Source organism: Sorex fumeus, unplaced genomic scaffold (assembly GCF_029834395.1).
Source record: "Sorex fumeus unplaced genomic scaffold, SorFum_2.1 ptg000169l, whole genome shotgun sequence".
Lineage (NCBI taxonomy): Eukaryota > Metazoa > Chordata > Mammalia > Eulipotyphla > Soricidae > Sorex > Sorex fumeus.
Window position 1 is genome coordinate 587,548 of NW_026606226.1, and position 126,629 is coordinate 714,176.

Here is a 126,629-nt window from a genome sequence, read left to right on the forward strand (position 1 = left end):
GACGATCGCTCCCGATCGCCGACCTTGGCAGCACTCCAGCCCCAGAGTGACAGGAGAGAAAGCAGACGGGTACCTGCGAAAAGAAAGGTTGGAGCAGAACATGGAATCCTGGCGCCGGCGCCGCCGCCGCGCCCATTCCCGGGAACCAGAACTCAGGAACACTCTATTAACCTCCTTGCTGGTGTGGATTTGTTCCGGAGAGATTTCCCAAGCCTGCGGCTGCTTCTGTTTTTAAAAATACTTTATTTCCCTAGTAACAGCTCCTGCCTATGGAGCACGTGTAGAGGGGGTGGTAATGAGGGAACTGGCAACGGCAGGCATGGACTATCAGTAGATTCAGCCATTAGACCATGGCATCAAAACCTGTGCTATCTGGACAAGCACCCCCTCACCCCACAACCCACCACCAGAAAAAAAAGAGGTACTATGGCTCAGGTTGCTTAAAGGAAACAGATTCTATCTTTGTGGGATGGGGCTTGCCAGTGCTTTCCTTCCTCAAAAGCAGGTGGCACGGGCCTCTGTGCCTTGCCTGAGTTTGGCAAGGCTGACAGGGAAGGTGTTAACCAGCGCGCCCCCAAATCCAGTGGGTTGTCTGAGTAATGCACACGTGGTGGTAAACAATGCCTTCTGAAGAGTGGGCTTGCAGAACTAGCAAACCCGGCAGGTCAGCTACAAGGTTTCTGAGCCAGAGGAGGTGGGCGAGAGCTTGGGGTGTCCCTGTGCTCTGAGGAATGATTGGGGAGCGGGGGAGGTTACCTTGCTAGGACCTGCCCATGCAGCATCTCTAGACTTCAGGAAGACCAGAGAGCCCTAGAGCCTGCATTTCTAATTTCTAGGGGAGGGAAAGGCAGGGAAAGATGAAGGGAGAATCCAAGGATGCAAGAAGAAGCTAGCGGGAGCAAGCCAGGCAGGAAATTGTCTAGGGGTAAGTAAAGTTTCACTGTGAAGATCCGGCTCTGGGCAGGAAACCATTCTCCAAGCCCTTCTGACACCCCTCACCACCACCCCTCTCACCCTCTGGATTCTCCGTGCTTTGAGCTCCTCAATTGACCCTCTCAATTCCTCCACTGAACATGGTTGGCTGCCACCAGTGCATAGTCCAGAGTGACTTGAATTTTCCTAATTAGCCCTCCCAATTGCAAGGACACTGAATACTTAGTATTTGTGATGTGAACTTCATTCTGCTCCACTGTCTGTCTGGTTGTTTACATCCACATTTCTTTTGTTGTTTGAGCCACACTCAGGGCTTTGTGCTCAGGGATGATGACTGGTGGGGTTCATATGTAGTGCCAGGATGGAGCCCAGGTGGGCTCCATGCAAGGTAGGTGCCCTTCCCCCTGTACTACCACTGGGTTCCTACATGTCTGCTTTTCTCACTCAACAGAAAGGTGCTAAAGAGACCAGGGTGATAATATAGCAGGGAGGGCGTTTGCCTTGCATGTGACCAACCTGGGTTCACTTCCTGGCATCCATAAGGTCCCCCAAGCACCGCGAGGAGTAATTCCTGAGTGCAGAGCTAGAGTAACTCCTAAGTATCGCTGGGTGTGACCCCCCCCAAAAAAAAAGAAAAAAAAAAGCTGCTAAAGAGTGGGGAACTTGGTGGGGCCTGGAGCGATAGCACAGCAGGTAGGGTGTTTGTCTTGCACGCGGAAGACCCAGGTTTGATTCCTGGAATCCCATATGGTCCCCGAGCACTGCCAGAAGTAATTTCTGAGTGCATGAGCCAGGAGTAACCCCTGTGCATCGCTGTGTGTTACCCAAAAAGCCAAAAAAAAAGGTGAGGACCTCGGGCCAGAGAAATGGCTCAAAAAGCTGGAGCACATGCTTTGCATGCCAGAACCCTGGGTTCAATCCCTGGCACCACATGGTTCCCTGAGCACCTCCCAGAGTGATTTCCTGAGCACTCTCTACTTCCCCCGAAGAAAAATAGGACCTTGTGTTACTCATCTCTTCCCTTGTAGTCAACCAAGCTGATTTAAATATGCTGAAGCAGACCCAGGATGCAGCTGAGTGGTGGAGCACTGGTCTTGCGTGACTGAGGCCCGGGTTGGATCTGCAGCACTGAAAAAAGAAAAATACTGACATAAACTTCTTGGAAAAAACAAGTGCATTTCTTCTTCTTTTTTTTTCTTTTTGGGTCACACCCGGAGATGCACAGGGGTTACTCCCTCCTGGCTCATGCACTCAGGAATTACTCCTAGCATTGCTCAGGGGACCATATGGGATGCTGGGAATCGAACCTGGGTTGGCTGCAGGCAAGGCAAATGCCCTACCCGCTGTGCTATTGCTCCAGCCCCAAACAAGTGCATTTCTATCATGCTGCATCCCCATAGGATTGAAAGGGCTTCCAAGCAGACTATTAAAAATTCATTTTTAATTTTATTATTTATTTTGGTTTTGGGCCCTGGCCATGCTTAGGGCTTACTCCTGGCTCTGCACTCAGGGATCACTCCTGGAGGGGCTCAGGTACCATATATGGTAGCAGGAATCAAACCTTAGTAATGTAAGTACCCTACCCACCATACCAACTTTCCAGCCCCTCATTTGTAATTTTAAAAAATATTTTAATATACATGTCTAACACTAAGAATTTCTATATTTCTTCTGTCCTTTGAAAAATCACTTGTCACCCTGAAGTAGTGGGAGATTTTTTTTTTTTTCTATGCCAGGGGTCGGGACAGGTGGAGATTGAACGAGGTTCAGCCAAAGCAGTCACGCAAGGCAAATGCCTTACCTCCTGTATTATCTCTTTGACTTGGGAATGGGAAATCACACGGTTCGTTGAAACTCACAGTGAACATGACAAGTATCCACATGTTGTGATGGTAACACGTATGGAGTAAAGGATGAATTCTTTGTGTCTTTGCTTTTTTTGTGGCGGGGGGGTACACCCGGTGATGCTTGGGGTTATTCCTGGCAGTGCTCAGGAGACCACATGGGATGCCGAGGATCAAACCCAGGTTGGCTACATGCAATGCAAGCACCCTCCCTGCTGTACTATCCCTCCGGCCTCCCAGTATCTTTTCTTTGAACAAGTTCCCCCACCCTCTTCCAGGATGCGTGGTGGGGGCAGAGGGAAGGGGGAGACTAATGATCTCGGAAGGAGACACAAGAGGTCCCAAAGCTAGGCTGCAAAGGAAGATTAGCGCTGGTTTCCTTCCGAATCAGAAAGGGATAGACAGGCTGGCCCTTAGTCCCCTGGGAGTCTCAGCCAGCTCCTGATCAACAAGCTAACTGAACACAGCTTCCTTTGGGACCCCACAGAATCCTCCTCACCACCTGCTCCAGCCTCTCTTCCCTTCTCTGGAAGGCCCTTCCATTACTGAGGATACTGTGCTCCCCCCACCCCTCCCCTGCTCAGGACCAGCTGCTTTCTCCCCATATGCTCCTATAACCTAGGTCAGGCCCAGACTCAGTCCGGGTAATGATGCCCATGTATGGATAGACCCAAGGGGACAGCCTTTGTAAGGGAAAACACTTTCCCCGAGGGAATTTCTAGTCTATTAGGTAGGCATGCACACATATACACACACCTAGGAAATCAACACCAGAGGGATAATAAATACTGAAGACGTGATCAGTAGTATCAAGTAAATGATGGAGACCACAGAGTATCTTTGATGCATATTTTTGTTGTTAGTTAGGATCACCTTTGAAGAAAGGGCATTGCATACCTGTTTTGAGAGTCTTTGACCCCACCCTGGCGTCAGGACCATGCCCTCTTCGAAAGAGTGGACATTTCCTCAATTCTCCGTGGCGACTTCCTCTCTGAGGATTAGAAATCATTTGCCACCATCTTAGAGCTAAGAAAGGCACCAGCTGATCCGGTCCGACCCCTGACCCAGCTAGGTGTGTTCCCTGAGCACAGAGCAAGGTGTGGACCCTTTCCCACACACACACACACACACACACACACACACAAAACAAAAAAAACAAACAAAAAAAACCGCTAAGGGAAGAATTAGAATGAATAGCGTAGGCACTGTTATTTGCACGGACACAGGTGCCAAACATAAGGCATGATGGTAACATGTACGGAGTTCAGTGTAACCTGGAGAAAAAAGCCTCAGATGCACAGGGCGCCAGGCACCGGGACCGAGTCTCCCGCTTCCTTAACTTTATTCCTTCAACCGCAGCCTCCCCGCCTCGTGGGCACAAAGTCGTGCCAGGATCTAAGGAAGTCAAGGACCGGGTTAAATCCAAGACCCGAGGGCACTTCCAGCCCCTTTAGGGATGAAGGGTCCCGCTGGGCCGGTTGCCCGGCAACTAATTGCTACTGCCAGGGCAGAAAGTGGGTGGGATGAAGGAAAAGGACTTGGATCAAGGACACGAAAAAAATGGCGTGGGCGGGCTTCTCGAAGGTCTCTGCTCTAGGATGCACGGGGTCTTCCAAAGACATTAGAATGAGAATGCCGCCTTCCGATTGTGAAAAACGGGTCTCTACCAGGAGACAGCTCCGCTGCACAGCCTCGTCCCTCTCGCTTCCTCCCTCTGCTCCCAGTAACCATCTTCTGGGCTCCAGAAGCACCGCAGGGGAGCAAACCCGGGGCTCCTGACCCTTTAAACGTGACCTACGGAGGCCGAAAGAGCTAACCCTGACGTGGAACAAGGAGGCGTTCGCATCTCCGCCACGTGGTACTCGGAGGCGTTCATCTTGGAACCGGGCAAGGCAAAGTTTTTCCGCGGGTCGCTGTATAAGTCAATGGAGAAACCAGAGACGTATCCGTCCTCGTTTGTCGTTCCGTGATTGTTGCTTCAATGCTTCCGGGATGACGGAATGGTGAAACAAAGCCCCCAGGGCCTCTCTTTTGCCCTTATCAAAAATGGCCGCCCCGCCTTCAGCGGGCAAGCTGCTCCCCGGACTAGAACCGGGCGGAAGCGGAGTTGGGCAAGTACTGCGGGGCGGGCCAAGGTTGCTTTGGTGGAGACTAGTGGAAGCGCCCCAAGGGAGGGCTGGATTTTGCTCACACTGGTGCGGCAGGCGGCTACTCCTTGCCGAGGCTTCAGGGCGTCTGCCCGGCTGGCCTGTTACTAGAAGGCAGCGAAGCGGGAGCCGCCGCTGACCATGTGGGTCCTTCCGGAAATGCCGCTGCCGCTGCTGGTGAATTTGATCGGCTCGCTGCTGGGATTTGCGGCCACGCTCACCCTCATCCCCGCCTTCCACGGCCACTTCATGAACGCGGGCCTCTCTGGCAAGGACCTCAACAAATATGACCAGCAGCGAATGTGAGCAGCGGCGCACGGGGTCCGGGCTGAGAAAGGGGGATGCAGAGACTGGAGTGCTTGGCTGCGCGCGGGGTCTCTGCGCGCTAATCCAGCCGAGAGCCGGGACCCCTATGGGAGGGGAGGGACAGAACTGGCCAGGGATGAGGGAGGGCAGGGTGGGGACTCTGGGGCGTAAGGGAGACTTTAGCAGCCGTCCCCGCCCCCCCGAATTCGGTGACAGTCCGGCTAGCCCTAGTGAGTGACCACGCCCCCTCTCCTCTTCCCCCTCCGCCCCTCTTGCTGCTGGGCCACAGCCCAGAGGCCCAGGGAGTGATCAGCGGTGCGGTTTTCCTTATCATCCTCTTCTGCTTCATCCCTTTCCCTTTCCTGAACTGCTTTATGGAGGAGCAGTGCAAAGACTTCCCCCACCACGAAGTAAGTGGTTTGGGGGGGTGGGGGCAGAGGGGCTGTTTGGTGATGGTGCCTGGAGGCGGGAAGCTGGGGACCTAAGGAAGTTGGGGGCGCCCGACTAAGGAACGAAGGGAAGGACTGGAGAGGTCTCCTTGGAGCAGGCTGCAGCCGTGACTGCGCGAGCCTCCCCCAGTTTGTGGCCCTGATAGGTGCCCTCCTTGCCATCTGCTGCATGATTTTCCTGGGCTTCGCCGATGATGTGCTGAACCTGCGTTGGCGCCACAAACTACTGCTGCCCACCGCTGCCTCCCTCCCGCTGCTCATGGTCTATTTCACCAACTTCGGGAACACTACCATAGTGGTCCCTAAGCCCTTCCGGTGGCTTCTTGGCCTGCATCTGGACTTGGGTGAGTAGCCTCGCCCCAGCTGCTCTGTGGCCCCTAATTCCTGGCACCCTTGCCCTAACCCATTCATTATAGCTTTCTTTCTGGCGCCCCACCTTTTTCTCGAAGTGTCCCAGCTTCCTCCCGGTTTCCTCTCGCCTCATTTCTGTGGACCATTCCCTCTCTCCTCTGTTCTCACCCCCTTTAAGATGTCTGTAAATCCTCGCTCTCCTGCTGGACACTACTTGTCTTCTCTCTCCCTGCAGGGATCCTGTACTATGTGTATATGGGGCTGCTGGCAGTGTTCTGTACCAATGCCATCAACATCCTGGCAGGGGTCAATGGCCTGGAGGCTGGCCAGTCCCTAGTCATTTCTGCATCCATCATTGCCTTCAACTTGGTGGAGCTGGAAGGTAGGAGAAATTTCAGGGTAGGAGAGAGAAGTTTTGAGTGTTACTGGAATTGCTGGATTCCTGACTCTCGGGGCATTCGGAATAAAAGCAATATTTGCATGATTGTAGGTGAGTAGGTGAATGAACTTAGACGATAAGTTCATTGCATAGGCCTTGGAGCTATCAGATATAGGAAACAAAAATAGCAGCTCTGTCTTTTTTGGGGACTGGGGGCCATGGGGTTTGGCTCATACCTGACGATGCTTGGGAACTCGAACCAGCTTGTTGCGGCTGCAGCTGCATGCAGAGCAAGTGCCCCACCTCTTGCGCTATTTCTGTGGACCCCAGGTTTTTGAAAAATTATTTTTTGGTCATTCCTCGCTTGGTGCTATGGGCATAACCCAGGCGGTACTCAGGGACCCTGAGGTGCCAAGGTGGAACCCAGGACTCCCACATGCCTGTACTCCTATCCTTTGAGTCATCTTCCCGGCCCATCCCTGTCCTGTAGAGCTTGATCTTCATTTGCACTAACAGGTGTCCCACGGTCTTCTATTGAGAGTTTTGCAGGGCCTCAGCTTAAGACAGGCTCATCCTATGTCCCAGGAAGAAAGAGACAAACACCAGCCCTCCATCACCTCCTCTGAGCTTTGACCAAGTACCTCCCCACCCCACACTTGGCCTCCCAGGAAAAGCTAAACTCTCCCCCTTCTGGCTAACAGGAGTGATTGCTGCTTCTCTGCTAAAACTCCAGCCGCTCCTTGGGTCTTTTATTTTGGGGCCACACCCTGCTGTGCTCAGGGGCCACTCCTGGTAGTGTTCAGGGTGAGTGATGCCAGGGATCAAATGCAAGTGTCTTCCCAGTTGAACTATCTCTCCAGCCCTTCAGATCTTTTATTTTTTTCCTCTGATATCTGATAATGTAGGGGATTGAACCCAGAACTCCATATGGGCAAGGCTTTACCACTGAGCTACCTCCCCAGTCCTTAGATGAAAACAATCAAGACACACAATCAGGGCACACTCCTGGTTGTCAGTTTCGAGTCCAGGGCAAAACTTGGCCTTGTTGAGATTGTTAAAGGGCTGGTCGTGTGCTTTGCATCTGGGAGGTCTGTGTTTTTTCCCTGGCACTATATGGTCCCCTGAACACCACCGCGGGGTGTGGCCCAAACACAATGTCTCTGCCTCGTTTCACCCTCCCGAGAATTAACTTCTCGAACCAGCTCTCCTAATCCCCCCTTACTGAAGCATCCTGGGGTTCCCCAAGCTGTGCAGGGTTTCGGAGTTTCCTCGTTCTAAGAAGCGCATCAGCCCAGCTATGTCCCCAGGTGTCTCACTGATAAGCAGCCCCAGTTCTCATTAGAGTTAATGGGTCTCTTAACACTCCGGATCCTTGACCTTGTCACCACCCTCTTTACAGAAGAGGAAACTGAGGGTCAAGGTCACAGCTAGGAAGCAAACCAGGTATTCTGACTAATCTGTACGGAGTTGAAGACACAAGCTGGTTTAGGAAACCTTTGTGAAAGAGGTGAAATGGAGACCCCCCAGGGATTTCAAAGTGTAGGTGGGTTCTGTGGTTGGGTTTTTAGGCCACACCAGTGGTGCTCAGGGCTCACTCACTGCTCTGGGGACTGTGTGATGCTGGGGATTGAACTCAGGGCTCTAGAGTGCAGAGCACATACTTTAACCCTTTCAGCCCTCTCCCTGACCCTGCTAGTGAGTTCCTGGATGTGACTGACAGTATAGTGACAGGAGCAGAACAGGACAAAACTAGGGCTGAGGTACGGAGATAGTGGCTGTCCACTTCTGCATTGATTTCCCCCTTCTCCCTTGCTTCTCAAGGTGACTACCGGGATGATCATGTCTTTTCCCTGTACTTCATGATACCCTTCTTTTTCACCACCTTGGGACTGCTCTACCATAACTGGTAAGGAGAACAGTGGATAGCGGGGGCAAGAGATAGCAGTTCTGATCCTGATGCTGACCCGTTTCCTAATAGAGAAGCTAAAGCCGGGGCACCCGTTTTCTGGGTTTCCAGGTGTTAGTATTCCGAAATTGTTCTGCCTCCAGGAATATTTGTGAATGAGTATTGGGAATGAAAATATTCAGGGTTCTGCGGCCTCAGGCCTGAGCACTGTTGGGCAAGCTGGAGTCTGCGCAGGGTCAGGGCTAGCCTCGTGCCCCGGGGATGTGCCGTGGAGAAAGGATTGTTGAGGGCTGTACCACCAGTCAGACCCTGTCTCCCACACAGGTACCCATCCCGGGTGTTTGTGGGTGATACCTTCTGTTACTTTGCGGGCATGACCTTCGCCGTGGTGGGCATCCTGGGACACTTCAGCAAGACCATGCTGCTCTTCTTCATGCCCCAGGTGTTCAACTTCCTCTACTCGCTGCCTCAACTCCTGCACATCATCCCCTGTCCTCGCCACCGTATGCCCAGGTAGCCACTATGGGGCTCGGAAGGAACATTCTGACTTCCGGAGTGCGCACAGGGCAGGGCTCTGCAGCGACTAAGAGATCACAGCGTGTCTGGGCTCGGGAATCTGTGTTCGCAGCACCTTGAAGAGCACACTCACTTTTTTTCTCAGCATCTTCCCCTCCTCCCCCATTTTTGTTGTTGTAACTGGCTTTCTGTTTGGTTTGGGGCCGTGCCCAGTGGTGCTCAGGCTTTGCTCCTAGCTCTGTGCTCAGGGATCACTCCTGGCGATGCTCAGCCATCAATCTTGGGTTAGTTGCTTGCAAGGCAAATGCCCTTATCTATCTCTCTGGGACTATGTTATTGTATGGTGAGGTTTTTGGCTAGTTTTGTTGTGAGGTACCAAGCACTATGCGGGGGGGGGGGGGGGTCATTCTTTGTAGTGTTCAGGGACTAAACCCAGGGCCTTGCATGTATAAGATACATGCTTGAGGTTTTTCTTTGGGGGGGGGGGCAGGAGAGGGCCACACCTGCCAATGCTCAGTCCTTGGGGGTTACTCCTGGTGGTGCTCAGGGGAACACATTGTTGCTGGGATTGAACCTGAGCCTCCTGCATTCTGCGTCTGTGCTCCAACGCTTTGAGACATCTCTGGACCTGTGATCTCAAGTTATATCTCCAACTTTCCCCAAACTGCCCGTTTTATTTTTATTTTTTTGCGGTGTCAGGGATCAAACCCAGGATCTCATATGTACGAGGCATGTACCCTTCCCACTGAAGTACATCCCAGCCCTGAACACGCAGTAGTATGCAGCAGGGTGAGAAACAGCTCCCAGGATGACGCCATACACTGCTCCTCCCATACATAAACCACCTCGAGAAGAGTTCTTGGAATATGGCTCTGCCACATCAAGCTCTCTTCCCTCTGCAGACTCAATACCGACACAGGGAAACTGGAGATGAGCTATTCCAAGTTCAAGACCAAGAGCCTCTCTTCCTTGGGCACCTTTATACTAAAGGTAATAGGGTTCCAAGGAGGTAAGGGTCTAAGCTGCAATCCTGAGCTCGCGGAATGGGGAAGGGAGGCCTGCCAGGATAACAGCCAGTGGGAGCTGGAAGCATTGAGCAGCTCTCAGCTCCTGAAGCAGATATGTGAGTTGAACCCACTCTGCCCATCTCTGGCCCCTCCAGGTAGCAGAGAGCCTACGGCTAGTGACTGTGCGGCACGGTGAGAACGAGGATGGGGCCTATACTGAGTGCAACAATTTGACTCTCATCAACTTGCTGCTTAAAGTCTTGGGGCCCATGCATGAGAGAAACCTCACGGTGTTCCTGCTGCTGGTACAGGTGCGAACGGGAACAGGAGTTTGCTCCTCTCTGTCTTGCACTGTTCTGCTTCTAACACGAGTATGTTTCTTTGTGCAGATCCTGGGCAGTGCCCTCACCTTCTCTATCCGGTATCAGCTTGTCCGTCTTTTCTATGATGTGTGAGAGACCTGGTCGTTGACTGTCTCTTCAGTCTCCAGGGTGCCCGACTCAGGCCAGCCTCTTTCTGGACCAAGACTACCTCCTGGCCAGGCCATGTTCACCCTTCAATCTCCATCAGATTTTGTCCTGAGCATTTCCCTTCCCCTGTGATGACTGACTGGCTGGACATTGGCCTCTGCCTGTGGCCTTCTTTCTCTTGTCACTCTCCCTCTCCAGCTCGTGCAGGTGGAATGCCGTGACTTTCAAGCTGTTCTCCACAACACTATCCCCATATCAGGCCAGGGGATAAAACCCTGGTTGGGGACAGGAAGAGACACTGGAAGGTGTCTTGATATTGAACTATTAATGAAGTATTCTGATCACTAAGCGCAGACAGGGGCCAGGTGCTCCTAGTGGTAACAATAAAGTGTTATCTTTTTCTTGTTCTGTACTTCCTAAGGAGATTTTCGGGCAGGTTGCGAGGACTGGGGGAGGTACGTCCTGCAAGAGGACATCTCTCCCCTCCTCTGCTTCCCTGTGCCAGACCCCTTCCAGAAAAAACTAATCAGGTAAGGTATGTAGACAAATTATTGGAATCCGGACTCTCTGTAGAAGGCACAGGGACCTTAGATTGCAGTTAACCTGGAGCCAAAGATAAGAATGGGTTTAAGACGCACACGATTCAATCCCTGGCATCACGTGTAATGCTCAAGAGACGGGAGAGGCGTGATCCCTGAGCACAGCTGGGTGTGGGCCATCCCCCCTCAAAAATATTTTTTAAACTTTTTTTGCAATATGGGGCCAAGGGGGAGGGAAGGTGCCGACCTGGAAGGGGAGGCTGAGGAAACGCGGATGCGAACCCTTTTTAAAAATTCTGTGGTGGTGCCTGGAATTGCACCCAGGGCCTCGCACGGGCAGGCTAAATCTCCTTCCTGAGCCATCTCCCCGGCCCCCACTGCCTCGACTCTTCAAAATCGCTAGGTTCGCACGAAATCCCAGACAGCTTTCTCAGGTGGCTTCCGAAGCCACCCGGCTTTGTGTTCCGGCCGTGCTCCGGGCTGTGGAGTTTAAATTCCGCGCGCTGCACCTGGATTGGCCGCGTCAGCGAGCGGAGGACAGACTGCGGGCCCTCTCGCCTCCTCGCCTATTTCCCCGGGCTGAAGGTTTTCAAATCCGACCAATCAGCAGGCGCGCTCGCGCCGCCCGGGCGCCGCACGGAAGAGCAGCGAGCAGCCAACCAGAGGCGCGCTGCAGCGGAAAGGACCAATCAGGAGGGCGCGAGGGGTGAGCGCACGGGGCTTATAAGGGCGGCTTCAGGGGCACGCACGGCGACAGTTGGACTGCGGCGGCGTGCTTCCCTCCGGGCCGTTCCGGGCGCTTCTCTCCTCCTCCTCCGCTACCTCGCGCAGCATGTCGGGCCGCGGCAAGACCGGCGGCAAGGCCCGCGCCAAGGCCAAGTCGCGCTCGTCGCGCGCCGGCCTCCAGTTCCCGGTCGGCCGGGTGCACCGGCTGCTGCGGAAGGGCCACTACGCCGAGCGGGTGGGCGCCGGCGCGCCGGTCTACCTGGCCGCGGTGCTCGAGTACCTCACGGCCGAGATCCTGGAGCTGGCGGGCAACGCGGCCCGCGACAACAAGAAGACGCGCATCATCCCCCGCCACCTGCAGCTGGCCATCCGCAACGACGAGGAGCTCAACAAGCTGCTGGGCGGCGTGACGATCGCTCAGGGGGGCGTCCTGCCCAACATCCAGGCCGTGCTGCTGCCCAAGAAGACGAGCGCCACCGTGGGGCCGAAGGCGCCCGCCGGCGGCAAGAAGGCCTCGCAGGCCTCGCAGGAGTACTGAGCCGCGCGGCGCCGCCGGGACGCCCGGGTCCTCCCGGAGCCACCACAAAGGCCCTTTTAAGGGCCACCCAAGCCCTCACGAAAGAGCTGGGAAGCACCGGGGCGGCGCGGCCCCCCCGCCCCCGCACCGCCCCGGCTCCGGGGGCGCCGCTCGGCCGCGACCCGTGAGGCGATCGCCGGGGGGCTGCGCCTCAGGCCGCCCCGCGCTCGCGACTCCGCCCGCCCGCCCCGGACCCCGGGCGCCGCAGCCTGGCGCTCCCGGCCGCGGGGAGGCTGGCGGCTCGCGCCCGCGGCCCCTCTGCTGCCTGATCCCCGGCCTACCGCGTCCGCCCGCCTGCCCGCCTCCTCGTCCTCAGGCCCGCGCGCGCGGCGGCCGGAAGCTGCCGCGATCGAGCGACCGACCCCCGCCTCTGGAGACGAGCGCCGGCGAGGAGGGAGCACGCGGGAGAGGCCCGGCCCCCGGGGCCACTTCCGCCGCCGCGGCGTGGACGCCAGCGGCGCTCTGACCTCCCCGCCCCCCGCCCCCGGACGCCAGGGACTCCCTGGCCGCATCGCCCCTCTGGACCGGCATCTCGCCGCAAATGCTTGTCCTGGGGAATTTCACACGGACTAGTTTTATTAAAGCATTGGTTTTCTTTTTTTAAAAAAAACCCGAAGTGTCTGTTTTTATTTGGCTGTGTCGCCGAGACGGCGGGGCTGTAACTCACCCACCTTCCCTCAAGGTTACCGGGAGCTGGGCCAGGACAGACTGATCAAGGCCTGCCTGGGAGAACTATTCGGTTTGGGCTACATGCACGGTGCTCAGGTCACTCACGGTGCATGGGAAGGGTCATGTGTGGGGCCAGGGTCAGGGGTCAGTGCCTGGCAGGAAGGGTCACGTATCTCCTTGCCCCGTCCCCTGGACACAAGTCCTTCTGAAGTGATGAGTCGGAAAAGGCCAATTTTACAACCCTCCGGAAATGAGAAGCACCTTCCGCTGATTTATTCGAGTTGTTTACATTCCCAGGCTTTGAGGAGATGATCAATCACAGAGACACCCCCCCCACCCCCAGGAGAGGTGGTCTAGGAAGTCTCTGGCCCTGTAGTTCAATCCTCTAGAGAGGGGCGTCTGTGCCCCAGCACCACTTAGTGGGCAGCATTAAGTTGCCTTGCAACATCCAGGATGTTCTTGGCTCCTTTGTTCAGTAACAAATTGGCCAGGTTGGTGCCCAGGTTTTCGGCTGCAAGCTGGGCTCCTCGGGGAATGTTCCTGGCAGTGATGCCCACCAGCTGTGGATCATCCTCTGGGCCGTCCTCGTGCTGGGTGAGGGAAGGAGGAGAAGGATGAGCACAAAAAGAAGGTTACATGCAAATAGGTGTTCCCCCCGCCCCAGGCCCCCCCCACCACTCCTGCCAGCGGGGGCACCTGTGCAGGAGTGTTGACCGTGGCCTGCATGGTCTCTTGCATGCTATCTGCGCCGTCCAGACTCCAGACTCCTCCAGTCAGGTAGAGCTGGGGAGAAGCGGGACAGCAGGTGGTCTCAGCATCATGGGAGGCCATTGCTTAGAAACCTGGGCTCTTCTTGCTGACACCCAGAATGCACAGGGAGAGGAGAAACATCTGTTTCTGCCACCCCTACCTTCTGCCCATCTGCTTACCTGACCGTCCTTCAGAGCTGTGTGCACTGCCACAGGCACACTGCAGCCTCCTTCCTGCAATGAGACGTTTTCCCTGTGAACCCAGCCCTGGGTCTTCTCCCCACAACACATAAGGAGTTAGGGCTGATCATACTGGCCCCACCCAGTCCCGCTCCTATAGGGCCCTACCAGCTGCTTCAGGAAGGCCCGCTCAGCGATGCAGCAAAGCAGGGTCTCAGGATCATGTAACACGCCCACCAGGTCCAAGATGTCCTGGTCCTTGGCTCGGACTTCCACGCCCAGGGCTCCCTGAGAGAAAAACATCTTGGAACCTCAGCCCACCCCCAATTGTACTCCAGGGTCTAAGATGGGGCCTCCTAAAATCTGCCCCTTCTGGGAACCTTAACTGATGGAAAGCAGAGGCAAAAGTCTGTGTCAAGGGCATAGCAGACAAAGGCGGAGGTGGAGGGGTGGAGATAGGGGGGTATCATTGCCATGTGTCCCTGGGCTAGCCTACCTGACCCACAGCATACATGCATTCTTCGGGGTGCAGGATCTGTGGGGGCAGAGAGGCAGTCAGAAGGGGTTAGGGAGAGGGGCACCAAGAACCACACAGTGCAACATCCAGTAGAAGGGACTTCCCAGATTATAGAGCCAAAGTAGGCGAATTCCCACCCTTCCAGCCCCTCCAGGTTCCCAGCACAGTGCTGGAGGCCAGGTTTTAGGAAAGAGCAGGCGGGAAGGAGCGGCGAGCGGTGCCATGGTACAGCCCCTACCTGGCCCACTCGGTTGTGCCAGCCCATGCGCTGCAGGCCCGCTGCGGCCAGGATGATGGCAGCGAACTCCTGCTGCTCGTCCAGCTTCCGAAGCCGAGTGTTGAGGTTTCCGCGCTGGGGAAAGGAGTTAAGGAACACCAGTGCTAGGCCCACGGAGCCTAGGGTCTGCCTGCAACAGTTTAGTTGGCCAGCTTCTCACCTCTCAGGCCTCGGCTTCACGCTGAGTGCGAACTCCTGTCCACACTCCAGGCCAAATACAAGTCTAAAGATTTTGACCTATTAACTTTCTCCTACTTATAAATGAGGAAAACAATACAGGGTTGACAACTAATTGGCCTAAGGTAGCAAGACTTCTGAGAAGCCTCCTCCGAACCGAATGTGATTAGATAATCCAGAGAATTTCCGACTCTGCGCACTGGAGCATTTGGGCACAAGACTATTTTGCAAATTAGTTTTACAAAATGTACTTCATATTATAAAAAATCAAAACACTTGGGGGTATACTGGGGTTCTTGGTGGTGGAGAATGGGCACTGGTGAAGGTATGGGTGTTTCACTGTATGACTGAGACTTAGACCCGAAAGCTTTGTAACTGCTCTCACAGTGATTCAATAAATAAAATTATAAAAAATGAAAAAAAAAAGGGGGGCTGGAGCGATAGCACAGCGGGTAGGGCGTTTGCCTTGCACGCGGCCGACCCAGGTTTGATTCCCAGCATCCCATATGGTCCCCTGAGCACCGCCAGGAGTAATTCCTGAGTGCAGAGCCAGGAGTAACCCCTGTGCATTGCCAGGTGTGACCCAAAAAAGCAAAACAAAAAAAAAAAAAAGAAAAAAAGGTGGAGTTCATGCAAAATTCAATCAGCTAATCAGTGGCTGAATAAATAGCCGTACTCCTACATAAAAAAAAAATCAAAACACTGTAGTAAACTACAAAAGAAAGATAGCGGGGCCAGAGTGATAGTACAGCAGGTAGGACATTTGCCTTGCACGCGGCCAACCCAGGTTCAATCCCTGGCATCCACATGGTCCAAAGGTTATTCCTGAGTGCAGAGCCAGGAGTAACCCCTGAGCATTGCTGGTGTGACCCCCACCATTCTCCCCTGAAAAAAAAAGAAAGATGGGAGTCAGGGAGATGGCTCAAAGGGCGAGAGCACATGCTTTGCATGTAATTCAATATCAGCCAGCACATGGTCCCTTGAGCAGAGCAGAAGTAGACTGAGAACCATCAAGTGTGCCCCAAAACAAAAGTGAAGGGATTAAGGATGGATGGATGGATGGATGGATACAAGGATGGATGGATGGATGCATGAAAAGAATAGACAGCTTTTGCCCTCCCCACAGTGTACCCCAGAGGGAGCCCATCCATCTCAGGGCACCTGGAGCCCTTTAGACCTTCTTCCTTGGGGTGGCTGTCTTCCCTCCATGGAAAGGATACAATACTCTTGAACTCCAGATGAGGGAACTTTCTCTGCAGCTGGGCAGCTCTCCGCAGGGAGCTCGTTCCCACCACGCTGCACAGACAATTTTTTTTATGAGCTCGAACCCTCAATATGCCCTGGGCATTCCTCCTCCACCCAGTCTTCCCCTTCTGAACAGGGGTCCAGCAAGACCCTACTCACCTCTTCTCTGGTAAGGTTTCTAGCGTCTTCCCAACAAATCTGGGGTGAAAGACAACAGCATCATAGGGGTTCTCCCGCCTGAGGGTAGAAGGAAGGTGACAGAATGAGGGAGTGCAGAAGGAAAAACAAAAAAGAAAAAAATTTTAAATGAACAAAAACCCAAAATGAGAATTTTTTGGGGGGGGTCACACCCAGCCGATGCTCAGGGGTTACTCCTGGTTTTGCACTCAGGAATCACTCCTGGAGGTGCTTGGGGGACCATATAGGATGCTGGGAATTGAATCTGGGTCGGCCGCGTGCAAGGAAAACGCCCTACCCACTGTGCTATTGCTCCAGCCCCGAGAAAAATATTTTTTAGAAAAAAAAAAAGGCAGAATGGGGGTGTGGGGCTGGGTACCATACACGGTCCCCCGATCCCCAACAGGAGTGATCCCTGACAGCAGAGCCAGGAATAAGATCTGAACTCAGCAGAGTGTGGTCCTAGAACGTCCCCCTCCCCCAAAAAAGAAAAGGAGAGATCTGTGATCCAATCACTTCTCTCCACTGCCAATGAACTGGCATTTTCTGAGTTTTCTGTCACACAGAAAACTGGCAGGGCAGGGAGATGCCCTAGAGGCAGAGGACCAAGTCCTGAAGGGTTATTAACAAGAGGCCAAGAGGCTGTGAGGCCTCCTTTGTGGGAGGACTCTTACTTGCAGATGGCACCGATGGTGAAGCCGGGAGGAAGGACGGTGGGCAGATCCTTCAGCGAGTGCACGACCAGGTCCACCCTACACAGCAGACAGAGATGCTGGGAGAAGGGCCAGTGCAGGCCCCACCTGCTTCCGTCTCTGCTTCCCAGCCACCTGGATAGCAGTTTCCAACCCTTCAACCACCTGGGACCAGCCAGGTGAACAGCAGGTCTTTCTGAGCCTGAGTCCCCTCACGTATGCTCCTCCTCCCTTCCCAGCCAAATTTATTTTTATTTATTTATTTATTTATTGCGCTTTTTGGGTCACACCTAGCGATACCCAGGGCTTATTCCTGGCTTTACACTCAGGAATTACTCCTGGCGGTGCTCAGGGGGACCATATGGGATGCTGGGAATCGAACCCGGGTCGGCCACGTGCAAGGTAAATACCCTACCCGCTGTACTATCGCTCTAGCCCCCCAGCCAAACTTTTAAACGTTTTTGAATTTGGAGGGTTATACTTTCCAGGGATCAAATTCCAGGTTATACTCTTGGAAGAGGGGCCCCCGCACATGCTCCAACCTGGGAGCTATCTCCCCCACCCCAAAGTCTTCCTTCCAAGCAACCAGAGAGCTCAGAAGCAGGACAATCTCCTTTCCTAAGGACTGAAAACAAAAACACCCATGATGTCCACTCTAGCCTCTGGGAGGGTTTAAACCTAACACCCTAGCCACCATCCACTGAAGTCTGATGCCCACTGGGGTTCTGCAAGACCGGGGTGGGGGTGAGGTGACCAGCCTGGCCTCAGTTATCCACTCACTCGTTCCTCTCCAGGGCGTGCTCCAGCTCCTTGGTAAACAAGCTCTTCTCTCCAATCTACCAAGCAGGAAAAGTCTGAGTGAACCTCACCCAAGATGAAAAGGGGCGGGAAGACACAGATTCAGCAAAAAGGGGTGGGAGGGGTGGGAGGCTTACCTTGGAGAGAGCAGTATCAAGAATCTTGTCCCCTGTAGTGGACATCGCAACTGAGGAGAGAGGCAGGCAGAGTGAGGGGCCTGCGGGCTAGCACTCAGGAAGCCATGCCGAGCCCACTCTGTGCCATACTCAGGATTTCACAGAACACAGGGAGCGGAGGGTGCCCACCCAGTGAGATCTGACACTCCCCCAAAAGAGCCACAGCAGGGGAGAAAGCACAACAGGCTGAGTGCAGGCTTTGTGTTAGGTTCTGTCCCTGGCATGAGGGTCAAGGACCTGAGCACAGAGCCTGGGAGTGGATACCTGAGCATTACCGGGTGTGGCCTCATTCCCCCAGAGAAAAGAGGGGAGAGAGGGGGATAGAAAGGAAGAAGAGGGGCTGGAGAGATAGTACAGTGGGTGGGGTGCTTGCCTTGCAGAGGGCCAACCCCAGTTAGATCCCTGAGCCCTCCAGGAATGATCCCTGAGCACAGAGTCAGGAATAAGCACTGAGCACTGCCAGGAATGACCCCAAAACGAGAGAGAAGAGAGAAAGGAAAGGAAAAGAGCCAAGGCAGGAGCATGAAATAGCAGGCTAGGGGCTGGAGTGACAGTACAGTGGGGAGGGTGTTTGCCTTGCACGCAGCCGATCCGGGTTCAATCCCCAGCATCCCATATGGTCCCCCAGCACCACCACGAGTAATTCCTGAGTGCAGAGTCAGGAGTAACCCCTGGGCACGGCTGTGTGTGACCCAAAAAGAAAAAAAAAACAAGAAGAAAGAAAGAAAGAAAGAAAGAAAGAAAGAAAGAGAGAAAGAGTAGGCTAAAGCAGAGTCAGGCTAGATCAGAGTCAGTCTGGAAGTATTCAGCTTAAGGAGGAGCCAACGGAGATCCTGAGGTAGTTAGACCCCTTTTCTGGTCTGAGGTTAAAGCCAAAGACCAAAGGCCCAAGGCACAGTATAGTGGCTAGGGCAGTTTCGTTCCTGGCATCCCATATATTTCCCCAAGCACTTCAGGAGTAAGGCCTGAGCACCACCACGTGTGATCCCCACCCCACCGGGGGCCGGAAGCTAGAGACCTGAAAAACTAGGTATTGTTTTTCCCCTTAGTTTCCATTCCTTTCCAGAAAACTCACTGAGGGCCAGAGAGATAGGACTGGGTAAGGCACTGGCCGTGCACATCGCTGACCCGGGTTCGATACCTGGTACCCCATACTATTCCCTGAGTGCTTCCAGAAGTGATCCCTGGGCAGACTCAGAAGCCCTGGGGGCCACTGGGTATGGCCCCAAAACCAAACAGAGCAAGAGAACACTCACTGATTTCAAACTGCAGGCCGGGGTACAGAGTTTTCAGCGTCGCCACCACACTGTCGGTCTGGATGCGGGCCAGCTGCAGGCAGAGACCGAGGTGAGCCCTGCCCGGTGCCCAAGCCATACCCTCTGCATCTGGTCAGAGGGGTTCCAAAGTGCTGGGATACAGGAGGGATTTGAATGCCAACCAAAGGTCATGAGGGGTTTGGCTGGGAGTCCTGTGCACCCCAACAATTTGCCCAGTCCAGGGACAATCTCCACAGCACGGTCTGTCATTCCACACAGGAGTGATCTCCTAGGCACCCCACTTCCCCCATGCCCTCCCCCTTCCCCCAACCTCCCCACTCCTGCACTCACCTGGCTCTTGCGGGTACCCACGCGAATTACTCTCATCTTGCCCCCGTTTTTGTCCTGCAGAGAAAGTGCCCAGGTCAGCGCTCCTGTATTCTTCAGCCCCCAGCAGCAGCCCGCTGAGCTCAGGCAGGACACTCCAAACGGGCCCTGTTACTTTCTCAGCCCCTTTCGCCCACCGCTGGGACTCAGAGAAGCTGAGAGCAGAGGGAGGAAGGGATAAGGGCTGTTGTCGCCACAGTGACTGGGACACAGCTGCGCCGAGACTTCGCCTGGTCACAGCAGTGAGAGGGCTGTCCAGGGCAGGTGGGCCGAGAGATAAGGCCCATCAGCCGGGCCACAGGGAGGGTGGGCCCTACAGAGGGCAAGGGAGGCCAGCTGGGCCCCACGCTGAGTCACTGGGGCTCCACGACAGAGCCAGCACCTGAGGAATTTCAGTCCCCAGGGCAACAAGCCCTGTGCATCCCTTCATCATAGGCACACAGGATCAGGGGCCGCAGATGTGAGGCAATTCCTGCTCTGCCTCTTGCGCTGATGACCAGGAGTGCATTAACTACCACATCCCTGCCTCCGGACCCCAGTGCTCATCTATCAGATATGGGGCCGGGGAGAAGGCTCAAATGTCAGGAATGCATGCCCAGCAAGTGGGAGCCCTGGGTTCAACCCCCAGACTCCAGTAAGCGCGATCCAAATCAACAAAACAAGGGCACTGAGAAAAAAAACGGGAAGGCTTGGACTCACGGAGTTCCTCTGTGACATTCTACCGGCCGAGTCTGAGCTGCTTCACCAACAAGGAAACAGTGGAGTGCCAGGGGATCAGGCTGAAAACTCAGGGGATACGCCTCTTCCTCCTGCGAGGCACCCTGGACAAAGGTGTTCGGTGCCAAGCAGGTGGAACTGGGTTCTTCGGGAGAAGCCAGAGATGTTTCTTTCCAGATCAGAGAGGGAAGCAACTAGCCACTATGGAGGCTCCACGACCATGTTCTGGGGCTTTTGGTAGCCCTCCAGGGCATCTGCTACAGGATGGGGCAGCTGGCAAAACTCACACTCTGTTCTCTGTCCACCCTACTCCTGTTACTGCTTCAACAAATCAACTCTTGGCCAGAGAGAGGGCTCAACAGGCCGAGTACAGGCTTTGCATGCAAGAGGACCAGGTTCATTTTTTTGGTTTTTGGCCCACACCTGGCAGTACTCAAGGCTTACTTCTGGCTCTTGCTCAAGGATCACTCCTGGCAAGCTTGAGGGACCATACAGGGTGCCAGGGATCAAACCTAGCTGGCCACATACAAGGCAAGTATACTATCACTTCACTATTAAACCTCTGTAGGGTTTAATTCCTGGGCACCACTGAAAGCAATCCCTGAGCACAGAGATGGGAGCAACCACTGAGCACTGTCAGGTGTGGTCCAAACACCCCTCCCCAAAATTAAAGAAACTAAATAAAGCAACCCTGGAGGACCCAGGGAAAGCAGGCTAGGTTTCAAATGTTAACTAGGTTTCAAATGTTAAACATGATCAACCAAGTTCTGAGTCACAGGCAGTCCAGAGACAAAAACCTAAGGCCCCCTGGGGCCAAGCAATAATACAGTGGGTAGGGCGTCTACCATGCATGCAGCAGACCCGGGTTTGATCCCTGGCATCCCATATGATGCCCCGAGCACTGTCAGGAATGATCCTTGAGCACAGAGCTAGGAGTAACCCGTGAGCACCGCTGGGTGTGGCACTAAAACAAAAACAAAAAAAGAAAGAAAAGAAAAAGAAATCTAAGGTCCAAACATTCCTTTAAATTAATTGGTTCTGAGGCTGGTAAAAGATAGTACAGCAGGTAAGGCTTTTGCATTGCAAGCTGCTTGATCCTGGTTCTATCGCAGTACCTCATATAATCCTGAGAACTGCGAGGAGTGACCCCCTGAGAGCAAAACGCCAGGAGTAAGCCCTGAACACCACTGAATGTGACTCAAAAAGAAAAAAAAGCGTGGGGGGGGTGTAATGGGAGGGAAACTGGGGACACTGGTGCTGGGAAATGTACACTGCTGAAGGGGCAAGTGTCGGAACACTGTATGACTGAAATCTAATTATGAACAGCTTTGTAAAGCTCCATCTCACAGTGATTCGATAATAAAACCTTAAAAAAATATGTCCTGGGGCCAGAGAGCTAGCACAAGGGTTACAAGAGTTAAGGTGCTTGCCTTGTACTCAGTGGACCCCAGTGAGATTCCTGGCAGTCAGAAGTGATTCCCCAAGCAGAGAGCCTGGAATAAGCCCTGAGCACCACCAGGTGTGGCCCCCAAATCAAACAGCAGCAGCAGAAAAAATATATACATATATACGCACACATATGTGATTATGTATATATGTATATATGTGTGTGTGCATATATATATATGTAGTTTATATATTGCTGGGGCGAGGGAAATAGTTCAAAGGAAAGAGTGCATGTCTGGCATGTATAGGGCACCACATTGATGCTCCACATTCCCTGGTAGTCTTTAACAGAACTGGAGATCAGCTCCCTACTCCCCCCAATATGTACATACTGCATACGTATACACTAGAGCTACTGCTTTTTATTCTCTATTTGCGGGGATGGGGATGGAACCCAGAGCCTCATGCGTGCAAGGCAGTCCCTCCCCCAGAGCGCTTTTAATCTTCATAACAACCTATCAGACAGACAGGACTCTCAGACTGTTACAGAAACAAAGGGTGGCTCCCAGGAGCATAGAGTGCCTCGTCTTCAATTACTTAGCTAATAAGGGTTCAGAGCAGGAGCTAAGATGTCCCTGCTCCCAGTCCAGTGCTCAGGAAGCAGCAGGCTGGCACTGGCAGATAATGGGAGCCCACCTATTTCTTATCTTAGACAGGGCGTGGCCTCCCCAGGCTCCGCGGCTGGCATCGCACAAGCCCAAAGCTCCGGAGCAGGTCAGAAGCAGGAAGGCCCAAGGATGGCTGCGGCCGTGGGCAGCAACCCAGCCTGTGTCTTGGCTGGGTCTTTTGGGCAGGCTGGGGCTGGGGAGGTCGCTAAGGTGGAAAAAAAAAGGCGCATTTCCCGTCGAACACGCGCACTCTGGAGACCGGGTGTGCCTACTCGGGGATGTGAAGTGGTACACTTTCTCCACGGAGGACGCACTCCGCCTCAGCCCTCGAGGGCAGGTGTGACCCTGAGGACTGGCACTCAGGCTCGTGTAGACGAACTATCCGGGGCTGGGCCACTAACTCTAGTGCCGTGGCTGCCAAATCTGGCGGGATGCCCCCCGAGATCCTCGCGGGGACGGGCGTTCCACTAAAAACAATCTCTCCACTTTCCACCGAAGTTAAGGGTAACTTTAAAAACTAGTAGGACCCAAAAAAAAAAAAAGCTGACGGACAGCAGTTCCAACCAATAGAAACCCGAAGACGGAGACCAGGGGCCAATCGTTGCACCGCTAGTCCGGAAGCCCGCAGTAGCGGAGGTCACCGGCTCAGGACTCACCGCCGTTGCGGCCGCGTCGCCGTTACCAGACATGGCTGTACTCGAGTAAAGGGCCGGGCGCTGCCGCCAAGCTTCCCCGGGAGCCGGAGAGGCCGGACGCAGCGGCCGGCGGGGACCGCGTGCAGCCGGCCGGAGCCCGTGCTGCAGCCGACTCCAGGCTCTGCGATGGCTGCGTCACTTCCGGCTACGCCCTCTGAGGGGCGGGATCTCCCTGGGGCGGGAATTAAAAGGATTGCGACAGCCCTTACCTGTCGGTTACCGCGCCCACTCAGCCAGGTGGAACGCCGGATTCCTGTTTGTCCAGTCTTCTGGTTTCTCCTACTCCTTTCTCCGTTAACTATGCGGAGTCAAGAATTCCGAAGGTCAGTGCCTAAAATATTCTCACCAGGAGCCGGCCAGTTAGTATAGGGGTTAAAGCGCTTGCATTGCACGACGCAGACCCAATTCAGTACCACATAGAATTGATTTCCTCCGAGCACCGCCAGGAGTGATCTCTTAGCACATAGCCAGAAGTAAACACCTCCGGGTGTGGGCCCCACCCCTAAAATATTCTTCCCCGGTTTACCCGCAAAGTAACTGCAGTCTCATATCACCCCAAGGTTAAGCCAAAGTTAGGAAACCCCAAGAAAGAGTTAACTCTAAAATGACGCATTATAAGTGAAGTGTCACTGGGCATGTAACCATGCCTTTTAGGCAGAATTCATAATCTGCGAATGAGAGCTGGATTGCAGCCCAATCGACGTTTGTTATGGGGAAAGTGGCACGCCTTGTTGTGTTCAGTTGACTTCCAACTCCTGGATCATTCTATGACAGTACATTGGGGATCATATGCCATGCTGGGGATCAAACCCCAATCAGCCACATGCAAGACAAGCACCTTAACCCCTGTGGTTTTTTGGGCCACAGCCAGTGGTCCCAGCAATCACTCCTGGCACTGGCCCTACAGTGCTTGCCTTACTGCTGGATCTCTAGCCTTTTAATCAGTGCTTCTTACATGGCACTCCATTGATCTGGACTGTTCTGCTACAACCTTTAAGTAGACTAGATTTAATGTCATACCTAAAACCAAATAACTATAGTGGACGTGCCAAGGCTTTGGAAAAGGTGATTTTCAGTACAATGACCATGAATTGTGCTAACCAGAGAACTATCCATACCTTTACTCCTCAGGACTTTTTGCTTACCATTCAAGATAGGTGTTATAATTTTTTGAGGGGTGAAGGCACATCCGACTCAGGGCTTACTCCTGGCTTTGTGCTCAGGGATCATTCTGACATTGCCCAGAGGACCATATGTGGTATAAGGAGTGAACCCGAGTTGGCCGTGTGCAAGTGCCTTCCCCACTGTTCTAATCCCTCCAGCCTTTAGTATTGTTTGCAGTGGCAAGAATTTGAAAAGCAAGCCCTCTATTGCAGACCTGTTTCCCCAGCCCTGTTTTTATTTTTTTGGAGGGGAGGAGTGTTAGTGAACCAACAGGGTCACTCCTGGTGATGCTCCCAAGCATCATGCTTGGGTGCATCACAAGGTGCATAAGGTGCTGAGGCCTCTTGCAAGGCAAACTCTTTAAGCCCTTCCTCTGGGGCTTCGTTCATTCTTAAGATGAGCAGACTGAAGGTTAGAGAAGCAAGAGTTGTCTTGTCAGTCTAGGATTCAAAGAGAGGTCAGCAAATCCAGAATCTGTACTTTTAGCCACAACAAATGTGTCCTCTATAAATGGTGCTTTTCAAAACACTACCCATACCGTCATGTCCTGCAGCAAATGCTGCTGGAGTCATAACACAAGACTGCATAACACAAGACACCTATCAATACAAACTTCATTTCAAGAAATGTGCCTTTATCCTTTTATCACCTGGCACCAAGGAGAGCAAGACACCAGCCTGTTCATGACAGCAGTTCCCACCAGGACTGACTGGCTGTCTGAATACTGTGTTCAAACAGGAGCGACAGGGAGGTCCCAGGACAGAAGCTATTGAGGGGCCTGGGTCCAGGCTGCTCTTGGTGCACAGGCTTTAGGTTTTATGCAGGGCTTTCTTTAAGGAACTGAATTCTGCATGCCCTGAGCCCTGTACAAAGATCCTGGCAGCAGAACACCACAGAAGGAAGTGGCACTGGAGGAGGGCAGTGGACGCTACCCTCGGCGCAGTTTGGCATCATCAAAGAAGTACCCAGAATAAATCCTTTACCCCCAAATCATTATATTTTTATTTTAGCCTCTGGGAGCAAGGATCCAAGCACGGCCTGGTGCTTGTGGACAGAGAATAAAGCAGCGATTGTCCAGATGGAAGAGGTTGCTGGGGTACCCTCCCCCACGGGTCTGCAATGGACTGTGCTGCTCAAAAAGCCAAGGGGAGGAAGAGTGGGCTGGCCAAGGCAGAAGGACAGGAAGGAGAAGGATGGCGGTGGCCTCTGATCTGTGCAGCTTCCTGGGCCTGTCTCCGGGTCTCAGGGCCTCCTGCCCGGCAGTCCTGTGCTGCCCTTTCCCTCCACACCCGCACCCCTTCCTGCGGGCTGCTCAGGTGCCCCTTCGCGAATGCATGAGCAGGTCCCGCTGCAGCCCTGTTTCCAGGCTGCTGGTGAGCCTGGAGGTCGGGGGGTCGGTGAGTAGAGTCAGTTTGTTGAAGACCCCTCGGCCAAAGTAGTCGGCGATCACAGAGAAGCTGTCATTGGAGCACTTGAGCTGCAGGGAGACAGGAGAGAGGGAAGCATCAGAGCTGAGGCTCCGCCACTGACCCCGAGGAGGGACGCCCCCGTCTGCGCCTCCAACGCACCTGGTGCTGGAACTGATCATGGAGGTCTCGCTTCTGTTCCTGGGCCCGGATCATGTCCATGACCTTGCGGTTCTCGGGGAGGCAGGTGGGGCAGTCGGCATCGCTCTCCGAGTAGCTCTCGAAGCAGTGCTGGTGGAAGGAGTGGCCGCAGAGGAAGTGCACGGAGGGCAGCTCCAAGGCGCTGTTACAGATGCTGCACTTGGTCTTCTGGAAAATCTTCGGACTGCATGAAGGAGACCAGAGCAGAGACAAGTCTGAGGCAGGGTCTAGGTCAAGTGAAGAGAGGCAGCCGGTGTTTCGGGGGGCAGGCCCCTATCTCGGGACTCCAAGACCTGAGTCCCGAGGTCTTGGAGGGGGTCTAGTGTGCCAGGGCTGGCCACACTCCCAGAAACTGCCAGTGATCAGAGGGTCTCATGAGTGCAGAGCCAGGAGTAAACCATGAGCACAGCCAGTTGTGGCCCAAAGCAAAAATCACTCCGCCACTCCCTCTTGCTCTCCTTGCCTCCTCCATGAAGCTTCTCTTCAGAACATACCACCCACAGAGGGCCGGACAGAGAGCTCAATGGTCTGAGTGCAGGTTTTGTAGTGGGGAGGCCTGAGCAGCTTCTAAGCACTGAGCCAGGAGAAGTCCCTGAGCGAAGCCAGGTATAAACGAAACAATCTCCCACCCCCATCCCCTCCCCCCCCCAAAAAAAAGCACCACCATCTAACACCCTGTATCATTTGACTTATTGAGCATGATTACTGTTCTGTCTCTACATCTGTGACATAAGGTGTATAAAGGAAGGCCGGGGGAATAGCTTAGTGGCAGAGTCCCTGTCTTGCATGTATGAGGTTTGATCCCCATCACCACCAGAAGGTATGACTTTTTTTTTTGGGGGGGTCACACCCCATTGATGCATAGGGGTTACTTCTGGTTCATGCACTCAGGCATTACTCCTGGCAGTGCTCAGGGGACCATATGGGATGCTGGGAATCAAATCCAGGTTGGCCGCGTGCAAGGCAAACGCCCTACCTGCTGTGCTATCACTCCAGTCCCCAGAAGGTATAACTTTTTATCTGTGTTCTTAGTAACTGCTTGGAACATAGAAGGGTAGGTTAGGGATTCCTTGTGGAAACAGGAAATTCTTTATTTTGGAGTCACACCCAGCAGGGCTTGGGAGACTTATGGGGTGCTGGAAATCTAATCCTGGTTTGGCTGCATGCAAAGCAAACATCCTACCTGTTGTACTCACTCTCTGGCCCCAAGAGAAAATTCTTGTTCTCTAACAGATATTTTACAATATATAATAAGGCAGGTGAAATTTAGGAAGGATTGAAGTTTATTATAAACACTACTCAGTTACCGACTTTCTGTAGTTTCTAAAGCAACGTTTCTTAGTTTTGTTACTTTGGGCTACAACCGACCTATACTCAGGGCTTACTCCTCGCTCTGTGCTCAGGGATCACTGCTGGTGACATTCACGGTGCTAGGGATTTGAACCTGGGTCAGCCAGTCATATGTAAGCTCCATAAAGCAGAGTTTCTACTGAGAACCACCACAGCTTACATGTGTGTTTTTAAAAGGTCAATTGTAGATACATCTAGGAGGACAATATTCTAAGGAACCATCCTTTCTTTTTTGCTCAGGAGTGACCTTGGTGGTGGTTGGGCAGGGGACCAGTGGGGCACTAGGGATGGAACCAAGAGGTCAGTGGGATGTAAGACAAGTGCCTCATCCTCCGTATACTCTCTCCAGTCCCAAGATAGATACCATCATGTTGTATACTGAAAACAAATTCCATGGTACTCCATGGAAAGGTTTTAATTATCCCTATAAAGGGAAAAACATTCTTTGGAGACTCAGATATAGCTCAAGGGGTCCAGCACCTGTTTGATCCCCCAAAAATCTCACCCCAGCTGTCCACATGTTCTTTTTTTTTTTTTTTTTTTTTTTTGCTTTTTGGGTCACACCCAGCAATTCACAGGGATTACTCCTGGCGGTGCTCAGGGGACCATATGGGATGCTGGGATGCTGGGAATCGAACCTGGGTTGGCCGTGTGCAAGGCAAATGCCCTACCCACTGTGCTATCTCTCCAGCCCCTGTCCACATATTCTAAGATCAGTCCGCGGCCAGTACCTCTCCTTGAGCTCCTGGATCTCCTGGCGGATGCGGGTAGTCTCCTCCCGATACCGCCGCACCCGCAGCTCATCCTGCGCAATCTGCTGGCTCTGCTTCTGCAGCTTCTGCACCAGGTAGTCCCGGATGACCGACAGGGTGGCGGTGGAGTTGTGGGCCAGGGTTTGCACCACTGCGGGGGTCGATAGGAAACAAGGATGAAGCCGGGAGTGCCCTCGGGACAGGGTGCCCTCCCACCATGGGCCTCCCTGTACCTAACAGGGGCGGCATGAGGTTTTTGTTCTCGATGTGCTTGAGCACGGCAGCCACGTATTCCTTGCAGTCCTCCTCCTTGCGGGCAAAGTAGCTGAGCGCCTGCTCCCAGAGCGAGGGTTCCTGCTCCCCGTGTCGCTCACACACTGCGATCACCTGCCGGTACTGCTCATGCTGCATGTGGTAGTGCATGATTTGCTGAAACCTGCGGGGCGGGAGGCAGCCCTCAGCGAGGAGGCCCCAGCGCCTCCCCTGAGCAGTCGTCCAGGTTCCAACTCTTGAGTCCCAGCCCCTCAGTGGCAGCCCTTTGGCTCCACCCCCATAGCAGCACCCTCTGGCTCCACCCACTCCAATTCCTCAGTGGTACCCCTTAGGCTCCACCCCTTTTAGCAGGCGGCCCTTTGGTTCCACCCCCTCAGCCGCATCATTCAGGCTCCACCCCTTCAGTGGCAGCCCTGTGGCCCCACGCCCTCAGGTGCAGCCCTTTGGCTCCACCCATTCCAATTCCTCAGAGGCAACCCTTTGGCTCCACCTCCTCAGCAGCAGCACACCCTGGCTCCACCCACTTCCACCATGCCCCGCCCACTCACAGTTTTCCCTGCTCGTAGAGGTACAGGACCCCATCCTGGAAGTCATGCATCTGACACAGAACCAGGGCTTTGTCGAAGACGTCGCAGAAGCGGCCACTCTTGAGCAAGGATATGGCCTCTGCATGAAGCTTCTCTTTCACCTAGGGAAGGAGGACAGAGCTGCTAGACACAGGGAGGGGGATTCGCAGCCTCATCCTCTCAGTTCCTCTTTTCTGAGGAGGAGATGAGGGTGGCCAAAGGTAACTGCAGCTGAGGGCTCAGGCTGTGGCCAGGCCTCACCTGGGGATCCTTCTCATGTGCCCAGTTCTGTAGCCGCAGCTCCAGGAGCGTGTCGTAGATGCCCTGTGGCGAGTCAGGCTGGACCTCGCTCATGTGCTCCAGGAAGGCCTTGAGCTCACGTGGGTTGTTGGCAAAGATGGGGATGAACTCCTCAGAGTTGGCCTAGGAGGGGATAGAGGCAAGGCGAGGCCTGGTGAGGGGGCTGGCTATCCAGGAGAGGATCCCCCACTTGCCCCAAACCATTCCCCCAGGCCTCACTCTGCCACCCGGGGCCTCCCGATCACCACGGCCTTCGAGGCTGGGCCGGTAGTCAGTGCAAAGTCCCTTCAGCAACTGGGTCGTCTGCTCTGGGATGTGATGCATGAGGGTCTTGCCATAGCGCTTCATGTTGCTCTCGGCCTGCTCGAAGGGCAGCTTGCCGATATACCGAAGAGCTTCCTGGTAATTCTGTGTCGAGACGGGGGACAGTGAGCAAGTTTCCTGCCTCTCCCTGAGGGTCACACTTCAGGGTCAGCCCAGACAAGGTCAGCCTCACTGACCTTGATGTCTTCGAGCTGGATCTTCAAGTACCACTCATGGTGTGCGTGGTTCTCTGCCAGATAGAGGGCGTGGGAGTAGTAGCCAGCCTGTCGGAGGACCTTGATGGCCGTCTCCACATCAAAGTGGACCTCAGTCTCGCTCTTCGTCTACCGGGACAGATCACAAAAGCAGCTTCCAGATTAGCCGGAGAGTAAAACGCTTAAGACACTGACGTTAGAGATAGTACAGGGCTTATGGCGCTTGCCTTGCAATGCAGCCAACCCCGCTTTAGCTCCCCAACGTGACATGGTCCCCAGAGAATCACCCGGAGTGAACGCAGACCTAGGAACAACCACTAGCCCTGAAAGGCGAGCAAATGGTACAACTGATATTTTAAGAATTAAAAACACTCAAAGGCGGAGCTGGAGCAATAAATAGCACAGCGGGTAGGGCGTTTGCCTTGCACGCAGCCGACCTAGGTTCGATTCCCAGCATCCCGTATGGTCCCCCAAGCACTGCCAAGAGTAATTCCTGAGTGCATGAACCAGGTGTAACTCCTGTGCATCGCCGGGTGTGACCCAAAAAGCAAAAGAAAAAAAATAAATAAAACCACAAAGTGGCCAGAAAGGTAATCTAGGAGTTAAGGCACTTGCCTTACATACAACTAACCTTGGTTTGGTCCCCATACCCCATCGTGGTCCCCTAAGCCCCACTGAGGATCCCTGAGCACAGAACCAGAAATAAGCCCTTAGCACAACCAGGTATGGCTAAAAGAAAAAAAAAAAACCTCCAAAATAAAAGGGCTCACAAAACAAAATATGCTGTTACCCAACCTCTCAATTTCTAAGATATAGGCCTGCTCTGCCCCTAGCATTAAAGGGATTCTAGGGACACTGGCTCACCCAGAGCCACATCCCTGGGCCTAGATCCCAGGAATATGGCGGAAGGCCTGGGGAGGCCAAGGGATGAATGCACTCTTTGCATGTGGGAGACGCCCAGGTTTGGTCCCTGGCACCACAGGATTCCCCCAAGCACAGCCAGGAGAGTCCTCTCACCCAAAGAAATAGGTCAGAGTAACTCTAAGCATTACCATACATGGCCCAAAGAAATGGGTGGGTGAGCAGAGAGATGGCACTAGATGATCCAAGAGACTGGGTCCAACTACAGTACTGCATGGTCCCCTGAGCACTGTCTGATGTGACCCCACAGCCAAAAGAAAACCAAGTAGGGAGTTGGGAGAAAAATAGCAGAGATGTTATTTCTCTTTGCAATCTGTAGACCACAAGGTCCTAGCAGGGAAAGGGAGTCAGGCCCATGTGCCCCCCCGCCCCGTCCCCTGCCCCACCTCCTGCGGAAGAACAAGTCTCGCCTGCAGGAGAGACGGCCTACCCCAGGCCTCACCTTGATGAATTCTTCCAGCTTAGAGCTGTCCTTGAGTTTAGTGTAACAGTTGAGCAGCAGGGTGGTGTGGTCAGCGTTGGCCAGCGACTGGCGATGCAGGGTCTGCAGGTAGGCAGTCAAGTTGTGGATGCGCTGAGCGTCCAGAAACTTGCGGATCACGTAGGATGGCTCCAACTTCCCGATGGTTCTAGGGAGACAGGGGAGTCAGGCAGCAGCGGCATCAATGTGCTTGACCAATGTCCCCTGGGCAAAGGAATCATGGGCCCTAGATCATGCAATGCAAACTGTTTCAGCGGGCCTGGGAGCCTGCCCTGTGGGAGAGAGGATGTTCACATCGCCATGGGCGATGCCCATGGGCCCCAGGAGCTACACAGCCCTTGGCATGGCTGCCTATCACTGCTGAAAATGGGTATCCTGGAGAGGCTGGCAACAGACCAGAAAACCCCTTGCCGATGCAGGTTATTTCCAGGAATTAATACCCAAGCCTGGAGTCAAGAAATGAATCCCGGGCCAGAGCAACAGCATGGCAGAAACTTGCCTTGGATGTGGGTGACCAAGGTTCCATTCCTGTCATCTCATATGGTCCCTTGAGCCTGCCAGAAGTGATCCCCAAGCGCAGAGCTAGGAGTTAACCCCTGAGCACTGCCAGCTGTGGTCCCCCACCTCCAAAACAATGAATCCCGGGGCTGGAGCGATAGCACAGCGGGTAGGGCGTTTGCCTTGCATGCAGCCGACCCAAGTTCGACTCCTAGCATCCCATATGGTCCCCCCCAAGCACCGCCAGAAGTAATTCCTGAGTGAAGAGCCAGGAGTAACCCCTGTGCATCACTGGGTGTGACCCAAAAAGAAAAAAACAAACAAACAAAACAATGAATCCCGGTTCCCTTTAAAGAACCAGGTGAAGGGCCAGAAGGATAATGCAGCAAGTGGGGTGCTTGCCCCAGGGTCGACCCAAGTTCGACCCTCGGTTACAGCCTCAGGACACCTGTCCCTGCACCCTGACTCCAGCCTCAAGCACTGACCGGATATACTGCTGGACAGCCCCGTCATGGTTGCCCTTGCTGTAGAGATGGTCCCCGTACTGCATGAAGATCTGGGCCAGCCCGTCGCTGTCCAGGTGCTGGCTCTTGGCTAGGTTAATGGCCATCTCAAAGAGGTTTTTCTTAAACAGCATCTGGAAGGGGAAGAGACGGACACACTGGCGGGAGTCCTCAGCAGACACCTCCCCAGCAGCTGCCCACAACACAGGCCAAACTGTCCCGGAGTTCTGGTCTGCCTCGATCCAAAACAGGGTGAGCCCCTCGGAGTGCTCCAAGCCCACTCATAGACTCTCCTTCCCCACCGTGCCTCCCAGCCACCGTTCCCCTCCCAGGCCTCATTCCACTTCTCACGCCACCCTGTGGACGCTGAGGGAGGTGGGCCCCCGGGGAAGGAGAAGGAAGCCTGGGGGCCCCCCCGGGGCCAGCTCTGGGAACCTGGTGGCCTTGCCTCCAGTTTGGTCTGTGTGTCCTTCTCCTGCAGTGCGTGGACCCGCCCATCCCGCGTCAGCACGTACAGGGAGCCCCACTCGGAGAGCACGTCCACCACATCCTCAAAGGTGGCGCTATAGGCGATGAACTTGTTGCACAGGTCATAGACGTTGAGGATCTGCTTGTCGGAGCTCTGCGAGTCGGCGCCTGTGAAATCGGACCTGAGTGCGGAAGTGAGAGCGCTGCGGCTGTGGACCACCTGTGTCTCTGCCCCCCCTTCATCTCCGAGCTGTCCCCTCCTCCCAGAACATGTACCCCTACCCCAGCTGTGCACCCCACGGCCTGCAGCACTGGTCCTACAATTGCAAGGGAATGTGGAGATCGGGTCTGACCTGTGAGAAGCCTAAATCACAGACAACGCACTTCAAAACCTGAGCACAGGGGCTGGAGCGAATGTACAGTGGGTAGGGCATTTGCCTAGCACGCGGCCAACCCGGGCTTGATTCCCAGCATCCCACATGGTCTCTCAAGTACTGCCAGGAGTAATTCCGGAGTGCAAAGCCAGGAGTAACCCAAAAATAAAAAACAAAAACAAAAACCTGAGCACAGGGGCTGCAGCGAGAGGAGTGTGGGGAGGGGAAGACACTTGTCTGGTCCAATCCCAACACCACAAATGGTTCCCCAAGCCCAGCCAGGAGTGATCACTGAGCACAGAGTCAGGAGTATGCCCTGAGTATCACTGGGCCAAGGGAAAAAAAAACAAACAAACAGCCACAAGCACAGTTTAATCCATTGCATAAGCCATCCAAGACTTGTGTACCAGGCGCTGGAGAGATAGACCAGCGCTGGCCTCACATGCAGCCAACCCAAGTTTGATCCCTGACACCCTATACAATACCTCGAGCCTGCCAGGAGTAAATCCTGAGCACAGCTAGATGTGGCCCTAAAAACAAAACAAAGACTCATGTCCTTGAGCACCCCCTCCGCACACTGAGGGCGCTGCTAAAGGAAAGCTGTTGTCCGACCCCAATCGCTCTCGGGCTGCTCAGAGGAAGAGATCCCTGCCCAGTGCTCATGCACTTTCCTAGTTCTCGTACTCATTCCCTGTCCCTCTACCTAATTCAGACTGGAGAGTAAAACCAATAGTACCAACCCAAATTCCCCAGAGCCTTCTAGACCTAGGACTGCTGGGCCAGTAGCTTCAGCAAAAACATCTCAGGCCAGAAGGCAGTACAGGGGTGAAGGTGCTTGTCTTGCATGTGGCTGACCCACTTCCATTCCTGGCATCGTATATGGCCCCTTGTGCACTGAGCCAGGAAAAGCCCGAAAACCCCCCACCAAATAAACACCATCTCTCAATGAAAACATAGCAGTCGGGCTAGGCCACTGGTTACTGCCCTTCTGCAGACCAGTGCTGGTTCACGGGTTGAAAGGCTGCAAAAACCCAATCTAGGCAGAAGCGCCAACTACAAAAAAAAAACAGAGGGGCTGGAGCAATAGCACAGTGGGTAGGGCATTTGCCTTGCAGAGACCCGGATTCGATTCCCAGCAACCCATGTGGTCCCCTGAGCACCGCCAGGGGTAATTCCTGAGTGCAGAGCCAGAGGTAACCCCTGTGCATCGCCGGGCGTGACCCAAAAAGAAAAATAATAATAATAATAATAAAAAAGAACAGAGCAGGAGCTGGGCAGGAGCCAGGCATTGGGCTTTTACAATCAGGGCAACAGCAGGGAGGGAACTTGCCTTGCATGTGGCTGACTTGGGGTCGATTCCTGGCACCCCATGTGGTCCCCCAAGCCCAGCCAGGAGTGAATACTGAGTACAGAGCCAGGAGAAAGCCCTGATCACCGCTGGCTCCCAAAACAAGGAAACAAAAACAATCAGGTTAACTCTGGGGAACAAGACCCACTGTCCTCTGGCCTCCTTACTTGGGTGCGACCTTCCGGTCGCGGGAGACGATGACCAGGTAGCCTCTGAACCAGTGTGCGATGAGCTTGTGGCCCTCGAAGGCGAAGCAGGGCCCACGTTCATCAGGCTGGTATAAGTAGACGCACTCGTCCCCGGCCACTATGAACTGCAGGTCCTGAGAAGGGTCGCTCAGGGCTGAGCAGCGCAGGCCACAACCATGCGTGTCCAACTCCATCCGTGGGCAGTCCTTGCCAGAAACTATATAGGACTGAGAGGGCAGACGGGGGTCAGTGCTCCCCAAGAGGACGAGGCCCGGAAGTCTTCTGCAATGCAGCACTGTCTGGGATGATGCTTTGTCCCTCTTAGCATTCAGGCTTGCCCTGGCTATGCCGTCCTCCACTACCCCCACCTGGCCATCATCTAGATATCCAGGGATCACATTTCCTTCCTCGGTACTTCTACCTACAAGAAACTCAGTCACCTTTTACCTCTTTTACCCAAAGGCTGTTCCGGAAAAACAGTAGGCCATCACAGATTATAGCATCAGGGACCGGAGACTGAGTACAGAGGGGTGGGCGCTTCCCCTGTACAATATCAACTCCTGTTCGATCCCTGACAGCCCTTAGCGTCTCCCAAGCCCCTGCCAAGAGTGATCCTTGAAAGCAGAGCCAGGAATAAGCCCTGAGCATCACCGGGTATGACCCAAAAACAAAAACAAAAAAATAAATGAATGAATAGAAGCACCAGGAATCAGAATAAGCAACTTGTCTAATGTCCCTTAGCAAGGCAGCTAGGAGACAAATTCGGGTCTACGAGAATAAGCTCCACGTTCCATCCTCCAATTCTAAGCTTTCCCAGTATCCTCAGTGAAGAAATAAAATAGTAAGCACCAGGGAGGGAAGGGGGAGGACTTGGAGCGATAGCAAAATAGGCAGGGTGTCTATTTTACACACCGTCACCAGGTTCAATCCCGGGCATTCCATATGGTCTTCCAAGCTCTGCTAGGAGTAACTCCTGAGTAAAGAGCTAGGAGTAACATCTGAGCATCGCTGGGTGTGACCCCCAAACAAAAACAAAACAAAGTAAGCAATGGGCAAGTGATTCAAGGTGCTGAGATTTTTTAGAAATGCAAGAATTCTAGGGCTGGTTGGAGTGACAGTACAGAGGGTAAGGCGCTTGTCTCGCATGCCGCTTACTCAGGTTTGATCCCCAGCACCCCAGATGGTCTCTAAGCCCTGCGGGGAGTGATTCTTGAGCGCAGAGTCAGGAGTAAGCCCTGAGCATCAGTAGTGTGGGCCAAAAACAGAAAAAGCAAGAATCTCTAGTCAGTTCTTCACTCTGGCCCCATGGGCAGAGGAGAAAACTTCTCTCTCAATGACTAATAATGTCACACCTGGACATTCTCTGTTGTCACCACAAACAAGTGAGTGGTCTTTCCAGCTTGGCGAAAGGCCAGGCCAGTGACAGGGTAGTTGCCCTTGTGCAAAATCTGAGTCTTGCTATGCCGGTCCCGGGTGATGTCTCCTTTGTTCAACGTCACGCTGCCATCGGTGAAACCTGCAAGACAGCAGGAAGTGCTGCATTGAGGCTACAAAGATCCAGAAACACAAAAGGGTGAAAAGATCATTTTCAACATCTATGAAAACTGAGTCGGGCTAAAGCGATAGCATAGATGGTAGGGCACCTGCCTTGCAAGCAGCTGACCTAGATTTGACCCCTGGCAACCCATATGGTCCCTGAGCCTGTCAGGAGTAACGCCTGAGTGCAGAGCCAGGAGTAAGCCCTGAGCATCACCGGGTCTGGACAAAAATAATTTTTTTTGAAATAAATAAAAGTGACAATATTGGGCCAGAGAAACAGTATAGCAGTAAAGGCACATGCCTTGCATGTGGCCGACCTGGTTCAATCCCTGGTAACACACGGTCCTCTTGAGCACTACTGGGTTCAACCCTAGAGGCCCCCAAGCACTGATAAGGTGGCCCTGGTGGTCCCTGGTTCTACAAAGACCGAATAGCATCATCTCCTTGCTTTGAAATGCCAGCCTAGTTGGCTGAGACTCTGGCGGGGGGTGGGCAGGCAGACCGCCTGGGACACCATGTGGGAGGCCCCAAATATAAGAAAAGTAGGGCTGAAGAGATATCACAGGGGTTATGGCACTTGGTGTATATCTTACTGATCACAGCGCCACAAATGACTCCTCATGGACAGCTACGGGTCACTCCTGAGCACAAAACCAGGAATAGACACTGGGTGTGTTCTTAGAAACAGAGGAAGGAGGAGAAGTGATGAGCTTGGGCTGAAGAGTCAGCTCAACAGGCCAGAGCCATGCTCTATAGGAGGCCCTAGTTCAGTCTCCAGCACCTCAGGGTTCCCTAACACAGAGCCAGGAGCAGAACCCAAGTACCACCAGCTATGGTCCACAAACAAAAAATAAAGATTGAGACTCACTGACACACTGTCACAGAACAAGACTAAATGCTTTCCCATTCCAAGGTGTAATATCTCCAAAACCTCAGGTCACAGCCAGGAATGTGACTCAGTAATAGAGCGTATGTCTGCTTTGCCCTTTAAAATCCTGGGGTCAACCCCCAGCACAACCACCTACAGCAAACCCACACCAACATTCCTCACTTGAGTACAGTGTGGCCTCTTGCAGCAGAAGCATCTCTGAAGAAAAGGGTTTAGCATTGCCTTCTTTCTACTCACCAATGGCCATAAAGTTGAGATTTTCATGAACAGTCAGACAAGACACAACGGTCGGCTCAGTTCCTGGGATGGCAGGAAAGATGCGCGTGCACAGCGGGTTGCCGCCGTCTCTCTTCTCCAGGTTCCAGATTTTCACCTGTGGACAGACCTCATGAGTGTGCATACCAGTCACTCCGTAAAAACCATTCCCAGGCTCCCGGTCTTTGCTACTCACCAGGGGATTGATGCCCTCTTCATCTTCACCAACAGATGCCAGGATATTGTGCTGCTTCAGTTGGTACAGGTGTGTCACCCGCAGTTTGTAGGCCTGGAAGCCTGTGAGCTGTAAGGAGCGGGGCAAGAACCAGATCTGGCCTTCCATATGTGCAGAGCAGTCAAGGAGCCTTCTTTCCAGGAAGAGTAACTTGCATCTCCACCAGAACCCAAGTAACCACACACATAACACTCTAAACATTTTTTTTCAAGAATCTCCCCACAGGGCTGTAGAGATAGAACAGAGGGTAGAGTGCCTGCCTTGCATGCAGCACCCCAGGTTCGGTCCCCTGCTCCTAACATGGTTCCCCGAGCACCGCCAGGAGTAATTTCTGAATGCATGAGTCAGGAGTCACCCCTGTGTGTCGCCGGGTGTGACCCAAAAAGAAAAAAAGAAAAAGAAAAGAATTTCCCCATAAGTTTGTTCCCGGAACTCCCCAGCATTTTCTTTCTTTTTGTTTTTTCTTTTTGGGTCACACCCGGCGATGCACAGGGGTTACTCCTGGCTCTGCACTCAGGAGTTACTCCTGGCGGTGCTCAGGGTACCATATGGGATGCTGGGAATCGAACTTGGGTTGGCCGCGTGCAAGGCAAACGCCCTACCCGCTGAGCTATCACTCCAGCCCCTTATTTTCTTAATAAAACGAAAATTCAAGAGCTTAATGACAACAATTAGAAAACCAAAGCAGCATACACCTGATCTCTTATACCTACAGGTCAGCCCGAGGTTGGGGAGATCGTGCCATTATACTCAGTTCCCTTAAAGCCAATTTCCACCCATTCTTTTCGGTTTTGGTTTTTGGCGGCACTCAGAGGCTACTCCACAGGGGTCACTCCTAGCAATGCGGAGAGTGGGGGGGATGGAACGCGGATGTCCTGCACGCCAAGCAAGTGCTCGGTCCCTGAATTCTCTCTAGCGCTGCATCCATCCATTTGACTGATCGTACAGTGACCTTGCCAAACAGCATTTCCTACATTCTCATCGCAGATAAGAAAGCCGGAGCCCAGAGAGGTGAACAAACTTGCCCAGGGTTTTCAGCGGCAAGTGAGGGATTGGACTTCCTTCCTCCGTCCCTCAGCCCCGAGAAGGGGCGCTGAGTGCCCATCTAAAGGAGAGTGGCATGTGACACGAAGTGCTCGGATAGACAGGTTCCATTCCAACCGGTCGTCTCAGGATGCGGGGAGAGAAGGGGCAGCTCCAGAAGGATATCTCCAAAGACCAGGCTCCCTCGGCCTGAATCGCAGACGGTGATGCCGGGAGGGAGAGAAAGGAACTTGGAAGCTGCGGGTCCAGAGGCAGGCGCAGCTCCGGGCGCGGCCCCATCATTGCCCAGAGGTTCCTTCACCAGCTCCTTGTCGAAGAAAACGAATCGCCGCCACTGCAGGTAGGCCGCCATCTTGGCCGCGGGCCCCTCCCCTGGGCGCGAAATCACGTGAGGGGCGGGGCGTCACGTGACCCGCCACTTCCGGCTCGGGGCGCCTGGAACCTGGTGACAGCTGGCCGCGGCGGCCCCAGAGCCGGAGCCTGGATGAATTTCCTTCCTCCGCCGGGTGGTGCGGGCGCCAGATGAGAACTGGCGGGGCGCTTTGTGCCTTGTAAGCCGCTGTACCTCGTTATTTGGGTTCCCAGCTACTAGGGCTGTTTTGAGGCATCACTTGGTTTTTGCGCCGTGGGGTAGAAGGGATTGTGAGCCAGATAGAGACCGTACTGGTGTTTGCGCTCCTGTCTTGGAACATCGTAGACAACTAAACAGGTTTCTTGTCTTTTTCACTGAAAGCACTTGTGGAGCATTTAGTGAACCTTACGTGGCTTCAAGCTTCCACTTCAACCGCCTTCCCAGCCTTAATTTTCTCAGTGCTGCTTTTTGGAGAGTGGGATGCTCCACCTGCCAGTGCTCAGGTTTTACTCCTGACTCTGCACTCAGGAGTCACTCATGGCAGGCTTGGACTCATATGGGGTTTTTCCCAGGAATCGAACCTGGATCAGCTGCATGCAAAGCAAACGCCTGACTCACTGTACTATCTCTCCATTCCAATTTTCTCAAATTCCCAATTCTCTGCTGAAGAACTTGGGTCTTTAAGGGAGCTCTTCCCTCCCAGAGCTCTGTAGGAACCTGATCATACCACAGCAGCGATAGGGCAACACCAGTTTTAGTTTAGTCCGCACTAACTCACGGCTTCTCACTTATCAAGGTCAACAGTTTATCAAAGAATGGACAGTTGGACAGAAACTCTGATTGCTCTATTGAAGTGTTAACACTGCATACCAGCCTCCCCCCATCATCCTGCACGTTGATTCTGTGCTGATGCATGCCACCAGCCTTCTCATGACTTCCTGGTGCTTGTCAGAAGCAATCTTAGTGGTGGTTCACGTGACCCCAACAGTTTCAGATCCTAAGTCTGAACTGCATGTTGGCTGTCGAGACAAAAGCAGAAGTCTTACGCCTAAAGAAGTTTCTTAGGGTGTGTGTGTGTGTGTGTGTGTGGAAAATGTGTAAGGTCATACCCTGCTGCATTTTGGCTATTCCTATGATCAGGAATGCCCCTGGCAATGTGCTTAAGGTGGTGCTGGGTATTTAAACCAGGGTTAGTGGGATGCAAGGCAAGTACCTCCCGTACTATCTCTCCAGAAAACCCCCTAATCAAGTTTGTGCAAAACAAAAATGAGACAGAAACTCCGAAGACCTTGGGTTTCCTCCCCTTTTTCAGAGTGGCAGGGTACCAGGTACCTGCCCAGCAAAAAGGACCGTGGATCCAACCCAAGGCCTCCCACATGGAGCTGAGTGATTTTAAGAAGGTCAGTATCTAAAGCAATGAAAGTGGATGCTGCTCTTATCCCCGCCTCTTCTCCATCTTACTGGCAGGTCAAGAAGAGTGCATTTGTCTGAAGAGGTAAAACCAGGGGGAAGAAACTAGCCAACTACTGCCAGAGAGCGGTAAGAGAACCTCTTTCCTCTTTACCCAGGCATTCCAGCTGGATCTGGATCTCAACCCAGGTATGGGTTGCACTCACGCTTTAGTAGCTTGATCCCATTTCTACATTGTATTCCTTCCCCGTATCACATCAGGCTCCAGAATGTTAATGGGGCTCAAGGAAAGCCAACACAGCCAAGTGGCAGTTTTGTTGATTTCCGTGCGCCCCCTACTGTCTGGCAGCAGAAGTCCAGCGTCTTCCTCTGATTTCTGAGTCTGGGTCTACCTGAGTTTGGCCCCTTGGATCTCTTTTTGAGGGGTTTGGGGTTACACCTGGTGGTACCCAGGGCTTACTCCTGGCTCGACATGCAGGAATTAGTCCTGGTGGGCTCGGGGGACCATATGGGTTGCAGGGGATGGAACCTGGGGACGTCACGTGCATAGCAAATACCCTATGCACCTGCTATGTACCTGCTGTACTATTGCTTCGGCCCCTTCTCCTTAGATATTCTTATTGTGAGGGTGCAGATCAAGAGAGATCCATGGCACCTCCTTTTTGGACTTAGTACTTTCTTCCTTTCCTCCTTTTCACAGAGGAGTGTGCTAAAGAGAGCCAGAATATAAATAAGCACAAGGTATAGTTCTTGCCCCTTAGGAAACTTGACAGCTATTGGGGATAGAGAAAGAACTACAGCCACTGCCCTTAATTGCATGTAGCAAATGGAACCTGGAAAGTGCCTGCCTTTTGCGGTGAAACTATTCAGAAAAGCTTCAGAGCCACCCCCTAGAAAAGTGTCACTTCTCTGACTAGATAAAGGCTCAGAAGCGTTCAAATGCATTCTTTGGGCTGAAGCATCAAAGAAATAAAATGAGAGTTCCTTCGCCCTCCAACACTTAATTATATGGTTTAGTGAGGTGTGAAGCTACACTACACTTGTCAGAACACACTCTGAGTTTGTCTTGTTAGGTTTGTTGCTTTTTTTTTTTTTTTTGCTTTTTGGGTCACTCCCAGCGATGCACAGGGGTTATTATTCCTGGCTCTGCACTCAAGAATTACTCCTGGCGGTGCTCAGGGGACCATATGGGATGCTGGGAATCGAACCCAGGTTGGCTGCGTGCAAGGCAAACGCCCTACCTGCTGTGCTATTGCTCCAGATCCTATAGTTCCATTTTGTACCAGGAACTTAAGTATAGTGAGGAACATATGCAGGGAAACTACATAGAAAAAGGATATGTGGACAGACTCAATTGCAGGTATATTTCTTTTTGGACTTGGGGCCATACCTGATCATGTCCAGGGTTTACATTGTGCTCAGGGATCACTCTTATTGGACTCAGGTGACTATATGGGGTGCTGGAAATAAAACCTCGTTGGTCACACACAAGGTAAACACCTGCTCACTATACTGTAGCTCTGATTCCTATAATTCTATCTTTCATTTTGTTTCTTTTTTTTATTTTGCTTTTTGGGTCACAGCTGGCAATGCTCAGGGGTTACTCCTGGCTCTGCACTGAGGAATCACTCTTGGAAGTGCTCGGGGGACCCTATGGGATGCCAGAGATTGAGCCTGGGTCAGCCACATGCAAGGCAAACGCCCTCCCTGCTGTACTATTGCTCCAGCTCGTTTGTTTTTCTTTTTGTCTTTTTGGCCATACCCAGCTCAGGAATTACTCCTAGACTCTGTACTCAAAAATTACTGCTGATGGTGCTCAGGGCACCAGATGGGATGATGGGGATCAAACCCAGGTCGGTCGTGTATAAGGCAAGAGCCTTACTGCACTATCGCTCTACCCTGCCTGTTTTTCTTTTTCTTTCTTTCTTTCTTTCTTTCTTTCTTTCTTTCTTTCTTTCCTTCTTTCCTTCCTTCCTTCCTTCCTTCCTTCCTTCCTTCCTTCTTTCTTTCTCTCTTTTCCTTCCTTCCTTCTTTCCTTCCTTTTCTTTCATTCTTTCTTCCTTTCTTTCTCTCTCCCTCCTTCCTTCCTCCCTTCTTTCCTTTTTTCACTCACCACACCCAATGATGCTCAGGGCTTAATCCTGGTTCTGTGCTCAGAGATCACTCTTGTCAGGCTCAGAGGACCATATGGAGTGCCTAGGATTGAATCTAGGTCAGCCATGTACAAGGCAAGCGCCCTTTTCCCTGTCCTGTCACTCTGACCCCTGCAGCTTTTTCTGCAGGGAGGCCTGGCCAAGAGGCCCTTCCCAGAAAATCCTCAATGGGGCCTGAGGACTCAGTGCAGCTCAGCCCCTAGAGCAGTGCTTGGGGACCACCCCGAGCAGGGTTTGGAGGATTATGTGGTGCTGGTGCCAGGGTCAGCCACGTGCAAGGCATGCGCCTCAACCTCTGTGTATGTCTTCCACCCTGAAATTGTTGGATTTTTAAAAATTATTTTGGTTTCTGGGCCACACCTGGCAGTTTCAGATCTTCTTTGATTAACATCTTCAAATTACGACATAATTTGCATGACTCCTATAGTTTACATATGCCTGCTGGTGTGTTCCTTCATTCTGCTGTTTGGCACATATCCTGCAAAAGAGCAACTTCCTCTGAGTTTCTACACAGCGTAGCAGAGAGGGGTGCAGTCCTCAAACGGTGGTGGTTTTTTTGTTTGTTTGCTTTTATTTTGAGGCCACACCCTGCAATGCTCAGGGGTTACTCCTGGCCCTGCACTCAAGAATTACTCCTGGCGGTTTGGGGACCATAAGGTAAAAAGTAAAGGTAAAGGCCCTCCCGTTGTTCATCGATTTGCTCGAGCGGGCCCAGTAACGTCTTCATTGGAGACTTTGTTGTTACTGTGTCTGGCATGTCGAATACGTCACGGGGAGCTTGCCAGGCTCTGCCGTGCGGGCGAGATACTCTCGGTAGCTTGCCGGGCTCTCCGAGAGGGGTGGAGGAATCGAACTCGGGTCGGCCATGTTGGCTGTGTGCAAGGCAAACGCCCTACCGCTGTGCTATCGCTCCAGCCCATATGGGATATGATACCATAGATTGAATCAGATCAATCATGTGGAGGACAAGTTCCCTACCCACTGTATTCTTTTTTTTATTAGTTTTAATAACACCAAACATCAGCCAAGCGGCACAAATGCTGGCCGACTTTGACCGTGAGTGTGGAAAGGTAGGACTACAGCTGAATCTTACGAAGACAATGTTTATGAGAAACAGCCTCGTTCCTGACGCCCCATTCGCTCTCAACGGAACGACCATCTCCGAATGCAACAGCTATGTGTACCTAGGTCGAGAGGTCAACATGACAAATGACCTGGCACCCAGCTGTGCAGGAGGAAGAGAGCGGCTTGGAACGCCTTCAAGAACGTCGAAGAAATAGCTAAGAGGACGAAGAACCTCCGGCTCCGGGCACATCTCTTTGATTCCACTGTTCTTCCTGCATTAACATATGCCTCAGAGACCTGGGCCCTACGCAAACAAGATGAGAACGCTATTCAGGTCTCCCAAAGAGGAATTGAAGAGCTATGCTTGGAATATCACGTTTCACTCAAATGAGAGAAAGAATCCAGAGTTCTGACATCTGTCGACGATCAAGAATCAGGGACGCTGTCTCATTTACCAAGGTGTCGAAAATCAGATGGGCTGGTCACGTAATGAGATTTAAAGACGACCACTGGACTAGAGCTGTTACTGACTGGATTCCACGGGATGTCAAAAGACCGCATGGCCGCCCACCTACCAAATGGTCAGACTTCTTCGTCAAGATCATGAACGATCGGTTTGAGGCCCTTCATGTTCCCGGAGCGAACAGATGCCATTGGGCTACACTAGCACGCGACAGGGACAAATGGAGACGTTACTGGCGCCCGCTCAAGCAAATCGAGGACTAACGGGAAGTTAAGTGATTAAGTGATAAGATTAGTGAAACACCATGAGGTACAGCTATAGACTTACAAGTTTTTGTGCTTGGGTTTCAGTTATACAATGATCAAATACCCATCCCTCCACAAGTGGCCATTTCCCACCACCACGGATCCCAGTATCCCTCCCACCCCCATCCACCCACTGTATTCTTGCTTCGGCCCCTCCGTCTTTTTATTTTTTCCTTTGGGTCATACCCTGCGATGCACAGGAGTTACTCCTGGTTCATGCACTCAGGAATCACTCCTGGCGGTGCTCAGGGGACCATATGGGATGCTGGGAATCGAACCTGGGTTGGCCGCATGCAAAGCAAACACCCTACCCGCTGTGCTATAGCTCTAGCCCCCTCGTCTTTATTTTTTTAATTAATTATTTTTTTTGCTTTTTGGGTCACACCCGGCGATGCACAGGGGTTCCTCCTGGCTCTGCACTCAGGAGTTACTCCTGATGGTGCTCAGGGGATCATATGGGATGCTGGGAATCGAACCCGGGTCGGCTGCGTGCAGGGCAGACGCCCTACCCGCTGTGCTATAGCTCTAGCCCCCTCGTCTTTATTTTTTTGAGGGGGGGTTTACACCCAGTGGTACTCAGGGGCTTCTGCTGACACTGCGCTCAGACATCACTCCCGGCAGTTAGGGGAACCATGTGGGGTGGGATTTTTGGGGGGGGAGGGGAATGAAGAGGAGGTACACCCAGCAATGCGAAGGGGCTACTCCTGGCTCTACACTCAGGAATTACTCCTGGTGGTGCCTCAGGGAACCATTTGGGATGCCAGGGGTTGAATCTGGGTCGGCTCATGTAAGGCAAGTGCCCTCCCCACTCTATTGCTCCAGTCCCTTGTCTTACATTACTTGTGGAAAGAACGCGTGGGCGCAGCTGCTCAGGCCAGCTAACTCAGCTGTTTCACATGAAAGTTTTCCCATTGCTTTCCAGTGCCTGTGAAACACTCCTCTATGAGGGAGGAAAACAGGCGCCTCCCCAGAACACTCACACCTGCTGCGCCTCCCAGAAGACAGCAAGGCAGGTGGAGGCTGAAGCTGCAGCAGAACTGTTACCCCCACGGGCATCCCCAGCGGGCGGGAGACCTTCCCTCATGGGAGTCACATCTGGGGGTACTCAGGGGTCATGAGGTGCCAAGGAGGGAACTCAGAGCTTTGCACATTCTGATTCTGGGCACAATCTCTACCACTTGAGTGAGGCTTGATTTTGATTTGGGGGCCACACCTCCGGGTGCTCAGGGGTCACTCCTGGTGATGTCAGGAATTTAACCCTGGTCAGCCACGTGCAAGACCAGCACCTTATCCCCTGTATATTACCTCTCTGGCCCCTGGCCCCTATTTTTTTATTTATTTATTTTAGAAACAAAAACAAGGTATTATTAATTTTTTAATTTTATTTATTTTTAAAAATTCTGTCATTAAAGCTACTTTTATTTAAGCTTGGTGGATTTTATTTATTTTTGCTTTTTGGGTCACACCCAGTGATGCTCAGGGGTTACTCCTGGCTCTGCACTCAGGAATCGCTCCTGGCGGGACTATATGGGACGCAGGGGATCGAACCCAGGTCGGCCGCGTAGTACTATCCGCTGTACTATCTCTCCAGCCCCAGGCCCTAGTTTTTAACATTTTATGGTCTAAAGACAAAAGTTCCAAGTTACTAGAGATCTGTTCATTCAGGGAATAACCTGGTTGGTGGTACCCATCATGGCAAGTTCCTCCAGAGTGAGGTTATAGAGGATAACTGGAGGATTGAACTTTATTGAAAATGTTTGGATTTTTTCCAAGATTTTACTTGTATTATTTGTGTAATTCAATTATGAGTTGTATTTTTTTGCAAGTTTTTTTTTTTTATTGAAGGAAACTTGCTTAGAAAAATGTGATAAGTAGGGGCCAGAGCAATAGTATAGTAATAGCAACAGCAATAGTAGCTAAAGTGTTCACCTTGCACAAAGCTGACCCAGGTTCAATCCCTGGCATCCATATGGTCCTGAGCCCTGCCAGGAGTGACTCCTGAGTGCAGAGCCATGAGTAACCCCCTGAGCATCATGGGCTGTGGCCCAAAAACAAAAAAAAAAATAAAAGAAAAAAGATATGAGGAGAAAAAAAAGAGGCAATGTGTTTAAGAATGAACACATTCTTTTCTAGAATGGAGATAAGCAAGCAAAGAAACAGAGATAAGCAAAATATATGTTCAAAAGAGGACAGGGGCTGAGAGATAGCACAGTGGGTAGGGAGTTTGCCTTGCACACGGCCGAGACGGGTTCGATTCCCAGCGTCCCATATGGTCCCCTGAGCACCGCCAAGGAGTAAGTCCTGAGTGCAAAGCCAGGAGTAACCCCTGTGCATCGCCAGGTGTTACCAAAAAAGCAAAAAGCAAAAAAAAAAAAAAAAAAAAAAAAGGACATATGGGGGGAAAAAAGAATACGGGCTGAAGAATAAGCCTAAATTGTGGGTTTTTTGGTGCAGTGCCAGAGTTTCACATGTAGGCATGCACTCTACCGTGTCTTTGCTGCATCCCTAGCTTCTTTGTGAAATTTTTAAATACATTTTTATTCAGGTTTCTTTTTGCTTTGGAGTGCTTACTGCAGTGCTTCCTCCTGGCTCTGCACTCACCAGGCGCTCCTGGCAGGCTCAGGGGACCCCGTGCGCTGCTTGTGTTGGAACCTGTCTGGAATACAAGCAAGGCCAACACCTTCCCTGCTCTACTATTTCTCTGGTTCCTTGATCTTTTTTCCCCTCCAGATTTAGGGCTCCACCCGGTGATGCTCAGGGGTTACTTCTGGTGCTGCATTCACAAATTACTCCTGGCAGGATTCCAGGGACCGTATGCGGTGTCAGGGATCTAACCTGGGTCAAGTCAAGGCAAGACCCCTCCCCGCTGTTCTATCACTCTGGCCCAGCCTCACTTTTCTTCAATGTGGTAACCATTCTCTTGTTTACTCTCCTCAACCCCAGCTGGGATGCCCGCCTCCCTTCACAGCGGCAATTCTGATTGGCAGGACCAGTTTAGGAACTGGTATCTGTGCCTCTGCATTTTTCATGGTGCTATAGAAGCGAGGAGTCTGGTGTCTGTGTCTGAAGACCAACCCAGAGAAGTTTGTTGTTCTTTCTGCCCTTTAAGTGGAACAGGTAGGGCCCTTGCCTTGCACCTGGCCGAAAGGGTTCCATCACCAGCACTGTAAGCGGCTCTTCGAGCATCGCCAGGTGTGGCCGGAAAACAAGAAATCAATACAAGTATAAGAGGCCGGAGAATCGTCAATGTGAGCTGGGGTAAGTGCCTGGCCCGCATGCTGGAGGCACAGGTTAGATCCCCAGCACTACCGTGTCCCGGAACCAGAGAATAGTCCCTGAGCATTGCCAGGTGTGGCCATAAAACAGCAAAACCGCCAGGTGTCTAAACGCTTTGCCGATTTCAATAAATGAGACTTGGGGCCAGAGCGATAAGACAGCATGTAAGGTGGCGCCTTGCATGCGGCAGATCCGGTTTCAACCCCGGTATCCCACTGGGTCCCCTGAGCACCGGCAGGAGTGATTCCTGAGTGCAGAGCCGCGAGTAGCCCCTGAGCATCGCCAGGTGTGCCCCCCCCAAACAAAAAAGACTTAAGAGTATGGGAGTCCTGCCCCTCGTGAGTAGCCGGGTCATCTCCGACCTTCCTGCGTTCTCTCTAGCTGCTCGGTGGCTTTAGGTCCCCCAGCAACAGAGGGGAATCCGGTAAATCTGGCGAGTTCTTTCCAGAGTAGGCAGCATTTCAGTACCAGGCAGCCAGCGAGCGCGCCTCGTCGGGCGCCGGAGGGGAGGGACGGTGCCCTCCGGATGCCGGGAACAGTACCGGGCTCCCCGGGCCCGGCCCGGTCCAGGCGCCGCTGCCCCGGAGACCTGCGTGCACGCCCCCGGAGCGGAGGCCGGAACGGTCGGGCGAGGGGACCGGGGCGGGCGCCGGGCGCCGGGCCTCGTGACGTGGCCCAATCGCCGGCCGGCCGAGGCGGTTTTCCCCGCCGGCCACTCCTGGCCCAGGCCCTGCGCGGTCTCCGGGGCCCGAGCGGGGCGGGCGCAGGACGTGGCCCAATGGGCGCGCGCGGCGGGGCGGCGGGGGCGGGGCGCGCGCGGCGGGGCGGGGCCCGGCGGCGCCGGCGCCAATGAACGCGCGCCGCGTCCGGGGCGGCCGGTGCGCGAGACGCCGCCGAGAGGCTGCTGGTGGCTCCCGTAACAGTTTGCAAAGCCCGGGGAGTTGTGAAGGGCGCGGGCCGGGGGGCGCGCTGCCGGCCTCGAGGGCTCGTCCGCCGCCGCGTCTGTGCCTGCCGTGAGGCCCCAGGAGCGGGGGCGAGAGGTGAGCGGGGGCGCCGGGGTCCGGCCCGCAAGGAGGCAGCGTGCTCGCCCCGGGGGCGGGCCGGTCGCGGGAGTCAGGGCCGCATCGACGCCGGGGCGCTGGGCCCCACGGGCAACCCCGAAACTGTGGGCCGGCTCCCGGTCGGGGGGAGGGCGGCCGCCGCCGTCGCCGAGGCTGGGGGGGAACGCGGGGTCCCCGTGCCCGCCCGGGCGCAGCGATTGTGTGGGCACGGGGCCTGGAGGTGGGACCCTCGAGGGATGCGGCGGAGGAGGCGGGTCCTCCTCCTGCCCGAGCCGCCCCCGGTTCCCGTCCAGACCGGGCCTTCCCCGCCGCGGGGGCCACCGGGTGTCGGAAGGACTGAAACCCGAGGCCGCACCCCAGGTGTGCACCAGCAGGACAGTGCCCCGGAGTATCGGGCGGCGTGCGCCACGCAGAGGGCTTGGCCGTCCCTCATCACTACCCCGGTCCTGTCACTTCCCTGGTCATGCGTGGTTGGGAACGGGTGTCTGGTGCCCAGGACAGCGCCGGCTCACCTGGGCCTTTGTGTGGGCGCTGTGCGGGTGCCTTGGGAGGGGGCAGTGGGTGCTGGCTGCCCTGCTCAGGTGAGACCCCTGCAGGTATGACCTGGACACCCCTGTCTTCTGGGATCAGGTTCTGCCCTCTTCGCCCCGGCATCCAGTTACAAGTGTTGATTTTTTCCTCACTCAGGGCCACCATGCCAGTTCCTGGCCGAAGACAGAGGCCAAGGATGCTGCCAGTTTGGAGCTTGGTGGCGGTGCTTTTGGCCAACCTGCTGGCCCTGAGTGGTGCGTACCCAGTGGAAGAACCTTCTGGACAGTCAGTGTTCCCACCACAATGAAGGGCCTGTGGGGGGGGGCATGACAATCAGGGTGGAAGGTTCTGAACATGTGCACTGTAGGGAACGCTGAAGGTAGGGACAGAGGAGGTGACAGACCCATGCCTTTCCCCTTCAGACACGCTGGCCGTGATGTCCGTGGACCTGGGCAGTGAGTCCATGAAGGTGGCCATCGTCAAACCTGGAGTGCCCATGGAGATTGTCTTGAACAAGTGAGCGCCTCCTTCAGGAGTGCATGGGACAGGCTATAGGGGCTCTGTGCGTGGTGTCTTGACCCCCCCGACCCCACCCCTGCATTCCATGTCTCCTCCTCAGGGAATCCCGGCGGAAAACCCCAGTGACCGTGACTCTGAAAGACAACGAGAGGCTCTTTGGTGACAGCGCGGCGAGCATGGTAAGTCATGCCGGGGACCCCCGGGGAGGGGAGCAGGAGGCAGCAGCAGGTTCCGGGAGCCCCATCTCTGCCCCTCTCGCCTCTTCTCAGGCCGTCAAGAACCCGAAGGCAACGCTTCGCTACTTCCAGCACCTGCTGGGGAAGCAGGAGAATAACCCCCACGTGGCCCTTTACCGAGCCCGCTTCCCCGAGCACGAGCTGGGTTTGGACCCACAGCGGCAGACCGTGCGCTTCAACATCAGCCCGTGAGTGCCCCGGGGGTGGCGGGCGACGACACCTGGCTGCCACCCTTTCGTCACCCGCCGTCTGCTCTGGGCTGCTTGGCCCCTCAACCGCTCCACGCACCCCCTCCTGCAGGCAGCTGCAGTTCTCACCCGAGGAAGTCCTGGGCATGGTGCTCAATTACTCGCGCTCCCTAGCCGAAGATTTTGCAGGTGAGTGGGGCGACCCGCTGGGGATGGTCATCAGTGGCCGAGTCTTCTCTGCCTCCCTTGGGGACAGAGTAGCTGGGTCTGGAGGTGTTGCTGGTTGTCAGCCTTGGGAACTGACCAGTAGGAAAGGCCTCGGAGGCTGTTTCACACCCCCAGCACCGAACACGCACCCCCAGACATGCTCAGGGCCTCAGCCCCGGGTGCCCCGGCTAGCAGCGCGGTGGGAGCCCTGTGGCCTTGTCCTCTGCAGAGCAGCCCATCAAGGACGCCGTGATCACTGTGCCAGCCTTCTTCAACCAGGCCGAGCGGCGGGCTGTGCTGCAGGCAGCCCGCATGGCCGGCCTCAAAGTTTTGCAGCTCATCAATGACAACACAGCCACTGCCCTTAGCTACGGCGTCTTCCGCCGGAAGGACATTAACTCCACAGCCCAGGTGAGCTGACAGATGACCCCGCATATGGCAGGGTGGAGTTCGAGACCGAAGTGGCCACTGGCGCCTTCTGTATGGGGGCCGCTGCCTCCCAGCCTGGGGAAGGGTTGTGGGTGTGGGAGGGGGTCGCCCCTGGGCTGCGTTTCCATCACGGTGGCCTTGCTGTTCTCCAGAACGTCATGTTCTATGACATGGGCTCGGGCAGCACCGTGTGCACCATCGTGACCTACCAGACGGTGAAGACGAAGGAGGCTGGCATGCAGCCGCAGCTGCAGATCCGGGGAGTGGGGTAGGTGGGCGCTAGAGGGGGGTGATGACCTCCCGCTGCGGTCATGGTTTCTTCCCACAGAACGGCATCCTGCAGGGATGTTCCTGAAGTGTCCATTCTGGGGGGCACCCCTCCCAGGCTGCCAGGGGAGGTGGGAAAGGTCTGGCTGGGAAAATGCAAAGGCAGGAAACTTCCTGAACTTCTCGGAGGTTATGCACAAAGCCATAAGGTGTTTGTGGAGTGAAGAGACTCCATTCTTATCTTTTTTCCCTCTCTAGTATACTTACCCCAGACCCCATCATATTTTGGAACTCCCCCTTTTCCTTCCCTTTTCTGAGGGTAGTGGTTTTGGGGCCTCACCCAGCTGTGCTCAGGCTTGCTCTCGGTTCCGTGCTCAGAGATCATTCCTGGCAGAGGACCATATGGGCTGCCGGGCCTCAAATCCAGGTTGGCTACATGCAAGGCAAATGCCCTACCCATAGTACTATCCTGCCGGCCCCTGCCATTACTTCTTAGCTGCACAGTTTCCAGGATGATGTTCCATAGCCTTCCTTGTATTCTCCACATTGCATCAGGAATCTTTCCAGAATGCCAGAATAACTTGTAAGCCAGTTCCTGAAATCCTCCATGGGTTCTTTTTCTTTCTTTTTTTTTTTTTTTGCTTTTTGGGTCACACACAGTGATGCTCAGGGGTTACTCCTGGCTCTGCACTCAGGACTCCTGGCGGTGCTTGGGGGACCCTATGAGATGCCGGGGATTGAACCTGGGTCGGCCGCATGCAAGGCAAACGCCCTACCGCTGTACTATCGCTCTGCCCCCTCCATTGGTTCTGAGCCTTTGTCCCTGCTGAGGAGGTCATGTTTCTGTGAGTCCTGCTTTCCCCACCTCTCTCTGACCCTGGCCTCTTGCTCCTCGTGTTCTAGCCCTTCTTGCCCTCCTTTGGGACTTAGCATGTTCTCCGCCACCTCTGGCTCTTAACCATCCTGTTCCCTCTACCCAGAATCTTAGCATTGACCCTGGAGCCCTTCATGGGCCAGTTCAGGCATCACTTCCTCGGGGCAGTTGGAGAAGTGTTCATGATGCCTCTAGGTGCCTTGCAGGACCCGTGTTTGTGGTCTTAGCGTTGCCTGCCTCTCCTTTATAGCTGACACATGGGGTGGTGAAATTACTTCTCCAGATATTTGCTGGGTTGTAAACTCCTGCCGGCAGGAGTCCCCACAGTGTATCCCTGGAGACCAACACATCAGGAACACTGACGAAAATTCTGTTGTGTGAAACTCAAATTCTGTTGGTCGCGGGAGGCGAGGGCCGTGTTCTTGTGTACATGAGGGGACCCCTTTTCCTCACACCTCCCCCGGTTCCTCAACAGTTTTGACCGCACTCTGGGGGGCCTGGAGATGGAACTGCGGCTGCGCGAACACCTGGCTGATCTTTTCAACGAGCAGCGCAAGGGCCAGAAGGCCAAGGACGTGCGGGAGAACCCCCGGGCCATGGCCAAGCTGCTGCGTGAGGCCAATCGCGTCAAGACAGTCCTGAGCGCCAACGCGGACCATATGGCACAGGTGCCCCCCTGGGGAGGGCAAGGCCCGCCGGCAGGTAGAGGGCCTCTCCCGCTGCCTGGTACAGCGCCCTGATGGGCCTTGTGTCCCACCCCAGATCGAGGGCCTGATGGACGACGTGGACTTCAAGGCCAAGGTGACCCGCGCAGAGTTGGAGGAGCTGTGTGCCGACCTGTTCGAGCGGGTGCCCGGGCCCGTCCAGCAGGCCCTGCAGAGTGCCGAGATGAACCTGGTGAGCGGGCCGTGGGGTCAGCCAGTAGGGCCGGGGGTGTCGCTGGGGAGAGCAGGGTCACGGCATCGTCCTGCTTCTCGGCTTTTCTCCTTGCAGGATGAGATCGAGCAGGTGATCCTGGTGGGCGGGGCCACTCGGGTCCCCAAAGTCCAGGAGGTGCTGCTGAAGGCGGTGGGCAAGTGAGTGTGGGGGTCGGGCCGGGGTGGGACGGGGCCCTGGCTCTGGGGCTCAGGGCTGAAGGCTGCGCTCGCTTCCCCAGGGAGGAGCTCGGGAAGAACATCAACGCCGACGAGGCGGCCGCCATGGGCGCCGTGTACCAGGCAGCCGCGCTCAGCAAGGCCTTCAAGGTGAAGCCCTTCGTGGTCCGAGATGCGGTCATCTACCCCATCCAGGTGAGTGCCCAAGAGGCGACCAGCCACGGCCCCGACCCCGCAGGACCTGCCTACTTCCTTACCTGCTCTGCTTCCGCCTAGGTGGAGTTCACCAGGGAGGTGGAGGAGGATTTGGGGGTGCGCAGCCTGAAGCACAATAGGCGGGTTCTCTTCTCGCGCATGGGGCCCTACCCCCAGCGCAAGGTCATCACCTTCAACCGCTACAGCCACGACTTCCAGTTCCACGTCAACTACGGCGACCTGGGCTTCCTGGGGCCTGAGGAGCTCCGGTGAGGGGATGGGCAGGCAGCGGGGAGCCTCGGGGTGCGGGTGCCGGAGGCCTTCTGGGTGACAGTCTCCCTTCCGCCCCGCCAGGGTGTTTGGTTCCCAGAACCTGACCACTGTCAACCTGAAAGGGGTGGGGGAGAGCTTCAAGAAGCACCCCAACTACGAGTCCAAGGGCATCAAGGCCCACTTCAACCTGGATGAGAGTGGCGTGCTCAGCCTGGACCGGGTGAGAGCCGGGGACCCCAGCCGCCAGCCTGTCCCCAGGGGTTCCCCGTGAGTTAGATCAGGACCAAGACCAGGGTGTAGGATGGATGAACCTTGACTCAGAGCGAACACGCCAGAAGTCTGGGCTGGGTCTCACCTTCTCAAAGTTTGTCAGTGCTTCCCTCTGGGCTGTGTAAATTCCACGGGGGAGCTGCAGAGAGACTGAAGAACACAACCCCTATTTTGGTCGGGTCATTTATTTTTGAGGGGGCCATACCTGGTGGTGCTCGGGGTTACTCCTGGTTCTGCGCTCAGGAATTACTTGGGTGACCATATAGGATGTTGGGGTATCAAACCTTTATTGGCTGCGAGCAAGGCAAATGCTCTATCCGCTCTGCTATCTCTGGCCCTTGGTCATTGTTTTGTTGTATAATTTTGGTTTTGGGCCACACCCAAGGTGCTCAGAGCTTACTGCTAGCTCACTGGCTCTGCACTGAAGGATCACTCCCAGTGGGGTTTAGGGAACCCATATGGTGTACCAGGGATTGAACCTGGGTCAGTTGTTTTGGTTCTGGGGACCATACCTGGCTTAGGGTGCAAATCCAGCCCAAACCTCTGGCGTGCAGAGCCTGTGCTCTGCTCCTCTGGGCTGTCTTCCTGCCACCCTGTTTTCCTTCGAAGCGAGGATCAATTGCTTTTCAGCATCGGATCTTTCTGGTGTACTTCATTGTAAATCAGAGTCACGTTATATCATGGCCAAAAGCTTTATCCCTTTGTACCACATCAGATCACTCCCTTCCCCATTCATGGCTCCCTTTCATCTGCTACCTGCTAATCTGGTGTTAAAGCTATAAGTTTTTCCCCCATTTTACTCTTCTTTTGTTTTTATACTTACCACGTGTGAGGGAGCTTATACAGTGTGGTGAGGCATCCATTTGAATTTTGATTTTTCTGAATTCCAGGGTCCACTCTGGTAGTAGTCAGGGTGCCCTCCCAGGACATCCTGGCATGTTTTTTGGGTCACTTACAGGGGAGCCTGGGAGACCAAGCAGAGCTCCAATTGAAACTCCAATCTCCCGTGCCCCGAGTTCATGGGCCAGCCCTTTGAGTTCCCACCCCAAGTCCCCATTTGTTAATTTTGTCATCTGTTCGTTTTACGGCTTTTGGCCCCCGAGGTCGTGCCTGACACTGCTCAGATGGTTCCTTGGCACAGTGCTTGGAGTTGCTGCAGGTGATGCTCAGGGAGGCACGTCGTGCAGTGATGGAATCAGATGTGGGGTTCCTGAATCAGCGCTTGCACCCTGGCCCTTGCCAGAGGGTCTTTTCGTCTTTAGTTTTTGTGTGTTCAAGGCTTGCTCCCGGCAGTGCTCAGGGGACCATGAGGTGCTGAGGGTTGAACCTGAGCCTCCTGCATGCAGCCTCTTGAGCTGGCAGCCTTTTGGCCCAGGAACTCTTCTTTTATTATTTACTGATTGATTTTGGGGTGTTTAGGTCACACCCAGCGATGCTCAGGACTTAGTCTTGGCTCTGCACGCAGGGATCACTCCTGACAGGACTTGGGGGGCCATAGGGAAAGCCGGGGATCGAGCCCTGGTTGGCCATATGCAAGGCAAACACCCTCCCCGCTGTACTGTCACTCCGGCGCAGGATTTTCAAGAATAGTTCTAGGGGAGCGGTATGGCTTTAAAAAAGTTTGGGGGAGTAAAAGTTTACATAGTGTGGAAATCCCGGCTACTCCTGCTGAGTGAGGCGTGGGCTCCAGGGGACAGGAAGAGCTTCAGCTCTGGGCTGAGGGCTCAAAGGGGGTGCAGGGTGACCTGGTCTCAGAGAGGCGCCAGCACAGAGGGGGGGCGGATGAGGGTGAACACACCCACCTGCCATGGAGCAAAGGTGCAGCAGCCTGTGTGTGCCCAGTGTGAACCCCCAATTTCAGGTGGAGTCTGTGTTTGAGACCCTGGTGGAGGACAGCCCCGAAGAGGAGTCAACTCTGACCAGTAAGTGAGGCGCGCATGCCTATGCTCGGTGGAGTGTGTTCGCATGTGGGCCCTCAGCTCAGGAGGCAGCTCGCTGCCGGGCTCCCTCTGAGTGTTTGTGCCCTTCCCCCACCTCCAGAACTCGGCAACACCATCTCCAGTCTGTTTGGAGGGGGGACCGCAGCAGACGCCAAAGACAACGGCACCGACACTGTCCAGGTGGGCCAGGAGTCGGGAGTCCGGGCTGGGGTCCCACCCCCCCCCCGTCTCCACACGGTGTCACCCGTGCGCCCCACAGTGCCGTAAGGGGTTCCCCTTCACAGTGGGGGATTGTCACTGGTCTCCTGACCCAGAGGCTCTGCTCTGACTGGCCAGTGGTGTGTCCGTGTCGCAGGAGGAAGACGAGAGTCCTGCTGAGGGCAGCAAGGACGAGCCCGGAGAGCAGGCAGAGGTCAGAGAGGAGGCCGAGGCCCCGGCAGGGGACCCGTCCCCACCCCCGACCCCTGAGCCCAAGGGAGACGCTCCCCCCGATAGGGAGGAGGCTGCGCCCAAAGAAAGTGAGGAGAAGCCTGAAGCTCAGGTGAGCCGTGGGCAGAGAGAGCAAGGGGCGGAGGGCACGATGCCCGTCGGTGTCTCAGCCCCATGGGCGGGGCCTTCTCCCTGAACCATCCCCTCTGTCCCCCAGAAGCCCAGTGAGAAGGGGGAGCCAGGGGCTGAGGCTGTTCCCCCGGCACCAGAAGAGAAAAAGCCGAAGCCCGCCCGGAAGCAGAAGATGGTGGAGGAGATCGGGGTGGAGCTGCTGGTTCTCGACCTGCCCGACCTGCCTGAGGATGCACTGGCCCGCTCATCGCAGCGGTGAGTGTGTGTGGACGGCAGGTGGGGGAGAGCACCCGCACCCCGGGGGAAGAGCTGCTGACGCCGCTCCGTTGTCCTGCAGACTCCAGGACTTGACGCTCCGAGATCTGGAGAAGCAGGAGCGGGAGAAGGCTGCCAACAGCCTGGAGGCTTTCATCTTCGAGACGCAGGTGGGCGGGGCGGGGGGGGGTTCCCCACATGGGGCCCCGGGCCAGGGCATAGCCCATCCACCCAGACCTCACTGTGTCATGCGTCTCCCCAGGACAAGCTGTACCAGCCTGAGTACCAGGAAGTGTCCACCGAGCAGCAGCGCGAGGAGATCTCGGGGAAGCTGAGCGCAGCGTCCACCTGGCTGGAGGACGAAGGCTTCGAGGCCAGCACCACAGTGAGGGCCCCCCCACACACCCCCGCAGGGTGGGCGGGAGGGTCTCCCCTCCCTTCCAGGGCAGAGCAAGAAGAGCCATAAAGGGGGGAGCAGGAGGTCAGAGGGATAGTCTAGTGGGCAGGGCGTTACTTGGACGTGCCTGACCTGGGTTCGAACCCTGGCATCCCATATGGTCCCTCCAAGCACCACCCAGAGTGATTCCTGAAGTGCAGAACCAGGAGTTACCTCTGAACATCACTGGGTGTGACCCAAAAACTAAATTAAAAAATATATATACATGGGGGTGGTGGTACTGGCTGTCCTGTCATCCCTGCCCCGCCTTCTCCTGCCTGTCAGATGCTGAAGGAGAAGCTGGCCGAGCTGAGGAAGCTGTGTCAGGGCCTCTTCTTTCGGGTGGAGGAACGCAGGAAGTGGCCCGAGCGCCTCTCTGCCCTCGATAATCTTCTCAATCATTCCAGCATGTTCCTCAAGTGAGCAGCCCAGGCCCCTGTTTCCTCTCAGCTTCCTCACCCCCACCCCCCCACGGCCCCCGACTCGGCCTCCTCCTCCTGGGCTGACTGTCCCCTCTGCTCCCAGGGGCGCCCGGCTCATCCCTGAGATGGACCAGCTCTTCACGGAGGTGGAGATGACGACACTCGAGAAGGTCATCAACGAGACCTGGGTGAGAGCAGCCGCCCGGCCTGTGGAGGGGTCTGTTCTGCTTGAGGACCTGGCCCCCCCTGAGCTGGCCGTGAAAGGGGGTTGTGGAGGTGACAGTGATTTGACAGTGAAATGGCTGGTGTGGGTGGGAATTTGTTAAACGTTTTCGCAGGGGGTGGAGGGGAGGTGGCACCAGGGCTACACCTGAGGGTGCTTAGGAGGCCGTGTGGTTGCAGGGAGCGAGGCAGGCCAGAGCCCTGGGCAGCCGGGCTTCGCCTTGACCCTTTGTGCTCTGACCCTGTGGGGACTATTTTTTGAACCAGAACTCAGAAGTGAGATGGCAAGAATGAGATGATTAAGAGCATCAGTCAGAGTATAGGCAGACAGGTGTGGTTTGGGCCGAGAGAGAGTACAGTGGGTAGGGCGCCTGAGCGTGATCCCTGAGCACTAGCAGGGACCTCCCACCACCAAAACTAGCGAAAAAGGGATTTGGGGTGACCTCGTGGAGACCCTCAAAGGCTGTACTGAGGAAATGGCCCTGGGGGGCTGTGGCTGGCAGGGGAGTGGCCAATGGCCTGGGACCCAGAAACTGCTGTCCCCGTGGCCAGTGCTGAGCCGTGTTGACCTCCCGCCACAGACCTGGAAGAACACAACGGTGGCCGAGCAGGACAAGCTTCCCGCCACCGAGAAGCCTGTGCTGCTCTCCAAGGACATCGAGGCCAAGATGATGGCCCTGGACCGGGAGGTGCAGTACCTGCTCAACAAAGCCAAGTTCAGCAAGCCCCGGCCCCGGCCCAAGGACAAGAACGGCACCCGTGCCGAGGCTCCCCACAACGCAAGTGAGCAGGCCGAGAAGGTCATCCCCCCGGCAGGTGAGACGGGCGCCACGCCTGGTGCTCCGGGCACGACATGGGCTGCTGCTTCCTCCCAGGACTAACAATGTCCCCCGGCTCTCCCTCCAGGCCAGGATGAGGACGCGAAGCCCATTCCAGAACCCGAGAAGGAGGCTGGTGAGTCGGGGAGAGCAGTTGGGCATCTGGGCAGCACTGGGCATCCATAGCCCGTTTCCGGACAGCCCCTGAGTCTGGGGGGGGGGGTTGTGGGGTGTGTGTGTGTGTGTGTGTGTGTGTGTGTATGTGTGTGTGTGTGTGTGTGTGTGTGTGTTGAGTCGGGGAAAGCAGTTGGGCATCTGGGCAGCACTGGGCATCCATAGCCATCCATAACCCGTTTCCGGACAGCCCCTGAGTCTGAGGGGTGTGTGTGTGTGTGTGTGTGTGTGTGTGTGTGTCTGGACAGCCACTGGGCATCCATAGCCATCCATAACCCGTTTCCGGACAGCCCCTGAGTCTGAGTGTGTGTGTGTGTGTGTGTGTGTGTGTGTGTGTGTGTGTGTGTGTTGAGTCGGGGAAAGCAGTTGGGCATCTGGGCAGCACTGGGCATCCATAGCCATCCATAACCCGTTTCCGGACAGCCCCTGAGTCTGAGGGTGTGTGTGTGTGTGTGTGTGTGTGTGTGTGTGTGTGTGTGTGTTGAGTCGGGGAAAGCAGTTGGGCATCTGGGCAGCACTGGGCATCTGTAGCCCGTTTCCGGAGTCTGAGGGGTGTGTGTGTGTGTGTGTCCTGAGTCTGAGAAGTGTGTGTGTGTGTGTGTGTGTGTGTGTGTCCCTAACTGTTTTCGGACAGCCCCTGAGTCTGAGAAACCTCTGTGTGTGTGTGTGTGCATGCGCACGCACGTGTGCATGTGTGTGTCCTGAGTCTGAGAATGTGTGTGTGTGTGTGTGTGTCTGGACAGCCCCTGAGTCTGAGAAGTGTGTGTGTGTGTGTGCGTGTGTGTGTCCGTTCATCTATCCCTGAGTCTGAGAAAGCTGTATGTGTGTGTCCCTGACCGTTTTCTGACAGCCCCCGAGTCTGAGAAACCTCTGTGTGTGTGTGTGTGTCTCTGAGTCTGAGAAAGCTGTGTGTGTGTGTGTGTGTGTGTGTGTGTGTGTGTCTGCATGCTGGCTCACTGACCTTCCTTCCATCTGAGCCAACCTTTCCTTCCCCCCCAAAGCAGGATCCAAAGCAGCAGACGCAGAACCTCTGGAGTTAGGGGGTCCAGGAACATCAGGTGAGTGCACCGGGAAGCCTGCAGGGAGGACCTGGGAGGACCCACCCCCATGCTTTCCCCCGTGTCACCTCTGCCATCCCTTTACCGTCCCCTACTCCCAGCAGACTCGGAGCAGAAGGAGCAACCGGCAGGGCAGAAACAAACTTCGAAGAATGATGAACTATAACGCCTGCCTCCCATTGCCCCCTCCCCCCTCCCCCTTCTACCACCTCTATTTATTAGCCACGGAGGGTTTGGGGGTGCTGCCCTCCGCGGCTGACGTTCCTCTCCTCTCCCCTGTCATCGCAGTGGAGGGGGGAAAGGGAAGAGAGCTCATCATTCCTTCTGGAGCATTCTGTGGTTCAAAATGAAATCGTTCAACTTTCAACCCGCCCCACTTCCCTCCCTACCCATCCAGGCCCTCACCTGGGAAAATCACTATTATGTCTTAACTGCCTGTGGGAAGGGCTGGCCGCGGCCGGCAGGGGGAGGGAGACGCGGGGGTGTCCATCTCCCATCTTCTCTGGCTGTTGTTGCTGCTTCTCTCCTGCGGCGTCCACCCCAAGGGGCCGGCATCGTGAGGGCTGGGCGCCCGGCCTGGGGGCTCACTGCCTCCCTGTGCTCTCTACCCGCCAAACCCCCACCCCACCTTCCTCTTGGAAGTCAGGCCCTTCTCAGCCTTTGCCCAAAGCCCTTTCGTGTGGACCGGCCACAGAACATGTGGATTGGTTTCCACGCCATGTCCACTGGCCCAGTCCCCGTCAGGAGACCATGGAACCCTGGCCACCTGCTGCTGGCCCCACATGCTGGGGAAAGGTCTGGGAGGGGCGGGCATAGAAGCCAGCTTCCTGCCCGTCCCAGGAGCAGGGCACCCCAACTTGGCAAGCTGCCCCCTTCTCTCTTCCGGCGCTCACCGACAGAACCCTCCCCCGCCCAGGCCCTCTGGGCCAACCAAAATGTGCTTTCTACTGTGAGCCCCAACCCAGCGCCCTGGGGTGAAGGTGAAGGCCAGGAGAGGGAAAAGGGGGCGTGGGCACCCTAACTTTTTAGGCATTGCTCTGTTAGTGGGGGCTTTCCCCTCGTGCCCCCCCCTTGGGAACCTGCCCAGCGGTATTCCACCCAGACCAGAGCCAGGCCTGCCCCCTCCAGCGCCCTGGGCAGGGGGGAGCCCACTGACGTCTGTCCTTTGTCCTTTTGCCCTTTTTTTTTTTCTTTTGCCACATTGGCAGAAATGAGACCTAAGGTCCCCCACCTGTGTTTGGTTCTTTCACTGGCAGTTGAGGCTGGTTGGACAGGTTGGAGTCAGATTGTACTTTGCTCCATTGTTAATTGAGAAACTTTCAATAAAAAATATTCTTTTCTACAGCTTCTTTGCCGTGATGTTTCAAAATTTTATTTCCAGGCCGGAGAGATAGCACTGCTAGAAAGTGCTTGACTTGCAGAATGCCAGCTCGGTTCTATCCCCGTCACAGCTTATGGTCGTTCCCCCCACCCCACCCCTGCCCCCCAAGCACCACCGGGCTGATCTCTGAGTCCAGAGCCTGGAGTTATCCCTGAGCACGGGCGGGTGTGGCTCAAAAAGTGAACTATTTCCTGGGGTCTAGAGAGAGTACGGGGCTAAGGTACTTACCTTGCCTGTGGCTGACCCCAGTTCCACCCCCAGTACCATAGAACTTCCAGCAGTGACCCCTGAGCACTGCTGGGGGTGGCCCCAAATTAAAAAGGAAACAAGGTTTCACTGCGGTTAAGACTCAAGAGCACACTAAGTACATCGAGAATCCGGAGTTAGAATTTCGGGTGTAGCCCAGTGCCACGTTCCAGCGTTTTCCTTTGCCCCCGGGAGGTGGAGGGTCACAGCTGGCACTTGGGCCCCTGGTCCCTAAGTACTCGGGCTACTTAGTTTTAATTCTGTCTCCAACACTGCTGATTGTGTCTAATGAGAATAGCCTGCCTCTCTCGCAGGGAAGTCCTCTGAACAGTTTGAGGCGAGCCTAGCCCTAAGGGGCGCTGCTCCCCCCCCTCCCCCGCCCCAGCCCTGCGCGCCCGGGTGGGCAGCTGAGTCCAGCCCTGGGCCGGGCCTAGCTCTCCCGGGGGTGGGGCTCTCGCAGGCCCCGCCCCGGACCCGCGCATGCGCCGACGCGGTGCCGGCGATTCCGGCGCCCGCCTGGGTGCAGGTAGGAACCGTGTGCGGGGAGGGCAGCTGCGTGAGAGCCGGTCCGGCAGGGCCACGCTCGGGTCTGGAGGCTCCCGGCTTGGCGAGCTCAGCTTCCGATGCACCCCGGAGCTGTGCCTGCGACTGCTTCTTGCGGGGCCGGGGCGTCCCCATTCTCGGGTCTGGGGGTCGCACTGAGCAGCACACGCTTCCCTAGGGTGACTCCGCACCCGCGGCTCCTGCTCCCGGCCTCGCGGGGTGCCTGTCCGAGTCCCGAGCTCTGGGTAGCCCGAGGACACCGGGCTGGGCAGGTGCCGAGAGCGGCCGCCTCGCCCTCCCCCTTCTCGCCGGGCTGAGCCGCTGCGGAGGCGCCTCGGCTCCAAGTGCTTTCCCAACGCGTGCAAAAGCCGCGGGCGTGGGGCCGACAGGCGGGGCGCCCGGGCACTGCCGCCTGCACCCCGCCCTGCAAGCCCCCAGCGCGCCTGCCTGGAGCCCTCATTGACGTCACAGAGTAAAGGGGACCGGAGGCGGCCCCAGTGACCCCACCCCCCGCCCTAGTGGGGCTTTCAGGGTAACCCTGCGATCTGAGACAGTTCCCCTCTTACAATAAAGCGTCCTCCCCGCGGGTGTGCCAAGCACTGGGAGTAAAGGGGCTTGAGGTCAACTGCAAAATAAAAGACTTGCAAGTGAGGGTGTTGGCGGTGTTGGCCAGTTCGTGCAGACACTCACCAGCACCTCCTGCAGGCGGGGCCCCGGGATGAATGAGAAGTTGGGGTGAAAGGAGCTGTCTGGAGAGAGCAGCTCTGCTTCGGTCCCACCCCGTTCCCCTGGGCGCCTGCAGGAAGAAGTAATTAGGTTGAGCTTTTAATCACCGCTGCCATGTGGCAGGCAAGGGAGAGGGAAGGCAGGGAGATCCTGGGGGCAACAGGGTCCGCCCCTGCTTCTAGGTGCCTTCCTCTGGGAGCCCCTGCAGGCCCCCCAGCGTGGCTGTCAGTAACCTCCTGTTTTCTCATCTCTCGGGACACTGGGTTCCCTAGGAGCTGCCCCCGGCTTAATGATTGCCCAGAAGGTGGCTATAAAGAGAGGCCGTGCAGCGGAGGGCACCAGGAACGCCTAGCTCAGCAGATCTGGGCCCTGCGGAGCAGCGGGCGAGGGAGTTGGGGGCAGAGGCTCGGCGACCGAGCGGGCCTGGCAGCACCATGGCGGCCCAGGGCTATGGCTACTATCGAACTGTCATCTTCGCGGCCATGTTCGTCGGCTACAGCCTGTACTACTTCAACCGCAAGACCTTCTCCTTTGTCATGACCTCTCTGGTGCAGGAGATCTCTCTGGACAAGGATGACCTGGGTGAGCCCCGGGGGGTGGCTCTGGTGAAATGAATGCTGGTGGCCACATAGAGGGAGGGTCTGGATTCAGCTGGGCCCGGCCTGGGGTGCCCATGTGATCCGTGGGTGGGGGTGGAGCAATGTGCTAGGACAGTTCTCTGCATGTCGGAAGAAGGGTGGTTGCTTTTTTTTTTTTCTTTTTGGGTCACATTCGGCGATGCACAAGGATGACTCCTTCCTGACTGCACTCACGAATTACCCCGGGCAGTGCTCAGGGGACTATATGGGATGCTGGCACCCAGGTCATCCACGTGCAAGGCAAATGCCCTACCCGCTGTGCTATTGCTCCAGCTCCTGGTTGCTTTTTTGGAGGGCTTATGATGCCTGTGAGAATCCCGAGGACCACTGTGGAGAAATTCTGGGTGTGTTAAGGGAGGCTGAGCAGTGTCCATAGCTGGGTGTGTGAGTACTGGGATGAACACAGGGGTGGTTGGAGGTGAGGTGAGGTTGGCACATAGCACCCCAAGGCTTCCCAGGGAAAGCCCCGATCCTCGGCTCCCACACCAGCCCTCACTATTCGGCCGGGGATTAACAGGTGCCAGAGCCCCGGGTTGGCCTGCAGAGGGAGGTGGATGTGACTCCTCTGGAGAGGAGGTGCTTGGTCCCCACCCTGCTGGCCCCTTGGCAGCTGCAGCTGGCGCACTCAGCTGGCACCCTTGGGAGGCTGAAAAGTCATAGGTCAGCCCAAGGCTACTGCTGTGGAGAGGCCTGACTCACAAACAAGCCGCAGGCTGGCACCTCGGCACACCTGCTCGCCACCTTTCCCCCTTTCTCCTGCACCTTGGCCCTGACCCTCACCCCCCAGGGGTCCTTCTCCCCACGCCCCACCCCTGCAGGCCTCATCACCAGCAGCCAGTCGGCAGCCTACGCCATCAGCAAGTTCGTGAGCGGGGTGCTGTCCGACCAGATGAGCGCCCGCTGGCTCTTCTCCTCGGGGCTGCTCCTGGTCGGTCTGGTCAACATCGCCTTCTCCTGGAGCTCCACCGTGTCCATCTTCGCAGTCCTCTGGTTCCTCAACGGCCTGGCACAGGGCCTGGGCTGGCCCCCGTGCGGGAAGGTCCTGCGGAAGGTGAGTGGCCCCTTCCCTGTGTGGGTGGATGGTTCTGGGTGGCCTCGGGGATGATCACAGCGTGCACGAGAGCACCGGCACCCCTCACCCGCCCAGAACCGCCCAGTCGCCTGGTGAATGCCAGCCCGGCTTCACCTGCTGCTCAGTATATTTTAGGAGCTTGAGTGGGGTGGGATCGGGTGGCCGAGGAGGCCCTGCCAACCTGCTTCTCCCTGGAACACCGCTGCCCCGTCAGGGGAACTCCCGGGTCTGTGCACCCCTCCCCAACCCCCCGTGGATGCAGGCTGGGCACCCACTCCGTGTCTGTGTGCCCGCAGTGGTTTGAGCCGTCGCAGTTTGGCACGTGGTGGTCCGTCCTGTCCACCAGCATGAACCTGGCGGGGGGGCTGGGGCCCATCCTGGCCACGGTGCTGGCCCAGAGCTACAGCTGGCGCAGCACGCTCGCCCTGTCGGGGGCGCTGTGCGTGCTCGTCTCCTTCCTCTGCCTCCTGCTCATTCGCAACGAGCCTGCTGACGTTGGCCTCCGCAACCTGGACCCCACACCCTCCAAGGGCAAGCCAGGTGAGCCCCCCAGGCCGACTCTGGAGGGGGTTCAAAGGTTATTGGGCTGTTTTTCTACTCTTTTGGGAGGAGGGCATACCGGCTGTGCTCAGGGCTCACTCCTGGCTCTGCACTCAGGGGTCACTTCTGGCTGGGCTCAGGGGGGACATCTGGGGTGTTGGGATTTGGGTTTGTGGTTTTTTTTAAATTTTTATTAGTAAAACACTATGAGGTACAGTTGTAGACTTACATATTTTTGTGCTTGGGTTTCAGTTATACAATGATTGAGTACCCATCCCTCCACCAGTGCTTATTCTCCACCATCAATGATCCCAGTATCCCTCCCAACTCCCTCTTCCCCCCATCCCACCCCGCCTCTGTGGCTGGGCATTCCCTTTTGTTTTCTCTCTCCTTCTGGGTGCTGTGGTTTGCAAAAGAGGGAGGCCTTGAGTGGCAATCATGTTCGGTCTGCAGTCTACTTTCAGCATGCATCTCCCATCCTGGGAGGATCCTCCCATGGGGCGTTGGGATTTGAACCCATGTTGGCCACGTGCAAGACAAATGCCCGCCTGGTTGTCCTATTGCCCCTGCTTATTGGGCAGATTTTTCTTGAGGACTGGGAGAGTGTGTGGTTTGCCAGTGACTCCAGCCCAGCCAGGACCAGACACGGGCAGAGCCTGCTCCTGCCACCTTCCAGACATTCGCCCTGTTCCCTGGGCCTCAGTTTCTCCTCCCTCCTGGAGGGCGGTGGTGAAGGGAAGAGGGCAGGGCCAAGGGTGAGGGGACACCTTTCTGCTCACCCCTGGCTTGGGCAGATGAACTCTGTCCCTGGGGCTGGTTAATGAGTGGTGGGGGCCCCCAAGCTGCACCTGAGACTGCCCTCCCCCCCCCCGCCAGGCTCCCCGAAGGAAGAGAGCACCCTCCAGGAGCTGCTGCTGTCCCCCTACCTGTGGGTGCTCTCCACTGGCTACCTGGTAGTTTTCGGGGTGAAGACCTGCTGTACCGACTGGGGCCAGTTCTTCCTCATCCAGGAGAAGGGGCAGTCGGCCCTCGTGGGTGAGGCGGATGGGAAGCAGGGCGGGAAAGCAGCACCAGCTTCTCTGCACCCCTCCTTTCCCGTGTCTGAGCACCCCTGCCCCTGGCAGCTCTGGCTGGCTGTCCCCCGCGGGACCCTGCGCCTTTCTGGGTTTTAGCCTTGTTTGGGCGACTGCAGTGGATAACCACGCCCCCTTCTCTCCCCTCCTTCCACCCTCCTCACTGCAGGTAGCTCCTACATGAGCGCCCTGGAAGTGGGGGGCCTTGTGGGCAGCATTGCCGCAGGCTACCTGTCGGACCGGGCCATGGCAAAGGTGAGCAGGCACAGGATGGGACTCAGGAAGGTCCATTACTATCTGCCCAGCCTTCCTGGGCAGGGCTGGGAGAGCTGGGGGAGGTGGGAGAGATCAGGGGTGCCCTCTGCTAGGAACGTGGAGACAGGGTTTCTGAGAAAAGGATCATGATTATTATTCTTTTTTTGTTTGTTTGGGGGCCACACCCAATGGTGCTCAGGGCTTATTCCTGGGCTCTGCACTCAGGGGACCATCTAGGGTGCCAGGAATTGAACCTGGTCGGTAAGGCAAACGCCCCACCTGCTGTACCATCACTCCAGCTCTTGATTATTATGAATTTTTTTTTCTTTTTGGGTTCACACCCAGCGATGGTCAGGGGTTACTCCTTCTTAGCTCTGCACTTGGGAATTACTCCTGGCTATGTTCAGGGGACCATATGGAACGCCAGGGATCGAACCTGGGTCAGCCGCATGCAAGGCAAACGCCCTACCCACTGTGTACTATATCACTCTGGCCCAATTATTGTGATTCTTAATGTGGTGCCAAGGATTCAACCCACGGCCCTTTTTTTTTTTTCCCCTTTTTGATTTTTTTGGTTACACCCAGTGATGCCTAGGAGCTACTCCTGGCTTTGCACTCAGGAATTACTCCTGGCAGTGCTCGTGGGAACCATATGGGATGCTGGGAATCGAACCTAGGTCGGCCACATGCAAGGCAAACACGCTACCCACCGTGCTATTACTCTAGCCCCTCGTGGCCCCACTTATGCAAGTGCAGCCAAGTCACATCTGCAGCGGTCACTCCTAGCTGTGCTGGATCCCTATTCTCCCACGTGCACAACTGTCTTTCAGGCCAGGGGCCTTCCACTATTCCAGCCTGGATCTTTCAGGTGTGTGGACTTTCCAGAAGCCCCAGGAAACTGGGGCGGGGAGGGGCTGAGCGCAGCCAGCCAGCATGTGTCCCTGGCGTGCTGCAGGTAGAGAAAGAGATGTGCGGGACCCTAGCCCTGAGCTTCCCTGGCCGAGAACTGGGGGTCAGAGGATTGCCAAAGCCCTGTCCACAGAGGCCAAGGGTGGGGATTTGCTGCTGCCTCAGGGCCTCACGTTGCTTTTGGGGTGGTGGGGGGGGTTGTCTTATCTGCAGGCCGGTCCGTCCATCTATGGGAACCCCCGCCACGGCCTGCTGCTGTTCATGATGGGAGGCATGGCCGTGTCCATGTACCTCTTCCGGACAACTGTGACTGGGGATGTCCCCAAGGTGAGGAAGAAGGCCTGGCCGGCAGCTGTGGCCCCTGTGTCATGCTCTGTCCCAGCACTGCGGGAGCTCGGTGCCTCCTTTCCGGGCTCGGTGCTACCCTGCCACTCGGCCTGGTGCTCCTCTCTTCCTGTGCTCTAGGATGTTGCGCTCTGGACTCCGGCTCTCCGCCCTCTCGCTGAGCTCTCAGGCTTTACGGAGCACGAGGTGCTTCTCTGTTTCCATCCTGGTTTGTCTCTCCTTCGTCCTGTCCCCTCTGCTGGCCCACTGTCTCTGACGCTGGTGGAATCCTGCCTTTTCCTTTTTCACCCACCTTGGGTTGGTCCAGGGGGCTCCCTATCCTCACACTTTGGGGAGTGGTCTTTATGGTCTCCTTAGTTCAGTTCTTTGTTCCTGCAGGCCATACATTTTTCCTTGCTTTTTTTTTTGGGGGGGGGGGGGAGCCATGCCCAGCAGTGCTCGGAGGAGGGCGCAATGCTGGGGATGGAACCCAGGGTTCCCGCATGCAAAGTGTGACTCCAACCTGGAGCATCTCCACGTTATGCCCTCCTCTCACCGCCGCCCTCCCCCCCCCCCCCCCCCCCGTGCTAACCACCACCCTGCACGGCCCTTGCAGCTCTGGATCCTCATCCTGGGAGCTGTGTTTGGCTTCTCTTCCTACGGTCCCATCGCCTTGTTCGGTGTTATCGCCAACGAGAGCGCCCCTCCCAACCTGTGTGGCACTTCCCATGCCATCGTGGGACTCATGGCCAATGGTGAGTGGTGCCCCCATGTCTCCACCTTCCCCCACGGGCGCCTGAAGCGCCGCAGGCTCCCCTGTGACAGGCCTGTCTCCCCTGACAGTGGGCGGCTTCCTGGCGGGTCTGCCCTTCAGCACCATCGCCAAGCACTACAGCTGGAACACGGCCTTCTGGGTGGCCGAAGTGACCTGCACAGCCTGCACCGTGGCCTTCTTCCTCCTTCGGAACATCCGCACCAAGATGGGCCGCATCCCCAAGAAAGCCGAGTGAAGCAAAGGCACTTTCCGGGACATGCATTTCCCCTGCATAGTGCCAGGGCTGCCCTGGCCAGCTCGGAACCTTCCACTTGCTCTTTCTGGAAGTGACCAGTGGCTAATGAGGCCCCGGCTGCCCATCTTACACACTATTTAATGATCGCCTTTGTCCTCAGACTCCATCAGTTCCTATTTTCTGCCTTCAGAAGCGGGAGTTTTTGTGGTCAGGGAGTCTTCCTTATTCTCCTTCCTGGCCAGGGTTAAGGTCCTGCTGTGGCAGGTTCTGGGGGCCCCCCGTTTGGCCCTAAGGCCTCTCAGTAGGGGCCCCAGCTAAAGCCAGTGGCCCCCATGCCCCCACTCCAGGGCCTGAGGTCACTCAGCAGTGCCCTGTGTCCAGCAAGGGGGTAAAGGTGCCAGGGTAGGGTGACTTGTTATAGATTAAAACTAGATTTGATACTAAATACTGCCAGGAAGTCCTTTCTTTCTTTCTTTTTTTTTTTTTGCGTCACACCTGGCAATGCTCAGGGATCATTCCTGGCTCTGCACTCAGGAATCATTCCTGGTGATGCTCAAGGGGACCCTATGGGATGCTGGGAATTGAACCCGGGTCAGCCACGTGCAAGGCAAACGCCGTACCCGCTGTGCTATCGCTCCAGCCCCAAAGTCCTTCTTTCAACAGTGGTACTGGAGGCCAGACAGCTTCAGAAAGTCTCTTCAGTACCTGTTGAGTCTTCCTTAAAAGACAGGCTTGGCCTCCAGGCCAAGAAAGATGACAGGTAGAAAGAACTTTCTCATTTTGGTTTTGGGCCTCATTTGGTGCTTGGGGGCTTCTCCCGGCTCTGCCCTTCGTGTGTGTGCTGCCAGAGATCCACCGGGCTCCTGCGAGTACAGCTCGCCTCTAGCCCTACATCAGCCCCTCCCTGTGCAGACTCCCCGCCTTCTCGACATCGTCTACATCCGGACTCAGCCTCTTCACCCATGCACACAGCACCTGTCCTGCATACATCCCTAACAGGCCAGAGGCTGACCGGAGGGAGAAGGCAGCACTCCCAGCTCACTGTTGGTGCCAGCAGAAAGCCTGGTTTCAGACTGAGGCAGTCGGTGATGAGCCTGGACATCTGGGGCTGAGTGTCTTGCCAAGTCCCTTGTTTGCAATAGAACGTTCCCCGTGGGCAGGGAGAACGGAGGTGGGTAAGCAGGCATGTCTGGCTGTGGTTGCCACCAGCCAGATTCTAGAGCTGGATTCAAGGCATCGTGCTAAAGTATTTAGTTTTTACTAAAAACGTAGGATCTCACCTTCCCAGAATTCCCTTTTGGCTTTTTTTTTTTTGCTTGTGGGGTCACACCCGATGATGCACAGGGGCCACTCCTGGCTCTGCACTCAGGAATTACTCCTGGCGGTGCTCAGGGGACCATATGGGATGCTGGGAATCAAACCTGGGTCGGCCGCGTGCAAGGCAAACGCCCTACCCGCTGTGCTACCACTCCAGCCCCTCCCTTTTGGCTCTTGCCTCCCCTCCCAAGCCTTTCCTTCCCACGCCACAGGTTAGGACAGCAACACTGAGATCAAAGGGATGTTTATTACACACAGCGCACGAGGGCCCGCCTCGTCATAAATAAAGCTGTACAGAGAGAAAGCAGGCCCAGGACAGACATCGGTGGGGGGGATGAGGGTTAAGGCGTGGGGACTCAGCACGGCATCAGCTCAGCATCTTCCCAGTTTTGGGCGCACTAACACAGTGGCTGGAGTCTCCCTCAGTGGCAGAGCAGGACTACCACAGAAGGACTCTGCTGGACACGTGTACAGGGCTTGCTGCTGGTTCAGCTATGAGCCAGGTCCAAAAGTTCCAGCCTTCTCTGCCACCTCCAGGGCTAACTTCAGGTTCTGGTCAAATAGCTCACACCTAGATCAAGCCCAGGAGGAATCGTTCAGAACACAGATTGAGGGCCAAGGCTCTCTCCTACTGTGGGTGCAGAGGCAGAGCCAGTGAAAACTGCTCTGAAGGGTATGAACTTCAAGGCAAATCCCCCCTCCCGCCCCAAAAAGAACGAGATAGTACAGGGGTAACAGTGTATGGACAGGCTTGTATGCAGTGACCCCAGTTACTCCATGCACCACATATGGTCCTGAGTACCACTGGACGCAGCTCACCTTCCCCCCAACCCCAGAAAAATTGAGTCACTTTTGTTTTTAACTATAAAACTATCACATTTCCAAATGATTCTGAAGCAGTGGAGAGGAGTCAAGGAGGCTTGGTTATGGGCCATGGGCCATGGGCCAACCTACCTGATAGGCATTTCCAGGGAATAGAATGGATTCTTGAGTGCAAAGTCTGAGTAAATCTCATAGATCTTTCGGAGCAGGGAATCTATTCCAGCTTGCCGAGGATCTGCTAGAACCACAAACTTGATCCCTGCAGAATAGTCACCAAACATTAGCCTGTATTCTCAAAGAAGTCACCTGAGCTGGTTGATACTTTATTCTTCTCGCTACATAATGCAGAAAAAGGAAGACTTGGCTTGAAAAAAGCGATTTAGGGGTCCTTCAGCAGGAAGTGCCCAATAGGGGACACTGTAGCTCTCGGTGTCCTGCATTAAGGGGGTGCAGTGCTGGCACTTAGGCTCCAAAAGCCATTTCCAATTACTCTAAGTTTCAAATTCATTTTGGAACAGAACCTTCCAAAATGTACTGCTCCAGGAAATACCACTTAGATGAGTTTTATCTGCACACAAGACACCAAGGGGGCATGCCAGGAGGCAGGGACAAAACTAGCGTCAAATTAAATTTTGGCTGTTTGGAGTCACAAGACCAATCAAAGTGTCCATGCAGTTCTCCCGTGCCACCCCCACCCAGTGCCTCCCCAGGGCTTACCAGTCAGAGTCTGGAAGCAGTGCAATTTGAATGCATCAGTCTCCAGCATCTCAATGCCCGAGCTGCCCTGTTCCGGGGACAGCTGGGAGCCGATCGCGAAGAGCCTATTTGCAAAGGATGTGTGATCAGAGGTTACATCTGGCTCCGTCCTTGGGGCCCATATCTGGTCCAGGGGATCTAAACACGGTCAACCACATTCAAGGCAAGCACTTTAAGATGATGCTACTGAGTGTATGTGTGGGTGGGAGGAGGCACGATAAAAGAAAAAAGAAACATTCTGAGTTTCTGTTTTGGGCTCACTCTCAATTGCTCAAGAGCTCAGGGTGACTCCCAGCAGTGCTCAGAGAACCATGAAGTTCTGAGAACTGAACACTGGGCCTCTCACATGCAAGGCAAGTGCTCTGGCACGGAGCCATATCCCTGGTCCTCCCAGGTCTATTAAAGGGCCAACGCTTCTCTTAAAGGAGGTTGAGTTCTGCTAAACAGTTCACATGAATCCCAAGTTCCTCAAAGCATCACAAAACAGTCAATGTTGAAACTGAGAACGTGGGGACTGAGCAACAGTACAGAGGGCAGGGCGCTTGCCTTGCACGCCACTGATCCGGGTTTGATCTCCTGCATCCTAAATGCCCAACCACCCCCAGCACCTCCAGGAATAATCCCCGAGTATCACAATCACGACCATCCTGTTGTTCGTTGATTGCCTCGAGCAGGCCCCAGTAACGTCTCCTTTGTCCTAACCCTGAGAATTATTTTACAAAGTGCCATATTCGGGTTGAAGAGATAGCACAGCGGGTAGGGCATTTGCCTTGCACGCGGCCAACCCGGGTTCGATTCCCAGGATCCCATATAATCCCCTGAGCACCGCCAGGAGTAACTCCTGAGTGCAGAGCCAGGAGTAACCCCTGTGCATTGCCAGGTGTGACCCAAAAAGAAAAAAAAAGTGCCATATTCAAGGCTCTTTCAGAGTTAGGAGAATGAGACCCTTCATTGTTACTGGTATTTGGCATATTGGGTACGCCACGGGGAGTTTGCCAGACTCTGCCGTGTGGGCAGGTTACATTTGGTAGCCTGCCAGTTTGTCCAATGTGAGAATGAGATAATTCCCGAGTATAAAGCCAGGAATAACCCTTGAGCCTAGCCAGGTGTGGCCGAAAAAAATCAAATCAAACAAAACCCAGAAGGTTCACCCATACTGACCCTGCGGGTAGGGTGTTTGCCTTGCAAACGGCCCACCTGGGTTCGATCCCGGGGCATCCCATAGGGTCCCCCGAACACCACCAGGAGTAATTCCTGACTGCAGAACCAGGAGTAACCCCTGAGCATCGCCTTGTGTGACCAAAAAAAGCCAAAGAAAAACACACACACACTGCGGGACAGTGGGGGCACGACCCGTGGCGCTCTGTGATCAGACACTGCTGGGGACCGTGCGGGGGGCGACGGCCGCGTGCAAGGCAAGGGCCTGAACACTTGCACTCCGGTCCCCAATTTTTCTTAACACAGACCGTGCCACTGACATGGGTGACACCGGCAAGCCCGGCCTCTCGGGGCACGACCCGAACAGCGCACTGACCCCCTGTAGCCTAGGAGCCCAGTGCAAGCGGGCGGGTTGGGGGAACTCACGAGTGGAACATGGAGGCCAACATGAGCTTCTCATTGGAGGTGAGGCGGGGTCGGCCGAATCGGATGGACACCGGGTAATTGCTGGGGTTCGCCAGGTACTCCAGAACCTCCTTCCCGTCGGCCGTGTACTTGCCGTTCACGTCGGAACCATTGATGGCCAGCACGGCGTGGCCCACTGCAGCGGGGAGGCGAGGGGCGAGGGGGGCGAGGGGTGAGCAGAGCCCCCGGCGCCCCCGGCCCACTTCCGCCGCCCGGGCCCGCCCCCCGGCCCCGCGCCCAGCCCACCCCGGATGCCGTCGCGCTGGCCGAAGGCCACCAGCACACGTTCATCGTGTAACTTGAGGAGCAGGTCGAGGGGGTAACTGAAGGTTTTCTCCGCCTCGGCCCGCGGCGCGTAGCTGTCCAACTGGTAAATGAGGCCGCCCGCTTTGTTCACCACATACACACTAAAAATCGCCATCGCCGCCGCCGGGCTGCCAGGACCACTGGGCTCGCCCCCGGCCGCCCCGCCCCTCCCCGCCCCGGAAGCGCTGTCGGGGAATCGCCCCGCCCGGAAGCGCTGTTCGGGAGCCGCCCCGCCCTCTGCCGGCGCGCGTGCGCACTGGGAGGCAGCCGCACGCGCGGGCAGAGAAGTCACTTGGGAGGACTTGATACATTTTCCCGTCGTCTTTTCGTTTTCTCAGGGTCGGGAAGGGCTACGTGTGAGTGAGTGCTTCGCGACCAGAGGCAACGTCCCACGCGCGGCCCACGGGGGCGAGTCGGAAAGAGGGCGCTCCCGGCCCGGCCGCCGCACTTCCGGCAGAGGCCCCGCCCCTTGCCCCGGAAGCTCTCACCACGAGACGAGGTTTCTGGGCTGGGTGGGCAGTGCGGCTTCCTTTTTGTCCGACATCTTAGCGCGGTTGCAGTGCCGGCTGCTGCCCTCCGAGCTTCGCGATGGTGAGTGCGGGATGCGAGGCCGCTGGGGCGTGGGGGACGGGCCGATGCGAGCGCGATTCCGAGGCGGCCCCGGGGGGCGTCCCGCGGAGCTGCCGGGCGGCTTCTCGGGCGGCGGGGCCGTGGCCTCCCCCATGTGCTCCGAGGCTGGCGGCGGGGACGGGGAGCGCGGCGCTGCGTCCCGGCCTGGCCTCATTCTGCTTCTCCTCGTCCGTTACAGCCTCCCAAAGACGACAAGAAAAAGAAAGATGCCGGAAAATCGGCCAAGAAAGACAAAGACCCCGTGAACAAATCTGGGGGCAAGGCGAAAAAGAAGGTAGGAGACTCTCCGCTAACGGATGGGGCGGGGGGGGTCCTTTTCTCCTTGGAGGAGGGAGCGGGTCCTTTTAGTGACTGTTTTTTTGGGCGGTGTTGGGGGTTCGAACCCAGGGACTCGCGTGGAAGCGAACTCTCAGCCTCCAAGCGGCATCCCGGCCAACAGATGGCGTTTAAAGTTACGGGGTCTGCTCAGATCTGTGTTTGTGGTGTTGCAACTTGGTTAGGTTTTCTCTCTCCTTGAAGAAGGGGCAGTTCATACCGCTTGTATATAAAAGGTTCTGCATTGTGGCTCATCCTATATCCCTATTCTTTTCAAGTTTTTAAAAAATTGAGTCTCTTAAATGCTGTTGGTCTCTTAGTCAGAACTCTGTAACTGTGTCTGTGCAAGTGTGCAGCCTTACTCAGTCTCGAGTTGATTTTCCGTGGGCCTGGCGGGAGTCTCCCATTGAGGGTTTGTCTAGCCTGTTGCTTTAGAGTGAGACTTCACCAGGACTTAAATCTTTCCCCTCTTTTTGTTTGAGCAGAAGTGGTCCAAAGGCAAAGTTCGGGACAAGCTCAATAACCTCGTCTTGTTTGACAAAGCCACCTACGACAAGCTCTGCAAGGAAGTCCCCAACTATAAGCTTATCACCCCTGCTGTTGTGTCTGAGAGGCTGAAGATTCGGGGGTCCTTGGCCAGAGCTGCCCTTCAGGAGCTCCTTAGTAAAGGTGAGAGGGGTTTCTGCGGCCCAGCTGCTGGCCACGGCAAGGGGAGTCTTGCTTCAGTGCACATGTCTTGGTTCACCCCCGCTGGGGATCACGTCCAGGTTTCATTGTGTGTAGGGAACCATAATAGAATTCTAATGTGGGATTGAGAGACCAATTGTAAAGTTGGCCTATCAAGACCTTAATTTTTATTGTGTTTTGGTCTTAAGATCTTCTGTCTAGTTCTAACCTGACACGTATGAAAGTAGAAATACTCTGGACTCTCTAGTGTTCGATTCTGCATGTGTGTTGGGGGTTTGTCCTGACTTGGGCACAGCCTGGGGATATGCACCCTCGGTGCAGGGCCAGGAGGGATCCTCAGAGTGGCTCTTGGCTGGTGCCATGTCATTGGAATCCTAGTCTGGCCCCAGTGCCCAGAGCAGGATGGGTCCTGCCAACTGGTCGTATATATGCTCCTTTTCCCCTGGCTGAGTGCAGGTAAAATTTGCCAATAATTCCATATTCTTCACTACTGTGTAAAGTGAATGTTGAGGTGCTGGAGCGATAGCACAGCAGGTAGGGCGTTTGCCTTGTACGAGGCCAACTTGGATTCGATTCCCAGCATCCCACATGGTCCCCTGAGCACTGCCAGGAGTAATTCCGGAGTACATGAGCCAGGAGTAAAGGTAAAGGTAAAGGCCCTCCCGTTGATCGTCGATTTGCTCGAGCGGGCCCAGTAACGTCTCCATTGGAGACTTTGTTGTTACTGTGTCTGGCATATCTAATACTCTCGGTAGCTTGCCGGGCTCTCCGAGAGGGGCGGAGGAATCGAACTCGGGTCGGCCATGTTGGCCGCTTGTAAGGCAAACGCCCTACCCGCTGTGCTATCGCTCCAGGAGTAACCCCTGTGATTTGTCGGGTGTGGCCCAAAAAGCAAAAAATTAAATAAAAAGTAGATAAAGTGAGCATTGAATGATAGCGAGGGCGGGTGGGTGGGTGACAACCCCACCCAGGTTGTGAGCCCAGTTTAGAGGTGGACTGGCAGCTGGGAAGAGCACTATTGTGGGCAGACTTCTTGAGTATCTTTGCACTGCCACTTCAAAACCTTCCTTCATCCACAGGACTTATTAAGCTGGTTTCAAAGCACAGAGCTCAAGTAATTTACACCAGAAACACCAAGGGTGGGGATGCCCCAGCTGCAGGGGAAGATGCGTGAGCAGGTAAGAGTGGGGCCTTGGGGAATGTGGTGGGAGGGGACATCCCTTTGAAAGACTGATAACTTTTTTTTTTTCTGAACAGGTCCCAACTGTACATTTTGAAAAATAAAAACTTTATTAAGTCAAATAAATGGATGTGTGTGTTTCTTCAACAAGGTAACAGCATGTTTGTGGAATCTGTGGGCTTTGAACCTTGCGATGGGTGCCATTAGCTCTTTTTATCCGACTGTCTGTTCCGTGCTGCAGCTTCAGTTTTGAACTGATGCCTGAAAGGGAAGAAGGGAATGAGTGGGCTGAGTTCTGGTGGGATGGGGATGCTGGGGGATGCTGGGCCCTGCTTGCTTACCTTGACTGCCAGCGCCGCCCATTGTTCCAGACTCGCCCAAAAGAGGGCAGCCAGCCCGTGCCTGTGCTGGAACTGTGGTCAAAGTTGGCCCCAACTCGATCCGGGGGCAGTTTCTTTAATTTCTGCTTCTCCTCTAATGACCAGTGAATATATTGTGAATTGTTTGTGAAAGAAGAGTAGATTCCCTTGCTTCTCTTTACTTTTACTTACTTTCTTTAAGGAACTCTTCATAGGAGGGTCCTATTTGTTGGTTCTTGGAGCACTGCTCCTCATCTTGGACCATCCAGGGTGGCGTAGCACCTTCAAGACAGCAGAAGTACAAAGGAAAGCTTCTGAGTGATGTACTTGGGACAAAAGGGTGGGAGATTGAACCTGGGTTTGTTCACATGCAAGACAAGCACCCTCCCTGCTCCCTCCAATACTCTGTTAGCTGAGGGGTGCTAGCTTGTCCAGCTGCAGGTTGCCACCTGCGATGCTAGGGTTGTTGTGATGCCTTTGAGGCACGCTTGCTGTGAAAGGCAAGTTCTCTGCATCTTCAATGGAAGTGTTCAGGATACAAACTCTTCACAACACTATTGTTCGGATCAACTTTCTGTAGGGGCGGGCAGCCCCTGCAACGACCCCCTCTGCCAGGTCAGTGCCACAGCCTGAAGCTGCGTGGCTGCTCATTAAGGTGCCTCACCGGGGGCCTCACCTGAGTGGATGTTGCCAACACCTGGTGTGTCCTGCAGTAAGAAACGGAGGGAAACTAGTTAGAGCGAAGAGCTGATACACAGATCCTTGCAACTAGGGAGGAAGCCAATTTGAAATGCCATGGGCAGAAGATGAACCAGTGTTAGATCTGCAAGGACTGATTGGTGACAGTCCTGGGCTTGGGGGTTAAAGATGGGTGCCTGCCCCACAGACAAGGGCAGTGGGTGATGAGGCTTCTGCTGGACACATCATGGACAGGAGTGGGAGAAGAATGGTTCCTAGTTGGGGCAGGGGTTGACAGGATATGGCGTAGAGTGGCCAGGGCTCTGTACTGGCTCCTGTAAAGGTATACTGTGCATGGTGGACCCTTGGGAGGAAATGTTGCAGACTAGGAAAGCCAGGACACGGGTGTCTGAGAACCTGAGCAACCGTAGCCCTTTCCTGGCTGGTACCTGATGGCCAATGAAGGTTAAAGACTGTCCTGCCTCCATCCAGTCAAACTCAGGGGCTGCTGGCAGGTCCACATAGGAAGGCTGCTGTGAGGTGGTGGCCACGTGGCTGAAAGAGACAAACTCAACTGGCCTATAATGTCGGTCCCAGGACCCCGTCAAGTCACAGGCTGCTTCTAGACCGGGGAAGAAAGCTCACTGGGCCTTTGGCAAGCACAGCACCTGGCTTCAATCCCCAGTATCACTTGGTACCCAGGTGTGGCCCCCAAAACAGTGTTCTCACAAATGGTTAAGTCCCCAACAAAGATCCCTGAAAGTCTTACCTATCAACTGTCCAGTTTCCAGGTGCCGAAGAGCCCTCTTCTGGGTCTGGCACTGCCTGAGGCTGAGTTCGATTCAGGAAAAATAAACGTGTCTCGGATGCTTAAGAGCCTGCCTATTCCCTGCTCCAGCCCTCCAGAAAGGAAACCAGCTGGCATGTGGAGGGTACCCCACCTCCCCAATTCTGCAAACCTGCCTCCCAGCCCTGCCCACGTTGTCACGAGCTGCCCCCCAGCACAGTAAGGGAATTGAAGCCCAGTGCAGAAAGCAAGGAGTCCCGGAGCTGCAGAAGAGCGGGAACCGGGCGAGCCAGGATCAGTGGATTTGGATACTGCTCTGGATCCTCCGTGGGAAACCAACCTCTAAGACAGACCGAACCACCTCCTGCCGGCTCTGCTCCACCTCCCGGATCTGAGCTGCCATCTGTGGGAGAGGGGCTGCTTAGAGAGCTGCCAGCTCACGGGGGCTGAACCCGGCAGAGGCCTTCCTATAACCACCTGTTTGATCATCTCGTCCTCTTTTTCCTCATAGGAATCCAGACTTTTTATCATGGATTTCTTGAAGCTAAAAAGAAAAAGGTCAAGTCAGCCCAGACCCCGGTCCCTGTGGGAAAGTACTTGTAGTAGATCACGGACTTTACAACTCAGAATCAAACAGCACCTGGGTCTCACCCAGATTCACCGTTAACATCCCGCCATGCTGTCTACCCTTGGGTGCTTTGGGGGGGAGAGGTGGGGACAGCTGGTGGTACTGGGGATTGAACCCCAGCCTCCCACATACAAAGGTGTGCACCAGTCTTTAGACAGACCTCCCTAGCCCAATCCTCTCTTTTTTTTTCTTTTTGGGCCACACCCGGCGATGCACAGGGGTTGCTCCTGGTGGTGCTCAGGGGACCATATGGGATGCTGGGAATCAAACCTGGGTCGGCCGCGTGCAAGGCAAACGCCCTACCTGCTGTGCTATCGCTCCAGCCCCCCAATCCTCTCTTTTTGATACACATATTTCTTCTTAGCCAAAACAAAAAGTGTGCTGGAGGGCTGGAGCGATAGCACAGCGGGTAGGGCGTCTGCCTTGCATGCGGCCAACCTGGGTTCGATTCCCAGCATCCTATATGGTCCCCCGGGCACCGCCAGGAGTAACCCCTGTGCATTGCCGGGTGTGACCCAAAAAGCAAAAGAAAGAAAAAAAGTGTGCTGGGGTCAAGCCCATGTCTCCATAAAAGTACGCACTTCACTGCTACCTGGGTCCTGCAGATGCTCTTTGCTGCAGTACCCTGGAGGTGACACATGATGTGCTGGTGCCAGGGATCTCTGAACAGCAGAGTTGCTGGTATCACACTCAGGCATACACGCCCATACTCAGCATGGAGCATGCTCACAAGGCATTTTGCTACTAAGTTTCTCCCTGGGTCTTTAAAGTGCCTTTCGCCGGGGAGGGTATTTGCCTTGCATGCAGCTGACCAGGGCTCGATCCTCAGCATCCCTGAGGGTCCCCCGAGCAACGCCAAGAGTGATTCCTGAGTGCAGAGCCAGGAATAACAACTGTGCATTGCCTGGTGTGACCCAAAAAAAAAAGCCTAAATAAAGTGCATTTCAGAAAATTATGAGCCAAAACTCTGGATAGTTCAGCACACATCAGAGAACAGGAATTATAGGGGCTGGAGCAATAGCACAGCGGGTAGGGCGTTTGCCTTGCACGCAGCCGACCTGGGTTAGATTCCCAGCATCCCATATGGTCCCCTGAGCACTGCCAGGGGTAATTCCTAAGCGCAGAGCCAGTAGTGACCCCTGTGCATTGCCGGGTGTGGCCCAAAAAGGAAGAAAAAAAAAAAAGAACAGGAATTATCTACAAGCCATCACTAGACTACAGGGATGATTCCTTGGGCACTGCAGGGTGGGGCCCCCCAAAACCACAACAACAAATTCAGGTTGGCGGTGTCCCTCAGTCAGTGGTTAAACCACTTGACTTGCATGCATGAATCCCCGGGTTTGATTCCTGGTATCTTATGGTCCCAGAAGTAACCCCTGAGCACCACTGTGTGGGGTCTTGTCCCACTCCCACCTCACTAAAACATTACCAAGTTACATCTCTGGTCACCAGTCCTTTTTGATACTTCTCTGTTTTTAGGCCCAGCATGGCTATGCTCAGATATATACAGAGCCATTTCTGATTCTGCTCAAGGATCACTCCTGGCAGTGCTAGGGATCAAATCCGGGTCAGCAGCATCTTACCCACTGTACTTTCTCCACCTATTTAAGTAGTTGCTTACAGTCAACTTTTTGTTCTGGGGCCATATCCAGTGGTGCTCTGGGGTTACTCCTGGCTCTGCACTCAGGTATCACTTCTGGTGGTGTTTGTGGTACCATAAGTAATGCCCAGGATTGAACTGGGCCATGTGCAAGGAAACTGCCTACCCGCTGTACTATCGCTCTGGTCCCTTACAGTTTTACTACACAATATTCTCTATTTGTTAAGGTAAAGGTAAAGGTAAAGGCCCTCCCGTTGATCGTCGATTTGCTCAAGCGGGCCCAGTAACGTCTCCATTGGAGACTTTGTTGTTACTGTGTTTGGCATATCGAATACTCTCGGTAGCTTGCCGGGCTCTCCGAGAGGGGCGGAGGAATCGAACTCTATTTGTTAAATGCACTGTAAATCCAATCCCCCCAACTGGATTATAAAACCTCCAAGGAGCCGGTCATCTTTTGTTTTGCATCCAGCATTGTGCTTATAATAAACAGCAGGCAGAGACGCCAAGGCTGGAAATCCTTGCCGAGTGGGCAACGACTAGATGCTCCAGTACCAGCATTCACACAGTTAGGTCACCTGACAGCCAGCACTGACCGTGTGTAATCCTGCTGAGAGATCAGAAATTTCTCTTTCATCTGGACCTCGGCCTTGTTCTCCCACCAGAACCTATTGGTTGCTTTCCTGTGCTCTGGGCTGTGAGTGGAGAGAGAAGAGGCAATCTCAGTGCGATCACGGAATGTTCTTTATTTTTAAAATTTTATTTATTTATATATTTTTGCTTTTTGGGTCACACCTGGCGATGCAAAGGGGTTCCTCCTGGCTCTGCACTCAGGAATTACCCGTGGAGGTGCTCAGGGTATGGGATGCTGGGAATCGAACCCGGGTCGGCCCCGTGCAAGGCCCTACCCGCTGTGCTATCGCTCCAGCCCCTCAGGGAATGTTCTTTAGCAGGTAGCTCTTGAGCACCACGAGGTGTGACCCGATCCCCTCCTCACCCCCCCAAAAGAGAGATCCAGGGAGGAGATGAGAGGTAACCCAATTCCCAACTGAACCAGCCAACCCGCTGGGACTGTGGCAATGCCGAGGGCGACTGGATCCATCGGCTCGCCCGGCCCCTGCCCTGGCATCTTCCCTCCCAGCGGCGGCGGGGCAACGACGGAGGGCGCCCCGGGGGCCGGCTCTCACCTGGCCAGGTGCTCCAGCAGCCCGCCGTGCAGCACCGTCAGGTTGGCGTGGCTCAGGTGCTTCCGCACCTCGCAGCTGCAGCACGGACACCAGCAGCGCCGCTCGTGCTCCGGCACGTACCGCTCCACCTGCGCGGCGCGGACAGCCTTGCGCGCGGCCTCCACCTGGGCGCGGCGGGCACTAAGGGTGGCGGCCAAGGGGGTCCTGGGCGCGCGTCCCCCCCCCACCCCCGGGCCCGTCCACCTCTCCGACCTCCACGGCGGCCCCCACCCCCACCCCGAGAGCTCCGCACCTGGGGCAGCAGCCGCTCCAAAGCCACCTTCAGCTGCCGCTGGTGCTTGTGACTGTAAACGTGCCCGCGACCACAGAAGAAGGTCTGGCGGCACAGGGGACAGCGCTGCGCCGGCGCCATGGCCCGCGTCTGGGTACCAGCGCCCGGCAGCCCATCCGCCGTCTTCCGGTGACCCCTGACCCCGCGAGGCGGGTCCGCGGCGCCCCGCGCCCCCGCGCGGCGGGAAGGCGCCACTGCAACCAGGGGCCGCGCAGAGCGTCCCGCCCCCTCCCTACGCGCCCCTGTGCGCATGCGCGGAATGGCCAGCTCGGGTGGTGGACCTGCAGGACCCAGGGTCTGCGCAGGCTACGTCTTCGATGGTAAAAAGACATCGGAGTGGGGAAAGTGCTCGCCCTGCACGAGGCCGGCCCGTGTTCGTTCCCCGGCACCCCATGAAGTTCCCCCCCGATCCCTGAGCACTGCTGGGTGTGGCCCCAAACAAATAAAATCGGAGATACAGGGGCAGGAGCAATAGCACAGCGGGTAAGGCGCCTGCTTTGCAGGCGGCCGACCGGGATTCTATTCCCAGCATCCCATAGGGTCCCGCCAGGAGTAATTCCTGAATGCAGAGCCAGGAATAACCCCTGTGCATCGCCGAGTGTGACCCCCCCCAAAAAAAAATCACAGATACGTGGGGCCTGACAGAAAGGATAGAGGGTGCTTACTGCTTGTGTGAGCACTGCTGAATGTTACCCAAAGATCTGCACGCACCCCCAGCCCACCCTACCCCGCAAAGGACAGCTAGGAAGGAACCTTTGGTGCTGGTATATTGGCATTTTTCAGTCTATGAAAGTCCTGATGAGTTCTTTATACATATCTACATCTGTAGAATTAGGTGGTGGTTTTTTTTTGGGGGGGGGTCAGACACTGCAATGCTCAGGGGTTACTCCTGAGGCTCTGCATTCAGGAATTACTCTTGGCGGTGCTCAGAGAACCATATGGGATGCCGGGGATTGAACCGGGGTTGACTGCATGCTAGGCAAACACCCTCCCCGCTGTTCTATCGCTCTGGCTCCTTGGTGTTTGTTTCCAGGACACACCTCAGTGCTTAGGGGCTGCTCCTTGCTCTGTCGCGTTCGGGAGGGTCCCCCCTCCTAAAAGTGCTGCGGAGATGGAGACGGTGTGAATGGGCCGAAACCCTGCCTCCTGCAGGTCAGGCTCTCTCAGCTTGTAGAGCTCTCGCTCCACCCCTAAATAGTTATTTTATTGGAGTTTTAAAAACTAGGTTATGTAGGGTTTGGTGACATTGAATGAGATGATTCAGATGGTTACTGAAAATTAAATAGAGTTGGTTCCTTGGTTAGTTGTTTTTATTTTTGGTTTTGGGGCCACACCCAGAGGTGCTCAGGGAGCACTCCCAGCTCTGTGCTTGGAGATCACTCTTGGTGGGACTGAGAGGACCACAGGTGATGCCAGGATCAAACGCAGGCTGGCCACATACAAGGCAAAGGCTTTGTAGTATCTATCTGGCCTTGGGGTTTTTTTTTTTTTTAGAATAGAGTGACAGGAATATTATTTAAAATAAAGAAAGGTGAAGCTGGAGAATCGGAGAGAGGTTAAGATGCTTGCTTTGCATATGGTGGGCTGGCATCGCTGATGATTCCCTGAGCAGTTCCAAGTGTGGCTCAACCCCCACCATAACAAAACTGTCCCAAGGATAAATGAATGCCCCCTTAGCTCTTTTTTTGTTTTTTTGAGGCAGGAGCACACCCAATGATGCTCAGGGCTTACTCCTGGCTCTGTGCTCCGGAATGACTCCTGGCAGTGCTTGGAGCGGTGGGGATCGACCCAGCTCAAGGCAAGTGCCCTATGTGCTGTTCCATGCCTCTGGGCCACTTCCCCTCCCGCCCTTTAGCTCTTGCCCGCCCACCTTCCACCCAGATGCCCCTTGGTGATGTGTGCTGACGCTAGTTCCTCGGTCTCTCAGGAGGCTGGGAAGCACCAGACTTTGTCCATGCTGTTTCTCCTCCTTCCATTCTTCACATTTTGTCCAAACCCTTTCCTAGAGCCCTCTGCTCTTCTAGAGTTCTTTTTTTTTTCTTTTTGGGTCACACCTGGCGATGCACAGGTGTTACTCCTGGCTCTGCACTCAGGAATCACTCCTGGTGGAGCTCGGGGGACCCTATAGGATGCTGGGAATTGAACCCGGGTTGGCCGCGTGCAAGGCAAACACCCTACCTGCGGCGCTATCACTCCAGCCCCTAGACTTACAATAAGCTCACTGGCACTGTCTTCCGTTGTTCATCAATTTGCTTGAGTGGGCCCAGTAACATCTCCATTGTGACACTTGTTACTGTGTTTGGCATATCAAATACGCCACAGGGAGCTTGCCAGGCTTTGCCATGCGGGTGAGATACTCTCGGTAGCTTGCCGGGCTCTCCAAGAGGGGCGGAGGAATCGAACTCGGGTCGGCCATGTTGGCCGCTTGCAAGGCAAACGCCCTACCCGCTGTGCTATCGCTCCAGCCCTCACTGGAAGGTTTTCTCTCACTCTTCTCAGCACATCTGATATCTGTTATGTCCATCCAGAGAGAATCACTTGGAATTTCACTGAACCCTTAGCACGCATAGGCCTGGCATAGGGAGTGAAAGAGCGAGGTGAGGAGAAGCTTCTACTCAAGCGCACATGGGCAGAGGCAGGTTTTTCTCTCTGCCCACGAGCCTCTGGTCTTCTTTCCTCCCATCCTGTGGCTTTAGGGGACTCACTTGCTGCGGGGAGCAAACAGAGGGGAGAGGGCAGGGTGGTGGCCCACTGTGGGAGCCCAGGACAGGGATGCTCTCCAGGCTGTATGCAAGGGGGGGGCTCTGGAACTGACCCCCCACCCCTCTGACCACAAAGGCACCCACAGGCCAGGCTGCTGCTGGAGATGAACTTTAATGTGGTGTGGGTGGACTCGTACTCTTTGGGGTCAAAGGTCAAAGAGGAAAGGCATCACATCTGTAAGGAAAGGACAGCGTCAGGGGGCTACAGCCGGGTGCCTGCCCCTCACACAGAGCACTTGGCTTTCTTCCTTCTCCAGGAAGAGACAGGCCCCCTCCGGATGTAGATTCTCCATCATGCTTCCCACGGTGTTCCCAGGCTGCTGGGCTCACAACTGGGGTCTCCTGTACCCGAGTTGTTTCTCCAGGAACCTTGGACCTTCAAAACTCATGCCTGTATATGTACTGGGCAAGGGGTGGGAAGGGAACCCCCTGGTCTCAGACTATTGCTACCCTTACCCTTTAAAAAAATTTTTTTTCTGGGGCTGGAGCCATAGCACAGTGGGTAGGGCGTTTGCCTTGCACGTGGCCAACCTGGGTTCAATCCCCGGCATCCCATATGGTCCCCCAAGCACTGCCAGGAATAATTCCTGAGTGCAGAGCCAGGAATAACCCCTGAGCATTGCTAGGTGTGACCCACACCTAGCAATGCTCAGGGGTTATTCCTGGCTCTGCACTCAGGAATCGCTCCTGCCAGTGCTTGGGGACCCGAGGGGATGCTGGGGCTCAGACCCTGGGTCAGCTGTGTCCAAGGCAAACGCCCTCCCCACTGTACTATGACTCCGGCCTCCATCCCTCTCCTTCCTACAGCTGTCCTTCTCCCCCCATCCCCATCACCCTCAAGATTGCCCCTCACCCCTCAGCCTGGGTCAGGATCTGCTGACCCCCTCCCAGGGACCTCAGGCATGCGGGGGGGGGGGGGGGGGCAGAGGCTGGGGGTAGGGGGGAAATCCCACCTGGCTGGCTCATGCACTTCCGGATGCTCCGCAGCTGAGTGGCGGCCAGGGCATGAACCTCCGCCAGGAACCGAGCGTGGCCCTTCTCCGTGAGCTTCCACAGGCAGCAGCGAGGACGCGGGCTGGCCCCATCCTCGGGGCCGACAGGCACCTTCTCAAAGCTGTCTCGGAAACAGAGGTTGTGGCGGATGGTGTTCTTCCAGCCTTCTGGAGCCGTCCGGAAAAAGGGGAAATGTTGTCTGTGGACAGGGAGGCCCGTAAGGAAAGGCAGGGTTTCTCTGCGAGACGCAGTATCCTGGAGAAGGTTCTCGCCCAGGGGGCCAGAAGCTCAGCACCGCCAAGGGGGCCAGCGGCCAGCACATTGGCACAATGGCTCCCAGCTAATGGCACATGTGGCAAACCCCCGCTGGACACCTGGTACCTGCAAACTCTCAGCTCCTTGACCCAGCCTCGCGGTTCTGTGCCCACCCCCAGCACCTTTCTCCCTGCCTCAGATGCAGGACTCACCCCAGGAATGAGAGCACTTGGAAGTAAGTCTGCCAAGACAAAGGCTAAAGCCAAAAACTCTGGGTCACCCCTCACACCCTGGGAAGTGATGCTCCCCCCATCCACAAGAGCGAGGGGGTGAGTCCCTGGAAAGCACTTGAGGACACGCTGGGAAAACTTCAGGCCACAGCACCCTGAGAGGGAAGGCGGGAAACGAGAGCCAAGTGCATTTATGGGGGCAAGAATTAAGAGAGCGTCCTCGACCCTCAGAAATAAAATCACAGGGTCAGGGCAACAGTACAGCAGGTAGGCTTCTTGCGTTGCACACGGCTGACCTGGGTTTGATCCCCGGCATCCCATATCCCCTAAGCAAAGCCAGAGTGCAGAGCCAGGAGTAAGCTCTGGGCATCGTCAGGTGTAACCCAAAAAGCCAAAACGAAACAAAAAAAGAAATCATTTTTTTCCCATTGAAAAACAAAAAAGTTGAGGTGTGCGTGTGCTTGTGCGTGTGCGTGTGTGTGTGTGTGTGTTTAGTGGGGGGTGTGTCTGAATGTAACAACATGTCAGACTCTCAAGGAACCCTCTAGACGCAGATCCAGGAAAAGCGAACTGAGAATGGATTTCTCCTCTCCTCTCCTTGATGGGAAAACAGAGGCAGGACCCAACACTGGAAGCTCCCAGAACAAGGGCCCTGACCCCCTCCCATGACCCCCCCCCTTCACAGGGCCCCCCCCACCTACCGCGTGAAGCTATAGATCTGCTGCACGTTGAGCCCACAGGGGGCGCTGTTTCTTAACGCCAGGGCAATCAGGTGGAAGTAATTGAGGGGGGGCCTGGCCCAGAGTGGCCCCTCCTGGCTGCAGGTGTGCCGAAGCCTCAGGCCTTGGAGGGGGACCCTTTTGTGGGGGGACAGGAGAGCCACAGAAGAGCTGTCATCCTGGTCCTCTGCCTCCGCCTCCTCTTCTGTGAGCTGAGGAGCAGAGCAGGAACTGGCCCTAACTCCACAGCCTCTGCTCGGGGAGACCACTGGCAAGAAGGTACCCGAGAGCTTCTTTGGGCACCCCTCAGTCCCTGGTGAGCTCCATGAAGAACACACCCAGGGGTGAGACAGTATAGTGGGGAGCAAGCGTGCTTGCCTTGCATGTGGCTGACCCAGGTTTGATCCCTAGCCCGCTAGGAATGATCCCTGCGTGCAGAGCCCTGAGCATCGCCAGGTATGACCCCCAAACATAAACCAACAGTAAAGACCACAGCCCATGCATGCTCCCTGCAGCAAGTCCTACCTCCCAGGGGCTGGGGGAAGAGGCCATCCGCTTCGGTGGGGGCGACTTCTCACTGGACAAGGGCGGTGGGGACTCCACCGTGACCTCAGAACAGCTGTCCAAATCCTCATCTTTGGGGGGATGCTGGGGGGAGGGGAGCAGACTTGTCAGCCGCTTCCTTTTGACAGTTGGTGCTGGAGCCCCCAGCTCTCCTGCGGAGAACACGACGTTGGGGTTCACCCACATCCACGGGTTGGGTTCACAGGCTAAGTCTGCACAGAGGAAAAGGAGATTACGGGTGGTGGCCCACCAGCTTTGAGGGTGGGGGATTCTGGGTTGCAGCCCAGGCCACAGGGAGCCCCACTCCCTTCCTTACCATCCTTAAAGTTGGCTTCTTTGTTCAGAGTCAGTGCTGGTGGTTCGACTATTTGAAGTTTGTATTTGGCAACTGGCAGGAAGAGAGAAGAGGGTGAAAAGGGCCCAGAGCCTGGTGCACCCACCCGGAATCCCACGCTATAAGGGGCAAACTGAGGCTCCAGCTGCCTTCTCACACGAGCTTCTGACTTTCCTTGGCCTTCTCTGCCCCCGCCACATGCATGCATTGCATTTACCCTTCTAACCACCTCCCCGCCAGCCCAGATCGTTTCTTTCAGCCCTTTCGGGCTTTGTTATTAGGGGGTGTAGCAGAGTGTGTGGGCCTATATCCTGCAGTGCTTAGTAACTACTCCCTACTCAGTATTCAGATGTGTGGAGAGACCAGAGGTGATGCCAGAGATTCAACCAGGGCCAGCTGCTGCGAGGTGAGTGCCTTCCCCCCTCTGCTAGCTCTCCGGCCTGGCTTTGGATTTTTTTGTGTATTTCTTCCCCTTGCCCTAGGGCCTCTAGGAAGGTCTCTGAAGCAAGCTGTCTCAAATCACCCGTCCTCCCTGTTCTAGAGTAATCCTCCCTGTTCTAGAGTACGATTCACAGTGTCGCCTGCTGACGGTTACTCTCATTCTGTCTGATCACTGCCTCAGTGTAGGATAACATTGCCACAGGGAGCTTAGGTTTATTGGTTACACCCATCACAGTGCTCGGAGTCACTTCCATTCCTCTGTGTTTATCTGTAGACTCTTCTCTGTGCTCTCCTCCCCAGCCAGTTAATCACCTTTTTCCTTAATCAGATTCTATAAGATCAGATCCTTTTAGGACACTGAACTTGTAAGTTAAATATTGCTTTTCTCATCTTTTGCATAGTTTACCTTAAAGCAATGTCCTTTCTGTATGGACACAGGAAGACAGTTAATATTATGCTTTGTAACTTGGGAGTTGATTGACTCGAATAATATTTACTCCTGGGCATGTGCTTTCTTGACTCAGTTGCCCTTAGTTCCTAGCACCTCAAAAGCAGGGTCCCGGTGAGGGACTGAATGGACCCAGGGCAAGCTATGAGCTACCCTGGCATCGAAATGGGCCAGGCCAAAGTGCCACGAAACTCAACTATAAGTTGAGGGCATGGTCATAGACAAATGCTGTCATGATCCAAGGGTAACGACAAGACTAGGACCCCGCTGGGGCTAGAAAGACTAAACTGGCCTGAGGACTGTGGAATGTATAGCGAGATGTCCTCAGGAAGAACCAAACCTTAAGCTTATATCTCTTACTGTGCTCATACAGGATGACATTGCTAGAAGTATCAGAAGTAGATTTACTACAACTATTTAAGTGGATTACTAGCTGAGGAAAGAACACACCGTTGTTAGGATCCCACCCTTGAGCGGATCTCCTAGTAATCTGGAGTAATCTCTTTAGATGAGATTTTATCCTTGAGTTAATCTCCTGGAGGAATGGTTTTACCTCTCTTTGTTGATTTGTTAATGTTCAACCCACCTCTGTATCACTATCCTACATGATTGCTATATAAACTGAGACTGTAAGCTTGGAGGGGGCTTGGGCTCCAGAGGGCAGAGTCAGAAGTGAGAGGGGCTCAGGCTTGAGAGAGAGAAGCAGAAGGGGAGTGAAGATTGGAATAAACTACATTGATACCGACCAGCCTGGCCCTCATTCCTTCCTTCACCATGTCCGCCTCCCGGGGATGGGGGAAGCAGCCTGAGACCAGTGAACGCGTGCAGCAAGAGAGAGAGCGCCTCTGGCTTTTTGAAAACACAAACCTCAGGACTACAGGGCAGGCTTGGAATCAGTCTTGTACTGGTGTTTTGGGGCTATGCTGGCTGCGGGGACAGAGCAAAACTATTACTTTTTTGTTTTGTTTTTGTTTTGGGGTCACACCCAGAGATGCACAGTGGTTACTCCCCACACTGTACTCAGAAATTACTGTACTCAGGACCATAGGAGATGCTGGGCTGGCTACATGCAAATCAAGTGCCTTTCCCACTGTACTATCTCTCTGGCCCTGGAAAACTATTTTCATCACCTTCCTAGCCCCTAGGAGTGTCACTGTAATATAGAGGCTCTAATTTGGGGTCTGGAAAATGACAAACTTGTTGGCTGGCTCAGTGATTGGAAAGAATGATGGTTACATTGCCAATGTCCAATAGAATATTCAAAAAAGGAAAAAAAGAGAGCCTGAAATGGGCAGAACTATCATTATTGGGCAGGGGAGATGTCCAGAAGTTTATAAAGCACATAAATTGTGTGAGCGGAAGTCCCAGGTTCAATCCCTGACACCACATGGACCCCAAGTATTGAGCCAGACATAACCCCGACTACTTCTGGGTGTCATCCGCCAATGAAAAGGAACAGAAGTAGGAGAATAATGAAACACTGACCTACAAAGGCCACAGATGATCGAGTTAGCAGAAAAGGATATTAAGGCAATTATTGTAATGGATTTCCATGTGTTCAACAAAGAACGAGGCAGGGGGGAGGCTGGAGTGATAGCACAGCAGGTAGGGCATTTGCCTTGCATGTGGCCGACCTGGGTTCAATTCCAAGCATCCCATATGGTCCCTTGAGCACCGCCAGGAGTAATTCCTGAGTGCATGAGCCAGGAGTAACCTCTGTGCATCGCCAGGTGTGACCCAAAAAGAAAAACAAACAAGCAAAGGGGTATTTAAACACATGACACTGTGATGGCAGGCAGGAGACCCTAGGTAAATGTTTGGTTTTTGTTTTTGATTTTTTTTTTGATGGGAGCTGCACCCGGTGGTGCTCAGGGCTTACTCCTGGCTCTGCACTCAGGGATCCCTCCTGGTGGTGCTCAGGGGACCATATGAGGTGCAGGCCAAGCTGCATGCTTTATCCACCGTACTATCTCTCCATCCCCAAGCACTCAGTTGAAAAAAAAGCAATTGTTTCATTAATGGAAAATGAGACATAACAAAACATAGTGACATTAAGACATCATGACAGAAAATATAGTGACATTATTAAGACATCATGACAGAGAGAAGCCAGAGTTACAGTACAGCAGGTAGGGCAGTTTGCCTTGCACGCTGCCAACCCGTGTTCAATCCCTGGCATTCCAGACGGTCCCTCGAGCACCACCAGGAGTAACTCCTGAGTACAGAGCCAGGAGTAACTCGTGAGCATCGCTGGTGTGATGCAAAAAGCGAAAAAAAAAAAAAGTGACTGAGGGGCCTGAATGATAGTACTAGCAGGTAGAGCACTTGCCTTAGCATGCAGCCCACCTGGATTTGGTCCCTACCACCACAAAGAGTCCCCCGAAGTCCACCAGAAGTGACCCCTGAGTACTGCCAGGTGTGACAAAAAAACAAAACACAACAACAAAGACATAATGGGGGATGGAGTGGCAGCACAGCTGGTAGTGTTTGCCCTACATGCAGCTGGCCTGAGTTTAGTCCCCAGAGCTCCCTTTGCAGAGCGGAAGCAACAAACCGAAAGGAGCCCGAGGGGGGTGGGGGACTGGAGCGATAGCACAGTGGGTAGGCCGTTTGGTTTGCATGTGGCTGACCTGGGTTCAATTCCCAGCATCCCATATGGTCCCCTGAGCACCGCCAGGAATAATTCCTGAGTGCATGGGCCAGGAGTAACCCCTGTGCACCACTGTGACCCAACATTAAAAAAAAAAAAAAATGGAGCCCGGCTGAGAAGGGGTTTATTGGAAGAAGGAAAGAGTCCTACCGGCCAGGTTCACGGGTCTCTAAAGAGGCCAGTGAAGTCGTGCCCAAGTGAGGCTGCCTGGACATCTCAGAGGGCAATTTGCCGTGGGAAAAAGAGCAGAACAGGAGGAATAAGAGCTTCTGTGCAAGTTCCAGGAATTCTAACAGGATGAAAAAAATCTCTAGGTGGTTTCACAAGCCCCGCTGCAGGCGCTCACTGGCAGCTTTCAGGTCCCTTCTGCTCTGAGCCCTCTGGGTCAACCTAACACATACGGTCCCCTGAGCCCTGCCAGGAGTGATCCCTGAGCACTGAGCCAGGAGAACGTCCCACGCACTGCAGGATGTGAACCCTAAACCAAAAACAAGGAAAAAACACTAGCATATTTTTTTTTTGGCCACATCCGCATTACTCATGGTGTTGGTTGGAGGCCCATATGGGAATCGAACCCAGGTTGGCTGTGTACAAGGTAAATTTAGCCCTACCTGCTGCACTGTCTCTCTGGTATCCCCAAAACCAGCATAATTCTGGTCAAAAACAATGGACGGCAGAGGGAAGAGGAGAAACAGCTTCAGAGTCCTAAACTGGGCATCTAAAATTCTGTTCCCTGTGACATCTATTTCAGAACAAAAGAGGAATAAAGAATTTTTCAGAATTAATAACGGACACTCACCACAACTAATGTTCAAGGCAATCCTCCAGGCGGAGAGAAAACAAAGACCAGACAGAAATCTGACCCCACGCAAAGGAACTTGGAGTACTAGAAATTGCAACTTCATGAAATACACAATACCATAGAACACAGAATGGCCCTTCAGCCCAAAACACTCCTCAGTCCAATGAGGCTCTATTCCCCTCCTGGTGGATCTATTATTTAATTCAGCTGTGGGGGAGTCTTCCCCAGCCGTTACAACTCACAACTCCTAGAATTTCAGTCAAAAACCAACTCCTGGGGCTGGAGAGAGAGTACACGTAGGGGCTTGCCTAGCTCCAAGGCAGACCCCGTGTTCCATCCCCTGCACCCCACAAGACCCCCAAGGCATGCCAGGAGTGACCCGTGAGCCCAGAGGGAGTATGCTCGAGGTATCAGCCGGTGGGGATAAAAAAGAAAGGTAAAATTACTCTCAGGGCCCGGGAGAGAAGTGTGTGTGTGGGGGGGGGGGGGTGGGGGAGGGAGTAGCTTGTTTGCACGCAGGAGGGCCAGGCAGATTCAGGCACCACCTGGTCCCCCAAAACACTGCAGGGAGCACCCCCTCAGCACTGCTGGCCCCCAAAAAACAAAGAAAAACAATCCCAGTTCCTCCCTGCTTCCCCGAAACTTTCATTTATTTATTTTTTAGTCTGGGGTGACAACCAGCGGTATTCGGGGCTTACTCTTGACTCTGTGCTCAGGGACCAGTCCTGCAGGTTTGGAGAATCATAGGGGGTGGTGGGGATCAAATCTGGGTCAGCTGTGTACAACGTCAGAACCCTATCTACTATACCATCTCTCCAGCCCCCGGCTCTTCAGTTCAAACTCTGATTTTCATTCATTTCACTTGCATAAAAAAATCTAGTTCTTGTTTAGTATTGTCCCCATAATTCTCAAGATAGTTTCAAGTTAAAAACAAAAAAACAGTGGAGTTCTGAGGGATAGTACAGCAGGTAGGGCACTTGCCCTGCACACAGCTCACCCAGGTAACATCCCCGGCATCCTGTATGGTCCCCCAAGTACTTCATGAGTAATTCCTCAGTACAGAGCCAGGAGTAACCCCTGAGCATCACTGGGTGTGACCCAAAAAGCCAAAAACAAACAAAAAACCTATAAACTATAAAAAAAATTCTGGAGGGGGGGGAACCACACTTAGGGTGCTTAGGGCTGTTCCTGGCTCTGTGCTCAGCAGTGACCCTGGCAGTGCTAAAGATTTGAACCCGGGTCAGCAGGATGCCTTAACACCTCTATGATCTCCCTGGCTCCAGAGCAGAAATCTTTGTGTTGTGCTCCAGCCCCTGTCATCTCGTTCTGATAACACACATCTGCTCCATCAGTCATCACAGCGGCTCCTACTCTGACCTCATCCTCCACTCCCAGCCCAGTCAGCCGTCAGTGGTCTAGTCTCCCATCCTCCCCGCCCTCCTCACTACAGCTGGCACCGATGCCTCCTGGCTTCCCGCACCGTCTCTCTGCACTGCCAGTGTGCCTGCCACAGCAGCCAGAGCGATCTTTTCAGAATATGATTTCTGCAGGCTCAGCTGCATCATTTTCGGGGCAAAATGCAAACGAGGGGATCTGTGTGCAAGCATCCTTCGAGATCTTAGTGACGGTAGCGAGCGTGAAATCAACTCCAGGAGCCAGGGAGGCAGTGCCAGGGGCTGATGCACTGGCTTTCCGTGCAGAAGCCCAGGTCTGCCCCCTAAGCTTTATCTGGACCCCTGATCACTGCCAAGCACAAGCTCTCTGAGGACCAGTGGATGTGGATCCCAACCAAATAAAAAATAAGCCCCAATACAAGCATCCTATGCAATGGCCCAGCTAACAAGCTCAGGATGTTGGGGGGATCAATCACTTCCTCTGCTTGAGCTCAGGATGTTGGGGATCAGTCACTTCCTCTGCTTGAAACCTTTCAGCCAGGGTCTGGTCCAAGGTCAATTCCTGTCTTCAATGCCAAAGGCAAGCTGCCCCCCCTCTCCCCCCTCCCACCTGCTGCTGCTTTCAGGTTCTTCCCTATCTGCTTGGTGCCTAGGGGCCTCCTTACATGTTACTTCCCCTTGGAAAACTGTCCAGGATCTTTAAAATAAGCTTCTGGGCTCACTAGTTCAGCCCCTGCAACTTTGCTCATCTTCCTCATTTATTAGGAAGACCAAACTATGACCCTCCCCAACCCAACCCTTTTTTTTTTTTAATGTTTTCTTTGGTTTTGTTTCGGTTTTGGGATTATACAGGCAGGGATGAGGGGTTATTCCCAGTTCTACGAGGGGGTCCTGGCTCTGTCCTCAGGCATCGCTCTGGGGGTTTTAGGTGGTGCTGGGAGTCAAGCCTGGGTGCGTGCAGGTTCTCTCGGACCCTGCCTTGTCTGTCTTGTTCACTGCTATCACCAGTGTCCAGGACTGGATGAGGCAAAGGAGGGCTGCTCCACCAATGATGAGGACTGCTTGCCGTGCGTGAAGACCACCCGAGATGCAAATCATGCTAAGTAGATTTGAAAGGTACCCACCTACCAACAGGCATCACCAAGAGTGAATACTGCTGCGGGGTGAAAGGTGATGGGGTCAGGGATGAGAACCACAAAGAGGAAAATTCATCCCAGGCCCTGCATCAATGTCACTCTGCACTTGAAGCCCAGAAACAGTCCAAAAAAAAAAAAAGTATTTTGGCTGTAGTTTTGTGGCCACACCCAGTGATGCTCAGGGATCACTCCTGGCCAAGTTCAAAGGACCTATGGGTACAGGGATGGAAGCTGATGGCCAGCCCCGTGCAAGACACACACTCTACTCAAAGACCCATTTTTTATTTTTATTTATTTATTTGGCTTTTTGGGTCACACCCGGCGATGCTTGGGGGTTACTCCTGGGTGGTGCTCAGGGACGCCAAGGAATGAACCCGGATGGGCCGTGTGCAAAACAAACGCCCTCCCAGCGCTCCTATGGCCCCAGCCTCAAGACCCGTTTTTTTTAAAAAGCCCCTGGGTGGGCGCTCTGCAAATCCTGGGGGTCAGTACAGGTGGGCAGACGACTCCAGACGGAGCCGACAGCAGCAGTTCTTTGGATTTTGTTCTGTTTGTTAAAGAGGAAAGGAGTACAGCTCTGGGAGTTGGAGCAGTAGCACAGCGGGCAGGGCGTTTGTCTTGCACACGGCCGACCCGGGTTCGATTCCCAGCATCCCATAGGGTCCCCTGAGCACCGCCAGGGGTAATTCCTGAGTGCAGAGCCAGGAGTAACCCCTGTGCATTGCCGGGTGTGACCCAAAAAGCAAAAAAAAAAAAAAGTACGGCTCTGTTCTGGCACCGGAACGCTTGATTTGGGCCCGGGAGGAGCAGAACCAGAACCAGAACTCCTCGCGGAATGAGTAGCACCCATGTGCAAAGGCGATGGGCTGACGCAGGACGAAAGGCTCCAGAAAGTTCTCGGCGGGAGCTGGGGGGGAGGGGGGTGGAGCCCGGGGCCGGACCCGGATGCCTGGAGCGGCCTTTCCAGCCAGGGCCCTCCCGAGTGGGGTCGCGCAGGCCCCACCCCGGCCCGGCCCGCGCCCATACTCACGGTTCTGCTGCGTCGGGGGCAAGTGGTCGGTGGTGCAGGCCAGGAAGACCTCGTTGGCCATGTCCCAGTCCAGCAACCCCGGCACCTGGCCATGGAGGCCGGCCCAGAGGTCGGGGTGTTGGAGTTTGAGGTCCACCTTCGGGGAGACGGGGCGCCGGGCAGGCAGAGGGGGAGCACTGCCGCTGGGCCCCGGCCGGCCACGTCCTCCCGCGCCGCTGCCCGGATCCACTGCTCGGCTGGGCCCAGGTGCGCAACGCTTCCCGGTGGAGAAGCCCGACCCCCTCCGGCGCCCCCCGCGCCCACTGCTGCAGCTGAGGACCCCCGGGACCGAGCGGCATCAGAACCTGGCGCCCTCCCGGGCTCTCTGCACCCAGCTCGCCCCGCGGGATAAATGAGCAGGGTGTGACTGAGAAGCCTAGTGGTTGCAGCCTCGATCCCATCCCTTGGAAGGGGGCGGTGGAGCCGGGCTGGAAGGGAAACGGAATTTTTTTTTCTCTTTGGATCACACCTGGCGATTCACAGGGGTTACTCCTGGCTCTGCACTCAGGAATTACTCCTGGCAGTGCTCAGGGGACCATATGGGATACTGGGATTTGAACCCCGGTCTGCCGCGTGCAAGGCAAGCGCTGTACCCGCGGTGCTATCACTCCAGCCCCCAGGAGTCGGAATATATTTTTAAAAGTCGGGGCCAGAGCGATAGTCCAGGGGATGGGGCATTGGCCTTGCAGGTGGCCCACTCAGGTTTGAACCTCGGCATCCTGTATCGTCCCTGGAGCACTGCCAGGAGAAACCTCTGAGCATTGCTGGCTGTAACATTGCTGGCTTGCCCTGCCTGGTGGCCCACCCAGGGTTGATCTCAGACACCCCATCGGCTCCCCATCGAGTTCTGCCAGTTGTCCCTGAGCGCCAAGCCTGGATTCAGTCCTGAGCACCGCCAGCTGGGGCCCCCGAACAAACAAAAACCACAACATTATTGTTATTTAGTTCCAGTACACCCCAGAATAATAGTTCCAGTACACCCCAAAAATCCTTGTTAAGAAACGTTTTTGTATTTTGAAATCTTCACTAATAATATCAGCTATGAATATTTTGAATATTTTGTCATTTTCATTTTTGTCCGGCTGGGACTTTGGTTTTTTTTTTTTCTTTTCACAGTGTTGGGGATGGAACTTAGGCCCTCAAACGTGTATTCATGAACCACACTTGGGGCTTTCTGTGACCTTTTTTACTTATTGATTTGAGAATAATCTGCAGACAGCAGGTCCTTAACCCTCAAATACACAAATCAGAAAACTAGAAATGAGAAACCTGTGAACGATGAGGAAATAGAACGCTGAATCCACATTTATTTAATAGATAGCTCCTATTCAACTTCTTCCCGTTGTCCAGTAATGCCCACCAGCAAACTTGTTTTCTGGTTTGGGATCCAACTCAAGATCATGTAACACATTTAATTTCTTCGTTCCTGCAGTCTCTTTTCTTTGGAGCCATTTCTTGACTTTTTGAAAAGGTCATTTATTTTGTTGCTGTCTCTAATTTAGGTCTGATGTTTCCTTATAATTAGATTTAGCTGATGTATTTCTGGAGGGAATAGCTCATGTGTTTCATTTGTAGTTGGGTTTTTTGGGGGAAGGGTGGTACACCCAGTGGGGCTTAGGGCTTACTCTTGACTCTGCACTTAGAGATCACTCCTGGTAGGGTAGGGGGACCTTATGCAGTGCTGGGGATCGAACCTGGCTTGGATATGTGAAGGGCGAGAGCCCTATCCACTGTACTATTGCTGGCCTTATGTGTTGTTTTTGTTTTTATTTTGGGTTTTGGGGACACACATGGATTACTCCTCATTCTGTAATCGGGAATCACTTCTGGTGGTGCTTGGGGGACCATATGGGATGCTGGGGGTCGGACTTAGGTGGGTTGCGTGCAAGGGAAGTGCCCCAGCCGCTCTCCTATCTCTCCAGCCCACTTATGTGCTGTTTCTAAGAATATCTTAGAACTCCTGATGCCAGTTGATCTGATTATCTGTAATGTTAATTTCCATCACTTGGTTTCCCCAATACCATGTTTTCTGTTCTTTTTCTTTTTTGTAATTAGTAAGCAATTTGTGGGGATAATACTTTAAAGTGATCTAAAATCCTGAGACTGGAGATTCCTGGGACCTGCAATCCCTAGCACCCCATATGGTCCCCCAAGCCCCGCCAAGAGTGATCCCAGAGTGCAGAGACAGGAGTAAGCGCTGAGCACCACCAGGTGTGGTCCCCAAACCAGTAATAATAATAAAAACAAAAAAATCCTGTTCTCGGATCAGAGAGATAGTACGGTGCCTGTCTTACATGCAGCCAACCCTGCTTTGATCCTGGTACTATATGGTACTCTGAGCACCAAGCACAGAACTGGGAGTATCCCTGAGCACTACCAGTTGTGGTCCAAATCCCTCAACCGCCCCCCTCCCAAATTCAAAAAAAAAAAAAAGGAACTGACTGACAATACAGCGGGTAGGGCACTTGCCTTGCACGTAGCTGACCCAGGTTGGATTCCTGGCATCTCAGATTGTTTCCTGAGTCCTACTAGGAGTGATTTCTGAGTGCAGAGTTAAAGTAACTCCTGAGCATCACCAGATGTGGTGATCGAAAACAAAAACAAAACAATGAAATGAAATCCTGCTTCTCATCAAATTTTGATCCATTCATCCTTAGCATCCATATGAGACTTTTTTCTTATTGTGGAGAGCACCTACACCTACTGGTGCTCAGGGCTTACTCCTAGTGGGGCTCAAGAGACCATATAGGGTGCAAGGGATTGAACCAGAGTGATCTGCATCAAGGCCAGCAGACTACCTGCTATACCATCACTCCAACCTCCATGTAAGAGTCTCCCAAACTGAATAGATACTTATAGGGGTTAATATGCTTGTCTGTCATGTGACCGTCCCCCCGCCCATTGGATTCTGAGCACCCCCAGGAGGAATCCCTGAGCACAAAGGCAGGAGTAGCCCCTAAGCACCTCCACGTGTGACCCAAACTACACCAAAGGAAAGATCCTTACTTAAACAGGGACAGAGAACAAACTTTGTAGGTTGGGTCTCAGACTTGATCCCCAGCTCTGGCCCCTAGAGCACAGAGTGGGTCTAACCTCCAAGTAGCATTGGGTATGGGCCTGCCCGCCCCCAAATTCTTACCTTAATCAGTCATTAATGAGTTTACTCTGAGTATAATGTATGTGATGCTTTTTTAAAAATCTAATTTCTTCTTCACTGATTTTGTCAGCATTTTAAGAAAGAAACTTTCAGGGGGCTGGAGCGATAGCACAGTGCATAGGGCGTTTACCTTGCACGTGGCCGACCCAGGTTCGATTCCCAGCATCCCATATGGTCCCCTGACCCATATTTGTCTTTAGTATGGATGCAAAGGTTTCTTTTAATTTTATTTTTTATTTATTTATTGGTCTTTGGGTCAAACCTGGTAATGCTCAGGGCTTACTCCTGGCTCTGTGCTCAGAAATTACTCCTGGCGGTTCTCAGGGGACCCTATGGGATGCCAGGGATTAAATCTGGCTTGGCTCGAATGCAAAGCAAATGCCCTACCCGCTGTCCTATTGCTCCAGCCCCTCTTTATTTTTACTTTTTGGACAACACACAGCTGTGCTCAGGAATCACACCTGGCAGGGCTCAGGGACCATATAGGGTGCCACAGCTCGAACCCATATCAGTCATGTGCAAGGCAAGTGCCCTGCCACTGTACTGTCCCCTCCAACTTCCCTTGTATTTTTTATTTTGGGGGGCTACATCTGGGTGTGTTCAGGAGTAACTCCTGCCTCTGTGCTCAGGAATTGTTCCTGGCGGTGCTCAGGGAACCATAAGAGATGCCAGGGATCAAACCAGTTTGGCCATGGGGCCGGAGCGATAGTACAGCGGGTTGAGCGTTTGCCCTCACACAGCTGACCCAAGTTCAACCCCCAACATCCCATAGGGTCCTGTGAGCACCACCAGGAGTAATTCCTGAATGCAGAGCCAGGAGTAACCCTGAGCATCACCGGGCTGTGACACACACACACACACACACACACACACAAAACAAAACAAAAATCCCCAGTTTGGCCACAAGGGAGGTAATTACTTTACCTCTTTAATCTCTCTGGCCGGAGGATTATTGTTTTTAAATGGATTAGGAGTCATTACTGTAATTGTTTGTTTGTTTTGTTGTGTGGTTACACCCACAGGCACACAGGGCTTACTCCTGACTCTGTGCTCAGGAATCATTCCTGTGGTATTGAGGATCAATCCCAGGTGGGCCTGGTGCAGGGTAACTGCCCTGCCCACTTTACTCTTTCTTCAGCCTTGTAATTCTGTTTGTCTTGTTTGGGGGGCCACATCCAGCGTGTTTGAAGTAGCTGGCTCTGTGCTGGACTTCTGGTGGGTGTGGAAGGTCTGTTCCTAGGGGTGCTCAGGGAATTAAGTGGTGCTAGGGATCAAACTCGGGCCTCCTGTGTGCAAAACATGCCATGAAGTTGTTTTTTGTTTTTGTTTTTGTTTTTTGCTTTTTGGGTCACACCCGGCGATGCTCAAGGGTTACTCCTGGCTCTGCACTAAGGAATCACTCCTGGCGGTGCTCAGGGGACCATATGGGATGCTGGGAATCAACCCGGGTAGGCCGCATGCAAGGCAAATGCCCTACCTGCTGTGCTATCACTCGAGCCCCGCCATGAAGCTTTTACGCTATGGTTCCTGCCCCATTATTTGCTTTACTCCCTGGATGGTTCCAGATTTATCCAGTAGGTGAGGCACCCCCCCAATCCTGTGTGACACCCCAGTCCCCTTCAGATCTTATCTCTCTATGTATGCCTCATCTTGTAGACCAGAAGCTTGAGGAGACTGGTGTCCTAGTTAATATCTAGCAAATTTGAGCCCTTCAGTAAATGTTTATTTATTTATTTATTTTTGCTTTTTGGATCACACCTAGTGATATTTAGGGGTTACTCCTGGCTCTGCACTCAGGAATTACTCCTGGCAGGGCTCATGGGAACATATGGGATGCCAGGGATGGAACACAGGTCAGCTGTGTGCAAGGCAAACACCCTACCTGCTGTACTATTGCTCCAGCCCTCAATAAATGTTTTAATTTAATTTTATTTGTTTTGGGGGAGGGTGAGTCACACCGGCTATACTCTGGGCTTACTCCTGGCTCTACACTCAGAGATCATTCACCAGGGGTTCAGAGAACCAGAATGGTTGTTGGGGATCACACCTAGGGGAGCTGCACACAAGGCAGGTGCCCTACCCGCTGTACTCTCTCTTCATGTATGTCTTAACATTTATTATCTACAGTCAATAAATGTTTTAACTGTAGTTAAAACTGTAGTTTAACTACAGTTAAAACAATGGCTTTCTTTGAGAACTTTGTTAGGGCTCTCCCCATGAGACCAACATAATGATAGTTTGTTTGTTTTGTGGCTACTCCTAAGTGTGCTCAGAGGTTATTCCTGATTCTGCTGCACTCGGGAATCACTCTTGGGGGACTTGGGGGACCACATGGGATGCCAGGAATCAAACCCAAATTTGCCCCGGGGCAAGGTAAGTGTCCTACCCACTGTGATCATCTCAATGATCATTTCCCTTATTAAAAATAATATAGGGGGGCTGGAGAGATAGCACAGCGGGTAGGGCATTTGCCTTGCACGCGGCCGACCTGGGTTCAATTCCCAGCATCCCATATGGTCCCCTGAGCACCGCCAGGAGTGACTCCTGAGTGCAGAGCCAGGAGTAACCCCTGTGCATCGCAAAGGCGTGACCCAAAAAGCAAAAAAAAAAAATTATATATATAGTATGGTGCCACCAGCAGGTCAATCTGTGCCTGTGAGGCGAGTGCATCAGCAGCCTGACGGCGCCTTCAGACTTCCAGATACCCCAAAATTGCTGCTGTGCCTTTGGCCAGACTCCACAAACTTGGGGCAAAGTTTACCAAGAAAGTAAATGGCCAAAAGTTAGGTATGTGGGTGACACACCCACAAACCACTATCAGCTCAGCTATATAATTGGAGGCAAGGGCTCTCTGCCATTAAGCAGTTCCTGATCTAACTGCTTAATGGCAATGATCCCAGAGACTCAGAGACAAATTTCAGAACCCAGCAGCTTTTGGCAGAGATGTGTCCGGTCCCCACAATGGGTTACCAGCGCCGGATCACCCCAAGGGGAAAAGGGTATTGTCCCTCAGCCTGCTCCCCCTTGGCAGCTCGGTGGCCACCATCTTCCAGAAGCCATTGGACAGTCAGGTTTAGGCCCACAGTGACAAGACACGCGGGGCCTCACGGGATGGGGGTGAAGCCGACCCTTTCCTCCCCGCCCCAACGAGATCCTGAGTCGCCTCCCACGATGGCCTCTCTGGCTCCTCATCATGCTGCTTAATGGCCATGATCCCAGAGATATAGATACAAATCTTGAAACCCAGTGGCTTTTGGCAGAAATGCGTCTGGTCCCCGCAATAGGTTACCGGCGCCGGGCCACCCCAGGTGGGAATAAGCTTCATGCCTTGGCCTGTTCCTCCTGGCGGCTCGGTGACCGCCATCCTCCAGAGGCCACTGGACGGTCAGGTTTGGGCCCTCAGTGACAAGACACGCAGGACCTAACCGAATGTGGGTGGAGCCGCCCCTTTCCTCCCCACCCCAACGAAATCCTGAGTCACCGCCCACGAACAGCCTTTCTGGCTCCTGATCAAGCTGCTTAATGGCCATGATCCCAGAGACTCAGGAACAAATCTCGGAACCCAGCAGGTTTTGGCAGAAATCCCTCCAGATTTCTTAAAATTTCAAAATTCCAAAATCATATGTTAACCAGCAATAGAAAATAAATTGTCTACTGTTGGCTTTTCGGCAGATCTGAGTGTTGGGGTAAAATCCCAAATAATAATGGTGGGTCTGGAGCGATAGCACAGCGGTTAGGGCGTTCGCCTTACAAGCGGCCAACATGGCCGACCCGAGTTCGATTCCTCTGCCCCTCTCGGAGAGCCCAGCAAGCTACCGAGAGTATTCGATATGCCAGACACAGTAACAACAAAGTCTCCAATGGAGACGTTACTGGGCCCGCTCGAGCAGATCGACGATCAACGGGAGGGCCTTTACCTTTACCTTACCTTTACTGTTGGCTTTTCGGCAGATCTGAGTGTTGGGGTAAAATCCCAAATAATAATGGGGGGTCTGGTGTCAAAATATTGAATGTAATCAAAGTAGAGAAGGAGTAATGTGGAAATCATCTGCCCCACAGGTAGGGGGAGGGTGTGGAATGGGGGGTATACTGGAGTTTTTGGTGGTGGAAAATGGGCACTGGTGAAGGGGCGGGTGTTTCATTGTATGACCAAGACTGAAACCCGAAAGCTTTGTATCTGCTCTCACGGTGATTCAATAAATAAAATTTTAAAAAAGAAAAAAAATAATAATAATATAGGGGATCAGAATGATAGTACAGCAGGTAGAGCATCTGCCTTGCACATGGCTGATGCGGTTCAATACCCAGAATCCTATGTAGTCCTCTGAGCCTGACAGGATGTGATTCCTGAGCACAGAGGCAGGAGTAAGCCCAGAGCACTGCCAGATGTGGTCCCCAAACAACAAATAAACCAAAAAATGAAATATATTGTATGTGTGTCTTTTCCACAAATAAAAATTTAGAATTTTGTATCTTAATTAGAAGAAAGGGAAGAGATAGTACATGGGTTAAGGGATTTCCCCAGTAGCCCACCGACCCCAGTTCAAATCCCCAACCCCATGTACAGTTCCCGCCAGGAGTAACTCCTGAACACTATTGGATGTGGCCCCCAAATGAAACAAAAAAACAAACCTCTAATCCCCAGGTAGATTTTCCAGGGTCCAGGTCCTGGAAAAGTTTTTAGGTGGGTTCTAAAAACTTTCCCATTAGCATAATGAAAGGTGCCTCTGTCCAGTTCCACACTTGAGAGTTCCTAGGGTTTGGGGAACTGTGAACCCCAACCCCAGGGGAGACCAGCCAAAAGATTCTTTTTTTTTTTTTTTGCTTTTTGGGTCACACCTGGCGATTCACAGGGGTTACTCCTGGCTCTGCACTCAGGAGTTACTCCTGGCGGTGCTCAGGGGACCATATGGGATGCTGGGAATCGAACCCGAGTTGGCCGCGTGCAAGGCAAACGCTCTACCCGCTGTGCTATCTCTCCAGCCCCGAGAAGATTCTTATGTTTGGGGCGCTCATGCTAGGGACCATGTGGTGCTGGGGATTGAACCTGGGACTCCCGCCTGCTGAGCGCAAACTCCACCTGGTGAGCTGGGGCTCCCTGCCCTGGATTCTCTTAGAGACCACAACACGGGGGGCTGGAGAGGAAGACAGAGGTGGGAGCCTTGTCTTGCAAGCAGCCCATCCAAGCTTGATCCCTAGCACCCATATTACCCCCACCTCCAGCACCCCCAAAAATAATCCCTGAGCACAGGGCCAGGGGTGACCCCCTTGAGACCTGCTGGGTGTAGTTCCAATCCCACCAACCCGCTAAGAATTTATGGAGGCATGTCTGGGCCACAGAGCAAAGGGGCTGGAACCTCTGGGGCAGGAGCAGAGGATGGAGTAGCAGAACCATATCCTGCTCTGAAAGACAGGGTGGGCCCCTTCTTGGGGATGGGGGATTAGGGAGAGCCGGATGTGGGGGACACAATCTAGAGGCATCCCCCTGCAGGGCCTTCTCTCCTTCCTTCCTTCCTTCCTTCCTTCCTTCCTTCCTTCCTTCCTTCCTTCCTTCCTTCCTTCTTTCCCTCCCTCCCTTCCTCCCTCCCTCCCTCCCTTCCTTCTTTCCTTCCTTCCTTCCTTCCTTCTCTCCCTTCCTTCCTTCCATCCTTCCTTCCTTCCTTCCTTCCTTCTTTCCCTCCCTCCCTTCCTCCCTCCCTCCCTCCCTTCCTTCTTTCCTTCCTTCCTTCCTTCCTTCTCTCCCTTCCTTCCTTCCATCCTTCCTTCCTTCCTTCCTTCTTTCCCTCCCTCCCTTCCTCCCTCCCTCCCTTCCTTCTTTCCTTCCTTCCCTCCTTCCTTCCTTCCCTCCTTCCTTCCCTCCCTTCCTCTCTCCCTCCTCCCTTCCTTCTCTCCCTCTATTCCTCCCTCTCTCCCTCCTTCCTTCCTTCCTTCCTTCCTTTCTTTCTTCCTTCCTTCTTTCCTTCCTTCCTTCTTTCCCTCCCTCCCTCCCTCCCTCCCTTCCTTCCTTCCTTCCCTCCCTTCCTTCCTTCCTTCCTTCCTTCCTTCCTTCCTTCCTTCTTTCCCTCCCTTCCTTCCCTCCCTCCCTGCCTCCCTCCTTTCCTTCCCTCCCTCTCTCCCTCCCTTCCCTCCCTCCCTTCCCTCCTTCCCTCCCTCCCTCCCCACACCTAGCAGTTGTCAGAGTTTACTGGTCACTCTGTGCTCAGGAGTCTCCTGACAGGCTCGGGGAACCGTATAGGGTTCTGAGGATCCGAGGCCAAGGCAAACGCCCCACCCTTTGTACTTCCACTCCAGCCCAGGCCTTCTCTTTCCGGGTCAGCCCTCTGCTCTTCCTCCTGCTTCCCCAGCTGCCTTCCCCTGCGCCCTCTTATTCCTCACCACCCCCACCGGCTCCTCCTTGAGTGAGCGAACTCACCCCATGACCTCCAGCTCCTCCTGGGAAAAGCAGCCCCATGGGGTTCAGGAGCAGCTGACGCAGAGAGCCCCGTGGGAAAGAGCAGACAGAGGACCCCCGGAAAGTCTTTATTGTGGGGACCTGTGTTGGGGAAGCTCAGCGGCTGTGGGGGAACAGGAAAGAGGTGGACGAGGAGGCGCCTGGGTTCTAACAGGACTGGTGGAGTGGAATGGGCAAGGGGAGGTAGGAGGGGAGGGGAGGCCGGAGTAGAAAGGGAGGATCGGGGGCCCAGAAAAGGGGGCCCAGGGGAAACACCCCAGGCTGGGCCTGCACAGTGCATTGCCCCCCCCCACACACAGGCACTCAGGACCCCGCAGTCTCACTTCCGGGCGCCCAGCACCAGGGCCACGATGAGACCCAAGATCAGCAGGAACATAGCGACGGAGAGCAGCACCGTGATGACCACCATGCCCCCTGTCCGGGCCATGCCCAGCCCGATGGACTCCGCTTTCCTTCCTGTTGGGAGACACAGGTGGGCAGGAGGGGCCAGGTCCTGCCTGAGATGTTCTTCTCCCTGCGGGGTCGGTCACCATCCCTCACCTGGTACTCCCCCATCACTGCCCAGAGGTGTCCACACTCCATGTATGGAGGCCACAAAGTGCCACCAGCCTCACCTGACCACCACCAGCTGCCTTTCCTTCACCTCATTGCAGAAATGCCAGGGCTGGGGTCCAGGGAGGGGGGGAGGGAGGGAGGCTGGTAGGGGGCTGGGCGAGGCCCCAGGATGTTACTCACGAGGAAGGGTGGACATGGGGATCTCTCTGCTGCTCTCCGTAGCTGTCCCCTTCGTCACCAGGTAGGAGATGCTTTTGTGGAGAGAATCCTCAGTGAGCTGCTGCAATTTGGGGAACCCCCAAATATCTATGTTCCCTGTGCCCTCCTCCAAGAAAAGCTCTTTCTCGGGGGTTGTTTTGGGGGCTATGCCTGGCAGAACTCAGAGGCTGCTCCTAGGGACCAGTGCTCAGGGGACCATCCGGGGCTAGCGGAATGGTGTCCGGGCATTCAGCGCCTCAAGCCATGCTGATCTCTTTAGTTGTGTCCACGCTGTCTACCCCACATTCTCCATCCCAAGCCCGGAGCCCTTGGGCAGCAGCGGGTGGGCCTGGCCCGGTACCTACTAGTACATGGTCCCGGGCGCTAGGTTTGTAACCCGGTAGGCACTGAGTCGCGTGACCGTGAAGCCGGCGTTGCTGTCCACCACGCTCACCAGCTCCCTGCGTGCCCGGCAGGGGGGCACCGTGAAGTTCCATCGCACCACTGCACAGGAAACGGGACGAAAGGCAGAGAGAAGAGCCCCCCGGGGAAGGGGTGGCATCAGAGGGCAGGATGGCAAGGCAGGAGCGGAATGAGGGATGCCGGGGTGTCCTGCAGGGAGGGAGGCTGACCTTTGCTGTCATTGGCCCTTCGAACGGACAGTGTGGCATTGCCCCCCGTGAGGTGGCAGGGCGGCAAAGGTACCAGCAGACTCTCGGCCAGCGCCGGGGACAGCAGACCAGAGAGGCTTGAGATGTTGAAGCGAACTGTGGGGTCAGAAGGGGGTCTCGGAGCAGGAGTCAGTGCTCCACTCCCCCCACCCCCCACCCCGCGGCCAGGTCCATCCCACCCAACAGGGAGCAGTGGAGGGGTCCCCTGGCCCACCCAGCCTTCGCTGGGGGGGGAGTGGGGAGCACACGGACCTTCACAGGTCTGGCCACCAGGGGGCAGCCTCGGGCTGCAGAAGCTGTCTCTGTCCCCCAGCACAGCCCTTGAACCCTTGCCCACCCGCTCTGCCTCTAGGCTCAGGAGGAAGATCTTGTGCGTGAGCCCGCTGGGCGTCAGCTACCTGGGCACTGCCATCCCGACCCCCACCCCAACTGGCCATGCCAGCTCCTCTAAGAGCCCCGGAGGGCACAGTGCTCCTGTCCAGACCACCAGCCTCTCCGCCCCCATACCCGGTACCCCTGGGATGGCAGAGACCTGCAGCCCCTGGGGCCAGGACGACCAGCAGACTCAGGAGCCAAGGCCAGATCCAGATGGACACTCGAGATGCCATCGTCCGGGAGCTGGGCAGGAGCCGTGCTGGCCTGCGGGTACCTCCTGGTGCCAGTGCTGCCCTTCCCCTGGGGTGGCTGATTTTGTCCTGGGGTGGGAGGGGCTGCAGGGAATCCTGTCCAACCTGCCCAGGGCCCACAGCCCCAGGGATGCCCCCAGACAGGTTTTTCAGGATGCAGAGCTGCCCCTAGGCCAGGAGGGAGCTGTACTCCCCCCCCCCCGCCCCCCCATCTCAGCATCTCAGGAAACACAGGCCTGTCACTAAGGTGGGGGGCAAGAACCCTCCTTCTGCTGGGGAGCTCACTGCAGGGCCCTTGGGGGACCCTGGAGTGGGGCTTACCAGGAAGACAGCAAATTCTGGGGTGCAGGGACAGAGTTACCACAAGGAGCTCATGAAGCAGCCTTGGCTGGGAAGGGGGAGACTGAGAGAGGAGGTGGCGTGCGGACACAGGGACAAGGACCCAAGTCTCCTGATGCTCTGAGTCCCCGCTGGACAGAGGGTGGCCTTGCCCCAAAGCACCCAACCAGCTGTGGGCACTGGTGTTTCTGGCGGGGGGCTAGGGGGTTCCCATCAGCCTTGGGCTGCAGCCTTGTCCTCCCCTTCCCTGTTGTTGCTGGTGGTGTGATATTGGGGGGCGGTCACATATTCTTGTGGGGAGAGGCGGGTGCCCAGATGGCGCAGCCGCAGGGAATATGCTTTGCACAAGTGAGAGATGCCGGGATCAAATTGGAGGCCTCAGGCTTGCTTGGCAGCACTGGGCTGAGCGGTGACGCTAAAGAAGAGAGAGGTGAGGAGAGAAACGGACATTGCATGACCCGCTGCTCCCTGAGAGCCCAGCTGGGCCCAGAGGGGAGAAAGCTCGCTCAGACCCCAGAGCTCTGCAGACCCCCTGGACGGCTGATCCCTGAACAAGACAGTCAGGGGCCTGATTCCCTGTGGGGGGAGGGGGCTCAAGGCCTGGGTGTTTGCAAGCAGGGCGCAGAAGAGTGGGGGGTGGGTCAAGCTGCCTCTCCAGATGACTGAGCTGTGAGTCAGACTGTGGCCCGGAGCCTGTGGGGCTGAGGTGAAGTCTGCAAGTCTGCATTTCTGAACAGCCCCCAGGTAAGGTCCAGCAAGGCCAGGAGAGGCCGGGTTTGATCCCCAGAGGCTCAGCGGTGGAGCTCTGAAGCAGAACTTGCTTTGCCTGTGTGAGGCCCTTGGTTCAGTTCTTGGCACCACTCTCTCTCTATATGACTTTTTAAAAATGAAACGGAGTTCTCGTATGGATAACAACTCCCCCCCTCCGCCCCCCCCCCAGGTCCTCTTTGATGATCAGGGGCTTCTCCTGTCCGTTCCTACCCCAGGCTAGGCCCCCTCTGGGTGGTGGAAGAGTCAGGTCCGCTTTTCCAACACCTTGACCTCAGGCCCCCTTTGCATGACCACACTGCTCTCTTCCTGCCCTGCCAAGTGCTCCCAAGGTGGGAGCGAGCAGGGGAGGGAACAGACACAATCCTGCATTCCAGGGGGGAGGGCGATCGTCCAGGTTCTCTTTACAACCACCAACCCCAAAGGAGGAGGATGCAGTGGGCTGTGAGGTCTCTGCCCATATCAGGCACAAACCGGGAAGCACAAGGCGGTCTGGGTTTGTGGCAGGGCGGTGGGGGTGAGTGGGGTCCAAGTCCTACCCCCCCAACCCCCTTGGAACTGAGTGGGACAGAATGGGGAGGGGAGAGCAGAGCCCTGGCCAGAACTGAAAGGCTAAGCAGCGGGCCCTGTGCCTTTAAGCCCCCTCTTCTCCCTTCAGTTCCCCCCCTCTTCCCCCCTGGCCCTCCCCAGGTTTCTGGAGGAGCTGAGAGTTGCGTCTTCTCCCTGCCCTGCCGAGCTGCTCACTGGCTGCTCTGGAGGCTGTGCTTTGCGGTCTCCATGGAAACCATTAGTTGCTAAGCAACTGGAGCATCATCTGTGCTGAGCTCTCGCATCTAATTATCCCATCACAGCAGCCGAGAAGGGTTTGGGGAGCTAAGAGGAGGGGGAGGCCAAGCGCAGGAGCCAGAGGATAACTCTTTTAGCAGAGCAAATTCACTGAGGATGCTGAAGTCACTTAAAGCCACAGCACCCAGTTCCCCAGGAGGAATCCAGCAGGGTGGGCGGGGCATCCACTGACATTGCGTGAAACACCCGCATTCTCTCCCCCACCTGGCTCCTCAGTTCTAAACTCTGTTCCCTCTGCTGCCTCCTTCCTTCCAAATCCTCCATTCGTGGCCACAAACACGCATTCAGCATTCCTCCTGGGCCACCCACTCCAGGGTGAGGAGACCGCTCTCTGCTCTCAAGGATGCCCCATTGCACCCTGGCCCAGACTGGCTCCACACATACACCCCATTCACAGCACGTGAGGTTTGAACTAGGAAGTCCCACAGTCCACAGAGCAGAGAAGCCAGACCTGGGGGTAGGATTCTTCGTCTGCAATGGCCCCCCACTCTGGCATCCCAATCAGGTGCCCGAACTCGTAGTCAGACAGAGATGTCCTCTGATGTGCATCATTGTCTCTTGGTGGTCACCTTCACCTCTATTTTCTCACCTAGGAAGTGAGAACTCTTGGGGCTTGGGGAGATAGTAAAGCAGGGAGGGCAGGGGTCTTGCATACAATTTTTTGGGGGTCACACCCAGCAATGCACAGGGGTTACTCCTGGCCCATGCACTCAGGAATTACTCCTGGCGGTGCCCGGGGGACCATGTGGGATGCTGGGAATCGAACCCGGGTCGACCGCGTGCAAGGCAGATGCCCTACCCGCTGTACTATCCTCTAGCCCCCTTACAAACAATTTCAACCTTGCTCCCAGCCCCAGCAGCCATATGGTCCCCTGAGCCCTACCAGGAGTGATCCCTGAGTGCAGAGTCAAGAGGAAGCCCTGGGCATCGACAGGTGTGGGCCAAACAACAACAAGAATAGTAGTACTAAGCTGTGCACTCTCCCCTTCCCACTGCCCAGCAAGATAGGGAAGGAGCCAGTGTGCTTCCGGAAAGAGGTCCAGAGGGGGCTAGGGGCGAGCACAGTAGGTACTTGATTTGTTTTTTAGTTTTTGTTTGTGGGTCACACCCAGTGGTGCTTAAGACTTACTCATGGCTCTGTGCTCAGGGATCACTCCTGGCCCACTTAGGGGATCATATGGGATACTGAGGATTGAACTCGGGTCTGCCATATGCAAGGCAAGCTCCTTAAATGCTGTACTAATTCTCCAGCTTCAGGTGCTTAATATTGATGGACCCTGGATTCCATCCTTGGCACTGAGCACGGTCCCCTGAGCACCTTGATTCTTTTTTTGTGTATGGGAGGGTCACACCCGGAGGTGCTCAGGAGTTCCTCCTGACTCAGGAATTACTCTTAGTGGTATGAGGGAGGACTTCTGGGGTGCTGGGGACCAAACCCAGATCAGCCCATGCAAGGCAAGTGCCCTACCTGCTGTGCTATTGGTCCAGCTCACAGCAGGAACAGCTACTGAGCACTGCTGGGTGGGCCCCTCCCCCACCCCCACCCAAACAAAGTGCAATGCTAGGGTCATCGCTGTAATCTAAGGGGACACTTGGGGCCAGGTTTTGAGGCAAGACCCAGAGGTCACCAGATGTGGGTTCTGTGCAGAATGACTGAGCCTCAAGCCTCGAGAAAAAAAAAATGGTATGGTTTGCATCCAATGAAAAGCAAACGACATTTTTTAGACACCAGATCAACACTTATCTTAATCACTTCATCACTTGACATCCCATTACTTATCGATTTGCTCGAGCAGGCGCCAGTAATGTCTACATTCATCCCTGTTGCGTGCTACTGTAGCCCAATGGTGCCTGCTCGCTCCAGGAACACGAAGAGCCTCAAACTGATTGTTCAGGGTCTTGACGAAGAAGTCTGACTATCTCGTAGGTTGGTGGTCACGCGATCTTTTGACATCCCATGGAATCCAGTTGGTAACGGCTCTAGTCCAGCAGTCGTCTCCAAATCACATTACGTGTCCAGCCCATCTGGTTTTGGAAGGCAGCTATGCTCGCCATTATACCACCAATGCCAGCCCATCTGATTTGGACGCCTTGGCAAACAAGACAGCGACCCTGATTCTTGATCATCAACAGAGGTCGGAACTCCTGATTCTTGCTCTCACTTGAGTGAAGCATGATACTCCAAGCATAGCTCTTTCGATTCCTCTTTTGGAGACCCGAATAGCATTCTCATCCTGTTTTCGTAGGGCCCAGGTCTCTGAGGCATGTTAATGCAGGAAGAACAGTGGAATCGAAGAGATGTGCCCAGAACCAGAGGTTCTTCATCCTCTCAGCTATTTCTTTGACACTCTTGAAGGCGTTCCAAACCGCTCTCTTCCTCCTGTGCAACTCAGGTGCCAGGTCATTCGTCATGTTGAGTTCTCAACCAATGAATAACTGTTGCATTCAGAGATGTTCACTCCATTGAGAGCGAATGGAATGTCAGGAACGAGACCGTTTCTCATAAACATTTAATCACTTGATCACTTGATATCCCGTTACTCATCGATTTGATTTTAACATAAACTTATCTTAATGTTACCATCTAAATTAAGCAAACATCCCAATTTTAAGATGTGTTGTTTAGAGGTGAGATAATTATGCACATCAAAACCATAAGTCAACACTACTGTAAGCACAGGCCCAAATTTTTTAAGCATTTTTTTTTGGCTTTTGGGGTCATACCCAAGTGATACTCGGGGCTTATTCCTGGCTCTGCACTCAGGAATCACTCCTGGCGGTGCTTGGGGGACCCTATGGGATGCCAGGGATTGAACTCAGGTTGGCCACATGCAAGGTAAATGCCCTGCCTGCTGTACTATCACTCCAGCCCCAATAAGCAAATTTTTAAAAATGAGTTTACTAAGGAGGCAAGATGGGGTACAACTGGTCCAATCTCCAACACCTCAAATGATCTACTGCCCAGAGCCAGGAGTAAGCCTGAGCACTGCTGGGTGTGGTTTTAAAAAAAGCAATCGAAAACCCAAAACACTTCAGTCATTCTAGATTGGAAGAAAACCGGGTGTCCCTCAAATTTTTGTCCCTAATGTTGCGAAGAATTCCACCACTCAGCCAGGTCTGCTCCCAGGTGGGAGGCGTGTCACCTACCTCATTGCTCTGGCCCCAGTTCTTGCTATTGCTCAAGCTAATTTATTTCCACATGCCTAGCACAGTACCTGGTTCAGTAAACACCAATTTAAGTCACTTATTTCATCCTCTCCTTTTTATTAACCCTTAGTGCGGAGCTGGCAATGGAGCGTGGAGGGACAGGGTGTGCCTCAGACTCAGAAGGCCCTGGCTTCTGTCCCCAGCACTAAAATTAGTGGAAGTTTAGCGCAGATGAAGGCAAAAGGGCTTTCTTGAGGTGAGAGTGCTAGCTGGAAAGGAGAGGGTTAGAGTCTGGACGTTATGGGCCGGAGACACAGTACAATGGGTAGGGCATCGGCCTGCGATGTGGCTTCTCCCTGTTCAATTCCTGGCACTGCATACGGTCCCCTGAGCACTGCCAGGTGTGCCCCCCAAACAAATGAAAAATAGATGTGGGTTATATGACTGAAGCCCAATCATGAATAACCTCAAAGAAAGAAGGACTCCAAGATGGTCATTGGCTTTTCTTGCTCTCTCTCCACTCACTCACCCTGGAAGCAGCAGACATCTTTGGTTTGGTTTGGTTGGGTTTTTTGGATCAAATCCAGTGATGCTCAGGGGTTACTCCTGACTCTGCACTCAGGAATTACTCCTGGCGGTGCTTGGGGGACCATATGGGGTTTGGGGGATAAAACCTGGGTTAGCCACGTGCAATGCCAACGCCCTACTATCGGACACCTTTGGGGGAGGTTTGCACCAAGAAGCCTGCTCAGTTTTTACATTTTTGAGCCAAAGTGCTAAGGTGCTAAGGGCTTACTCCTGGACCTACACTCAGAAATCACTCCTAGTGAAATTGGAAAACTATATATGGTGCTGGGGATTGAACTCAGGTAGGCTGCGTGCAAGACAAGTGCCCTTACCCTCTAGACAATCACACTAGCTCAAATTTAGGCTTTTATTTTTTTTGCGGGGGGTGGTGTCACACCCGGTGATGCTTAAGGGTTGCTACTGGCTCTGTATTCAGGCATTACTCCCGATGGTGCTTGAGGGACCATACTCCGAGCATCACCAGGGGGTCTCGGGGAGCAGGCCAGGGATCAAACCCAGGTCGACCCCATGCAAGGCGAATGGCCCACCCACAGTGCTATCACTCCAGCCCTAATTTAGGCATTCTCAACGGTAATTTTTTTTCTTTTTGGGTCACACCTGGCGATGCAGAGGGGTTACTCCTGGCTCATGCACTCAGGAATAACTCCTGGCGGTATTTGGGGGACCATATGGGATGCTGGGAATTGAACCAGAGTCGGCCACGTGCAAGGCAAACGCCCTACCTACTGTCTTGTTGCTCCAGCCTTTCTCTGAATAGTAATTTATCCCAAATATAAATGTTATTATAAATCACTAAGGTGTTGAGTGATTTTTTTTTTCCTGGTCGGGGGTGGGGGGGTAACATGTAGCTGTGCACAGGGATCACTTTGCGTGGTGTTTGGGGGACCCAATGGGAACAAACCCAGGTCAGCAGTTGTGTGCAAATAAGCACTCTACCCGCATACTGTCACTCCAGCCCTCTGAACGGTCAAGCTGTCACCCATCCAGAGACACCAGCTACGTGGGTCAGGCTCAAGGGGCCGGAGCGCAGCTTTGCACGCAGGAGGCCAAGGTTCAAGCCCCTGCACCATTCGGTTCGCCAAGTGCCACCGGGAACTTCCCCTGAGCCCTGAGCTGGCACTGGTGTGTCCCAAAGAGGTGGGGACCAGAGAAAAAGCCCAGTCGGCAGGACACTTGCCTTGCACGTGGTTGGCCCAGGTCTCATCCCCAGAATCATACATGGCCCCCAGAAACCCACCAGTAGTGAGCCCTGAGCACTTCTGGGTGTAGCTCCCCCCAAACAAACAACAACAACAAAACCCAAAATCACAAAACCCAGAACGTGTGAGAGGGCTCCCGGGGCTGACAGCCTTAGGCTGGGGTCTTTTCTCCCGCTCCAGCCCCCTCATCCCCAGTGCCTCAGACACTTGCCCTCCTCTGGGGTTTCGGAGGGGCTGTGAGGGGCTCCCTGGCCAGAGCTCGTACCCAATCTTGGGAAGCCCAAGGAAGTGAGCCTTGCTCTGCTTTGGGTGCCGGGTCAAGACCCCGGGGCTCCCAGCTGGGGCCTGTGATCTGTCCCTAAGTCCCCCCACTCCCAGAACGTCTAGCCTCCCCCGGTCCAGTCAATACCAACCCCCCCCCCCCCCCCACTCCCAGAGTGTAAAATGTGACCGGGTTAGTTCCCAGAGGGAACAGGGGAGGGGCAGAAGGAGGTGTTGTGGGAAGGGCTGAATCCCGCCCTGCTGAGGGGAAGGTCAAGGTTGTCCAGGGCTGTTTGATATGCCGAAAGATTGATACATCGTGCCCTTTGCAAAACTTTTCTCTGTACAGAGGCCAGGACCAGGTGGGGCTCTGCCCCGCCCCCTAGCCAGCAGCCACCTCCACTTAGCATCCTGGGAGGGGACTGGCAGCGGGGACTCACAAATCTCGATGCAGGTGGCTGGTTCCGATTCTCCAGGACTCTGCTGGGATTGACCTGGCCTCAGTCTCCCCGCCCTCCACAGCCCCTCGTTCCATTCCCCAGCTCAGGGGTCCCAGGACACGTGGCTCAAGTCTCCCCAGTCTTCTTTCCTTTTTATTTGGGGGTGGGGGGTCACACCTGGTGATGCTCAGGAGTTACTCCTGGTGGCGCTCGGGGGATCGAACCCGGGTCAGCCACGTATAAAGCAAACGCCTCCCCACTGTCCTCTCTCTGGCCCCCTGGGCCACACGTGGTGGTGCTGGGGGTTCGCTCCCAGTTCTGCACTCAGAAGTAGCTCCTGAGAGTTTAGGGGATCCTCTGTAGTAATGGGGAGCGAACCCCGGTTGGCGTGTACCAGGCACTGCCTTCTCTGGCCCTAGCTCCTGTTCTATTTTCTCAGAGAGAGAGTGTGAGACGAGCGTACCCCAGTCCCAGCAGCCCTCATTCTGTTCTGGGGACCCCGAAACAACTTCACATGGAGCAGCCCTGGAGGGAGGTGACGCTGAGGTCCCAAATCCCAGTTCCCACTGGTGCTTTCTGGCTTGGACCTTGGTCCTACCTATAAAACTAGGGGCAGGTTGGAGGGACAGGACAGCAGGCAACTCGCTGTCCTGCATGGGCTGATCCGGGTTCGATCCCCGATCCCCGCCATCCCATGTGGTCCCCAAGTACCAGGAGTGATCCCTGAATGCAGAGCAGGAGTAACCCCTGAGCTTTGCCAGATGTGGCCCCCAAATAAACAACCAAAAGGGGAAAAAAAAAGACAAGGAGGTAAGACTGCTCCCCCCCACCCCCCGGGCTGGGGGACCAGGTCTGGCTGCAGTAAGTGTTTAAGAAAAATTGCTGGAGCCATAGTACAGTGGGAGTACAGTGGGGAGGGTTTTTGCTTTGCATGCAGCTGACCCGGGTTCGATCCTTGGCATCCCATAGGGACTCCTGAGTGCCGCTAGGAGTGATTCCTGAGTGCAGAGCCAAGAGTAAGCCCAAGCATTGCCGGTTGTACCAAAAAAGAAAAGAAAAAAGAAAAATTCCCTCTTCTGGTGACTCTGGGGCTCTAAGGAGAGAGACTGGGCTTCATAGGGGAGTCCCGAGAGTCAAGGTGGGCACAGGGCTGGCTGTTCCACCCTCGGAGGCTTTGGGGGAACACTGACTGCAGGACCTGGGCCCCCAGGCTTAGGTTCCTTTTTTTTTTTTGGCGTTTTGGGTCACCCCCAGTGATGCTCAGGGGTTACTCCTGGCTTTGCACTCAAGAATTATTCCTGGCGGTGCCTAGGAGACCATATGGGATGCTGGGAATTGAACCCGGGTCTGCCGTGTGCAAGGCAAATGCCCTACCCGCTGGGCTATCGCTCCAGCCCCTGGGGACTTAGGTTCTTATAGCACTTCTTGGTCTGACTGGGGACCACTCTGAAAAGGTCTGGCTTGGGGGTTCCCCTCCCCACTCTCCCAACTCATAATCCGATTTATATTCCTACTCAGTCCTCTGGACCCGTCACCATGGCGACAGATTTCTCAGTTGCACTTCGTCAGTTTTGCTCCCCTTTCCCTCCGCCTCCCGCCTTCTGCTCTGGGTCTGTGCTCACCTTTCCCTCCCTCTCTGCTTCTCACCCCCTAGTCTCCCAGCTCGCATCCCTTCAGATCTGTGTCTGCCTTTCTGCCTTCCTTCCTGACACTCCCTTTCTTTTTCCTTCTGGTGATTCCCAATGGTGCTCAGGACTTACTCCCGGCTCTGTGACTCAGGGATCACTCTGGCAGGTTTAGGGGACCATAGGTGGTGCTGGGTATTGAACCTGGGTCGGCGGCCTGTCAGGCAAGGACCCTACCCCTGTCCTATTCTCCGACCCAGTGCTCCCTTTTCAGGCCGAAATGGCAGGGAGCGAGTGTTTTTTGTGGCTCAGGGTGGGGTCCCCTCAGACTCTGGACAGAGGCGGTGATGTGGGGGTTTTATGTTTTGGCTGTTGGGGTGCACGCGATGGTGCTCAGGGCCCACCCCTGGCTCTGGGCTCAGGGATCACACCTGGTGGGAGTTGAGGGACCATTTGGGTGCCGGGAATCGAACATGGGTCAGCCACATGCAAGGCGAGTGCCTTTCTCTTTCTAACCTACAGAACTGCCAGGATGGATGGTGCCAAGTTCATGTTCTTTTTTTTTACTTTTTGGTCACACCCAACGATGCACAGTGGTTACTCCTGGCTCTGCACTCAGGAATTACTCCTGGCGGTGCTCAGGGGACCATAGGGGATGCTGGGAATCAAACCCTGGGTCAGCCATGTGCAAGGCAAATGCCCTATCTGCTGTGCTATCCCTCCAGCCCCAGATTCGTGCTCTTGATGGGTGGTGCCAGGGATGCCGTGGGCCAGGGATACCGTAGACCAGGTGGAGTGGTAGGGCATGCAGAGAAAGCTGGGAACCTCCTTGGGCACTTTCCCAGCTCACCCTCACATGGGAGACTCCGGGATCCTTGGGGTTCTCCCCAAATGGCCAGTTTTGAGTCCTCTCTCCAGGGTCCCCAAGTCTACCTGCTCACTGGTCATGCCCACTGGGGTCTCCTACTTGCAGACTAGCCTGGGAGCCCTAAACATGAACCCTCTTAGCCCCCAATCCTTCACTCTTTGCACTTCCCTGGCACTGCCCAGGTAAAACCCTGGGGGCTTCTTACTCTTCTGTCATTCTCCACAGCAGCCCAGGGTCATCGGGCTCTCTCCTTCCCTCCCTCTCTCCCTTCCTCTCTCCCTCCCTCTCTCCTTTCCTCTCTCCCTCCCTCTCTCATCTTCTCTCACACTCTCTCCCTCCCTCTCTCCCTTCCTATCTCTCTCTCTCCCTTCTCCTCTCTCCTTCATTCACTCTCCTTCCATTCTTCCCTCTCTTCCTTTCTCACTCTCCTCTCTCTCCCTTTCTCCTCTCTCCCTCCCTCTCTCCTTCTCTCTCCCTCTTTTTCTTCCTCTCCCCTCCTCTCCCTTCCTCTCTCTTCCTCCCTTTCCCACCCTCTCTCTCCCTTGCTTTCCCTCTCTTTCATTCTCTCTCCCTCTCTTTTTTTTCCTCATCTCTCCCTCTCTCTCTCCGTCCCTCCCACTCTCTCCCTCTCCCTTTTCTTTTTTTTTTTTTTTCTTTTTGGGTCACACCCGGCGATGCACAGGGGTTACTCCTGGCTCTGCACTCAGGAATTACTCCTGGCGGTGCTTGGGGGACCATATGGGATGTGGTGGATCGAACCCGGGTTGGCTGCATGCAAGGCAAACGCCCTACCTGCTGTGCTATCACTCCGGCCCCTCCCTTTTCTTTTTGGCCCAGACCGCAGTGCTCTGAGATCTCAGGGATCATATACAGTACCAGGGCTCAAACTCAGGCCTCCTGGTTCTCTTGTGTTTGTTTTGATTTGGGGTCACATCAGCTCTGCTCAGGGCTTCCTCCTGGCTCTGTGCTCAGGGATCACTCCTGGCTGGCTGGGCTGGGGCCCTTTATGCAGTAGCAGGGATCAACCCAATTGGCTGCATGCAAACACCTTCCCTGCTGTTCTCTCTCCAGCTCCCTCTTTCCACTCTTTTGCATCCTTTATTGTACTTTTATGGTTCTCATATAATAAGCTCCTTGAGGGCAAGTGCCAGGATATTCTCTATTATAGGATAAAAAAAAATTGTGGGGGCCCAGAGAGGTCGTACAAAGGTTAAGTGACTTGCCTTACACAGGGCTGACCCCCGTTGGATCCCTAACACCTTAGAGGGTCCCTGAGCACCACCAGGAGTGATCCCTAAGGACAGAGCCAGGAGCAAGTCCTGAGCACTGCAGGGTACAGCCAAAAAAAAAAAAAAAAAACACATAACAAATCACTTTGTTGTTCATTGTTGCCTGTGCTGGCCTTTCCCAGTCACCAGCCCTACCCTGACAGGGATAATTTTATCCCTCACCTGTCACGGGAAATCTAGCCTTGGCCTTCCCCCTCCCGAGGCTTTAGGGACTGGGAGCAGTGCAGGAGAGAGAGAGAGAGAGAGGCAGAGCCCATGGTGGGTTCCAGTGAATCTGGACCATAAGGAGGAACAAAGGCAAAGCGTGACCACAGGGGGGTCTCAAGGCCGAGAGAGCAGCTTTATGACGGCAGGGGACAGAGAGAGGCCTCGGCCAAGCTTATCCTTGCTGAGAACCAGTTTCCTGTGGGAACTTTCCCTAGTGGAGCTGGGTTTTCCTGGCTGATCACCAGCAAGGCAAACAAGAACAACCTGGAATTGTTTTGGGGGCCACACCCAGAGGTGCTCAAGGATGACTTCTGCCTCTGTGCTCAACGATCACTCCTAGAAGGGCTGAGAGGGGTGCGTTATAGGGGACCAGGGATCAAACCCTGGTTGGCGGTGGGTGAGGAAAAGGCCCTACCTACTGTATTAGCACTGCAATTCTCCAACTTGAAATTCTTTTTTTTTCTTCATTTTTTATAATTTTATTTATTGAATCACCATGAGAGCAGTTACAAAGCTTTCGGATTTCAGTCTCGGTCATACAATGAAACACCCCTGCCTTCACCAGTGCCCATTCTCCACCCCAAAAAACCCAGTATACCCCCATCCTACACCCTCCCCCCACCTGTGGGGCAAATGATTTCCACATGACTCTCTCTCTACTTTGATCACATTCAATATTTTGACACCAGACCCACCATTATTATTAGGGATTTTATCCCAACACTCAGACATGCTGAAAAGGCAACATAGACAATTTGTTTTCTATTGCTGATTATGAATAACATATGTTGTCACGTGGCTGCAGCAGTGGCCACACTATTTTGAAATTCCGAACTTTTAATAATTAAATCTGGGGCTGGAGAGATAGCACAGCGGGTAGGGCATTTGCCTTGCATGTGGCCAACCTGGGTTAAATTCCCAGCGTCCCATATGGTCCCCTAAGCACCGCCAGGAGTAACTCCTGAGTATAGAGACAGGAGTAACCCCTGTGCATCGCTAGGTGTGACCCAAAAAGAAAACAAAAACAAAAACAAATCTGGAGGAATTTCTGCCAAAACCTGCTAGGTTCTGAGATTTGTTCCTGAGTCTCTTGGATCACGGCCGTTAAGCAGCTTGATCAGAATCCAGAAAGGCTGTTCGTGGGCGGTGTGACTCGGGGTCTCGTTGGGACGGGAAGGAAAGGGCCGGCTCCACCCCCATCCCGTGAGGCCCCGTGTGTCTCTTCACTGCGGGCCCAAACCTGACTGTCCAGTGGCCTCTGGAGGATGGCGGCCACTGGGCCATCAGGGGGAACAGGCCAAGGCACAAAACCTATTCTCACCTGGGGTGGCCCAGCACCAGTAACCTACTGCAGGGACTGAACACATTTCTGCCAAAAGCCGCTGGGTTCCGCGATTTGTTTCTGAGTCTCTGGGATCATGGCCATTAAACGGCTAGATCAGGAGCCAGAGAGGCCGTTCGTTGGTGGCGACTCAGGGTCTCATTGGGGTGGGGGTGGAAAGGACCAGCTCCACACCCATCCCGAGAGGCCCCACGTGTCTCATCACTGTGGGCCCAAACCTGACTGTCCAATAGCCTCTGGCGGATGGCGGCCACTGAGCCACCAAGGGGGTGCAGGGACAGCACCCTTTCCTCCCCTGGGGTGGCCCTGCGGCAGTAACCTACCGCGCCCTCCGGAAGCATTTCTGCCAAAAGCCGCTGAGTTTCAAGATTTGTTTCTGAGTCTCTGGGATCATGGCCATTAAACGGCTTGATCAGGGGCCAGAGAGGCCATTCCTTGGCAGCGACTCGGGGTCTCGTTGGGGTGGAGGGGAAAGGGCCAGCTCCAACCCCATCCCGTTGGCTCCGCGTGTCTTGTCACTGTGGGCCCAAACTTGACTGTCCAGTGACCTCTGGAGGATGGCGGCTTCTGGAGGACTGGGCCACCAGGGGGAACAGACCACGGCACGAAACCTATTCCCACCTGAGGTGGCCCAGCGCCTGTAACCTACTGCAGGGACTGGATGCATTTCTGCCAAAAGCCACTGGATTTCAAGATTTGTTTCTGAGTCTCTGGGATCATGGCCATTAAGCAGTTCAATCAGGTACCCGAGAGGCCATGCCTCCAATTATATAACCGAGCCGGAGGTGGTTTGTGGGTGTGTTTCCCACATACCTAACTTTTGGCCGTTTACTTTCTTGGTAAACTTTGCCCCAAGTTTTTGGTGTCTGGCCAAAGGCACAGCAGCAATTTTGGGGTATCTGGAAGTCTGAAGGCGCCATCAGGCTGCTGATGCTCTCACCTCACAGGTACAGACTGACCTGCTGGTGGCACCGTACCCCCAACCAACTTGGAATTCTTTTCTAAAATTTTGCATTTGGAGATCAATCTGTGCATTCTGACACAATGTATGTCTTTTGTTTGTTTTGTTTCTGTTTGTTTTAGTTTGGGTTTGGGGAGTAACCCCACAGGTTGGCTCAGGAGGAACTCCTGGCCTCTTGTTCACTCCGGCAGTACTCAGGGACTGTATGTGGTGCTGGGGCTCAAATCCAGTCCTCCTGCATGCAAAGCTGGACTTCTACCTAATAAGCTCTCCCTGGCCTGTGGTCATTTTTGGAGGGTGCTGGGCTCAAACCCTGGGACTCCCTCATGCAGCGTGTGTGGTCTACCCTTGGGCTCCGTCCAAGTCCTGAAATGACGTCTGGCCTTGGGATTGGGGAGCTTCAGAACACATCCCGGCCCTGCATTCTACTTCCTTCTCCGGATCTAGCAGGCACCCCCTTAAGTTGCATCCCAGACACTACTGAGGGAGCAGTCACAATCCAGGGACTGAAGGGCTTCAACAAAAAGAGAAAAAAAAAATACCCCAGACACCACAGGACAGTGAGAGGAACAGGGTCCTCTCTGGGGGGTTCCCCCAGCCAGTCTCTCTGGGCCCATGAACCCTGCCCTTGTTCCTGCACTTTGCCGAGGGAAGGGGGAGTTTTTCTGTAACAAACCAAGCCTCTGTCTTCCTCCTTATCTCCCAGATAAAAGAGGCCAGAAAACTCCCTCCAGCCCAGTGAAGAAACCGAGGCTCATGAGAGGGAGTGCCCAGATCAGGGTCCCACAGTTTGCATTGTTCTCAGGTCAGAGAACTGAAGCAGTGGCTGGGGAAGGTGAAGTTGGGACCCCACATCTGCTGGGGGGCCCCAGCAGGATTTTTATATGCCAGTGAGGGCTCCCTGCCCAGGGGCCACACCTTAGGTTGGAATCCATTGAAGAGTTGCTTCCTGCAAGAACCTCCAAGTTTAGGTGAGGCCTGAGCTGGGGGTTTGCAAACAGGAGGCCCAGGTGCGACCCCCACCTCCTCCAAGCAAGCTGGAGCCATTTGCAGAGCTAGAAGCAGCCCCTGAGCCTAACCCTCCCCCACCCCACCCCCAAACAAAACAAAACAAAAGAGAATACAGTTCCACCCAGGTTCCTGACTTCCTAGTGAGCTGGAATCTTTGCCCTTAGGCTCTGTCCCAGCTAGACCCCAGGGCAGGCCCTGCTGGCTTGATCTCTGGCACTGGGCCTATTTCTGAGCCGGGTGTGGCCCAAAACAGAAAAAGAAAACATGTGCCAGACTTGAGCTTGGATCCTGGAGCTACCAGACCTCCTGAGCATCTAAGTACCATTGGGTGGAGCCCATTAAAACACACACACACACACACACACACACACACACACACACACACCAAACTAAACCCTTCTGGAGGGGGTGTCTGAGAGTGTCTCCAACTCTATCCCCTCCTCCCCAGCTGGCTTGATTTGAGGGTTTGATCTTGTTATTATTATTATTATTTTTTTGGTTGCTCTGTTTTCTTTTTGGGATTTTTTTGTTTGTTTGTTTCAGTGTGGGGCTGGGGCTGCAGCTATAGTACAATCGGTAGGGTGTTTGCCTTGCAACCAGGGTTCGATCCCCAGCATCCCATATGGTGTCCCACCTCTCAACACCGCCCCCCCCCTCCGCCCGCACGCACTGCCAGGAGTAATTCCTGAATGTTGAGCCAGTAGTAACCCCTGGGCATGCCTGGGTGTGACCCTAAAGACAAACAAAAGTGTGGGACCACCCTTGGTTGCAGTCAGGGCTTGCTCCTGGCAGAGGTCAGAAAGACCAAATGCAGTGCCAGGGATCAACCCGCAGTTGGCTGTGGGCAAGGTAAGAGCCTTACCCTCTCTCCCGTGAAAAGCAGGCGTCCTACCTGCCCGCTGGACCGTCTCTCAGACCCCGTGCGCTAGAGGTTTGATTGACTGAAGGTCTGGAGAGGAGTTGTTGGAAACCTGGGGCTCAGAAGGAAAAGACGCTGAGAAGCAGCTTCCTTCCATTGAACCCCCCTATTAGGGGGAGACTCTGGGAGCACAGGATCCCACAAACACTCCCAAGGGCTATATCAGATCCCCTGGGCAGCGGTACGTCAAAATGAACAACCACCACGATGGAAGCTCCCTGGTGCCACCAGCCTGCCCAAGGGTGCCATCCCTCCCGCAAGGGTGCGGGGCTCCCAGCTCTCTCCGTCCTGGGGTGACGTGGGGTACCCACCAGCTTCGCTCAGGTTGGAGCCTGATGATCCCGGCCGAGCCACCAGGGGGCGACAGAGCAGTCGGTAGGTCCCTCTCCGTCCCCACCCACACGCACCTGAGGGCCAAGAAGGGCGGGCCTCACCTGGCTCAGTTAACCCCCTCCTGCCTAGCCTGTCCTCGGGCTGTCATTCCTTGAACTGGAATGGGGGCGCAATCTGATGGCGCAGGAGTGCCGCCTAAGAGAGAGAGAGGTTAGGATGACGCTGAACTCGGCTTCCATCCCCTCGGACCCCGGTCCTCGCCGGAGCGATCAGCATTTCCTGTCTCCGGTGATAACTATCCACCTGCACTGGGCCTTGTTGGCGGGGTCCTGAACTCAGAGGCAGCCGCAGAGCCCAGACTTCCGGGTTGCCCGCAGGCCAGGGGCCCTCGCAAAGTCTCGCCCCAGGGCCGGCGGGGCAAAGGTTAAGAGGCACAGACCCCGAAGACTGAGCCTGGGGACAGGTAGCCAGTTCCGATCTGGCCCCGGAGGGAACCGGATTACGCAGCGCCCAGACGCCGGGTTTTGGGTGTCGCTCCTCGAGGACCGGGCAGCCTTCCAGGGCTCCGACCCGCCCGGGTTCCGAGGCGGCAGCGTGCTGGCCCACAAGGTGTTAAACCCGAGGGGTGGGAGCGGGGTCAGGGCTCCTTCCTGCCTTCCCTCCCGCCGGCCGCGCCACCTCCGAGTCCACCCGGCTGGCACGCAAGGAGTTAAGTCTGCCCGCAATCTGCAAGACTGGAGCCCGCGAGGGGGAGGGGGGAGCAGGGAGGGGGCAGCAGGGACCGGGGGAAGCCGACTGCAGGGAGACAGCGCCAGGAACCCCCCTCCCAGGGGACCTGGCCCCTAGGCCCCCAGCCCCAAAAGAGGCCCTGCCCTCCCCGGGGTCGTGCTCTCTCCCCGCGCCCTGCCCCCGCCCTGCAGCTTTGTGTCCCCAGGAGGGTGGGCTGCAGGATTTCCAGCCAAGCCTTGGCTGCCTGCTCAGTTTTTCCAAACCCTCCAGTCGGGGGAAGGCGAGAGCCCTGTCAGGATAAGAGTCCCTCCCCCACTTCCCTGCCGGCCGCTCTCCCCAGCCTCGCTCTTCCTTTCTCCAACTCCTTCCCCTTCCCGACCCCGGCCCCTGCCCCGCGAGCCCCACCGCTCCAGGCTCCCAAGTTCCGGGTTCAGGTTGGAGGGGCCGGCTGGGCTCCCCCCCACCCCCGCGTCCTGGGAGGGAGAGGCGCTGGGAAAGTCATCCCCCTCCGGCGACCCTGAGACCTGCAGGGCGCCGACCCGACTCCCAGCCTGGCGCCCGTCCCATCCCTGGACGTGGCCGGTGGCCCAGGGGGCTCTCGCGGCCCGGGATGGAGGGGGTGCCGGCTGAGCTGGGCAGCAGGCTCTGTGCCGCCGGTGCCAGGCCCTGGGGCAGGCTTCGACGAGGGGGCAGAGCGTTGGCACGGTCCTGTCCGGCAGGTCTATTATATAATAATCACCATCTATCAGCAAGCCAGACAGCTGGAGAGAGTGGGGAAGCCAGGACGGCCGGATCCGCTCCTCCTCCAGGGCCCAGGAAAGTGTCTCCACCAAGACGGGAGTGTGGGCGCAGCCCAGAAGTGCAAGGAAGTGGGGGTCGAGGGACAAGTGAGGGGCGCGGGGCTGTCCGAAGGCGGCCCCGCCAGCCCCGCCCCCGGAACGCTGACTGACAGCGCCCCAAGCCAATCAGGGAAGTCACAGCGGGGCGCCGCGTTAACCCTTGCTTGGGTCCTTAAGTTGCTGTAGGGGATAGAGCCCCTTCCTAGGAGCCCTTCTCCAGCCCTAAATTCCTCCCACCTTCTTGTGCACCGGGACGACGAGAAGTACCAACTGGAGGAGTCTTTCGCCCTGTCGTTTCGGGAACTAAGCTCAGCTCAGCAGCAGCGCGGGCGCCGCCCCCGGAGCCCCCTTCCCCGCCCCAAAGTGTCTTGTGAACTGTGGTCGTGTCTATACACCCCGTAGTTCCCGAATCAGCCCCGCACGGGGCTCGCACGCCCACCCCGCGCTGCCAGCAGGCATTCTCACATACCCAGGCTGCCGTCAACGCTCAGCTAATTCGCCGACACACCTGTGACACTCCGGGTGTCACCGCGACGCGCGGATGCGCGGAAACACCTGGAGGTGGTTCCCCGAATTGGCCAGTAGAGGGAGCCGCTACATTCCTGCACGGGGCCGCCGACCTCTAAGTCCTGGGCTCGCACCCTCGAGGGTTCCACCCAGAACTCGGGCTGCCCAGAGCTCCGCGCCCAGACCTGGAACCTCCGCTGGGGAATGAGTCACAGCCCCACCCTGGGGGGCGCTCCCCACGGCTGCTCCCCGGGCCTTGCCCAATGCTCCGGAATTTTTGTGTTCTGCCTTTAAGAGACCCTGGCAACCTTGCCGTCACTCGCCCCTTAGATTCTTGAATTCCGGACCTCCCAGAAACCCGGCGTTGTGCCCACCGGTTCATGTGATTTGTCAGTTTTCCCACTGAGCGGGAAATTGATCTACATACATGAGACGAGCCCTTCTCAGGGCCATCCTGCCCTGTGGGACCTGGAGGTTTGGGGAGAGGAAGTCAAATACTACTGTCCTGCTTTGGAGTGGATTCTGGAAGGCTCTGGTATCTCTCATGCCAGAATGCGGTTTTCTGCACTTCAGTTTTCTCTTCCTTTATTTTCTTTCTTTTGCCGCACTGGACGGTGCTCAGTGGCTACTCCTGGGCTTGGTGGTTAGGGGTCACTCTGGGTAGTGGTGGTGCTGGGGGACCCTGGCGTGCTGCAGTCCTGGTGCATGAGCTCTCTCCAGCAATTTTCTCTTTCTTTAAAGGAAAACAAGGACCAGAGTGACAGCACAGCGGGGAGGGTGCTGGCCTTGCAGGTAGCTAGGTCTGATTCTGGGCTTTCCATAAGGTCTCCCTCCCCCCCCCACCAGGCCACCATGAGTGTTCCCTGAGCATCCTTAGATGTAGTTCCAAAACAATAAATACTACAGAAAAAAAAAAAGGTAGAAGAATACCTCCCCCACTGGGTTGCAGTGTGATAATTGAATGAAGTGAGCTCTTAGAAACTGGGGAAAGTTTTGTTAAGGGAGAGAAGACATGTATAAAAAATACCTTGCAAACTGTGATGTGTTACAAAGGTATCCGTAGGGGTTATTATGTGATCTTTTTTCTCAGGGTTAGGACCCCACCCTCCAGACATTGCCCAGTGCCCAGCTGCTGGCTCTGCCAGTCCGTGAAGTGTGTCCCCAAAGCATCACCCAGCTTAGTCACTTGAGTGCAGTGGAGACTGTTGAGGCGAAGACTGTCTGGAACCTTGGGGGTCATAGTCCGGAGAAATACGTCCTAGTGGAGAAGCGAACCCTCGGGAGTGGGCAGGGATGAAGGAGGTCAGTGAGAGCCAGGGCCAAGTGAGAAGGCCCTGCAGGAGCCACACTGGGGAGATGCTCAGAGGACATGAGCCTGGGGTCTACCCCAGGGTCCCATAAGGAGATCCTCCTCCTGCCCGACACTGTTCTGGGAGTAGAGGTGTGATCCCACCCCCAAAATAGGCAGGAGAAAAGGGGCTTGCTAATGACTGTCCTTCCTTTCTGGGATTTTTTTGGGGGGGTTGGGGCCACACTTGGCTCTGGACCTACTCCTGGCTCTGTGCTCAGGAAAGCCCTCTGGAGTGTCGGGGCTTTGAAACGGGTTGCACCAGGTGCTAGGGAAGTACCTTAGCCAAGGAACCCCTGTCCCTCCTTCCAAAGGTAGTTAATGCTGGTCACTCGAGAGCTCTTATTCTGGGTGGGTGAGGGGCAGTGGGATAGAGAAAAAGTACCCAGAGTACAAGAGACCCAAATACTGGTCCTGGCCTTGTGACTTTCTGGGGCTGTGTAAC

At 54.8% G+C, this 126,629-nt stretch overlaps 11 protein-coding genes across 16 annotated transcripts; 5 read left to right on the forward strand and 6 right to left on the reverse strand.

The window, feature by feature from the left end:
• Positions 1 to 4,193: 4,193 nt before the first annotated feature.
• DPAGT1 (dolichyl-phosphate N-acetylglucosaminephosphotransferase 1) lies at positions 4,194 to 10,709 on the forward strand. Its single transcript, XM_056107487.1, has 9 exons — positions 4,194 to 5,226; positions 5,520 to 5,640; positions 5,810 to 6,023; positions 6,266 to 6,412; positions 8,231 to 8,315; positions 8,640 to 8,828; positions 9,734 to 9,821; positions 9,994 to 10,149; positions 10,228 to 10,709. Exons 1-9 carry the CDS (start codon positions 5,066 to 5,068, stop codon positions 10,291 to 10,293), a joined length of 1,227 nt encoding a protein of 408 aa, XP_055963462.1. The 5' UTR covers positions 4,194 to 5,065; the 3' UTR covers positions 10,294 to 10,709.
• Positions 10,710 to 11,253: 544 nt separating this feature from the next.
• LOC130016791 (histone H2AX) lies at positions 11,254 to 12,747 on the forward strand. The gene has a single exon (XM_056107488.1). The coding sequence runs from the start codon at positions 11,680 to 11,682 to the stop codon at positions 12,109 to 12,111; it is 432 nt and encodes a 143-aa protein (XP_055963463.1). The 5' UTR covers positions 11,254 to 11,679; the 3' UTR covers positions 12,112 to 12,747.
• An 83-nt stretch (positions 12,748 to 12,830) lies between these two features.
• HMBS (hydroxymethylbilane synthase) lies at positions 12,831 to 23,066 on the reverse strand. Its single transcript, XM_056107595.1, has 14 exons — positions 22,878 to 23,066; positions 19,415 to 19,468; positions 19,064 to 19,136; positions 17,769 to 17,818; positions 17,614 to 17,669; positions 16,816 to 16,893; positions 16,124 to 16,201; positions 15,940 to 16,015; positions 14,504 to 14,617; positions 14,245 to 14,283; positions 13,917 to 14,036; positions 13,749 to 13,802; positions 13,516 to 13,602; positions 12,831 to 13,409 (listed from the first exon to the last, which is right to left on the reverse strand). The coding sequence occupies exons 1-14, from the start codon at positions 22,908 to 22,910 to the stop codon at positions 13,236 to 13,238; spliced, it is 1,086 nt and encodes a 361-aa protein (XP_055963570.1). The 5' UTR covers positions 22,911 to 23,066; the 3' UTR covers positions 12,831 to 13,235.
• A 1,989-nt stretch (positions 23,067 to 25,055) lies between these two features.
• On the reverse strand, positions 25,056 to 38,556 carry VPS11 (VPS11 core subunit of CORVET and HOPS complexes). Its single transcript, XM_056107490.1, has 16 exons — positions 38,351 to 38,556; positions 37,107 to 37,251; positions 36,893 to 37,028; positions 35,580 to 35,743; positions 34,207 to 34,454; positions 32,298 to 32,499; positions 31,832 to 31,983; positions 30,810 to 30,996; positions 29,429 to 29,575; positions 29,148 to 29,336; positions 28,890 to 29,051; positions 28,611 to 28,750; positions 28,023 to 28,225; positions 27,769 to 27,940; positions 25,649 to 25,871; positions 25,056 to 25,557 (listed from the first exon to the last, which is right to left on the reverse strand). Exons 1-16 carry the CDS (start codon positions 38,539 to 38,541, stop codon positions 25,393 to 25,395), a joined length of 2,826 nt encoding a protein of 941 aa, XP_055963465.1. The 5' UTR covers positions 38,542 to 38,556; the 3' UTR covers positions 25,056 to 25,392.
• A 9,520-nt stretch (positions 38,557 to 48,076) lies between these two features.
• HYOU1 (hypoxia up-regulated 1) lies at positions 48,077 to 60,587 on the forward strand. 4 transcript variants are annotated; one of them, XM_056107567.1, is made up of 26 exons: positions 48,077 to 48,253; positions 48,962 to 49,059; positions 49,228 to 49,321; positions 49,425 to 49,503; positions 49,594 to 49,748; positions 49,861 to 49,937; positions 50,185 to 50,366; positions 50,537 to 50,652; positions 52,001 to 52,193; positions 52,288 to 52,422; positions 52,519 to 52,601; positions 52,682 to 52,814; positions 52,896 to 53,083; positions 53,169 to 53,307; positions 55,219 to 55,279; positions 55,398 to 55,477; positions 55,653 to 55,838; positions 55,944 to 56,113; positions 56,196 to 56,283; positions 56,376 to 56,498; positions 56,835 to 56,968; positions 57,075 to 57,159; positions 57,775 to 58,009; positions 58,100 to 58,147; positions 59,190 to 59,243; positions 59,345 to 60,587. In XM_056107567.1, the coding sequence occupies exons 2-26, from the start codon at positions 48,969 to 48,971 to the stop codon at positions 59,407 to 59,409; spliced, it is 2,994 nt and encodes a 997-aa protein (XP_055963542.1). In that variant the 5' UTR covers positions 48,077 to 48,253; positions 48,962 to 48,968; the 3' UTR covers positions 59,410 to 60,587. The 4 variants fall into 4 exon arrangements, with proteins under 4 accessions (XP_055963542.1, XP_055963541.1, XP_055963543.1 ...); XM_056107566.1 differs by having other exon boundaries at positions 48,078 to 48,253; positions 59,187 to 59,243; XM_056107568.1 differs by having other exon boundaries at positions 48,078 to 48,253; positions 59,187 to 59,243; positions 59,348 to 60,587.
• A 751-nt stretch (positions 60,588 to 61,338) lies between these two features.
• On the forward strand, positions 61,339 to 68,399 carry SLC37A4 (solute carrier family 37 member 4). 2 transcript variants are annotated; one of them, XM_056107556.1, is made up of 10 exons: positions 61,339 to 61,396; positions 62,412 to 62,721; positions 63,596 to 63,828; positions 64,146 to 64,389; positions 65,266 to 65,424; positions 65,632 to 65,717; positions 66,840 to 66,953; positions 67,092 to 67,157; positions 67,567 to 67,705; positions 67,794 to 68,399. In XM_056107556.1, exons 2-10 carry the CDS (start codon positions 62,574 to 62,576, stop codon positions 67,958 to 67,960), a joined length of 1,356 nt encoding a protein of 451 aa, XP_055963531.1. In that variant the 5' UTR covers positions 61,339 to 61,396; positions 62,412 to 62,573; the 3' UTR covers positions 67,961 to 68,399. The 2 variants fall into 2 exon arrangements, with proteins under 2 accessions (XP_055963531.1, XP_055963532.1); XM_056107557.1 differs by lacking the exon at positions 67,092 to 67,157.
• Positions 68,400 to 69,511: 1,112 nt separating this feature from the next.
• Positions 69,512 to 72,943, reverse strand: TRAPPC4 (trafficking protein particle complex subunit 4). The gene is made up of 5 exons (XM_056107623.1): positions 72,725 to 72,943; positions 72,440 to 72,614; positions 70,817 to 70,920; positions 70,232 to 70,358; positions 69,512 to 69,848 (listed from the first exon to the last, which is right to left on the reverse strand). Exons 1-5 carry the CDS (start codon positions 72,897 to 72,899, stop codon positions 69,770 to 69,772), a joined length of 660 nt encoding a protein of 219 aa, XP_055963598.1. The 5' UTR covers positions 72,900 to 72,943; the 3' UTR covers positions 69,512 to 69,769.
• Positions 72,944 to 73,226: 283 nt separating this feature from the next.
• On the forward strand, positions 73,227 to 75,747 carry RPS25 (ribosomal protein S25). The gene is made up of 5 exons (XM_056107606.1): positions 73,227 to 73,375; positions 73,593 to 73,688; positions 74,215 to 74,398; positions 75,496 to 75,594; positions 75,674 to 75,747. Exons 1-4 carry the CDS (start codon positions 73,373 to 73,375, stop codon positions 75,588 to 75,590), a joined length of 378 nt encoding a protein of 125 aa, XP_055963581.1. The 5' UTR covers positions 73,227 to 73,372; the 3' UTR covers positions 75,591 to 75,594; positions 75,674 to 75,747.
• Positions 75,711 to 81,298, reverse strand: CENATAC (centrosomal AT-AC splicing factor). Of its 2 annotated transcripts, none has more exons than XM_056107605.1 (11): positions 81,125 to 81,298; positions 80,833 to 80,960; positions 80,242 to 80,340; positions 77,898 to 77,964; positions 77,761 to 77,823; positions 77,403 to 77,464; positions 77,083 to 77,188; positions 76,632 to 76,662; positions 76,148 to 76,237; positions 75,938 to 76,070; positions 75,711 to 75,857 (listed from the first exon to the last, which is right to left on the reverse strand). In XM_056107605.1, exons 1-11 carry the CDS (start codon positions 81,242 to 81,244, stop codon positions 75,800 to 75,802), a joined length of 957 nt encoding a protein of 318 aa, XP_055963580.1. In that variant the 5' UTR covers positions 81,245 to 81,298; the 3' UTR covers positions 75,711 to 75,799. The 2 variants fall into 2 exon arrangements, with proteins under 2 accessions (XP_055963580.1, XP_055963579.1); XM_056107604.1 differs by having other exon boundaries at positions 75,724 to 75,857; positions 80,833 to 80,996.
• Positions 81,299 to 84,050: 2,752 nt separating this feature from the next.
• FOXR1 (forkhead box R1) lies at positions 84,051 to 94,997 on the reverse strand. Its single transcript, XM_056107702.1, has 6 exons — positions 94,922 to 94,997; positions 86,979 to 87,074; positions 86,648 to 86,892; positions 86,105 to 86,334; positions 84,879 to 85,117; positions 84,051 to 84,100 (listed from the first exon to the last, which is right to left on the reverse strand). The coding sequence occupies exons 1-6, from the start codon at positions 94,980 to 94,982 to the stop codon at positions 84,072 to 84,074; spliced, it is 900 nt and encodes a 299-aa protein (XP_055963677.1). The 5' UTR covers positions 94,983 to 94,997; the 3' UTR covers positions 84,051 to 84,071.
• A 9,890-nt stretch (positions 94,998 to 104,887) lies between these two features.
• On the reverse strand, positions 104,888 to 106,600 carry UPK2 (uroplakin 2). Its single transcript, XM_056107707.1, has 5 exons — positions 106,525 to 106,600; positions 105,954 to 106,088; positions 105,687 to 105,825; positions 105,304 to 105,374; positions 104,888 to 105,024 (listed from the first exon to the last, which is right to left on the reverse strand). The coding sequence occupies exons 1-5, from the start codon at positions 106,598 to 106,600 to the stop codon at positions 104,888 to 104,890; spliced, it is 558 nt and encodes a 185-aa protein (XP_055963682.1).
• Between the last annotated feature and the right edge of the window lie 20,029 nt (positions 106,601 to 126,629).

Bases quoted from the DNA above. Each gene is read 5' to 3' on its own strand.
- SLC37A4 (XM_056107556.1), top strand. From the start codon at position 62,574: ATGGCGGCCCAGGGCTATGGCTACTATCGAACTGTCATCTTCGCGGCC. The intron at 62,722-63,595 runs GTGAGCCCCGGG...CCACCCCTGCAG, and splicing joins TCTGGACAAGGATGACCTGG to GCCTCATCACCAGCAGCCAG. The intron at 65,425-65,631 runs GTGAGGCGGATG...TCCTCACTGCAG, and splicing joins GGGGCAGTCGGCCCTCGTGG to GTAGCTCCTACATGAGCGCC.
- FOXR1 (XM_056107702.1), bottom strand. From the start codon at position 94,982: ATGGCCAACGAGGTCTTCCTGGCCTGCACCACCGACCACTTGCCCCCG. The intron at 86,893-86,978 runs GTGGCCTGGGCT...GTGCAGACTTAG, and splicing joins GGAAGGGAGTGGGGCTCCCT to CCTGTGAACCCAACCCGTGG. The intron at 86,335-86,647 runs GTAGGACTTGCT...TCTGCTCCTCAG, and splicing joins CTTCCCCCAGCCCCTGGGAG to CTCACAGAAGAGGAGGCGGA.
- TRAPPC4 (XM_056107623.1), bottom strand. From the start codon at position 72,899: ATGGCGATTTTTAGTGTGTATGTGGTGAACAAAGCGGGCGGCCTCATT. The intron at 70,921-72,439 runs GTGAGTTCCCCC...CTTTGCAAATAG, and splicing joins TTGGCCTCCATGTTCCACTC to GCTCTTCGCGATCGGCTCCC. The intron at 70,359-70,816 runs GTAAGCCCTGGG...ACTATTCTGCAG, and splicing joins CTGCTTCCAGACTCTGACTG to GGATCAAGTTTGTGGTTCTA.
- LOC130016791 (XM_056107488.1), top strand. From the start codon at position 11,680: ATGTCGGGCCGCGGCAAGACCGGCGGCAAGGCCCGCGCCAAGGCCAAG.
- RPS25 (XM_056107606.1), top strand. The intron at 73,689-74,214 runs GTAGGAGACTCT...TTGTTTGAGCAG, and splicing joins GGGGCAAGGCGAAAAAGAAG to AAGTGGTCCAAAGGCAAAGT. The intron at 74,399-75,495 runs GTGAGAGGGGTT...CTTCATCCACAG, and splicing joins TCAGGAGCTCCTTAGTAAAG to GACTTATTAAGCTGGTTTCA.
- VPS11 (XM_056107490.1), bottom strand. From the start codon at position 38,541: ATGGCGGCCTACCTGCAGTGGCGGCGATTCGTTTTCTTCGACAAGGAG. The intron at 29,052-29,147 runs GTGAGGCCTGGG...ATCCCCTCCTAG, and splicing joins GGGAGGCCCCGGGTGGCAGA to GCCAACTCTGAGGAGTTCAT. The intron at 28,751-28,889 runs GTGAGGCCTGGC...CTCCTTCCCTAG, and splicing joins CACATGAGAAGGATCCCCAG to GTGAAAGAGAAGCTTCATGC.
- CENATAC (XM_056107604.1), bottom strand. From the start codon at position 81,244: ATGGCGCCGGCGCAGCGCTGTCCCCTGTGCCGCCAGACCTTCTTCTGT. The intron at 80,997-81,124 runs GTGCGGAGCTCT...CGCCGCGCCCAG, and splicing joins TGGAGCGGCTGCTGCCCCAG to GTGGAGGCCGCGCGCAAGGC. The intron at 76,071-76,147 runs GTAAGTAAAAGT...ACTGGTCATTAG, and splicing joins TGAAGAGTTCCTTAAAGAAA to AGGAGAAGCAGAAATTAAAG.
- DPAGT1 (XM_056107487.1), top strand. From the start codon at position 5,066: ATGTGGGTCCTTCCGGAAATGCCGCTGCCGCTGCTGGTGAATTTGATC. The intron at 5,227-5,519 runs GTGAGCAGCGGC...GCTGGGCCACAG, and splicing joins AAATATGACCAGCAGCGAAT to CCCAGAGGCCCAGGGAGTGA. The intron at 6,413-8,230 runs GTAGGAGAAATT...TTGCTTCTCAAG, and splicing joins CAACTTGGTGGAGCTGGAAG to GTGACTACCGGGATGATCAT.
- HYOU1 (XM_056107566.1), top strand. From the start codon at position 48,969: ATGCCAGTTCCTGGCCGAAGACAGAGGCCAAGGATGCTGCCAGTTTGG. The intron at 50,653-52,000 runs GTAGGTGGGCGC...GTTCCTCAACAG, and splicing joins CTGCAGATCCGGGGAGTGGG to TTTTGACCGCACTCTGGGGG. The intron at 55,478-55,652 runs GTGGGCCAGGAG...TCCGTGTCGCAG, and splicing joins ACGGCACCGACACTGTCCAG to GAGGAAGACGAGAGTCCTGC.
- UPK2 (XM_056107707.1), bottom strand. From the start codon at position 106,600: ATGGCATCTCGAGTGTCCATCTGGATCTGGCCTTGGCTCCTGAGTCTG. The intron at 105,375-105,686 runs GTAGGTACCGGG...TCTCCACAAAAG, and splicing joins GCGCCCGGGACCATGTACTA to CATCTCCTACCTGGTGACGA. The intron at 105,025-105,303 runs GTGAGTAACATC...GTCTCCCAACAG, and splicing joins CCCCATGTCCACCCTTCCTC to GAAGGAAAGCGGAGTCCATC.
- HMBS (XM_056107595.1), bottom strand. From the start codon at position 22,910: ATGTCTGGTAACGGCGACGCGGCCGCAACGGCG. The intron at 19,137-19,414 runs GTGAGTGCAGGA...CTCTGCCTGCAG, and splicing joins TGGGTACCCGCAAGAGCCAG to CTGGCCCGCATCCAGACCGA. The intron at 16,016-16,123 runs GTGAGTAGGGTC...TTGTCTGTGCAG, and splicing joins GAAACCTTACCAGAGAAGAG to CGTGGTGGGAACGAGCTCCC.